The following is a 121907-nucleotide window of genomic DNA, read 5'->3' on the forward strand; positions in this document are numbered from 1 at the left end:
GAGGCGCGTTGGCAGGGCTGGGTGTTGCCAGCGGGAGGAAGGAGAGCCCGCCCCCGCAGCGGGCCCCCGCCGCCTGGCTAGCTTAACAAGTCCAGGAGCGCAACATCCCCCTGCAGGCCTTAAATCTCCCTGACCAGCCGCAGTCCCGGCTCCTCCCTTCTCAGAGCTCTGTGCAGCCAGCGCCTGGCCCTGCCCTTCTGCCGCGGGGCGGGCGGGGCCGCGCTGCCCGGGGATTGGGTGGGCGGGGAGTTCCGGCGGTGTCGCCCCTTGGCACGCTGCGGACATGGCACCCGGGCCGCGTCAAAGGCCTCGCCGAGGGTAGGAGCCCTGTTCCTGCCAGGGGTGTCTGTGTCACGGGCTGCTTCCAAACCACACGCCGCAGGTGCCCAGGACCAACCATCAATGGCGGAGGGGCTGGAAGAGGGGGCCGCAGCAGCAGCTGTCCCCCCTTCCCCCTGCTGCTGTCCTCTGCCCCTGGCTAGGAGCTGTCCCCCCGTCTCCTGACCTCCGCCCAGCTGAGTGTTGGCAGTGGAGTATTAGGGGAGAGCCGCTGCATGTCCCTGCCCTGGAACTGAACAGCATGTCATAGCCCCTGTACTGCTGACAGCTAGTGGGGATTCTCGTGTAGCTCAGCTGGCCTGTGCTTTGGGAGTTCTCGCTGCTGAGTTCCTGCTGAACGTGGTGGCCTGGAAACCTGTTCTGAGGGAGCTGGGAAGCTGGGGGTCGGAGGAGGGCGGAGAGAGTTGTGGGGAGGCCCCGGCTGCGCTCTATCAACCGCTCTGCTACCCCCTCACTGGCAGGGCTCCCCAGCCCCAGCCCTTCCCCCTGGGGAGCGCAGGACACAGCCAGAGCGTCCCCCCTGCCGCGTGGATGAGCTGCGGCTGGAGCAGCCGGCCTGCAGAGGCTGCTGCAGCCCGCCGATGGGCAGGGCGGCTCGCAGCTGCGGTGCTGGGAAGCGGCCCTGGGGAGGGAGTTTGCCGGCCCCTCCTGGGCCAGCGCAGAGTAAACAGCCGGGGCTGGTGACTCAGCAAAGCGGCTTCAACCTCTCCCGGGGTAGGATAACAGCTTCACCCTGCAAACCTGGGCGCAGGCGGCGCTCAGCGCCCGGCCGCTGCAGCAGGGCCCAGGAGGGCGGCCAGTCCGGGGGAGGCGGCCGCAGGAGCCGCGAACCCAACCCTGGACAGCGGGGCCCAGGTTCGAAATAGACCGTGGCTCCAGCTTCCAGGTGTTGGTTCTGGTCCTGCCCCCTCCCTCGGCCAGAGTCAAGGGCCCCTGGGCAGCCGGCGTGGCCTCGTGAGGAGGATCCTTAACCCCCTCCCCCAAGCCAGTCACCCTCCGGCCCCTTCCTGTGACGAGCCCGCCCCCTCCATCACCTCCACAGGAACCAGCCTGAGGCCTGCCCAGTGCAAAGGAGGGAGCACCCCGCAAGGTAGGGGCAGCTGGGTCCAGCCCCCCAACCCTCCCAGGCCCCGCTTCACCAGCCTGGGGGCTGCTCGCTTGGGAAGGAGCTAGGCTCAGCTGGGGGAGAGGGGGCTGGGGGGCATGCCAGAGGGCTGCAGATACGTGAGAGGCTGCCGGCGGCAAGCTGGGCTCTCTGCCCCAGGGGGTCCCAACAGAGCAGCGCTCGATGCAGCAGGACAGCGGAGCAGACGCCCCAGGAGGGCTGGAAGCGCCTTCCCGGGAGGTTTTCCAGAGGGCGCTGGAGAGCGTCTGTCTGGGCTGGGTCAGGCCCCGCCAACCCCGCACGGCGGCCGGGTCAGACCCGCTGAGCCGCGCGGTCCCCAGTAAGCCCCGGGGTCGGCGGCTGGGAAAGTCTAGGACTGGCTCGTGCCTCACAGGGGGGAGGAGGGGCGCTGCCTGCAGCCTGCAGAGCGCTGATTGGCTGTCTACCCCGGAGGCAGGGCCATGGGGAAAGCGGTCAGTCTGGGCTGGGGGCGGGGCTTGCATGTGCAAGGGGGCGGGTTCTGGCCACCTCCCAGAGGGCCCCTGCTGCGTTCGAGCTCCTGCTTGAGCCGGCTGACTATGGCCCCTCTCCTGGGGGGTTACATCCCCTGTCACACACTGGGGGGCCGGGACAATTCATAGGGTGGGGCGCTGAGTTGCGTCCTTCTGCCCCACCTCGCCCCGTCTGCACAGCTCACCGCCCCAGGCTGGGGTCACAGCTGTGGGGGGAAAGCTGGGCCCTGGAGCTTGCGACTGAGCTGTCCGTAGCCCTGGCGGCAGTGGGGTCCAGACGGGCAAAATCTCAGGGCCGACAGCAGAGCCTGTGGGGCTGGCACCTGAGACCCCCGCAGCTTGGTGACTGGGACCCCAGGCAGCAACGGGGCTGCTGAGCATGAGCTGGCAGCTGGAATGCAAAAATCTAGGGGGCGCTGCGAGCCTCCTTCTGCCCCCCATAAATGCTCTATGTGCCACCCTCCCATCCCACCCTATTTCAGAGACTTCCTGCAACCCCTCCCCGCTGCCAGGGCTCTGTGTGCCCTGTTACCCTCCCCACATGCCCATGGCTCTGTGTAATACACAGGAACATGCCTCTGCATTCAGTGTTAAATCTCAGGTCACTCAGCCATATAATTATTCTGATCTTCCTCTTGGCCCTCTTTAAATAGTGGCCAGCATTCCTTTTCTTCCCGCCTTCTTGAAACTTCCCCAGTGTTCCAAAATGTATTGAAAAGCAACAGACACGGGCCTGCCTGCCCCTCGGCCAGCTCTTCCAAAACTTGAGTGCAAGTTCTCCGGGCTCCCTGATGGAGAGAGGTCTCACTTCAGTAGCTGCTGCTTAACACCCTTGAGGGGAGGAGTGAAACTGTTTCATCATCATATGTCATAGCCACACCATCAGGCTGCCCCCATGAGAGTAGAAAGAGTCATCAAACATGCTGTTATAGAATCATAGACCCATAGGGCTGGAAGAGACCTCAGAAGCCCATCAAGTCCAGCCCCCTGCTCTAGGCAGGACCAATCCCAACTAAATCAACCCAACCAGGGCTTTGTCAAGCCGAGACTTAAACACCTCTAGGGATGGAGACTCCACTACTTCCCTAGGGAACCCATCCCAGTGCTTTACTACCCTCCTAGCTTCACCTCCTGCCTAGGGAAATAGTTTTTCTAATCTCCAACCTAGACCTCCCCCACTGCAACTTGAGCCCATTGCTCCTTGTTCTGCCATCTGCCACCACTGAGAACAGCCTCTCTCCAGCCTCTTTGAAACCTGCTTCAGGTAGCTACAGGCTGCTATCCAATCCCCCTCACTCTGCTCTTCTGTGGACTAAATAGGCCCAAATTTCTCAGCCTCTCCTCACAGCCCCCTCATCATTTTTGTTGCCCTCCACTGGACCTTTTCCAATGAGGCCACATTCTTTCTGTCATTTTTAATAGGCAGCAGGTTTAAAAAAAACAAAAGGAAGTTTTTCTTCATGCAGTGCCCAGTTAACCTATGGAACTCCTTGCCAGAGGAAGCTGTGAAGACTAGAATTTTAACAGGATTCAAAAAAGAGCTAGACATATTCATGGAGGTGTGACGCAGTGGGTGCTGTCCACTCATTGGTCGCTATGCTTGGGCTGTGTGCGATCCCTACTGGCCTGTGTTTGTGAGCACTGTCCAACGGGAGGTCACCCCTGAGCTCCAACAAGTAGGCAGTGACCAGCCAGGGCTTCTTACCTAAACAAAGGAAGGGGTGGCGCTACCTGGGGGATGGGTGTTTGGTGGTTTCGGGAGAAGGGTTTTTTTTTTGGCTGGGGAAACATGAAGAGAACAGATTAAGCAGAGTGCTGGGCATTCAGGGGCCTGTGCACCTCTACCCCAAGGGGGTCTAAGGCTGCCAGCCCCTGACACCTTATGTCCACATCACGTCTATGCTGTGCTGTATCCTGGAGAAGCAATAACCCCCTCTATTCTACTGGCTGGCAGAGTCTCATCTGGCTGCAGATGGGGTGCAGAATCGGGAGGTCCCCGATGCACCATCACAGTGGTGTCAGAAGTGGGATGCACTGCACCCCCTGGATGGAGCTTCCAGCAGTGAGTGGACAGCACCCACTACATCACAGGAGGGTAGGTCCAGCAATGGCTATTAGCCAGGATGGGTAGGGATGGTGTCCCTGGACTCTTTCTCTGGAGGTGGGTGGCAGGAGAGGGATCACGTGATGATTCCCTGTTGTGTCCCCTCCGTCTAGGGCACCTGGCATTGGCCACTGTGGCAGACAGGAGACTGGGCTGGATGGGCCCTTGGTCTGACCCAGTCTGGCCGTTCTTATGTGGGGAGAACTGGACACAATACTCCAGATGTGGCCTCACCAGTGCCTAATAAAGGGGAATAATCACTTCCCTAGATCTGCTGCCCTACCTCTGTATAGCCAGTAGGAGGCGCCATTCCACTGCCACCTTCTGGTCATCTGTGGGATTTACTCCTCGGGATTCCAGCACTCTCCTGTCCCACGGACTGCCGGGTGGGGTGGGGGTTCTGTTCTGCGTTCGTACAGCGCCTGACACCACGGGTCCCGCTCCGTGCCCAGGGCGCCTAAGCTCTGCAGCTAAGCACATGACGCCTAATAATACAGCGGGCCGTCCTGCTGGGTGGGGACCGACAGTGACTCACTTGGCGGGACCGGGCAGTCAGGTACCTCACCCTACTGGCCTCCCAGGAATGAGCCTCCCCGGCAGGATCAGGCCCATCAGGCACGCGCCCCTCCCCCCATGGGTAAGCGCCCCACCTGCCTGGACCCATGCAGGAGGTCCCCTGGCACCCACTGACCCCGCAGCCCCCGGGGACCGTGGAAGCCAGCAGCTCGGCCGGGACTATACAGCACCAGTGACACCCCCCCTACTTTCCTCCCCCTTCCATTGCCGGCTTTAGCTGCCACTGACGTCAGCCCGAGCTGCCGCCCGCCCCGATCCCCGGCCCCTTGAGCCCATTCGCTAAGCCGATTAGGCAGGACGCGGGCAGCAGCAGATGCCCTGGGGCTGGCCAGTTAAAGCGCCTGGGAGGGTGGGACGCCCGGGCTGTAGGAGGCCGGTGCCAATGCTGGAAAGGTGTGGAACCGCACCCCGCCGGCTCGCCGCACGCTCTGGCTGGCAGCAGTTCCCCACAGGCAGCCCCCCCGGTGGGTCACAGACGGGGGCATTTCAGTGCCCCACAAAAGCTGCTGCCCTGCTGGGTCCCCTGTCCCTGCGCTGTGACTCAGTTTCCCCGCCTGTACCACGCAGATGACGGCCGAGGCTCGCCTCGCGCCCGGGGCCGCACAGCACCTTGGCCAGGTCTGATGCCAGGGCCTGGCTGGCCTTTGCTCGCCCAGCTGCGGTACACGCCCGGGCCAGCGTTCCCAGTCTGTTCGCCATCCCAGCTGTGCACTAGGCCCTGCCAGCCTCCCTCGCAGTGACCGGGCGCAGCTGCCAGCCAGGTTGAGGGGGCGCAGGACGAGACCCGCCAGCCAGGTGTCAGGCCTGGAGCGCTCACTGCAGGATGCAGTTTGGCGCCCAGGCCGCCCCTGGGAAGTGGGGAAACCGCCTAGAGGGCTCAGGGCTTTGTGCACCTCTGGCGCTGGGCGCCCGGGTCAGTGTTCCCGGGGAAGGAACGGACGGATCCTGCGGAGGGGAGCTGGGTGCCTGGGCTGGGGTGGATGCCAGCGGGGGCGGGAGGGACGGGAGAGCAGCCAGCACGTCTCCCAGCTGCTAGATGGAGGCGAAGGCCTGGGGTGAAGACACTTGGAAAGGGAGGTTTGGAAAGGGAGGGGGAAGGGGCCAGTCGGCTGCATCCTGCTCTTGCGCCTCATCTCCACTGTGCAGCCCTGCCCTGCTGCATCCCCTTGTACCCAGTCCCGACCCCTCCCTTGTCCCTCCCTGCAGCATGGCAGGCCCTGGATCCAGGGCTGAGCCTAGCGGGCAAGTCACAGCCCTCAGCTGCTGTCTGGTAACCCCTGCGTGAGCGAGTCTGGCAGTGTCTCTGGGGCATCACCATCCAGCACTGGCCAGCCGCCCCCTGTGGGTGCCCCGGCATAGGACTCCCTTCTCCCGCAGCAGGGCTTGGCTCGGCCCATAGGCAGCCACTGGCTGTGTTGGGGGACTTGCATGGGGGCTGGAGTGACATTACTCCAGAGCCATGAGCTTGGCGGGCTGCTAGTGCCCACGGCTCAGCCACTGACCAGGAGTCCACTGTGGTGGTGCATCGGGGTTCACTGCCTGCTGCACCCCCGTAGTGGCACGGACAGACTCCGCCAGCCAGTAGAACAGAGGGAGTTTATTGCTTCCCCAGGGTACAGCCCAGCACAGATGTAATCCGGTTCCAGGGCAGGCCTAGGATGCCTCAGCCCCCTTGAGATGGGGGAGACTGGGACCCTAAATCCCAGCCCCTTGCTTAGGCTGCCTCCTCCATGATACCAGACAGAAACTAAAACTCTCTTCCAGCCCTGCCCCCAGCCAGGTGCTGGTCTCCGCCCTCCTCCCTGGGGGGCTGAGCCTGGGTGTCTGGGTGAATCCACATTGGGAGAGTCAGTGAGAATCTCCCATCCCAGCGCAAGGGGACCCTGGGTCACAGAGCAGACAGCCCCCCACTGCACCACATCCAACAAACAGCTGGGTAGCAGAGCGCCCACAGCTAGGGTTTGTGTTCCTGCTGGTGGTGCACAGCCGCACATGCCTCGGTGAACATAAAATTACTCCGCACATGGACAGAAAAGATTAGAGGTAAGGGGGCTACTTTGCTCAGCAGCTCCAGCCATCCCTTGGTGGGCTAAGTGGCTGGCACCTGAGCTCCCTGTGGTTCAGTGTGGACTCGGAGCCCCAACCCAGCTCTCCAGAGCCACCACCCTGCCAGCAGGGGCAGGAAAGGTCAGCCCAGCTGGAGCAAAGGAGGAGAGGCAACTGGTCCCCTCAGAAGCAGCAGGTTGTCTCAGCTGGGGGTGGAATGAGGCTAGTCCATGCAGCCGGCCTTAAGCCAGTTCTGTGCCCAGAGCCCCAGGCCAGCTCACCCCTACACCGGTCACGAGTGGAATCCAGGCCCCACTGGAATCAATAGGTGCCGGATCCTACCCTGCGTTCTGAGGCGCTACCACATGGGCAGCGGAGCCTCCTGCGCCCTCTCTTCCCTCTCTGCGGGGCACCTTATGTGTCCTGGGGTGTGGGATCACATCCGGCTCCCTCTCTCACAGTGACCCCTGCCCCCATCGCGGCCATGCCCAGCGAGGACAAAGACTCTAACCCAAGGCAGAAGTGTGACAGACCCAGGGGCGCACCTGGGGAACTCCCTGCCACTGGAGAGATGGGCCCCATGTACCGCAGAACTCACCCCTGCGCCTGGGCTTCCCCGTAGCAATAACCAACATCCTCTCCGCAGCTAACCAGCCGGCTGCCTGCGCAGGAGGGCAGCGAGCCTTGTTCCTCCTCTTTACGCACTTGGGAACCACCCAGGCCCTGCAGCTGCGGGGGCCCGAGAAACGCCTCGTTAGCCAGGGCCTGCGCGCAGCGCGCCCTGGGAATCGGGCTATTACGCCGTCAACACGGCGGCGTGGGATGCTCCTGCCGGGGCTCCCGGCCCACACCCGGTCTCCGCCTGGCTGCCATAGTGACCACGTGGTGGCGGTGGCGGCGCCAGCCCGCGCGCCCCATTAGCCGCTGACCCGGGCGCTGCACTTTTCAGTCACCAGCCGACAGCGCTAAATAGACTGCACCAAAATCCGACCAATCAGCAGGCCGGCGCGCCCCGTGCCACGTGCCAGATGCCTGATTCACAATTTTTTAACGGGAATTCCTAATAAGGTCCCCACTCGACAATTAGCTGCAGCAGGGGGAGGGGAGGGAGTCGCTCCTCTGCCAGCGCGGATGAGAAGGGGGGCGGGGGGAAGGCTGGTGGATTTGGGTGAGGGGGGGGCGGGAGCGGGGGGGGAGGCTGGTGGATTTGGGTGGGGGGAGCGGGAGCGGGGGGGAGGCTGGTGGATTTGGGTGAGAAGGAGGGCGGGGGGCGGGAGCGGGGGGGAGGCTGGTGGATTTGGGTGAGAAGGGGGCGGGGGGCGGGAGCGGGGGGGGGGGCTGGTGGATTTGGGTGAGAAGGGGGCGGGGGGGGGCGGGAGCGGGGAGGGGCTGGTGGATTTGGGTGAGAAGGGGGCGGGGGGGGCGGGAGCGGGGGGGGGGCTGGTGGATTTGGGTGAGAAGGGGGGATCATTTTCACCCACCCCACCCCTGTCAGTTTTCCCCGCATCTGGTTGCTTGTGTGTTTTGTGCTTTACCTGCCGGCACATCTGTCTCCTGCAGCTGGCTTCGGCCCCAGGCTGTCGCGTGGGGAGCCCGGATTGGCGTAATCAGAGATCACTGAAATAGACAAACACCCTCAGCAGCTTTACGTGCGCCGCGGCGCTTCGGGGACTGTCAGTCCCTGCGAACAGGGAATTATCAAGAGGCAGAAGGGAAAACAAAGCGATTCGGAGCAACACGCCTGCTCCTTCTCCAGAGCCGAAGTGGCTGGGAGGGGGAGCGGGGCAGAACCAGGACCCGCCTTCCCCACGGCGAGAACTGCAAAGGATCCATGTGCCCAGGTCTGCCTTTGCTTTCCAAAAGCCTTTCCCTCCTGCCGCAGCAGAAAGAACAATCGTCTCTAAACCCAACGGCTCCCTGCTGGACAAGAGCGAGGCGCGGAGCTGGCCGCTGTTCATCGCCGGTGCTGGCGGCCCAAAGAGAAAGACACTTTGCCCCGACAAAGCCCAGGCTGAAGTGCAGCCGAACAACAACGTCCCGCCAACCTCGTGAGGGAACCAAACCATACAGCTGGCTGCCACGCGGGACAGGGAAAGCCCCGTGGAGCAGCGGGGAGGGGGGAGAGGAGGCCCCGAGGCGATCGCTGTTGCGCCCCCTGGCTAGGCAAGGTCACCGTTCTCTGAAACGCTCGGGTTCCCTTCGGTGCCCAGCCTAGGACCCAGAGCCCCGGGCAGACTGCGCCAGGCTGGGCAGGTGCCTTCCTCCGCCCCGCCCCTAACCCGGCTTCCCCGCCCGCTTTCCTGCTGATCGGCTGTCTCAACAAACGTGAACAATAAGGGAGAGGGAGGCCGCTTCCGGTGTTCTCCGGGGCTGGGCTACTGGGGAAGGCTCCTCCCTCTGGCTTGCTCAGCCCACCCCCTCGCTCCTCTCCCTCCAGAAACCCACCCCAGCCCTGGTGGGAGGCGCTGCCGGCCTCCGGGACTCCGCGGGTGCATTTGACCCTTTCCCAGCGGGCTGGTCTGGCGGGGGGCAGACAGACACGTGCGGGGGTTCTGGCAGGAGCGGCGCCTCCGAGCGACCCCTGCACTGCTGGAGGCAGTACGAGGTTCCTCGCGTTGAAGGCCGGAGGGAGCATCCAGTCTGACACAGGCCAGCCAACCGCCAAGCACGCTGGCCAGCGAACGGGGGGGGGCTGAGTCCCAGGCCCAAAGCAGCAGCAGCTGCTGTCCAGGGGCTTCTTCGGCGGCCGGGCTGCGGGCCGAGCTCTCGCCTGCTTTGCGCTGCGAAGTGCATTGGAAAGCGGCGTCCTCGGTCACCACGAAAGCCCCCGACCACCGCCCCCCTCCATCCTGCCTCAGGATGCCGCTACCCGCCGGCTCCTCGGCTAGACAAAGAACCACGCCCCGCCCCGCAGCCGCGGCCTCGCCAGCCGCTCGGCGCTTCCCGACCGGGGAAGCTCGCTGGCCAGCGAATCCGGGGCGGCGCGTCCGGCCTGCGCGGACAGTCGGTCGCACGGGCTCGTTCAGGCTGCACCGCTCAGCCCCAGTGAGCGCGGGCCCCGCGGCTCTCACACCAGAACGCCCCTCTGCCGGGCCACGGGTCAGCGTGCGCTGGAGCTAGGCGACACCTGCCCTTTGCTGGGCCGTAGCAGGCCTGGAGCCGGATTGGCAGAGCTCCCCGGGGTCCGAGCCGGCCCTCACTCACAGCCGCCTCCCACCCTCCCCACAGCGAGCCGGGGCCTCCGGCGTGGGGCTCTGCCCGGCTCCCTGGCAGCTCTTGCCCTGGCGTTCCCCAAGGAAGACCCACTCCCCCCACCGCGTATTCCACCCATGTGGCACTCGGCTCCCGCTCCCAGGCTGCGCGCCCGCCGCCCGCACGTCAGCCTCGGAACTGGCCAAAATCCCATGAGCACAGGGGTGCGGGGCGGGCCGACCTGGCCTGGGAGAACGTGCCCCTGGATCGGAGCCTCCTGGGGATCTGTGGCCTCAGGGGAGCCTCCTGGGGACCTGAGCCGCGGACACTCGGGCCACAGAGCGGCCCCCGCGGATCTGCCTGCCCGGGGCTTTGCTTGGGACTGCTGCTCGCTGTGTCCCGGCCGACCTGGCCCGCACAGCCCCTGGAAGCAGCCGCGCGCCCTCCCTGCGGCGGCCGGGGGTGGGGGGGGAGCTGCTTGATCGGAAGACACCGCCAGGCAGCTGCCCGCCGCACCGAGGCAGGTTTCCAGGCAGGCGGCTCTCAGGGGCCTTTCCCACGTCAGAGGCGGGCGCTTCGGAGCCAGACTTCTGTTCCTGGGGCATTTCTCCAGCTCTTACAGCGGGACCCGGGAGGGAGGGGCGGGCCGGCCTGGGAGCGGAGCAGAGACTGGGCCGGATTCCGTGCCAAGGCAGAGCCCCGCCGCAGCCGGCGTGAGCCAGGCCCTGCCCTGAGAAAGCGGCTGGGGGCTGAAGTGCGATTCCTCAGCAGAGACTTGGCCAGCCTGGGAGCCCTCAACCCCCCTTGGTCTCGCCTCCAATTCCCCGTCTCCCCCCACCCCGCCGTGGAACGGCCTCTCCTGGCCCCTGGCTGAGCAGGGACCGGCCCAGCGCTCCAGGCGGCTGCTCTAAGAGCCGGATTCTGACACCTTCCCTGTCTTGTCTGCGTGCGCAGCGCCGAGCACGCTGCAGGAACTAGGCAGGCGGTAGCTACCCCAGCCCAGGCCACACAGCAGAAGCCGGGCCGCTGTCCGAGGGCGGCGCAGGGGAGCTAAGGCGGTGGCTGTCAGAGCTCCGCGGGGGGCAGAGGCACTGAGGCATGCCACAGGTTTCTCTCCCCCCGCCTGGCCCCGGGGCTCTGGGACAGAAGCCGTTCCCACGCAGCCCCGGGCTCGCACGCCGGAGAAGGCAGCCACAGGGCTCCAGCAGCCCCGAGGGCTTGTAGACGGCGCCTCACGCCCTGGCACGGCCTCTATAACCGCTCTAAACCGCCGGGCTTGAGAGCACAACAGGCGGTCGGTTCAGCCGACACACTACAGGGGACAATACGCCCCGAATTCACAGTGCTCGGCCAAAGAGCATCCCCACCCCATGGAGAAGCAGCAGGTGGCGCCTCAGGGAGGCCACCCAATCCGGTTCGAACGTCACCCCTCGCCGCTGCCTCTGGGCACCACTCCAAGTCCCCCAAGGTGACTCGGCTCGGCAGAGCAAAGGCGGTTTCACCCAGGCCTGATCTGTCGGCAGACCCGGCTCGCCCGCTTTCCCCGTGGTGGGGAATAGACTGGGAGCCTGGAAAGGGGAGAGGCAATTAATTCTCTGCAGGGTCGCATTATGACATTCGTGGGCCCTAGGCACTTTTGTCTTCCTGGCCCCTCCCACCATAATAATATCAATATTAAAAATTATTTTTATATAACTTTAAATACTTCAACATTTTATTTTATTTTATTTTCTGTTAGGCAAAATGTAATAGATTTTCGTGGGCCCTTAAAGTTTCGTTTTTTTCTGATGTGAGAAAAAAATTTAAACATTTTCTTCTACCCTAAAAGTTCATTTTTTTCTTCTGATTTTAAAAGAAATTAAAACATTTTCGCGGGCCCCTAAGAGTATCGTGGGCCCTAGGCACTGTGCCTACTGTGCCTACTGGGTAAGTCGGCCCTGACTCTCTGGAGAGCAAATGTAACAGCATGGCCTGATGGCTACTGCTGGATGGGAACGTGCCCATGGCTATCAGATCGTCAGTGTAGGAGGCCTGCACCTTCCCAGCGGTCCAGCCCGGGGCATCAGCGCAGGAAAACACACTCAGCTCCATCCCTGATCCGGCCCGCTAGGCTCCTCTGGCTCTCCGGCCTGGGATCTTCACAAAAGGCAAGTTCCAGGGGTGCCTCTGAAAGCTGGGGGAGGGGCAGAGTTGAGATCCCCAAGGCGAGGCTGGGTTTGGAAGCACCCTTCCAATCAGAAAGCAGACGGGGCCCAAGGCATGGAGCTGACCAATCACAGCCCACCATCGCCCTGTCGCTGGAGGTGCAAGCAGAGGCTCATCCCCAAGCGACACGGAGCACCGATTTGTCTCGGCGTGTTGATGCCACAAATCAAAGGCCGTTGCAACCGGACCAGAGATGTCCTGTGAAGAGATGAGAGGCTAAACGGTCCGCCCCGGCCCAGCCCCTCTGCGCCGCGGCTCAGCAGGAGACCGAGCGCAGGTGGGCGAGTCAGCTGGTGCAGGGCCAGTGACTGGGAATTGGGAAATGGATGAAATTTCAGGACTGGAAGGAAAACTTAGGAAGCGTTTCGATCCCCTGCCCCCATATGATTGCACTGTTGGCCCAGCTGAAGTATTCCAAATCATGAAATTGTTTCAAAAATTGAACAAGTAAATCGGGGAGAAAATCCACAGAAATACCCCTCCCTCCACCCCCAGAGCAGCACCACCTGAGAGGAATCCAAGCGAGTTTTCTGGTCTTCGGAACAGGGATCCTCCCTCTGTTTTCAGTACAAAACCCTGAAGTACACAAATATGAAACAAGCCTATCAGCAGAAGAAATTTCTTCCTGACCCCTGTGTGTTAGAGGCTGCTGTTTGCCCTGAAGCAGGAGAGTTGAGGTTAAAACTGTCCAAAAGACCAGGACCAGGAGTCTTCAGCTCTATTCTAGACTATAAGAACGGCCAGACTGGATCAGACCAAGGGTCCATCTAGCCCAGTGTCCTGTCTGCCCACAGTGGCCAATGTCAGATGCCCTAGAAAGTTGTATGGGTATAACTTGGTGAGCCAGTGCTAAGCAAGGCACGCCATCGGCATGGCCAGGTTAAAACATGCAGAGGCCCTAAGATTGAGGGGGGACATGAGAGCAGTTTTCAGGTATCTAAAAGGGTGTCATAAAGAGGAGAGAGAAAACTTGTTCATCTTGGCCTCTGAGGATAGAACAAGAAGCAAGGGGCTTAAACTGCAGCAAGGGAGGTTTAGGTTGGACGTTCGGGAAAAGTTCCTAACTGTCAGGGTAGTTAAACACTGGAATAAATTGCCCAGGGAGGTTGTGGAATCCCCATCTCTGGAGATATTTAAGAGCAGGTTAGATAAATGTCTATCAGGGATGGTCTAGACAGTATTTGGTCCTGCCATGAGGGCAGTGGACTGGACTCGATGACCTCTCGAGGTCCCTTCCAGTCCTAGTATTCTATGTTTCTATAATTCTAAGCTATGTCACAGTTAAGAGGTCTCACAGCATTACCCCCAAATTTGTATTATACCAACAGAAAGGACAATGAGCATTGAAGTACTGAAGTTTGATATTTGCGTATCTACTGGTACCTAGGTGAGGATGTAGCTAAAAACTAGTGATTTGGGGAGATTTGGAGGCCCCTCCTAATGTGAGGTACTAAACTGTATCATGCTTAGCTTGTGCATCAATCCGGCCCAGCCCTGGACCTGGAATACAGGTGCCTTACTGCGGGAGACCAGGCCCTGTCTACACTGGGAAGTTTCCTGGGTAGAATCCTTCCAGCTCACAGCTGCCAGCATTGCACTTTCAGCAGGAGTCTCTTCCCACTGGCCTGCCCTTGCTGGTGTCCGGTGTCCAGTGTCCTCACAGCACCAGGCTGTATCAGCAAAAGGCACCTGACGCTGCAGTGCCTCCCCACGCTGTTGGGAACTGTTGGCAATGCACAGTGGGATATGAGAACTCTTCTTGTGGGAGCTGGAGGTCAAGTTCTCACTGTTCCTGCCCATAATCATCCCTTCTGTGAGCCTGCAGGGAATAGCTAATGCCAGCCCCAAGTGCGTTCAGCCCTTAGCCCATTGGAACCACCCTGGACCCTGCAGCTCAGTGGACCATTGGTGTCAGTGGGACTTGGCCTCTGGCTAGGGCCCTGCGCCCTTTGTCCCTTCCGACACAGAGCTGAAGGTGTCCTATCAATGGCAATCCCCACCATGCCGCCCCACCACAAGGGCAGGAGTTTGTGTTACCCACCCCTGGCCTAGATAGCTCTTTAGAATGCCCTGCGGGGAGATACTTTGTAGAGATTTTAACTCCTCGTGGCCTGAGTGGTAGGCTGACTTCAGATGCACAAGAGCATTGAAGATGTTCCAGTCATGGTGTGTTTTTAGCAATTGGGAGCCGCGCTTTGAACCTGGGGCCTTTGGAGCTTCCTATAAGAGTCTCTACGGCGGGAGCTATAAAGCCAGCTGGCTCCCAGCTTAGGCTGCAGAACTCCCTTGTTCTTATCTCTCGCTGTACGTGGTCTGAGTGCCACCGCCTGGGACAGTGACCCACACGAGGGGTATGTCTACACTACAGAGTTCTTTCGGAAACACGTCACTTACATCCACACTGCAATCGCGTTCTTCCTAAAGTAAATGGAAAGGACGGAGGGGGTTTTCCGACACTGGTAATCCTCGTTCCATGAGGAAGAAGCCTTTTCCAAAAGAAGTCTTTCACAAAAAGGCATGTGTGGATGGGGAAGAGGTTGTTTTTTGTTTTGTTTTTTCAAAAGAAGAGGCCTCCAGGAAAAAATACAGGTGCCCTGGTGGCCACTCTGTCCATAGTAATCACAGCTGAAAGGCGAGATAGCATCCATTCAGGCTATGTCTACACTACATGCTTCTTGCACAAGAAGCCTTTTGCACAAGAGTTTTTGCACAAAAACATCTTGTGCAAGAGCACATCAACACCTCAAAGCACATCGCAAAAGCCATGTACTTTTGCACAAGAGAGTGTACTTTTGCACACTGCCGGACACTCTTGTGCAAGAAAGTTCTGAACATAATTCACAGAATGGCCATCAGAACACCTGTGCTTTTTCCCTCTGGAGCATCCACACTTGCCTTCTTGTGCAATAGCTGTAGCGCTAAAAGCAGTTATGCCTCAGAAAAGGAGGTTTACCTACAGCGGAAAAAGCCTCTGTTCTGCCGTTTAACTGCCCATTTAATTGAGCAAGAGCTGATTTGAGGTGTGGACGCTTCGCAAGTTTTTCCGCAAAATCAGCTGCTTTTGCGCAAAAACCTTGTAGTGTAGACGTAGCCTCAGAGTGGACGCTGTCTTTCAAAAAAGCAGTCTGCTCTGGCAGTGTGGACACTCTCTTTCGGAAGAAGTTTTTTTGGAAGATCTCTTCTGAAAAGCTTCTTCCAAAAGAAGCCTGTAGTCTAGACATAGCCTAGGGGTGTGTCTAGACTACATGCCTCCTTCGACGGAGGCATGTAGATTAGCCAGATCGGAAGAGGGAAATGAAGCCGCGATTAAAATAATCGCGGCTTCATTTAAATTTAAATGGCTGCCCCGATCTGCCGATCAGCTGTTTGTCGGCAGATCGGGGGAGTCTGGACGCGATGCCCCGACAAAGAAGCCTTTCTTCATCGACACAGGTAAGCCTCGTGAAACCAGGTTTACCTGTGTCGATGAAGAAAGGCTTCTTTGTCGGGGCATCGCGTCCAGACTCCCCCGATCTGCCGACAAACAGCTGATCGGCAGATCGGGGCAGCCATTTAAATTTAAATGAAGCCGCGATTATTTTAATCGCGGCTTCATTTCCCTCTTCCGATCTGGCTAATCTACATGCCTCCGTCGAAGGAGGCATGTAGTCTAGACACACCCTAAGTGTGTGGGTTACACTTCCAATAGCTTCACAAAGCCACTTAGGCCCAGTGCTTTTAATACAGGATCACCGGAGAGGCCTGGTCCCTGTTGTACAAGCAGGGGGGTAGCAAAGGGGTGGAGTGGGAGGGCAGTCCCCCCCCCCCCCGCCTGGGCACCATGCTAGGGCGAGTACAGGAAAAACAGCGCTGTTGGTTCTGACGTGGCCATGGCTGCTGGTCCCAGACCCGCCCAGGCCTTTCTCCCTGTGCTCACCCTAGTGTGGCACCCAGGGGGAACTGCCCCCCCACCCCTTCACTATGCCCCTGTGTGTAAGCGGGCTCCTTTCCCAGTGACCACTTTTAAAACACCTGCCTCTGGTCCCTGAGGCATGGCCCGGCTCTGCCAGCAGACTCTACCCACTGTGGTACACTGGTGATTGGCACGCACACCCTGGGTCACCCCTAGGATTTATGGGCCTGGCAGAACTATTAAACTGGTTCCCCTGTGCCCAATGGCAGCAGTGGGGGGGGGGGGGGTGATGATAATTTTTAGAGCTGTAATTTGATAATCTGCAGCGCACACCAATGAAATAGCTTTAACTCAAGCTGTAAACTAAGGTCCTGTTGACTCGCACAGGCACTCCCAGTATGTACCTGGGGTTGGCACATGCCTGGTAAATGGCTTCTCTTGTCATTTTAATGGCTCTTTCACTAGTTCCTCTCCAAAGAAGCAGAGCCACAGAGCAGGGACAGGAAGAGGCGGGTGGGTGGACATGAAGACCCAGGGGAGCCCCAAACGTTCAGGTGCCCCACACAGCTGGGTATTCTGCATAGGGGTGAGGAGGGCCCTGCCCGCGCCAGCCAAACCCACTCGGGTAGCTGTGGCCTAGTGGTGGGAGCATTGGTCTAGACCTCCCAAGTTCAGTGTGGTGGTGCGGCGTAGTGGGGTGCTGTCTGCTCTGTGACCCGGGGTCCCCCTGCACTGGGATGGGAGATTCTCACTGACTCTCCCAATGTGGATTAACCCAGATACCCAGGCTCAGCCTCCCAGGGAGGGAGAGGAAGGAGAGCGGAGACCAGCACCTGGCTGGGGGGCAGGGCTGGAGAAGAGTTTTAGTTTCTGGCTGGTATCATGGAGGAAGCAGCCTAAGCAAGGGGCTGGGATTTAGGGGCCCAGGATCCCCCATCTCAAGGGGGCTGAGGCATCCTAGGCCTGCCCTGGAACCAGATTCCATCTGTGCTGTGCTGTATCCTGGAGAAGCCATAAACTCCCCTGTTCTACTGGCTGGCGGAGTCTGTTTGTGCCAATACAGGGGTGCAGGAGGCAGGGGAACCCCGATGCGCCGCCACAGGCACTGTGGGCTGGTCATTTCACTGCTCTGTCCTTAGCTCCCCGCCAATGGGGACATGCTTGTTCCCTCCCTGGGGGTTTCCTCTGGGAAGTGCTTGGCCTGGGTGATGTTGCCCCAAAGCCAGAAGGTGGGATCCTCAATAGGAGGCTCCTGGGGGGCTGGGCATTCACACTCGCTCCACACGCCTCCCCGCCATGTCAGTCTGGCTTTCCGGGTTTGCACACTGATCCGGATTGGAACTGAATTAACAGTGTGCCCTCCCCACTCTGCAGCCAGAACTCCCCCTCCCCACACACACACCTGTCTGTGGCACCCAAAGGAGCAAGGGTGGCCCCAGGGATTGGTTTGGGGGTGTGGAATGTCCACCCATTCTTCTTGGGGTGGAATCGCACTCAACACTCGGCACAGGCCGGGAGCTGTGGTGGCCCCTGGTGGCCCTGGGGTGCGAGGTGAGAGGGGCAAATAGAGGGGGAGCTGGGAAGCAGGGTCTCCCAGGTGCTAAGCAGGCTCTGGCGCCTGGGCTGGGGGCTGTGGTGTCATGGATCACAGGACGTGCCCACACTTGGCTCCTTGGCTCCTGGGCGGACCCCCCCCCCCTCCAGTGTGGCAGCCTTTTCTCAGGGAGTCCACTCCAGTGCAGCGACCCTCTCTTGGGGGGCCCACTCTCACCTGGGGGGTCCGCCCCTCCGCCTCCGGGATGGCGCCTTTCAGGGCCTTCAGCCACCTGCCTCCACCGTGAGCCCCTCTGGGGGGTCCACTCTCTCTGGCCCCTGGGGCCTCCACTCCCAGAAGGAACGGTGCCCCCCTGTTCTCCAGACCAGAGCAACTATCAGCCAGCACAAAACAGAAGGGTTTATTGAGCTTTGAACACAACAATGGGTCTCTGAGGCCAGTCGGCCTGGGCCCTCAGCCCACACGTCAGTCTCCCTGCAGCCAGCTGAGTCCTGCCTGCTCTGCTCTCAGTCCCCAAAACAACAACAACCCAGTCTCCCAGCAGAGCCTCCAATATCCCCAGCAACAGCCCCTCCCCCATCCATTGTCTTCTCCCCAGGTAAGGGGGTCACCCGGGCCGCCTCTTCTCCGCCTCTTCTCCTCCATCCAATGTTCTCCCCTCACTGGGGTCAGCTGGGTCTGGTTGCAGGGTCCCTCTCTGCAGCCTATTGTCTGTCATCTGGCCAGAACTGGCCGTGTCCTCCAAGCAGGGTCGGGGTCACCAGGGTACCAGACACCACGGCTCCAACTCTGGGCTGTTCTCTGCAACAACAAACTCCCCCCCTTTGTCACATTAAACCAGTAACTGCTGGGCACTGAGCCCCCTGTATGCAACCCCCCTTTGAACCCTCAAAACTCCCCACTTCCTCACATCGGGGACTGCGGGTTTCCCAGCAGGGTGCTCCACTGGATGCAGGCCAGGTGGGTGAAAGGCGCGTCCAGCAGGGTGCAGAGCTGTGGGAATGGGGAAGTGAGGGGACACTGCTTGCATATGGGCTGCACGGGAACATCCTGCACACATTCCCTGGCAGGCAGGCTCAGGGCTCACCCAAGGCAGCTGGGATGAGATGGCCACAAGACAGAGCTCCAGGCTGGAGACCAGCCCCTGGGAGTGCAGGCAGCCCTGGGCCCCCTGCTCCCTGCTGCGCTTCCAGATGGCACGGTGGCCGGGCATGGACACGCCTCTCCTCACCCTAGTGGTACATTACCAGATTTTAAGGGGATCAGACAGGTCACTGCTGCACCCGTGGGAGGGTGTTTGCCTCAAAAGTTGGTACAAAGGGGGCCACATGAGGTGTCGAATGAGAGATTGAGTTCTAACCTGTGTGTTAGGCCCAGGGCTGATTGGGGCACAGGGAGAGCTGGGGTGTCCGAGGAGTTTTGCTCATGAGGCTTCTGGCTGGCCAGATTGGCAGCTGAAGCGCTCGGTGGGACTAATTTGTGGCCTATTTGGAAAGGTCTCCAGTTTGGGGTTGTAAGGAGCCCTGAGTCTGAGCAATTTGCCCTAAGCGGATGCCCTCAGCTGTGCCCAGACCTGGCCCGGTCTGTCACACCTAGTATCCAAGCTGTGCCCCCCTGTGGCGTAGTGAGGGGCTGTCTGCTTGTAACCCCGAGGTTCCCCTATGCTGTGATGTGCGATTCCCAGAGACTCACCCACATGTGGATTGGCCCAGACACCTAGTCCCAGCTGGAGCAGATAACAAGGCTCTTCCCAGGGGGCGAGACAAAGGAAGGGAGGCGGAGACGGACACCTGGCTGGGGGGCAGGGCCTGGGAGCTGCACAGTCTTGGCTGGGAAACATGGAGAGAGGAGACTAAGCTGAGTACTGAGGGTTCCGGGGCCTGTGGACCCATCCCCCAAGGGGTCAGAGGCTGCCTGGCCCTGCCTCCTGTAACCACATCAGGTCTATGCTGTGCAGTATCCTGGAGAAGCAATAGACTCTCTCTATTCTATTGGCTAGTTGAGTCTCATCCTGCTGCAGACCGGGTGCAAGATCAGGGGTCCCGACGCGCCTTCACACCCTCCCCCCCGCACTGTGCAGGGCCAGCCCCAGAGACAGAGTCCCGCGCTGGGTGCAAGGGGCAGGCCGGGCCCTGCCGCCCAAACAGCCTGCAGGGACGGCCAAGCAAGACAAAGCAGAGCAGCCGTTTCAGCACCTTGGACAGCGCCCACGCGCCACGGCTATTCCCAGTGCAGCCCGCGCGGAGCAATCCCCCGGATTTCGCCGAACCCCCCGGGCCCCTCCCGCCCCCCGCCTCCGGGCCCCTCCCGCCCCCCGCCTCCAGCCGCTCCGGCCAGTAGTCGGGATGAGACCGAAGCCTGACCCCACGCGTCGGCCAGGCCTCGCCCCGGGCTCCCCGGTCTGTGCTGGCCCCTGCGGATCGCGGGTACCCGAGGGGAGACACAATGCAGCGGGGCTGGCTTGTTACACATCCCCGGGGAACGCGGCCTGCTGGAACCGCGGGGCTTGGTGCCGCACGACAGGGGCGGGGGCGCGGCGCGGAGAATGCAAATGAGGCTGGCGGGCTCCAGCCAGACTTCCTGTCTGGGAAGAGCACATGCCGCGGCGGGAGAGGGGCGGGCGCTGGGAAACCCCGCAGATAGGCCCCGTTCCCACTCCCGGGTGATTGGGGGAGGTGCGAGGGATTGCAGGGGACGGGTCTCTGGGTTATTCACCACAGACGGAAGGGGGCTGTTTGAAATCTGTACCCCCCCCCCCCCCCCCCCCCCGCCGCAGCAATCCACTGAGGGAGGGGAGAGAGATCCGTTGGGAGCCAGGTCTGAGCGCAGGCGGGCCAGGAGATGGCTAGCAGGGCCAAGCAGCTAGCTGCTAGGGAGCAGTCAATAGCCAAGGGCATGCACGGCCGAGCTCACCCCAGAACCCACATTTATTTACAGTCAGCGCCCCCTCCAGGTATCCATTCCCCCCCCCCCCCCCCGAGTAAGAAACTCCAATCAATCCACCGCACTCCGCAGGGCTCTGGGCTCGGCAGGTTTATCTCTCTCTGCAGTATACAATATAAAACAATATGCTTCCGCTTTGTACATTTCAGCAGCATTGGCACGGCGAACAGCTGGCCTCGGAGTTCCAGAACAGGCAGCGGGGGCCAGGCCGCCCCAGCCCCCGAGAGCGGGCGGAGGGGAGGGGAACCGAAGGAGATGTGATGTCTCCAGGAGGGCCCAGCCAGGGCTGGCCGGGCTCATGTGCCCCCCCCCCCCCCCCCCGGAGCCGGGAACCAGGGGCGTTGGGATGGCAGCGTCGCGCGTGACACCCGCAATGGCCGAGTCATTCGCTGTCGAAAGGACGGACACTCGCATGCAAGGTTAGAGCGATTTGTTCGTTTAAAAAAAATGCAAGATTCTTGCCCCCTCCGTGCTGTGATTCACAGCAGCCGCCAAGAGCCCTCGGGTTCCGCTGGGCTCGGGGCCCCTCCCGGGAAGGGGACACCGGAGCGTGCAGCGGCTGCCACCTCCCCCTTTGAAAGCCAGGGCCTGGCTAGTCGCGCCTCGGGCCAGCCGCAGCCCCCCACATCCAGGCGCTTGGGAGGAAAAGTCACCGCCACCCCTTCTGCTCTGCCACGCGCCCCTTGGGGGGGCAGCGGGCCTCCCCTCGGCAGAGCAGCCCCTCCCTCCCCAGCCCCGGGAGAAGCGAACCGGCAGTGCCCCCTTCCCCCAAGGCCTGTCTCGGGCGGCTCCGAGCAGTGTCTGGAGGGGGACGGGAAGCCCGGCTGCTCCCCAGCCCCGCGGCTCTCCCCTTGGCGGGCAGCCGGGCGGAGGGGAGGGCGCCCCCTAGCGGTCCAGGCTGATAGTCCAGTGCTTGGAGTCCCGCCGGCCGCCGCTCTCCCCTTCGCTCTTGAGGTCCTGGAAGAGCTGCGTGAAGTAGTGCGGGTCCGAGTTGATCTGCAGCATCTTGGCGCTGAGGCGCTGGATGAGCGCCAGGCAGCGCGCCCAGAACCGCTCCTTGTCGCCCTCCAGCAGGAAGGGCTTGAGCGGGTAGGAGATCTCGTGGCCCAGGTAGGAGTAGGCCAGGTAGAGGCAGGTGAGGAAGGCGGCCTGGAGCTCGGCCGGGCTGCCGATCTCCTCGCCACGCAGCGCCTCCCGGCACAGCAGGTACACGAAGACCAGGTTGGCCGGCGTGATGAAGCCCTGGTCCTGCCAGCCCTGCAGCAGCAGCGCCCGGTCCACGCTGCGGAACCAGGCGATGAGCTCGCCGGGGCTCAGCTCCTTCAGGCGGTAGCAGCGGCGGCACACGAAGTCGCCCAGGCAGCGCAGCAGCTCGCCGGTGGAGGCCTGCACCACCACCCGGCGCGGGGAGCTCGGGGCGCGGCTGCCGGGCGGCGGTGGCGGCGGGGGCGGAGGCGGCGGCTTGCCCCCGCCCGGCTGCAGCTCCTGCGGGGCGGGCACCGTGGGCACCGGCACGGCCAGGGGCCCGGGCTTGGCGCCCCCCTCCTGCGGCGCGCCCAGGGACTTGCGCAGGTTCTCGCGGTTGCGCTGCTGCACCAGCGGATCGGGCTGGGCCGGGGCCCCCGCGCTGCCCGGCTTGGGGGTCACCTTCTTGGCGCCCTTCTTCTTCTTGGCCGAGACAGCCACCAGGCGCTTCCAGGTGAGGGCGGAGATCAGCACCCCGGACCGCTTCAGCCGGCTCTCGCCTTTCCCGTGCGCCCTGGTCTGGGCGGCCTCTGGACCCGCGGTGCCCCCGCCGCCCTTCCCCGAGGCGGCAGGGGGCGAGAGGGACAGCACCGTGCCCATCCTCGCTCCGGGCTGTCTAGGGCGCGGCTGGCAGCCGGAAGCAGGCACAGGCCATGGGAGGGGGCCGGGTGGAACCGGAGGACGCGCCGCTGCGGATGCTGCGCCCGATCTGCGCTCTGCACCAGCTGCTGCACCAGCCCCGGCCCCTCCGCTCCCCGCCTCTCCTGGCGCAGCCAATCCGAGCCGGGCTCTCCCCGTGGCGCGCTGCAAGGCCCGCCCCCACTGTGGGGGCCTCCGGCTCGGGGCTGGCGGGGGAGCCCAGGCGGCTGGCCTGGACCTAGGGCCCCCGGGAGCAGCCCGGCGGGGAGCGGGAGGGCGAAGGCGGGAGGCGCTTTCCCTGGCAGATTCCCCAGGGCCACCTTAACCCGGAAAGGCTGTGAAATGGGGGCTTCGTATCGGAGAGGGGGGGGCATTCATGGCTCCCACCCGTGACGAGCCTCGTCCCCGGCTGACCCCAGCAATGCACAGCGGGGGGTGTTGTTATCCCGGGCTACCTGGGGGGATTCATCCGTCCCAGGGCCGGAAGGGACCACGGTACCCATCCGCCCCAGCTCCGGCACCCCCCCCCCCCCCCGAGCGCAGCTGTCCGAGAGGCCCTTGCGACCGTCCCAGCCCGCCCCCCTCCCGGCTCCGAGTGGCCATGGGTGGCCGGAAAGGTCCCCATGACGCTCAGGGGGTCGGAGCAGCAGCCAGCTGAGAAGGGCGGGGGCTGTTCAGCTTGGATGGGGGAGGGGCTAGGAGAGAAGCCTATTACTGAGCAATTGTGAAAAGCCAAGTGTTTACTCTCGCACACCCTGTGTGAACCCAGGCAGTGACTGGGCAGCCCCTTTAATGCAAACAAGAGGCACCACTCTTTCCACACAGCCCACAGTTCACCTGTGGAACTCCTCGCCAGGAGATGGTGTGAAGATCACAAGTAGAACTTGGTTCCAAAAAGACCTGGAGAAGTTCCCAGTGGACAGGTCCATCGGTGACTATTGGCCAAGGGGGCCAGGGACACAGCCCCCTGCTCTGGGTGTCCCCAAATCTCTACTGGAAGCTGGCAGTGGAAGACACAGGTGGATTGCTCCTTAGTTGCCCAGCTCTGTGTGCTCCCCCTGAAGCTGCGGAGCTGGCCACTGCCAGAGCCAGGACACTAGGCAAGATGGACCATGGTCAGACCTAGTTATTATGTTCACCGCCAAAATGCAGCCACCTCTGGGATGGAGGGCAGCAGACACCTCTTGTATGCCAGGCTCCACCAGCCACCCCCCTAAGGCTGGTGCCAGGGGCACTGGTAGGATAGCTGCATGAAGAAGACTCCAACCCCCTTGGGCATTATCTGAGGGTCTCCCCCTAAGCCAATATGGGGAGCAGCATCTGGGACCATCCCTGGATCCCAGGCTGCATTGACATGGACCCAGGGGCTCTAACACACCCTGACAGCAGCAGGGAGGTGATCCAGTTGCAGTTCCAGCCCTAGCCTGACTCTGGGGCCCAGAAAGCCCTATTTCCCTGTTTTTGGGAGGTACAATGAACCCCCCACCCCAGGCAGGAGAATGGCCCTGCTTCCCAGCTGGGCTCAGGTGGAGGGAAAGAAGAGATGGGGGGTCCTCCCCAACAGCCTTGTGCAGCCATCCCGTGCCCCAGAACTAGGGGTGTAATAGTGCAGTCGATTAACAGATTGACCATTATAGTTAATGCTATAGACTATACGCATCCCCCCTGTGACGTAGTGGGGGGCTGTCTGCTCTGTAACCCAGTGTGCTATGGGGGGGCCTTTCTGGTTGCTGGGCTTGGGCAGTGGGTGACTCCACTGGCAGCTATTTGTAGCAAGGCCCAACAGGGCAGGGATGAGTTACTAGGCAAGGGGCTCCCAACCTGTCCGACAGGTCGCCTCCCAGGGAGAGAGACAAAGGGAGGCAGGTGGAGACCAACCCCGGTCTGGGGGGCAGGGCTGGAAGTGAGGCAGTTTCTGTCTGGGAAGCAGGGGAGAAGAGGGTGGGATTGTAGGGCTCAGCCACCCCCCATCTCAAGGGGGGGCCCTGAGGCCTCCTAGCCCTAGTTCCTGTAACCAGATTCCATCTGTGCTGGGCTGTATCCTGGAGAAGCAATAAACTCCCTCTGTTCTGCTGGCTGGTGGAGTCTGTTCATGCCACTATGGGGGTGCAGGAGATGGGGAAACCCCAATGTGCTGTCACACACCCCTCCTCACCAGTACATTTTTTAGCAGGCTGGCCAGTAACCCAGCTGAGTCCTGGCTCGTGCCGGGTCTGGAACCTACCCCCACTGCGGCTGTGCATTTCAAGTGTATTAGGAGCCAGGCGGGCAGGGAGCCCAGCTCAGTTCTGGCTCATGCCAGATCTGGGAGCTCAGACACATGCCCCCTCTCCCCCCGGACAGGGGCTGCTGCCACCCTGCACTGCTGCCTCTGTATCAGAAGCAGCAGTGAGGGGCAACAGGAAGTTGGTCCGCGAGGGGAATTGTTTTTTAAACTGGCTCCCTTCATGGACCAGCTCCCGCCTGGCACCCCACACTGCTGCCTCTGATACAGAGGCAGCCCGGAAGCACATGTGCATGACTGGCAGGGAGGGGCGCCGACCACGGGAACAGTCTGCAGCGTGGTGGTGGGTTCTGGCTCCCTGACCGTTTGAAAGTCACGACTGGGTGTTTCTCCACTAGCTCCGCTCCAGGCACAGAGGCGGAGGTGGCGGGTGGGTGGGCAGGTGGGGGGGGGGAGGGTCATTGGCCAGGGTTTTACAGGGGGTTCAACCAGATCATCACTATGGTCCCTGCTGGCCTGGGAATCTCCCTCTCCGTCAGCGGTAGCTGGCTGTTTTCCTGCTTCCTCTGGGGCTTCAGTGGGTGGCAGGATGCTGGGCTAGGCGAGCCAGTGCTTGGAGGTGGCTCAGTGAACCCTCCTCCTAGGGGCCTGGCTGGTGGGGCTTGCTCATGTGCTCCAGTCTGGCTAATCACCAGATGTGGGGTAGGGAAGGAATTTCCTCCACTCAGAGTGGCAGAGCCTGGAGGGGGGGCCGATGGGGGCTCACATTCCCCTGAAACCAGGGTGGGGGCTGCCTGTTGGCTCTTGTCAATTCCCTGCCATGGCAGGGTGTTGTGGTGCGTCGGGGACCCCCCGACCCTGCACCCCGTTTGCAGCAAGATGAGACTCCGCCATCCCGTAGAGCAGGGGGGTTTATTGCTTCTCCAGGATACAGCCCAGCAGAGACGTGATGTGGACATGAGGAGTCAGGGCCAGGCAGCATCAGACCCCTTGGGGCAGGCGTCCACCGGCCCCTGAGCCCCCAGCACTCTGCTTAGTCTCTTCTCTTCATGTTTTCCCAGCCAAGACTGTCTCTCCCCAACACCACCTAACACCCATCCCCCAGGTAGCCCCACCCCTTCCTTTGTTTAGGTGAGAACCCCAGTGGGCCATTGTCTGCGTGCTGGAGCTCAGGGGTGACCCCCCACTGGGCAGTACTTACAGACACAGGCCAGAAGGGGTTACCCACAGCCCACAGCCCACAGCCCAAGCATAGCGCCCAGCGGGTGGACACAGGGAAGCCCATGGGGCCCTCTGGATCTCTGCCTGGGGCGCCCAGCAGCAAACAGCTGAAATCCTAGCCCAGCGTGTGCCTGCACAGCAAAGCAACCCCTCGGCTGCCTGTGCAGGCCCACACCAGTGCAGGCTGCAGGGCTGCTTCCTTGCAGTAGGGCCCTAGGGCAAGGGTGGGGAACCTCTTTTGGGTGGGTGGCTGCTGACCCACAGAAAAATCAGTCGGGGGCGCACAAGTACGAAGCACAAAAAAATGGCCCCCAGCTACGAAGGAGAAAGACTCTCCCCACATTCCACTGGCGCACCATAGCCTAGGCAGGGAGGCCCAGTCTAGTGTGTTCCAGCCCTGCAGCGGGGACTGGAGTGCCAGCGCCCACTGCTGCCCAATGTTGGGGGGCCCTGAACTTCAGGAGCTGGATCCAGGCAAGCCGGGGGCCACATCCAGCCCCTGGGCCGTAGGTTCCCCACCCCTGCGCTAGGGCAGTGTTTCTCACCCAGTGCTGCGAGTACCCTTGGGGGACTCCAGAGAAGTCTGGGGGGTGCATCAACACAACTGAAATTGGAAGAAAACTGAATTTTTGTTTGACGTTTGACAGCGCTTTATTATTTGTGTACTTTTTACACCCAAAAATGTCATCGCCCGCCCGGCTACAATTTAGTTTCAATAAATGTGTTGCAATGGGTGAAAAAAGAGTGTGTGTCTGAAAACTGTAGGTCCTGGGGGTACTTATACTTCTTTTTTAAAGGGGGGACTTTATAAAAAAAAGTTGAGAAACTGTGCTAGAGGATGACATGTGTTGCATACAAAAGCGCTGCCTGAGCTCACTAGACTTGTATACATGGGTTTTCTAAAGCTACACCAAACTGTTAGGTCTAAGGTTTTAAACTTCAACTTATTGTGATCCTTGTCAATCTTTGCAATCTGTGTAACTCTCAAACTTACTGTAAACTGCAACTTTGTAATCTTGGTAACATGCAGCCACCTTGCTTGTAACTTTCCCTAAGCTGCATTCTCCGGAGTGAATGGAGAGAGAGTGTGAGTGTGAGTGTGTTTGAAGAAGGCTTGGAACAATGGACCACATGGCAATGAGTCATCAAAGTCTGGGCATGCTCCTTGCTGGATAAAGGGAAGTGTGGGCATGCTCCCTGATGACAAGTTGAATGAGTCACAGGAGCCATTCAGACACTATATAAAGAGAAGGAGCACATGTGAGCCTTCCACTGATCCTGAGAAGCTCCCCTCCAGTGTCTTTCCTCCTGACCAGCTTCCCCAGCCATGATGAGCAGACAGACCCTCCAGGATTCACATACCTTGGCTCCTTCTGCAACCCATATGTCTGTGTAAGTGTGTGAGTGCCTGAGGGCAGGAATGAATGGGTGTGAATGAGTGAATGACTGGAGGGGTGTGCGCTTGCTTGCTTGTCTGTGTGTGTGTGTGAGAGAGAGAGAGAGAGAGAGAGAGCGTGCGTTCTATCTTCTTTAGCTTAAACCTTTGGTGGCTGCTTTCTCCTGTTTAATTTTACCTAGTGGAAATAATCCCATGCTAGTGTAACCCTGGGTGGTCTCCAGTGAGAATATTTTTGGGGTGACAGCATGGGCCAGCTGTGGGTTTTCTCTGCTGCGTAGCTACGCTCCAGGTCCTTGGGCTCCAGAGCGGGGGTGCTGGAGAGGTCTTGGCTATCCAGGGGGTCAGACGAGAGGAGCTGATGGTTCCTTTGAGCCTTGACCCCTGAGAGACTCCCCCTGGTTGGCAGGTGCTAATTCAGCGCCTGGTTTTGCCTTTGGTACATGAGCGTTACCATCTACTGCAGGCCAGGCAGGAGCGAGCTGGTAAGACCAGCGCAGCTTGGCCCAGCAGCAAGCGGCTGAGTGTTTCCCAGGCACAGAGGGGCCCGGCAGCCATGACCGTGCACTCTAGGACGGGGGGAGGATTGACCACCCGGTGGCACCTCGGGCAGGACTTGACTGGGGGCTAGTTCCCCAATTGAACCCTTCCACATAGTTTGCACAAGAGGGTTGGGCGGCGCGTCGGGGACCCCCTGATCCTGCACCCCGTCTGCAGCAAGAGACTCCACCAGCCAGTAGAATAGGGAGGGTTTATTGCTTCTCCAGGATACAGCCCAGCATAGATGCAGTGTGGACATAAGGCGTCAGGGGCTGGCACCCTTGGGGTGGGTGCATCACCCCCCCTCAACTCCTAGCACCCTGCTCAGTCTCCTCTCTTCATGTCATCCCAGCCAAAAACTGCCCAGCTCCCAGGCCCTGCCCCCCAGCCAGGTGTCCGTCTCCACCTCCCTCCCTTTGTCTCTCCCCTGGGAAGAGCCTTGTTATCTGCTCAGGCTGGGACTGGGTGTCTGGGCCAACGCACGTGGGGGTGAGTCAGTGGGAATCTCACAGCACAGGGGAACCCTGGGTTACAGAGCAGACAGCCCCCCACTATGGCACAAGGGCGTTTAAGGGAAAAGCAGGTGGGCTGCGGGCTGGGGAGCTGTGGGGCTGGAGAAGGGGCTGGCATATCCCCTGCCCACACCCGGCCTTCGTGACCAGGCATCTCTCAGCGTTTGCCCTCTCACAGCCTTTTCCTCAGGCCCCAGGCCCTGCGGCCTGGCCCCACACTGCTCCAGCGAGGCGGGAGAAGAAAAGATGAACAGTGCCCCTGGCTCTCCGTGCAAATACCCCCAGCCATGGCCAGCTCCATCCCCACACCCGGAATCCACGCCTCACTCAGCACCTGGAATCTGGGATTCCAGCTGGAGCCCGATGTTGCACCATGTGGTGAAGCCTCAACGACCTCCGCTCAAAACTTGGTCTTTCACCCTGGCCTTGCAGGGCTCTGTCTCCTAAAAATGTCAGTGATTTCCAGCCAGCCGGGGGAGATTCATCTCTCGCCTTTCGATATTTCGACAGCCAATTGAGAAACCGCACAGCCCCTGGTCTCCCCTCAACAGAGCGTTCCCCTCCATCGGTCGGACAGCCCAGGGCAAAATGCCGGGGGCAGGACTTCTTCCCGAAGGCCAGGACATTCTGCACTGCATCTGCTTTCCAGCCCTTGTCTTCAGCCTCCCCGGCGCAAAGGAGCCCTCCTGCATGTGAATAACCGCAGGGATTGCAGCCACGGAAGAGGCCGCGGCGGGGAATGTGCAGCTCATGAAAATTTCAGCGAGGCTGTATCGATGATGCTCTCTGATACAGCGCGCGCCGCGTGACATTAACAAGCAGGCGTGCACGGAATGCAAGTGACTTTGGGCCCGGGGCGGGGGGAGGAGGAACACGAGCTGTGTTGCATTAGAATTAGATCGGCACTGGGCCGATCCCTGGCTCCTGGCACGTTGAGGGCTTTTGAATCCAAACTTAGATCTGAGTCGCAATGGCATGATCCAAACCCTGCAGCTGAGCCTTCTCGGGGGACGGGTGTGTGTGAAAATTGACAGTCAGGGACAGATTCCACCCCGTGGGCACCACAGCGATGCGCAGGGGCTGTTACTGGACGACAACGGGCCAGGGAGATGTGCGGGTCATGTGTTAGTTCTGCCATAAGCAGCCCTTGGATGCTCTTTCCTGGGGCAGTGGCTGGGCCCCAGAGTCTGGGGGGAGGGTCCTGGTGCTGTGGGATTTCTGGCCTATGCTACACCCCAGGGCCACAGCAGACTAGCTCACGCTTTGGAAAGTTTCAGCTCCTGAAGCAGCTGAGAATCCAGAAAGCACAGAGGGGAGCCCCCCCCCCTCCCCCAGCTGCTCAGAATTGGAGCCCAGCCCTCTGGGCCCATCCAACCCCCTGCCCCCAGGGGCTTGGCTGAAAGGAGGTTGGGGGGTTGGAACACTGAGGCCCAGTGGGGTGGGAATGGGCGGTGGAGGGGTTATGGTGGAGAAGAGAGAGAGAGATTTCGGGGTGGAGTGTGTGGTGCTAGCAAGGACTGGGGCCAGCATGTGAACACGGGGTGCGTGAGAGCCAGGCAGTGACAGGAAACAGGTGCTCCTTGGACTGCCTGGTTTCACCACACTCGGCTTGAGCAGGAGAACCAGGCTCCGGAGCATGGCCCGGAGGGGGAAGCCAAAGGCCTGTGGGCTGCGGTTCCTGCGGAGTAGTGACTGGGTTCTTATCAAAAATTAGTTTTTAATCTTTCCTCCAATCAGGAAGTGGCACAAACCTACACGAAGGAAGCCTGCGATGCCATGGGCAGGGCTGGATTGGAGCAGAAGAATTGCCGGGGTCAAGCAATGAGCAGCTGGGACTCGCTCATTTTTTTACATTCCTACCTGATGTGCCAGGCTCAGAGGTGCCAGGCTCTGAGCTGCCAGGCCCAGAGGTGCCGAGCTCTGAGCTATCGGGCCCAGAGGTGCCGGGCTCTGAGCTGCCAGGCCCAGAGGTGCCGAGCTCTGAGCTGCCAGGCCCAGAGGTGCCGAGCTCTGAGCTATCGGGCCCAGAGGTGCCGGGCTCTGAGCTGCCAGGCCCAGAGGTGCTGAGCTCAGAGCTATCGGGCCCAGAGGTGCCGAGCTCTGAGCTGCCAGGCCCAGAGGTGCCGAGCTCTGAGCTATCGGGCCCAGAGGTGCCAGGCTCTGAGCTGCCAGGCCCAGAGGTGCCAGGCTCTGAGCTGCCAGGCCCAGAGGTGCCAGGCTCTGAGCTGCCAGGCCCAGAGGTGCCTGGGTTCAGCCTGGAACCCCTTGGCGTGGATGAAGCACTACACACAGGGTCTGTCCTCACATCCATACCCTGCCCTGCCTGCTGAGGAAATTCCAGTGTCCACAGCCTGCTCTCATTGACCCAAAGCCTGGTCAGCTCCGAGTCAGAGCCCCTGGGCTGCTCTCTGTCTATTTAACGGGGCTGACTCCACTCACAGCTGCAGTGTTCGCCAGGCGCAGACAGTCTCATTCTGCAGCCCAGCTGGTCGGAGGGGCGAAGCCGGAGGAATTAACCCAGCTAACTCACCTGCCTTTATGTGCAGGTGATTAGGTGGCTGGCCCCTGGCAAGTAAATGCGGGGAGGGGGGAGATGCCAGCCCCCAGAGAGACTGGGCTGAACCCATTGGAAATGGAGTCGCTGCCTGGAAGGGGCAGAGGGGGGTTCCGGGTTTGTTTCTGTATTGCCTCTTGAGGGGCCATGTTCAGCACGGGGCTTTGCAGGAGGGGCAGCTGGCAGCGGGCCGGTGGCAGCAGACTGACAGCTAGTGATGGGGCTGGCTGAGGTCCTGGGGAACAGCTGAGAAATGTCCTTGCTGCGGGAGATGGGTTGGTTTTCTGGCAGGTCCCCAGCAGGTGCTCTGCTCAGCACCCCACCCCAGAGGCAGGCTGCTCCTCGGCTGCGGGAGAACTCGCCCCCCCCCCCCCAGCTTTGTCTTCCCTGGCCTGGAGCCTACAGACCTCAGCAGAGAGCAGCCCCTTTGTGGCCATTGGTGGCCTGGCAAGACAGCTTCTCACACCCTACACATCCCACAGGCAAAGGATGGGAGACAAAGGGGTACAAGCCCTGGTTTACAGTTGGGGAGACTGAGGCCCACAGAGGCGATGTGACTGGCCCCAGGTCACATGGGATGTTCGGTAATGGAGCCGGGAAGTGAATCGAAATCTCACCAGTCCCAGCCTCATGCACACATGAAACCACAGGCCTGGCCTTTCTCTCCATTAAGGAGCAAGCTGGGTGAGGCAGTGGGAAAGGTTAATTTTCAGGGAGGCCTGTGCATGCCTCAGTTTCCCTGGGTGCTGCACTGTTCCCTAGCTGGGTGCAAAGGGCCTGCTGGCTCTTGGGCAGGTTCAGAGGCAGGTGTGAATGGTGCCCTGCTTTCTGGGCCTACATCCTAAATCCAGGGAGTGCCTGAGAAGACAACAGCAGACCCGATTGCCCCAACATTGACACCTACCTTCCAATGACCCAGTGACCAATGGTCCCTCTGCCCCAGGGGCAACGGGGTCCCAGCAGAGCAGAGCAGAGCTCGATGCAGCAGCACAGTGGAGCAGATACCCCAGGAGGGCTGGAAGCTCCTTCCCGGGAGGCTTTCCAGAGGGGGCTGGAGAGTGTCTCTCTCAGGCAGGTCAGGGCCTGCCAGTCCCACATGCTGGCAGGGTCAGACCAGGTGAGCCATACAGCCCCCTCTGGCCCTGGGGATCAGTGCCTGGCAGAGTCTGAAAGTGGCTGAGTGGAAAGGACAGCAGCCTGCACAGAAGATACTCAGTTTGGTTTACAGGCCAAACCCTGCTGCATCCTCCGGGGGGGCTCAGGCTCTGGGACCCACACCCAGCAGTTTGGTGGGAGTCTCCCATGTCCCTGGGAACTGGCAGTCACTGGCTGCTAATGGAGCATTGGCCGTGGAGGAAAAGTGGGAATTACTTATAGAATCCCAGGGCTGGCAGAAACCCCAGGAGTCATCGAGTCCAGCCCCCTGCCCAAAGCAGGACCAATTCCAACTCAATCATCCCAGCCAGGGGTTTGTAAAGCTGAGACATAAACCTCTAGGGATGGAGGTTCCACCCCCTTCCTAGGGAACTGTGACGGGGCTGACAAAACCCAGCCTCTCCGCTGGAGGCCTTTCAGCACCCTGGCCAGCAGCAGAAGCAGTGGAGAGGTCCTCCGAGCAGGGTAGAGGGGCAGCCTTCACTGCAGCCAATCAGGGTGTGGCAGGCTGCTAGATAAGGAGCTGCTAGCTAAGGCCAATTAGTTCCTTCCTGGAGTGCAACCTAGGCAGACCTCTGGGCTGACTGAGGGAACATCAGAACCATGGACAGCTCCGAATGGGAGCTGAGCCCTCACAAGGGAGTGGAGCTAGATCCTGCAGCTAAAGATCTAGGACTAAAGAATTTATGGATCTAAAGGCGGAGGAGGCCTGGGATTATTTTAAGTTAAAGTTGCAGAAGTTGTCAGAAGCCTGTATCCTAAAAAAGGGGAAAAAATTATAGGCAGGTGTGTTAGACCAAGCTGGATGAGCAAGCATCTCAGGGAGGTGATTTAGAAAAAGCAGAAAGCATATAAGGAGTGGAAAATGGGAGGGACCAGCAAAGAAAGCTACCTTATTGAGGTTAGAGCATGTAGGGACAAAGTGAGACAGGCTAAAAGTCAGGTAGAATTGAACCTTGCAAAGGGAATTAAAACCAATGGTAAAAGGTTTTATAGCCATATAAATAGGATGGAGTGGAGGTTAAGGATAATCTAGGCATGGCCCAATATCTAAACAAATACTTTGCTTCAGTCTTTAATGAGACTAATGAAGAGCTTAGGGAGAATGGCAACATAACAAATAGGAATACGGATATGGAGGTAGATATTACCATATCCAAGGTAAAAGCAAAACTTGAACAGCTTAAGGAGAGTAAATTGGGGGCCCTAGATAATCTTCATCCAAGAATATTAAAGGAACTGGCACATGAAATTGCAAGTCCATTAGCAAAATTTTTTAATAAATCTCTAAACTCAGGGGTGTATCATTTGACTGGAGAATTGCTAATATAGTTCCTATTTTTAAGAAAGGGGGAAAAAAGTGACCCAGGTAACTATAGGCCTGTTAGTTTGATATCTGTAGTATGCAAGGTCTTGGAAAAAAAATTGAAGGACAAAGTAGTTAGGGACATTGAGGTTAATGGCAATTGGGACAAATTACAACATGGTTTTACAAAAGGTAGATTGTGCCAAACCAACCTGATTTCCCTTTTTGAAAAAGTAACAGATTTTTTAGATAAAAGAAATGCAGTGGATCTAATCTACCTCGATGTTAGTAAGGCATTTGATACAGTACCACATGGGGAATTATTGATTAAATTGGAAAATATGGGGATCAATATGAAAATCGAGAGGTGGATAAGCAACTGGTTAAAGGGGAAACTACAGCGGGTCATACTGAAAGGTGAACTGTCAGGTTGGAGGAAGGTTACTAGCGGAATTCCTCAGGGATCAGTTTTGGGGCCAATTTTATTTAATCTTTTTATTACTGACCTTGGCACCAAAAGTGGGAGTGTCCTGATAAAATTTGCGGATGACACAAAGTTGGGAGGTATTGCCAATTCAGAAAAGGATCGGAATATCATACAGGAAGATCTGGATGATCTTGTAAATTGGAGTGATAGCAATAGGATGAAATTTCATAGTGAGAAGTGCAAGGTTATGCATTTAGGGATTAATAACAAGAATTTTAGTTTTATAAGCTGGGGACACATCAGTTGGAAGTAACGGAGGAGGAGAAGGACCTCGGAGTCCTGGTAGATCACAGGATGACTATGAGCCGCCATTGTGACATGGCCATGAAAAAGGCTAATACGGTCTTGGGATGTATTAGGCGAGGTATTTCCAGTAGGGATAAGGAGGTGTTAGTGCCATTATACAAGGCATTGGTGAGACTCCATTTGGAATACTGTGTGCAGTTCTGGTCTCCCATGTTTAAGAAGGATGAATTCAAACTGGAACAGGTACAAAGAAGGGCCACTAGGATGATCCGAGGAATGGAAAACCTGTCTTATGAAAGGAGACTCAGGGAGCTTGGCTTATTTACTTTAACCAAAAGAAGGCTGAGGGGGGACATGATTGCACTTTTTAAATATATTAGAGGGATAAATACCAGCGAGGGAGAGGAATTATTTAAGCTTAATACCAATGTGGACACAAGAACAAATGGATATAAGCTGGCTAGTAGGAAGTTTAGACTTGAGATTAGACAAAGGTTTCTAACTATTAGAGGAGTGAAGTTCTGGAACGGCCTTCCAAGGGAAGTAGTGGGGGCAAAAGATCTATCTGGCTTCAAGATTAAACTAGATGGGTTTATGAAGGGGATGGTTTGATGAGATAACATTCTCTTGGTAACTAATTGACCATTCATTATCAATGGAGAGATGATAGAGTTACTATAGAGAATTTTTCCTGGGTGGGCTGGTGAGTCTTGCCCACATGCTCAGGGTTTAGCTGATCGCCATATTTGGGGTCAGGAAGGAATTTTCCTCCAGGGTAGATTGGCAGAGGCCCTGGAGGTTTTTCGCCTTCCTCTGTAGCATGGGGCACAGATCACAGCTGGAGGATTCTCTGTATCTTGGGGTCTTTAAACTATTTGAAGGCTTCAATATCTGAGATATAGGTGAGAGGATTATTCTAGGAGGGGGTGGGTGAGATTCTGTGGCCTGCACTGTGCAGGGGGTCAGACTAGATGATCAGAATGGTCCCTTCTGACCTTAAAGTCTCTGAGTCTAACTCTGTGGAACCCCGGACAAGCAGAATTCAGCAACAAGGCCCTAGAGAAGGGCTGGATGAAATGGCATCCCTGGGGAAGTGGCCCAGGGACATGATCATGATTACTGACTTTGAAATTTGGCAGGTAACTGCTACGTATAGGGTCCCTGGGCTGGGAGCCAGTGGAGTGGGTGGGTCTGGGTCCCTCCCAACCCCCTACAAACCACGCCTGAGTGAGCGGGTAAACGAGGGGGTCTGAACCTCAGCCAAGGACTGGACTTTGACTCGCCTGCAGACAGGTTCTGCGAGACCCCTTCAGCTACCAAGGGGCGCTCACACACAGCACTGAACCTGTTACAGAACCCAGCCCAGTGCTCCCCCACCACCTAGGGGAATCATTTTTCCTAATATCCAACCTCCACCTCCACCACTGCAACTTGAGCCCATTGCTCCTTGTTCTGCCACCAGCCACGACTGAGACCAGCCTCTCTCCAGCCTCTTTGGAACCCCCCTGCAGGAAGCTGAAGGCTGCTCTCAAATCCCCCCTCACTCTTTTCCTCCATGATCCCACCTGGGTTATACTGAGCTATGGCAACTGTACAGGACCTGGTGGGGGGTGAAGGCAGTAGTGGGCAATGCTGGGGGGCACTGGGCCAGGAAGAGCCCAGCTGAGCTGGGGTGAGTGCTCTCTTACACCTGCCTGGGATGCCTGTGAGCTCCCACCAGAGCAAGGGTGTCTAGACTGCTGTAGTTTGCCCCCTGCGGGCGAAAGGCTGGGATGGCAGTGGGATGGCTTGCGTTGGCTCGCAGGCTGCTCCATGGGGTCCTGGCTGGTGGAGATGGCCTTGTGCACACGGGGGAAGCTGCAGATGTGGTGTCACTTCACTTTGGTAAAGCTCTTCATAGGCTCCCCCGGCCATCTCCCATGCACTGGGGAAATGGGAAACGCTGACGTAGGCTGCAACCTTTTTTTATGCCGCAGACGGGCAAACCCGTTCACAAACTTTTGGCGGGCCGCTAACATTTTATTTGCATAGTCACACATAATGTTATGCAAATATGCAAATACAATGTTCCCATACGTGATTTTCTGTAACTATTATTGTTCTATCAGATTGTTTTTTCGGGGGTGGGCCTGTGGAAGAGAAATCTTGGAAATCGTTGCAGATGTGTTTTCTTTATGATTTGGACTTTTCTTAGGGAAAAGCATGTTCCGATGTCACTGGGAACCCTCCGGCCTGCCATCGTGTACCAAAAAAACCTGACAACAATGTGCCAAGCACCTTATTGGGGTCTAAGAGATTCCCCTTCCACGGGGGCCTGTGTGTCTTGGCCTTCGGGGTGCGCTGTGAGGGCCTCCGCTGGGCATGTGAGCTGCCTGGGATGTGCACGGAAGGGGTCTGAGTCCTGGGGGAGGCATGTCGGTTGTATCTGTGGTGTCGCAGGACAAAGCCTCACCCATCCCTCTGCCTGCCGTGCACACCTCAGTGCACAACACCGGTCTGGGGGCCGACAGCCCTCTTGGTTTCCTTCTGATCTGTGGATGAATGTCACTAGAACAGGCATCATGCAGGGGTCCCTCTCCCACGGGGCCACCTGCTTTCGCACAGGGGGAGGGGAATAAGCAGGCTGCTTGGTTTACAAGTGTTTCCTCTGGCTCTGCTGTGGGGACCCACTGGATACTTCTCTGAGCAAGGGGCACCCCCTGCTCTGATCCACCTTGCCATGGGCTGGTACCTCTCCTGCTTGCACTGACTCAGCCAGGAGCTCCAGTGTCCTGCTTAGATAGAGGTTGCAAGCTCCCAAGGGCAGGGCCACAGGCTTGAACGGCTCCACCAGCAGGTGTTCCCCGTGCCCCTGGCATGGGGCTGAGCAAGGAATGTGCCGGGTCACTGGCCCCTGCTGCTTCGTTACTGCCCCACCACCACTCCACGGGCTTCCTGCTTCACTATGGCTGGCCCGAGAGAGTGGCCGTGTCCTTCCGCCCGGCGCTGGCTGCATTTTGCACGTGTGCGTGGTCACAGTTCTCCCCCCTCCTCCCCAAGAGCCTCTCACTCCCCGATGGGTAGAGGCAGTGAGGGCAGGGCCCTGACCAGGCTGCCATCTCACCTGGCTGGGAGGGGAGCACCTCCTACTCTGCCTCCTCCTGCCGCCACCTCAGTCCCAGCACCACTGCCAGGCAAAATCAGCCACCATGGCTGCACCGCTGCAAACATCCAGCTTCAGCTCTGGCAGCTGCCACTTCCTGGCAGCCAGCGGTTCATGGGCTGGCACCGGTCCATGGACCTCCAGTTGGGAGCCACAGGCCTATGTGAATCTATCGTAAGGTGGGTGCAGAACTGGCTGGAATACTATAAATGGGGGTCTTGCAGGATTTGTCCTTGTGACATAGTGGGGGGTACCTTGCTGGTTGCTATGCTGGCTGGTGGGCTGTGGGTGACCTCCACTGGCTGCTGGCTGTAGCACGGCCCAGCAGGGCAGGGGATGAGTCATTATGCAAGGGGGCTCCAAACCTGTCCGACCAGTTACCTCCCAGGGAGCTGAACAAAGGAAGGAGGGCAAGGTCAGCCCTGGCTGGAAGGGACAGGGAGTTTTTCTGGCTGGGATCATGGAGGAGGCAGCCTAGGGAAGGGGCTGGAATTTAGGGGCCCAATCTCCCCCATATCAAGGGGGGCTGAGGCATCCTAGGCCAGCCCTGTAACCAGATTCCATCTGTGCTGGGCTGTATCCTGGAGAAGCAATAAACTCCCCCTGTTCTACTGGCTGGTGGAGTCTGTCCGTGCCACTACGGGGATGCAGGAGGCATGGAACCCCAATGCGCTGTCACAGTCCTGAGTCCATTTTTGCTCAATATCTTCACCAGTAACTTAGATAATGGCCTAGAGAGCACTGATAAAGTTTGCAACTGATCTCAAACTGGGAGGGGTGGCGAGTGCTTTGGAGAATGGGTCATCATTCAAAATGATCTGGGCAAACTGGAGGAAGGGTCTGAGGTAAACAGGATGAAGTTTAATAAACATACATAAGAATGGCCATACTGGGTCAGACCAAAGGTCCATCTAGCCCAGTATCCTGTCTGCCGACAGTGGCCAGCACCAGGTGCCCCAGAGAGGGTGGACCGAAGACAATGATCAAGTGATTTGTCTCCTGCCATCCCTCTCCAGCCTCTGACAAACAGAGGCCAAGGACACCATTTTATCTCCTGGCTAATAGCCTTTTATGGACCTAACCTCCATGAAATTATCTAGCTTCTCTTTAAACTCTATTATAGTCCTAGCCTTCACCGCCTCCTCTGGCAAGGAGTTCCACAGGTTGACTACACGCTGTGTGAAGAAGAACTTTCTTTTATTCGTTTTAAACCTGCTACCCATTAATTTCATTTGGTGTCCTCTAGTTCTTCTATTATGGGAACTAATAAATAACTTTTCTTTATCCACCCTCTCCACACCACTCATGATTTTATAGACCTCTATCATATCCCCCCTCAGTCTCCTCCTTTCTAAACTGAAAAGTCCCAGTTGCTTTAACCTCTCCTCATATGGGACCCGTTCCAAACCCCTAATCATTTTAGTTGCCCTTTTCTGAACCCTTTCCAAGGCCAAAATATTTTTTTTTGAGGTGAGGAGACCACATCTGTACACAGTATTCAAGATGTGGGTGTACCATAGTTTTATACAGGGGCATAGTTTTAATAAGGACAAATGCAAAGTGCTCCACTTAGGGAGGAACAATCCGTCTCTCTCACACAGAACGGGAAGCCACTGTCTAGGAAGGAGTCCTGCAGAAAGGGATCTAGGGGTCAGAGTGGCCTACAGACTAAATGTAGGTCAACAGTGTGACATAGCAAACATGACTCTGGGCTGCACGAACAGGAGTGCTGTGAGCAAGACACGAGAAGTCGTTCTTCCGCTCTACTCTGTGCTGATTAGGCCTCAGTTGGAGTATTGTGTCCAGTTCTGGGCACCACATTTCAAGAAAGATGTAGAGAAATTGGAGACAGTCTGGAGGACAGCAACAGAAATCATTAGAGTGTGAGAAAACATGGCTTATGAGACATAGATTATTTTGCCCAGAAAAAAAGAAGCGGGTAGGGGTGATAAATTCTCCTACCCTCAGTGGTTACAAAGAACAAGAAGCAATGGGCTTAAACTGCAGCAAGGGAGGTTGAGGTTGGACATTAGGAAAAACTTCCTGCCTGTCCGGGTGGTGAAACACTGGAATAAATTGCTGGGGTAGAAACAAACCCGTCAGGGAGGATTTAGGGGAGACTCAGGCTCTGTCTACCCTGGACATTAGACTGGCAGCTTGAATGCTGTAAAGGCTCCCATGTAGCTGCTCTATACCAGTGGGGGAGAGCTCTCCACTTGGCACAGCTAAACCACCCCCAGTGGGCGGGAGAGCATCTCTCACTGCCAGTGCTCTGCTTACTGGCACTTTGGGATGAAACTTGTGTGGGGGTGGGGGGCTTAGCCAATGCTGGGGCTCTGTCCATTTCCTACGTGCTGAGCCTGAGAGGGGCGGGAGCCAGCACAGATCCCAAACCGTACTCGGGCTCTGGCATCGACACTCCTGCGCAAACTGGCTGCCGAGGCCCAGCTGTGTGGTTAGCGGCCGCCCTGAGGCCTGGCAGATTCGAACTAGCAGCAGGATGTTTAGGCAACTGCTTTCAGCTGCCTCCTTGGCAGGAGTGGCCTGAGGCGGCAGCTGGCACCCAACACATGATTGGCGCCCGCGCCTGCACGGCCGTCAATAGACCGAACTCATCGTTGGGTGCCCCGGGCGCCCTGGGCAACGGCTGAGTCTGCCTATAGTCAGAGGCCACCCCTGCTCCTTGGGCCCAGGCCCAGGGCCGTGCTGCGTAATCCGCTGCCCAGCTGTCTGAGCCAGACTCTTGTTGGCCCGTGGGAGAGGCCTGGGAAGAGAAGAGATGAAGTGGGGAAGGACAAGGACATGTGGGAGGCAAGAGGAAGCACAACCACACCTGCCAGGTGTTGGCTGGGGTTCAGCCACAGCCACTGGGGTGTCAGTGGGGTCCCTCTCTTGGCCCGTCTGGCTGGGGCCCCCTCAGGTTACTAGGCCTGATCCGAAGGAACCTTCCCGGGCCCTGGGATGCCGTATGGGTTCACCCACAGCGAGCCCCGAATTACGGCGTATTCATGGGCCCTTGAGTTGGGGGTGGTGGGAAGGAGAGCTGGTTTTTCAGGAGCATCTGCAGCTAGTCGCTCTCCAAGGTCTGCTGGGCTCTGCGGTGCCCTCTAGTGGCTGTTGTTGGCCAATGCGACATCCCCTGCATTGAATGCGACATCCCCTGCATTAAAAATACCTCAGAGAACCAAAAAAGTGCCACCATGGCTTAACAGCCAAGTAAAAGAATCAGTGAGAGATAAAAAGGCATTGTTTAAAAAGTGGAAGTCAAATCCTAGTGAGGAAAATAGAGAGGAGCATTCACTCCGTCAAATTAAATGTAAAAATATAAGAAAAGCCAAAAAGGAGTTTGAAGAGCAGCTAGCCAAAACCTCAAAAAAGTAAAAGCAAAATGCTTCTTAAGTACATCAGAAGCAGGAAGCCAGCAACAACTAGGGCCCCTGGATGAGTGAGATGCTAACGGAGCACTCAAAAATAATAAAGTCATTCCGAAGAAGCTGAATGAATTCTTTGCTTCCGTCCTCACGGTGGGGGATATTGGGGAGATTCCCAAGCCTGAGCCATTCTTTTTAGGTGACAAATCCGAGGAATTGTCCCACATTCAAGTGTCATTGGAGGAGGTTTGGGACAAATTGATAAACGTAACAGTGACAAGTCACTAGGACCGGATGGCAGCCACCCGAGAGATCTGAAAGAACTCCAGTGGGAAATTGTGGAATTATTAACTGTGGTTTGTAACCTGTCCTTTCAATCAGCTTCTGTAGCTAATGATTGTCTTTCCACCCCATGGGTGCAGTGGGGGCCCTGATCCAGGGGCTGGGTGCCCTTTGTGCCCAGGCTGGTACAGCCTTCGCCTGAGGGCCTGGGTCTCCAGCTCATGCTTAGCTTGGGTATCCCTGGTTCCACCTCTGGGCTGGCCAAGAGAGATAGCGGCTCCCTGGGGTAATAACCATGTGTGATGGCGCGTCGGGTCCCCCCCGACCCTGCAGCCCATCTACAGCAAGATGAGACTCCGCCAGCCAGTAGAATAGGGAGGGTTTATCGCTTCTCCAGGATACAGCCCAGCCTAGGCACCATGTGGGCATAGGAGTCGGGGGCTGGCAGCCTTAGACCCCTTGGGGCAGGGGTGCACAGGACTCTGAACCCCAAGAACTCTGCTTAGTCTGTTCCCTTCATGTTTTCCCAGACAAGACTGCCCTTTCTCCAAGCCACCCCCTCCCTTTGTTCAGACCCCATCCCTGCTCAGGTGAGAACCGGTTGGGCCATGGTCTACCTGACATGAGGTCTCTCAGGGCGACCTCTGCTGGGCAGAGTTACAGACACAGGCCAGTAGGGGTCACCCACAGCCCAAGCCTAGCGACCAGTGAGTGCCCAGCCAGAGTGCACCGCACGCCACTACCTCACACCATGTGTCCGGCTCGGAGCCCGGGCCATGCTGCCCTCCCCTCTGCTGGGGGAGACTCCTTTGCTTCCCCATGCTGCAGCCCAACTCGCCCTGCCCTGCCCTGGGCCTCAAAGCTCAGCTGGGGCTGCTCCTGGAGCCCTCCTCTGCAGTTGGTGTCGGCCCAGCTTAGCGCCCTGAGCATGATGGGAGCAGGTGCTGGCCCTGGGCCGTGTTCCCCATTGTGCTGCGGGGAGAGAAAAGCAGATCAGAGAGCAGCCAGTTTCATCCCCGCCCAGGACAGAATGGTCCCGAAGATCCCCCTGCAGGCCTGGCACAGGTAGCTCCCTACAGTCACCCCTCTGCTCCTCACAGGCCTGGGGTGGGGCAGCCCCGAGGATTCCCCTTCCCCCACAGGCATAGGATGAGTTGCTGGGATGATTTAGCTGGGGTTGGTCCTTCCTCTGCCTCGCCCACAGGCAAACTCTCCGGGGCAGGGCTCCTGCGATCCAGCGACGTGTGATCTGCAGTTCGGGGCATCCCAGGGAGCTGTGCACACGTGTCCGTCGTCCCCCACGCTCTTCTCCCAAGGGGGCTGAGTCTGCACAGCACCATGGCGGGACCCCTGCCAAGCTGGGGGGAGGGGCCACATTCCAGATTCTGCACCCCCCCCGGCCGGAGGGCATTGGTCCCACTGGGGTTGGGCTCTCTGTGCCTCTGGGAGCAGGGAGGGGGGAGGAGCCACTGCTGGCATTCCCCCTAGTGGGCTTTCTGTCTGTCGTGTTACCTGCCCCAGGCTAGAAGAATAAGAGGTTCTCTGGCCTGTGTGGGGCAGGAATCCAAGGGAGCGAGTCACAATAGACCCCTCTGGCCTGGACAGCTGTGGGCTGGTACCTTCAGGACAAACACAAGACAAACACATGTCATGCAACATGGGGCTGACCTGCGGAACTCTCTGCTGCAGGAGTGCAGGGAGAGCAGCACTTGCCGTGGAGCAGCGAGTAGCCCTGTATGACCCTGAGAGCTCTGTAGTGATCAGGGGCCTCAAAATCCACCCCATTGGGATGCAAGCTGAGTGGCTGGGGGGATGCTGGGGAGGAATCATAGAATCATAGAATACTAGGACTGGACAGGACCTCGAGAGTCATCGAGTCCAGTCCCCGGCCCTCATGGCAGGACCAAGTACTGTCTAGACCATCCCTGACAGACATTTATCTAACCTACTCTTAAATATCTCCAGAGATGGGGATTCCACAACCTCCCTGGGCAATTTATTCCTGTGTTTCACCACCCTGACAGTTAGGAACTTTCCCCTAATGTCCAACCTAAACCTCCCCTGCTGCAGTTGAAGCCCCTTGCTTCTTGTTCTATCCTCAGAGGCCAAGATGAACAAGTTTTCTCCCTCCTCCTTGTAACACCCTTTTAGATACCTGAAAACGGCTCTCATGTCCCCCCTCGATCTTCTCTTTTCTAAACTAAAGAAACCCAATTCATTCAGCCTTCCCTCACAGCTCATGTTCTCTAGACCTTTCATCATTCTTGTTGCTCTTCTCTGGCCCTTCTCCAATTTCTCCACACCACCCCGTGAATACCCCCACCCCGCGTAGGACAGGACACAGAGCTGGGAGCATGGGGAGTGGAGGGACCCGCTTTACCTGGAGGCAGCATGTGTGGGTAGGGCCCTTGGATTTCAGGTTTTATTGAACTTTCCCCAGGAGTTTATCTGTGCTTATTACCCCAACAACAAAACCAGGTGAACATCAGTGCAAAAAACTATTAATTTTCTGGGTAAATATTAGGATTTATATTGGTGGATGGCGGGGGAAGGGGAGTATTCAGTGTGGTTTGCTGCAGGACTCAGAACAGAGCTCCACCTCTGAGCCGAAGAAAAAAAAGTCTCTCGAGTCCCCAGGTAAAACTTTTCACAGTCGTAGACTTAGACCTATTGGCCTCTGACTATTTCCATGGAAATATTAGGCCCTGCCACTGGCAGTGCATGCACTCAGCTCCAGCCCTTTCTCCTGAAGACTCGGTGTGTTGTGAAGCGTGTTCTGCGACAGTTCCATTTCCTCCCATCGCCGTGTGTCCGCGCGTCAAGCCGGGATCTGCCCGCAGCTGAAATATGCACATGGCGGGTGGGAGATTGGTCAGGCCGTTCAGAGGCGACCACACTGCAGAGCCGGCGTGCGGGCCTGGCCGTTGATCATGTGTGGAGGAACACCAAGTCTTGCCGCAGATACACACAGACAACTGTGGTACCGTAACATGTCTGTCTCAGGCGAGGCAGTGGGGGTATTTCCCTAACAATGCAAGTTATTTTTATATATTTGAATGTTTCGGAAGTAGGACAATTAGAAAAGAGACACAAAATACTTTTTGTAAAATCTGGGATTTTTGATAAAAATGAGTTTAAATTGACAACGAAGGGGCTTACGGGCAGCCCCGGATGAATCCTGCTCCTTCCCTTAGACTTTCCAACCTCTGGGCCATGGTGGGCTTCAGCTGGGTTCTAGCGCGGTGATGGGCCAGTGACCCCCACTCTGCCCACCAGGTGGCACTGCGCCCCCAACAGTGTCTATGCGGCTCAGCCAGGGCTTTGCTGGGCTTAGGTAAAACCGGGAGTCTGGATTCTGGCCTTTCCTGAGTTCAGTCCTGAGTCTGCAAGACACTGTGCAAAGCCCTGGTGAGTGTCGTGCAGCTGTGGGTGCCCGTCACCCTGGTACCTGGACACCCAGCAGCCTGGCTCCATGGAGCTGGGAGACTGGAGCTGCGGTTTGCAAGCAGAAGGCCTGGATTTGCCGTGCATTTTGGCTGGGATCTTATGGAAACCTGTAGCCCGAGAAGTGGCTCCCTAAAGCAGGGAGCGTGCAAAGGAACGTCCCAATTGCACCCGATCACGTGCACAGTCCCCTTCAACCACTGTGCTGCACTGCCCTGGCCACGGGACTAGCTGGGTTTGCTGGGCCCAGCGTAGCCTGGGCCCTGCAAGCCAGCTCAGATAATTGAACGTGGCTCAATCAGTTCACCTGCATCCCTCAGATGGAGCCACAAACTCTTGTTCAGCATCAGGCTGGTCCAGGAACATGGCGTGTGCTCCACAGACTTTTCCTGTAACAACTCAGAGGTCGCCTAGCAACAGTCATGAAATCCCGTGTTGTGCCTTGTGGCTGCTTGAACTCAACAGCAATAGGGCAACCAGGACAACGCTTGCTCCCCTCTCACTTGACACAGTGGAGAATCTCTGTCAGCAGTGCAGGGCCTAAGACACACAGCTTTGATTGGCCTCAGTAGCAGGCAGCACATTCACAGGTTGCCCCAGCATATTCACAGAAGATTAGGGTTGGAAGAGCTCTCAGGAAGTCATCGAGTCCAGCCCCCTGCCCGAAGCAGGACCAACCCAACTCAATCAACCCAGCCAGGGCTTTGTCCAGCCGGGACTTAAACACCTCTAGGGATGGAGATTCCACTACTTCCCTAGGGAACCCAGCCCAGTGGCTCCCCCTTCCCCATTAGGGAAATAGTTTTTCCTAATGTCCAACCTAGACCTCTCCCCTGCAACTTGAGCCCATTGCTCCTCATTCTGCCATCTGCCACCACTGAGAACAGCCTCTCTCCAGCCTCTTTGGAACCCCCTTCAGGAAGTTCAAGGCTGCTCTCAAATCCCCCCTCCCTCTTCTCTTCTGCAGACTAAACAGACCCAATTCCCTCAGCCTCTCCTCATAGGTCATGTGCTCCAGCCCCCTAGCCATTTTGGTCACCCTCCGCTGGACCCTCTCTAACGTGTCCACGTCCTTTCTATAGTGGGGCCAGGGGGCAGAACTGGACACAATACTCCGGATTTGGCCTCACCAGAGCAGAATAAAGGGGAATAATCACTTCTCTGGATCTGCTGGCAATGCTCCTCCTAATGCTCCCTAATATGCCATTAGCCTTTTTGGCTACAAGGACACCCTGTTGACTCATCTCCAGCTTCTCATCCACTGTAACCCCCAGGTCCTTTTCTACAGAACTGCTACTTAGCCAGTCGGCCCCCAGCCTGTACCAATACTTGGGATTCTTCCATCCCAAGGGCAGGACTCTACACTTGTCCTTGTTGAACCTCATCAGATTTCTTTTGGCCCAATCCTCCCATTTGTCTAGGTCACTTTGGGCCCTATCCCTGCCCTCCAGCGTATCTACCTCTCCCCCCAGCTTAGTGTCCTCTGCAAACTTGCTGAGGGTGCAATCCATCCCCTCATCCAGGTGAACAAAATTGGCCCGAGAACTGATCCTTGGGGCCCTCTGCTAGAAACCGACCACCAACCAGATGCTGAGCTGTTGATCACTCCCCATTGGGCCTGACAGTCTAGCCAGCTTTCTGTCCACCTCACTGTCCATTTATCCAAGCCATGCTTCCTTAACTTGCTGGCAAGAATATTGTGGGCGACTGTATCAAAAGCCTTGCTAAAGTCAAGGTCTATCACATCCACCGACTTCCCCATATCCACAGAGCCAGTTACCTTATAGAAGGCAACCCGGATGATCAGGCAGGACTTGTCCATGCTGACTGTTCCTAAACACCTTCCTCTCCTCCAAGTGCTTCAAAGGGGTTTCCTTGAGAATCCCTCCAAGGTTCTCCAGGGATTGAGGGGAGGCTGACTGGTTTGTAGTTCCCTGGCTCCTCCACTTTCCTTTTTTTATGATGGGCACCAGGGGTGCGGCGAGGGTGTTACGCGCTCGGGGACAAAGGCAACATTTGCACCCCCCAATCAATTGTTACTATGAATCTGTTATTTATTTCTAAGTCAACAAAAATAAGAACGTAAATTTAAAAAAAGAACAAAATTGAAACGTTTCTGCTGTAAGCGTCCGTGTCCGTTGTCAATCTTGTGTCCTGTGGCTGCCGGTGTTGAACGCGTCCTGTTTACTTTGGGGAGGTTTCGCTGAAAGCTTTTCACGGTCGACTGTTGGAATAGAGACAAAATAGGAAATAATCATGAAAAAGTGACCAACAACAACATCACTTTTGGCAGCTACATTGGTGCCCCCCAGCATGGTGACCAGGGGGGCAACTTCCCCCCCCCGCCCCCCTTGCTACGCCACTGATGGGAACTGCAGGTGCCTCTTCCCAGCTGTCCTGGGCCTCTGGGTCAGTGCAGCGGCCCACACGCAGTGCTGGGGAGAACAGTGATGAACGGTGTCCACCCAGCAGCCCCGGGGTTCCTGGCAAGCCCTGCATTGATTTCAGGCCCTTACAGAGACACGGGGCCTCCTCCTCTCCACTGCTTCCCCACTGGGCTTCCCTTGTGCCCCGCGGCCTGGGGGCTGGGCTGGGCCCCGGAGCCATGAGATGAGGGCTGGTGGTTCGGTGTTTGCTCCTTGCCCGGTGGTAGCCGCCAGGGGCTCAGCTGTAGAGCAGGATCCCCACCCCCCGCCCCGTGCCCCAAACAAAACGACACCCCCAAAGGGCTGACCCCCTCAGACACGAGCCTTCAAGCCTGTGTCCTTGGCAACCAGAATCCGCCTGCCCCCCTTCGCCCCAAACTCACCTCTGCTTTCCTGCCCCTCCAAACCACTGAGCCTTCTGACTGTGAGGCTGCCTCCTGGTGGCCAGCCAGGGTTTAGCAGGGCTGCTGGCAGGCCCTTGAGACTGGAGTTTTCTTCTTTTCTAGGCCAGGTGCTGCCTGCGTAGGAAGAGCCTGGGGACGTGCCAGCACACCTCCCCTCAGGGCAGGGGACGCAGGCTCAGGGCCCCTTCTCGGCGCTGGACCGTCTGAGCAAGGGGCCAGATCCGGGCCAATGGGGAGGATGTATCCATGACGTCTCCTAGGAACCAGAGGAAGACCTGCCAAAGGCATCTCCCAGAGCCAAGCCAGTCTCACAACAGTCTCGACTGGTCCCCAGGATCCTGCCAGGCGCTGGGGGGACACGAGGGCGCTCCCTTATGTCCAGCCACCAAGCCGCTGCATCCAGCCTGGCCCCCAGGCTTGCATGCCAGGCGCATTCATGCCTGCGTCCAGCAATGTAACAGCAGCGTGACCCCGTGAGCTAGGACCTCAGGAACCTGGCTTTATCCTTGCTCTGCTATTGGCCAGCTGGCTGACCTTGAGCCAGTCATGTACCTGCACGTGCCTCAGTTTCCCCTCCTGCCCACTGCCTGTCTGGGTTATTGAGACAGTGAGCTCCCTGGGCAGGGGGTTTCCCCAGGTCCGTGAGTGTGTGAGGGTAACATTTGCTCACCCCGAGCCATTAGATGGGGAACTAAAAACACCCAAATGGCCTAATGGCCTTGCCCAAAGTGTGGGGGGGGGGAGACTCCTTAGCAGACATGCACTGGGCCACTGTAGCTGCCACATGACTGCTGGCACTGATCCAGAATAAGGGCTCAGACCTGGAGCACTTTGGGTCTGTCTACACTCCAGTAAAACCCGCACGGGGCGCGGCAGGAGGGTCTCCAAGTCCGGGGGCAGGCCGGAAACAGCTACACTGCAGAGTTCAGCCCCCTGCCCGAGCCCCGTGAGTCTGAGCCGAGTGACCGGGCTCTGCCGCTCTGCGCCACGGAGCTTCAGTGGGGCACCTGAGCCCACCCGCAGACGTGGCCTGCTCTGCCAAGGGCTGTGCACCTGGCCCCAGACGCTGGGCCTAGGCTCTGCTGGGCATTAGCGCCTGGCGGCCCCAGACTGGCGATTCCTAGACCGCCTTCAGAATCTGCCTCTGCATCAAGGCCGGTCCAGAGGGCTGGGAGGTGTGAGGGGGAAACAGGCCCAGGAAGCCCCCGCAAGGGCCTTGTGCATGCCAGCTGGGAGACTCAGTCCTGAGTTAGGGAGCCCCTGCAAATCCACGTCCACGGCCCTTCTCCGCCACACCCCAGTGGCACCCACCGGCCCCAGGTCAGTGGCATGGGAACATTTTAAAAGGGGGGTGCTGACCCCTGTCCCCCCCCCAGCAAAGCCCCAGCGTGAGGGGCCAGCAGCAGATGCCCCCAGCATAAGGGCTCAATCTGGGATGACAGCCAGGCTTGGGTCAGCAGCCAGATACCAAGCACATGGGGTTGGCAGCAGAGCCCCCGGTGCATGGGGCTGGTAGCTGGGACCCCTGGAGCTAGTCTGGGAGCCTAGGGGAGCTGCAGCATCCCCCACAGCCCTAGTTCCCATGCCTATGCCCTGGGTGGGATCAGGCCCCGTTGTGCCGGGCGCTGCACAGACCCAGCGAGGGACAGGCCCTGCCCGGCTGGGATCAGGCCCCGTTGTGCCAGGTGTTGCACAGACACAGCCAGGGACAGGCCCTGCCCGGCTGGGATCAGGCCCCGTTGTGCCGGGCGCTGCACAGACCCAGCGAGGGACAGGCCCTGCCCGGCTGGGATCAGGCCCCGTTGTGCCGGGCGCTGCACAGACCCAGCAAGGGACAGGCCCTGCCCGGCTGGGATCAGGCCCCGTTGTGCCAGGTGTTGCACAGACACAGCCAGGGACAGGCCCTGCCCGGCTGGGATTAGGCCCCGTTGTGCCGGGTGTTGCAGGGACCCAGCGAGGGACAGGCCCTGCCCGGCTGGGATTAGGCCCCGTTGTGCCGGGTGTTGCAGGGACCCAGCAAGGGACAGGCCCTGCCCAGCTGGGATCAGGCCCCGTTGTGCCGGGTGTTGCAGGGACCCAGCGAGGGACAGGCCCTGCCCGGCTGGGATCAGGCCCCGTTGTGCCGGGTGTTGCAGGGACCCAGCAAGGGACAGGCCCTGCCCGGCTGGGATCAGGCCCCGTTGTGCCGGGTGTTGCAGGGACCCAGCGAGGGACAGGCCCTGCCCAGCTGGGATCAGGCCCCGTTGTGCCGGGCGCTGCACAGACACAGCCAGGGACAGGCCCTGCCCGGCTGGGATCAGGCCCCGTTGTGCCGGGCGCTGCACAGACACAGCCAGGGACAGGCCCTGCCCGGCTGGGATCAGGCCCCGTTGTGCCGGGCGCTGCACAGACCCAGCGAGAGACAGGCCCTGCCCAGCTGGGATCAGGCCCTGTTGTGCTGGGCGCTGCACAGACCCAGCGAGGGACAGGCCCTGCCCGGCTGGGATCAGGCCCCGTTGTGCTGGGCGCTGCACAGACCCAGCGAGAGACAGGCCCTGCCCGGCTGGGATCAAGCCCCGTTGTGCTGGGCGCTGCACAGACCCAGCGAGAGACAGGCCCTGCCCGGCTGGGATCAGGCCCCATTGTGCCGGGCGCTGCACAGACACAGCGAGAGACAGGCCCTGCCCGGCTGGGGTCAGGCCCCGTTGTGCCGGGCGCTGCACAGACACAGCGAGAGACAGGCCCTGCCCGGCTGGGATCAAGCCCCGTTGTGCTGGGCGCTGCACAGACACAGCGAGAGACAGGCCCTGCCCGGCTGGGATCAGGCCCCGTTGTGCCGGGCGCTGCACAGACACAGCCAGGGACAGGCCCTGCCCGGCTGGGATCAGGCCCCGTTGTGCCGGGCGCTGCACAGACACAGCCAGGGACAGGCCCTGCCCGGCTGGGATTAGGCCCCGTTGTGCCGGGCGCTGCACAGACACAGCCAGGGACAGGCCCTGCCCGGCTGGGGTCAGGCCCCGTTGTGCCGGGCGCTGCACAGACACAGCCAGGGACAGGCCCTGCCCGGCTGGGATCAGGCCCCGTTGTGCCGGGCGCTGCACAGACACAGCCAGGGACAGGCCCTGCCCGGCTGGGGTCAGGCCCCGTTGTGCCGGGCGCTGCACAGACACAGCCAGGGACAGGCCCTGCCCGGCTGGGGTCAGGCATTGCACAGACACACAGATGGTTCTTCCTCCTGCTCCCAAGAGCCAGGAAGGCCCCTTATTGCAGGCTGGGGAGCTGACGCGGATGTTGAATGTCTAGGCCAAGGTCACAGCGGCTGTAGCCCGATCACCTGAGCTCCAGCCCAGGGCCAGCCCCACGGGACCCGCTCCCACCGCTCTATGGGGCCCGCAGCTCCCCACGCCTTGCTGCACCCGCTGGGTGTGAGCAGAACCTGCCGCCCCAGGCTGCTGCTCCCGCCGGGCCCTTGGCGGCACAAAGGGGCCTTGTTTTGTCTGGCTCTTATCAGGGGACCTGCCAGCAGCTCCTTCAGCATGGGCCTTAGTGTGCCAGGGAGTCAGCGCAGGTGGGGACCGGCCGCGGCACCGGGCTGGGAGTGCAAACAACAGGCCAGCTGGGCAGGGGGGAGTGAGTCGGAGATAAGCGAGAAATGCAAAATATGACAGCGACGAGCCGGGGAACGTGCCCTCTGGGGCCGTGGGAACAAACCTCCCCGCCCAGCACCTCCAGCCAGCCCCTGCCCCAGGAGAGAGGCACTGGCAGGCCTGTACCTGGCCCGGCCACCCCCTGGGTTCGGAGGAGAACCCCAGAGTGCAAGGGACCCCCAGCTGTTGGGGTGGGGACACAGCTGCTGCCCTGGGCCGGGGGGTGGGGTACGGAGCAGTCGCACCCCTCGCCCGCACGTTGGTCTGTTGAGCTGGGCTGAACCAGAGCAGAGTCCCCTGATACCGGCCGCAGGGCGCACCCCAAGCAGACAGGGAGGGAGGGGCCAGTCTGCGGCCACAAAACAGCTCAGAAGTGCCACGTGCAGCATCAGCACCACCCCCTAGCGTGGCCCCCGGACACGGGAATTGAGGCTGGCTCAGGGGGTGCACAAGCCAAATCCTAGAATACTAGGACGGGAAGGGACCTCGAGAGTCATCGAGTCCAGTCCCCTGCCCTCATGGCAGGACCAAGTACTGTCTAGACCATCCCTGAGAGACATTTCTCTAACCTGCTCTTAAATATCTCCAGAGATGGGGATTCCACAGCCTCCCTGGGCAATTTATTCCAGGGTTTAACCACGCTGACAGTTAGGAACTTTCCCCTAATGTCCAACCTAAACCTCCCCTGCTGCAGTTTAAGCCCATTGCTTCTTGTTCTATCCTCAGAGGCCAAGATGAGCAAGTTTTCTCCCTTCTCCTTGTGACACCCTTTTAGATACCTGAAAACGGCTCTCATGTCCCCCCTCGATCTTCTCTTTTCCAAACTAAACAAACCCAGTTCCTTCAGCCTCCCTCCTAGCTCCTGTTCTCTAGAGCTTTCATCATTCTGGTTGCTCTTTTCTGGACAGTCTCCAATTTCTCCACATCTTTCTTGAGACGCGGTGCCCAGAACTGGACACAAGACTCCAACTGAGGCCTGACCAGCCCAGAGTAGAGCTTTGGCCTGACCCGTGGGCCAGTGGGCCGCTAGGTGGCGCCCTTGTCTTTCTTGTGCTCCCCCCCCTCCCCCCCCCCCCTTGGCCCACTGTCCCGCGGCTGGCTGGATTGTCTCAGACCCCGGGGGGGGGGGGGGGTCAGCGCGCCCCTTGCCAGGATAAACAGACCCACGGGCCGGGATCAGCGGTCGGCGGCCCATGAAAGCCTGCAGCCCCCGCCCGGGGAGTGGGGGCGCCTGCTCCGCTGCCGCTTTGAAGGCAGAGCCCCAGGCTCCCAGCAGCGCCCGGCCCTCCCTCCCCTTCCCCTCCCCGCTCCAGCCCTTGGGACTCAGGCACAGAAATTAGAGGCTGGAAAAAGCCCCCCCCAGCACTGGCTGTTGGGAAAGGCAACCTCAGCCCCTCCCCCAGGCCTTGCCCTGGGAAAACAGGGCGGTGAAAGTAGAACCGTGTCAATGGTTATCGGTTCACATTCGTGGTTACACGTGGGCTCCCGCCTGCGCCTGGGGAGTTGGCTGGGCCCCCGCTGCAGGTGCAAGTATCAGAGGCAGCAATGCGGGGCTGCAAGTGGGAGCCAGTGCGTGCTGGGGTTAAAAGCCTCCCGGAGCCCACTGGTTCCCAGAGAGCCGGCTGCCGCCCCAGCTGGTAACTCTGTAACCAGCCAGCTTTGAGCACAGGCAGGGCTGCAGTTCCAGCCCTTCTGGCTGGGAAAAACCCTGCCAACCCCTCAGCATCTGCCGGAGCCTGTGGCCACAGCTCTGAGAGGGGAACTGACACAGCGGCACTGCCCGAGTCTGCAGGCAGCCGGAGCCAGTAGCTCCTAGAATCTCCTCTGCTGGGCCCAATGGGTGTTAACACTGAAACCTAGCGATGACAATTTCAATTCCGACGTTGTTAACTATTTAAACGCCAGTCCTTTCGGCAGATGCACCCTATTAGCAGACCTGCTCCCCACCAGCCCCACAACCTGCATCGTCTTTTGCCTACAACTGTGCAGAGTCTCAGATGCTGCCAAACCAGAGGATTTGGACAGAGTGGGGTGGCACAAGCTACCCCCCTGTAGATTTCACAATGTCCTGGCCACAGCCCCCCTGCTGTTCCCATCCTGGGATCCCCATCTGCCCATGCCCAGTTCTGCTGGTGCCCCTCAATTCTCACCAACAGCCTCCACTTCCTTATTACTGCAGTTCTGGGCTCCCCGCACAGCTCTGCTGAGGCTCAGCTGCCCCATTCGCTGCACACGGTCCAGCCTGCACCCTGCAGGAGGCAGGTTCTCGCATAGCAATACGGAGCAAGGCACATAACATCAGGATGGCAGTGCGCGGGTGCAAGGGGCAGAGTTAAGGTTAAGGATGCCATGGCAGCTTTGAGAGCTCTTGACTTCGGAGAGCTCCATGAGGTTCAAGTGATCTGGGCAGGCGGGCTGAAAATCAGGTTGATAATGGGACGGGAGCTTCAACCACCTCCCTATCGAGACAGCGCGGGAGGGGCCTGTCAGCGTGGCTCCCCCAGACTGAGGTCGGTGCTAACCTGTGGAACTGTGGGACCCAAACACCCCACTGGCTGTTCCCATCACCTGGACAGCGAGCTTGTCTCTGTGCCACTCAGAGGCAAAAAGTCCTCCCCAAGGAACCCTTTGCCCCGGTCACATAACCCCCGCTCCAGCTCCAGGACACCCTACTCCGCCCACCTCCAGTCCAGGGGGCGATTCTGCTCTGCGACCCAGAGATCTGTCCAGCGGTGCACAAACCCTGAGGCGGCCATTGCTCGAATCCGGGGACGTTGCAGGCAACATCCGAAGCAGCCCCGGAGAAGGCCAGGGCGACTCCCCCGCTCAGCACATCCTGTGTATGCAGGAGAAATGCTGGATGACCTCAGCCATGCTACATGCAGCCACCCGCCGGAGCCGGGGAAGCAGGAGGCTGCGGAGGGAGCAGGGTGGCGATTGCCCGGCCCTTGAGGCGCCGCACAGGTGGGGCTAGGCAGGGCCTCGTGGCTTGTGCTGAGGTCGGGAGGTGAGTTTTGGGGCTCACCTGTGAGACAGCCACGTGGGCGCAGCGCCTAGCGCCTCCCTCCCCGCAGCACAGCGCCCCCTATGCCGCACGGGGAGACTGCAGCCAGCATGCTCTACCGGGCCCCCGGCTCAGCGTCCCCTCCCATCACACACGTCAGCCCTGCCCCTGGAAGGAGAGCGCCCCCTACTGCGTTACCCATTCCTCTCCCTGCAGCGCAGCACCCCTAGTGGGGTAAAGCTGCCTGGGACATTGTCCCCCCCCAAAAAAAATGTTGAGATTGTTAAAAAAATGTTTCGGGCTGCGGCCACCAAAACCCCAAAAGTTTTTGCTGAAAATTGGGGGGGAGGGGAGTTCAGCTGAATTAGGGGGCGGTTCGGCTGCATGTTGTTTTCTGACAAATCGAGAATTAGGGAGAACCCCATTTTGGGGCCAACCGCCGCGGCTGCACCCCTCGCAGCTGCCGCAGGCCCGCACGGCAGCACAGGTCCGGGCCCGCTGCGCAGGTGAGCGGGGGAATCCTGCGGCTGCTCTGGGTCCACCCTCCGGAGGGCGCTGGTGACTCAGGCTGCGGTGCCCAGGCCACGTCGGCGCAAGACCTTAGGGGAGATTTTCATAAGCGGGGGGACTCGAGCGCCGAACGTGATTTGCCAAAGCGCTGAGCGCCCCGCAGCCCCCGGTGCGTGGCGGGACGGGGGTCACCTGGCTCCGGGGCACCCGCCCGCCCGCGGAAGAGCCTAGGCTGAAGGGTTGCTGCCCCATTCTCTCTGCCCCCGAGGTAGATAGGCAGCAGCGGGACTGGCCCAGCCCTGCCCGCTCCGGTGAGCCAGGCTCGGGCTGTGTCTGCAGAACCAGGGGCCAGGCCTGTCTCCGGCGGGCGAGAGGGTCTCTGTTGATTGATGCCCCGCACTTGTCTCCCCAGGCCTGGCACAGCTTGCAATAAAGAGGGAGTGATTTATGGCCCCCTTTCAGCGGGAAGGAATGTTCCCCGGGGCGTCCCACCACATCGCCCCCCTTCCCCGCCTCATTGCCTCCATGAGCTCAGCAGCCAGGGGAGGCTGAGGGGGGACCCCGTTTTCCCAGCCAGGTGCCATCGCCCAGCCGGAGTTACCCCGGGAGCCGCTCCCCAACCCCACTGGGGATCATCATGCTGGTCCCGGAGCATGCTGGGAAAACATGGTGGGCTCCCCCCCAGCGCCCTAGCTGGCAGCGTGCAGAGCAGCAGCACGTGGTAGGGCGCCTGTGGACTGGGGACCGCACAGCTGCCACATGCAGCCACGGCCACTGGCAGGCGTCCTGGTTGTGCGACGCGTGGGCATCTCTCTAGCCACTGGATGGAGCAGGAGGTCCCTGCCCCCCCTCTGGCACTCCCCCTCAGGGGAAGGAGATGGGTGGGCGGAACGGGAGCTCCCCGGCTCCGAAGGCTAACGAGTCAGGACAGAGGGGCATAAGCGAGGGGGCAGAGCAGGCGCCGCCCCGCCAGGCTCCCAGCTGCTAATGAAGATAAAGTGCCGAGTTCCTTTTCTTCGCCCAGTGAACCCTCCTGGCTAAGGGAGGAAAAATGCTTTCAAGTGTCCTCAGCTAGAACAGGGCCTGGGAGGCAGAGATTCCAGCTGCATGAGCTAGGCCTGGCAGACACTTAGCTCCCCCCCCCCCCGCAGGTGTGTGCACACCCACACGTCGCACAAAGGGCACACGCAGGTGAGAGAGAAGACACAGACGGCCACACCCGCCGTACAAAACAGACCCACGGCGCACAATCAGCCTGCCCCCCAAAACACAGAGTGCGTGTGCAGACACGCCCCCCATGCCCCTGGACAGCGGCGTGGCACGGCCACTTTGGGTAGGTAAATTAACATCCCGGCCCGCCTGCCTGCAGACAGACGGCTCATTGTGAGCGCCGGGGCCCCTCTTGCTCATGCATACGGATCCGCTCCGTCGAGCCTGGGAGGGACCGAAACCAGCTGGGTAATTACGCTGCCTGCCCCAGTCACCCCCGCAGCGGAATGTTCATAAACGAGGTTCTCCCGCCACCCTACGCGTGGGCAGTGCCAGGCAGAGGGGCCGGCAGCCCGGTTAGGAACTCGGCCAGGCTGGGGACTGCATGGGGCAGAGGAGAAAGGCTCCCACCCTGGTGCTGCCTGATGCCAAGGGCGGAGGGGCCCAGCGTGCAGGGAAAGAGATCCAAGCAGGTCGCAGCCGCTGGATGCCAACTCTCTGACCCAAGACACCGTGCCGGAGCTGCTGCCAGGGATCCCGGCATAAACCAAGGCCCCGCGTGTCCCTGGCAGGGGGCATGCCCGCCCCGCAGAGTCAGGCCCACGTTCGCCCAGCCCAGTGACCCGTCTCTGCCTGGGGCCAGTGCCAGCTGCTGCAGAGGAAGGGACAAGCTGTCAGTGAGACGCTGGCAGGTGCCCTGCCGAAGGAGGGCTTGTGCCCCACCCCCCTTCAGGCCTGTTGGGAGCTGTAGGTTTCTTATCACCCACCGAAAGGCCCGGTCCCAGGCCTGAGCCAGCCCCTCTGTTGTAGCCAAGCCCTGGGTTCTGATAGCGCGCCCTTCACCATGGCGTCTGGGCGCCTGCCAGATGTGCCGGGTGTGATGTGACTAACATCCCTCACGCCCTTGCTGTCTCCTCCCCACACCTTGCCCCGCAGACTGTGCCCTCCACGTCCCCTCCCAGCCCACCCGGGGGGAGTTTGCGCTTCCCGTCGTCCCAGCCCCCTCTTCCTTTCTGGGGTTCCGCCCCACCTCCGCCCCACCCTTTGTGATGAGTGTGGGCCATGCAGGGTCTCGGCCCTTCACTGATTTGAGCCCATGCTCCCTGTGGGGCAGGCGTGTGCCATGCACGCAGCCCTGGGGACCCAAAGAGAGGTCTGTTCAGCCTAAGCCAGCTCGGGCAGAGGGCAGCTGTGCTGCGGCATAAGCAGCCTGTGGGACTAATACCAGGCAGGGCGGGGAGGGGTTTCAGTGACACGCCGGCGTGGATGGAAGAACAAATGCCCGTAAACCGTCCATTAGTGCGTCAAGGCTTGAAATCGGGCCAAGGTCTCTCCCGCCAGCTGGCCATGGGGAGCGGGGGGGGGGGGGGCGTACCTGGCGTCCAGACTGTGCTTGAAAACGTTTGTTTGGGGGGGGCACCCTAGGGCAGGGCGGCCTACAATGGCCTGTGGCCCCATCCACACCGGCCAATAGCCAGAGACAGGCACCAGCTGGGGAGCTGAGTCACTGCAGAGAATTCATGCCCACGTGTCTTGCCCGGCGGGGCCGGCCCTGTGCTCAGGGACTCACCGATTGCCCGATTTGGGGTCAGGGCAGGGGAGTCACCTTCCCCCGCAGCAGGGGCACGGGCCACTTGCAGGTCTGAGCTAGTGTGACCCACGTCCCTCGCGTGGGTCACTGTCCCATGGGGTGGCGCTTAGCCCACGCACAGCGAGGTAAGAACAAGGGAGTGCTACAGCCTCAGCGGGGAGCCAGCTGGCTTGAGAGCTCCAGGTGGAGAGGCTCCTCCACTAAGCTCCAGAGTGTCCAGGTTCAAATCTGCCTGGTGGTGGTTACACTAGCTCCTCTGGAACATGCTGGCTGTGACCCAGGTTTGGGGGGAGCTCAGTGGGGGGGGGGGGCGAGGCTCTGTGGCCTGCCATGGGCAGCAGCTTCCATGAGATGATCCGGATGCTCTCTTCTGATCTTCAAGTCTCTGAGCCAGCAGCGACTGGGCTAGGCCGGGAGAGTCTCTGACGTGCTTAGGGCCCTGTCAGGCCCTAAATGTCACCCTCCTGCCGGGGAGTGGCTGTGTCCCTAGCTCGGCTAGGCAGGGTCATGCTGTTCATAGGATCAGCCTCAATCTCTCATGGCCCCTCACCCTCCTCTGTGTGCGCTGGCCCGGGCAGGGGGCCAGATCCTGTGCCCTCGCCGGGGTGTGGATGGCGCAGCCATTTCTCTGGGGATGTGCTTCTCCAGCCAACAGAGACGCTGGCCTGAAAGCAGCAGCCGGGAGGAGGGGGGAGTGAATGGGCAGCCACAGAGCAGGAGGCACACAGGGGAAGGGGCATGTTTCCCAGCCTTCCCCCGTTTCCTAGAGCAGACGCCTCTTGGCACATGAATTCTCCTGGGGCTGTGCAAGCAGAGGCTGGGGAAGGAACCCCAGCCCAGGGGGTCGATGGTGGGGAGTAGAGATACCAGGGCAAGGAGTGTGACGGCGCGTTGGGGGTTCCCCGTCTCCTGCACCCCGAAATGGCACAAACAGACTGCACCAGCCGGTGGACTAGAGGAAGTTTATTGTCTCTCCAGGATACAGCACGGCACAGATGGAATCAGGTCACAGAGCTGGGCTAGGATGCCTCAGGCCCCCTTGAGATGGGGGGAGACTGGGCCCCTAAACTCCAGCCCCTTTCCCTAGGCTGTCTCCTCCATGCTCCCAGACAGCAACTAACTCACCCTCTTCCAGCCCTGCCCTCCAGCCAGGGCAGCATCCACCTTCCTTTGTTCCTCTCCATGGGGGGTGTCTGGTTCAACAGGTTTGGCATCACCTTTGCATAATGAGGTTTTCCCTGCTGGGTCTTGCTCCAGACAGCAGAGGTCACCACAGCCCAGCAAGTACCCCCCCTACGTCACAAGGAGGGACCTGCCTAGCGTGGTACCAAATCTCCGGCCCACGTAACACATCTGACCCAGCTGTCATCGTTTGCACACCGGGGCTCCTGGGAGCAGCAGGGACAGAGGGGTGACTCCCCTGCTCCGAAAGCAGCCGAGCGGGAGGGCCCCGGCCTTGTGGGGTCTGCAGGGTTTGTGCAGCGTGCTCGGGGCCAGGGCCAGCAGGCGCCCGGACAAACACGTCCCGGACAGGAAATACAAGTGGACAGGAGCGGCGAGGAGTCCTGTGGCACCTATAGACTAACTGAAATGTGGGAGCATAAGCTTTCGTGGGCAAAGACCCACTTCGTCAGATGCATGTACAGGACAGGAGGGGAGCCAGCAGCAGCAGATATAGGGCAGGGCGAGCGGGGCGGCTGCTCCAGACCCTGCACTTCAATAGGCCCTGGGCACACGCTACAACCTGTCGGCTGTGGCCGTGGCGCATGCGCGAAATTGTGCTGCCCTGGGCCCTGTAAAACTCTCATCTGCCCCTGGTAGCCAGGGTCGCAGGTGACGTGACTCAGCCAAGCAGGCCCTGTGTGGGAACTGGATGCAACCACAAGAGAACGGCAGAGGTTCAGCTGCCACGCAGGGCCTGGCTAGCCCGGCCTGGCAGAGTTCAGAACCAGCCATGCCTAAGGGACGTGCAAGAAGCCCCTTTGTGGGCAGTTCTGGAATAAGCTGCCCCGAGCCCCAGGATTGGCGCATGGCCTGACTGTGAGGGTCTTTGGTCCTTATATGGTTCACATCCCGCATCATGTCCCTGTGGATATGCTCATTGTACATATATGGGTCAAATCCTCTTCCGAATCCTGCCTTAGCCATTATCTTGTGGCAGTGAGTTCCTCAGGTGAACCAGGTGGTGGCAAAAAGGTATTTCCTTGGGTCTGTTTGGAACTGGGCATCTCTCAGTGCCACTGGAGGGGGCTTTGCTCTTGTGTGACGGGACGGGGTGACTGGCCACTCTCGACTTGCCTGCTCAGTGTCATTTGCTTCTCAGTCCCTTTCCCATGGCCCCTCTGGTCCATCTTGCCTGCACACTCAATGGGACTCATCTTTGGCACCTCTCCTCAAGGCTTCGGCTGGGGGCCCAGCATCAAGAAGCCCCCACCTCGAATCACTCCCATCGGGATCTCAAGCGAGGATGGTGCTGTGGTTAGGGGCACTTGGGCAGCTTGGGTTGATGTCTCTGTCTGCTACGCTGCCCGCCCAACCAGGGGTAACAGCCCTGCCCTGCTTCCCAGGGGGGTGGGAGGTAAAAGCATCCAAAAGTGTGAGGTGCTCAGATCCTGGGGGACGAGGGGCTACACAGGTACACACACTTTCACGTCGGTTTCCTGGCTAGAAGGGCAGCAGGAGGAGAAATATTTCCTTTGCCAGAGGATGCTCTGCTGTGTCTTCTGGAGTGGGATGTACACACATAGAAAAGCCAGACTGGATCAGAAGAGGTCCAGCTAGCCCCTCTTCCTGGCTCTGGCACTGGGCGCTCCCAGACCCCCCAGAAGAAGGCAGGGGGTTATGTGACGCTTCACCCCCATCGTTTTTATGGAAATATCTTTTGAATATGAATATGCATAGCTTGAATATGCTCTGTGCCAAACAGAGCAAATAACCTGCCATTCAAGAGCCTGTATGTAACCCCTTCATGTGTATATCCTAGTTGTGCACATGGATCATTCCTGTGTGTGACATTAGAAGCATGAAGTGGAGACCTGTTTGATTAGTTCTAGGGCTTCTAGTGAAAGCCATTCGTGGGTCTTAAGGAACTTAATGGCCCAGTGCTCAAGGCAACGATGGTTCTGTTTTCCCTGTAACCCAAAACTGTAGTTGGTCCTGCACAGACATGTGACCCTGCTACCTGGTGTTGGACTCCATCTTGAATTTGGTATTTTTCCAAAGGGGGAGGAGAATGGAACATATGATTCCTGCCCCGGGGTGGTTCTATTCAAGGGATGGGAAGCAGAGAATGCTCTTCGGCTGGCTTTTCAAACTGCCTCTCCACCCTGAGGATTCCTGGAAAAACCCAGGAAAGAAAAGAGCTGCAAGGAGGTTTAACGGTAGTTCAAATTAGGAGCTTTAATTCGAACTACCTAGTCCGTGCCGCATGTAGCAGGGAGTTCGAACGACCGGGCATTTAAAAATGGCGGCGCCCGGGAACATGCAAATGAAGCCCAGGATATTAAAATCCCGGGCTTCATTTGCAAGTTCGAATGCCTATATTAGCCACTCGAGTTCGAACGAGGGTGGCAGTGTAGACATACCCAGGAGCGGCCCGAGGCCAGCTGTGGCAGCTGGCGCCCCAGGTGGAAGGCGCGATCGGTGCCCCCGCCTGTAAGGCTGTAAATGGCCATGACATAATCACCGGGCGCCCAGGCACTCTGTGACGTCATCATCGGGTGCCCCGGGCCGGCGGCGCCTTAGGCAACCGCTGAGTCTGCCTAAGCTCACGGGCCGCCCCTGGACATACCCTGATAGCTTGAAATCTGCCCCCCCTAAGCCGGCACATGGGGCATGAGCCCAGAGCAGCCTGGCACCGAGCCAGCTGGGTGAGTCTCTCTCCCGGGTTTATCTAGGCCCTGCCCGTGCCTCTCCCCTGCAGCCGCTGAGGGAGGGAGCGCAGATCCTGGCCAGATCTCAGGCCTGGGAGCAGCAGCGGACAAGGCTTCCATTACGGCCATCTCGGCTCTGCAGCCATCTGGCCCAGGAGGCGGGGTCTGTGGGGCCGGACCACGCCCCCGGCCCTGGAACCTGGGATTGCACCCCAAGAGGGACCCAGAAGCCATGGCTCCGGGTGGCTGTGGCGTGGTGGGTCTGGCCGCCAGCACTGTCGGGGTGTCCATACTGGGATGTTGGAGCTGTAGCGTAGCCACAGCCGGAGGGCGACTGGCTCTGCCCGCCCCGGGACACAGGCCAGCCTGAGGTGTGTTTCCAGAGAGGACATCTCCAAAGGGGCTGATCTAGCACAACCCGCCCACCCCGAGGGAGGTCAGGGCCTGGCTGGGCATCCCCAGACTCTTCTCCGGGGCTTTGCCCGCAGTCCTGCCCTCGCCTGCTCCAGGGGGAATTTTCCAGCCTGTCTCCTCTGGGTTTGCCCCATGCCTGTCCCCCAGTGCCGGCTGCATCTCTGCCAGATGTGTCAGGTGGGGGGAGGGGGAGCTGTGCAGCTGCAGTGCATTTCGCCCAGATGTGGAAGTGACACTTTGCAAAGACAAACCAAGCGGGGCCGACGCCGGGACGTAGCTGGCAGGGGAAGAAAGGCTGTTCTGGTGCTGGTGGTGTCACCCTGTCATTATGAAAGGGAGTTCCCTGCCCCCCAGCTGAAGGGACTCCAGATCGGGGCGGGGGGAGCTGGGGGGGATCCTGCTTGGCCACTGGAGCCCAAGCAGCTGCCTCTGGGAACCTCTTGGGCTTTCCACGTGCTGCCGGGGAGCGGAGGTTTTCTGGCTCCCGTTCAGCCTGCTCAGCAGCTGGGTGAGTGCCCTTAATGCAAGCCCAGGCCGGGCTGAGCGCGCCAGAGCCACACCAAAGCCAGGGCATGTGGGCAGGCAGCTTCCCTGGGGGAGCGTGTGGGGAGGTGGCTGGGCGGGGGGGCTCGTCCTGAGGGAGGCTACTCCTGTTAGTCCCCCAGGAGTCCCTCTGCCACGACGCCCCGGCTGGCCGCTGCCCTGCCCAGCTGTCGGGGCCCAGCCATGGCGCACAGGGGGTATCTCCCGGCATTGCTCCGGGGTGAGACCCTGAGGCCCAGAGAAGGGGGGGCTGATTCTCAGCGGTGCTGAGACCCCCCAGGTGTCAGCAGGAGCTGGATGTGCTCAGCTCTGGAGGACCAGGCCCTTGCGGATCTCCAGCCTGGGTATCCGCCCGGCTGGGCGTCGGGCCGTGAACGGGGGAGCTGGAAACTGGACTGGGGCCTGGCATCCAAGGGCTCTCATAGGGCCGTGGCGCTGGGCAGTATCCTCTCCCCACAGCCCGGCCCTGCCCAGCCAGCCAGCCTTGCTCCCCTTGGGCTGAGCGCCCCCTCACTGAGCGCCCAGCTCTGGCTCAGTGTGCATGAGCCCTCGGCCTCTGCGCCCCCCCGAGTCCTGGCCGCCACCCCTCTCGGAGGGTCTCTCGGCCTCCTCCATCCCCCAAGCACGGGGCTCCATGGTCTTCCCCACTGGGTCACCTGCCACCCACAGGGCCCCTGTGCCAGCCGCACGCCACGCAGGGAGCAAGCGGAGCCCCCGGTCTGCAGGGAGCTGTGGTGGCGGCATGTTGGGGACCCCCTGATCCTGCACCCCATCGGCAGCAAGATGAGAGTCTGCCAGCCAGTAGAACAGGGAGGGTTTATTGCTTCTCCGGGATACAGCCCAGCACAGACGGGATGTGGCTTCAGGAGCCAGGCGCTGGCAGCTCTAGACCCCTTGGGGCAGGAGTGCCCAGCCCCCCTGAACTCCCAGCACCCTGATTAGTCTCCTCTCTCCATGTCATCCCAGCCAAAAACTGCCCAGCTCCCAGGCCCTGCCCCCCAGCCAGGTGTCCGTCTCCACCTCCCTCCCTTTGTCTCTCCCCTGGGAAGAGCCTTGTTACCTGCCCAGGCTGGGACTGGGTGTCTGGGCCAATCCACATGTGAGGGAGTCCATGGGAATCACACAGCCCAGCGCAGGGGAACCCCAGGTTACAGAGCAGACAGCCCTCCCCTGGGAGGGGCTGTGCCAAGCCGAGCCGAAGGGGGACGGGGAGGGAAGGAAGGAGCTGAAGAGAGGGCAGGGAGGGGAGGGGCGGGGAGAGGAGCAGCTGGATTCATTTCTAGGGGTCCCTTCCCCTGATCCCGCCCCGACGGGCAGCATTCCGCCCATGCCAGCCGGCAGTTTGCCTGGACTCGCCCGCTCATGGCTCTCCCCAGCCACCTGGCATGGGAGCTGCCCCGCTGACGTGTGCGGGGCTGGGGGCTGGGGGCTGGGTGGGCTCGGCAGGCAACGGGGCTGCTGAGCAGAGATGCCAGGGGATCCTCACGGCAAGATCACAAGAGCGTAAGTGCAGCCAGGCCGGGCCAGGCCAATGGTCCAGCCCAGCGCCGCTTGGCCAGTGACCGGCACTGGGCGCTGCCGCAGGAACAGGGCGAGTCTCCAGTGATCCGCCCCGTCTGCCCGTCCCAGCCTCTGGCAGGCGCTGCCCCAACAAATCCGCCCGGGGTGTGAGTCTGAGAGGTCTGCTCTTCCCCGCCCCGCCCGCCCTGGGGTGCCGCTCCTCCACGCTTTGGGGGGGGCACCGCCCCTGGAAGTCCCCTCCTCGGCCCCTCGGGAGGCTCTGATCCTGCCTTGGCCCAAGGGGCACGTTGGAAGAGCCTCAGGCCGGACTCTAGTCCTGGTGCCCCCTGCCAGATCTGCCCCCCCTGCCCTCCGCCCTGCCACTGTCGGCCTAAGGAGAAGGCCCCTCTGCACCAGCTGGTCACCGGGGACGGGGATTGCTCCTCTGAACCCCCAGCTAGCAACGAGACCCACGGCTTCTCTGCCCCGTCTGGGCTGTGGCCTCCCTCGGCCGGGGGGTCTTGAGCACGCCTGGCCCTTGCAGTGTGCTGGCCTGGAACCGAGGCACGTCAGGCGCTAGCTCGGGCGGGATGTGGGCCTTCGAGTGTCCGTCACGGGTCCCCAGTGGCGGGCGCGCCCCCGGCCGAACTGCAGACAGCGGCAGCGGCAACCCCCTTTCTCTGGGGAATGGGGCTGCCTGGGGTGCCCCGTGACCCCTACGCGTCGGTGCACCGAACCCTGCGGGGTGTGTGTGTGTCTGGCTCTGGGAATGGGGCTCTCCCCATGTTGGGGGCCCCGCGCTTGCTCTGTGCTAGTCCTGGTCATGTGGCCTTCCAGGCGGGTCGCCCTTAACCCGCTCTTCCGGGGCCACAAAGTCCAGCGGGACCCCTGCCCAAATGCCGACTCCTCAGGCTCCGTGGGAGCGGCTATCCCCATGGCAGGCAGGGAGCCCGACCCCCCTGCTCCCCCAGGCTGCAGCCCACGGACGCTAGAACGACAAGCCAGGCCCTCGGTCCCTGCCCTTGTTGGGGTTTGCCTGGGCTCCTTCATACCCCACCCCACTGACTCTCCTCTTCTCCTCCCCGACTCTGTGCCCCATGGCTACTTCAGTCCCCTCCCCGCCTCCTGCCCCACTCCCGGCTCCAGAGCAGGCGGTGGGGGAGACGGGTGACCTCCCAGGCTCGCGATACCCGACAGGGCTGATGTGGGGAGCGCACCCCATCGTGTGAGCCATGCTGGGATGTGTCCGGGCGACTCTCCATCTCAAAGTGGTACCAATGCAGCCGAGGGGGTGCCCCCGCCAGCCCCGTGCCGGGCAGTGGGAGGCCGGCCGAGCTGGAAAGCCGGCCTAGTGAACTCTGTGGCGTTTCTACCGTACGTCAGCGGCTGGCCTGGCGCCATCGGCCAAGCCGCGAACCGAGCCGGCCCTGGCTGCGCCTCCGCGCCACGGCTGGAAGGCAAAGGCAGCCCACATCAGAGTGGACGCAAGGTACGAAATCGGAACGCCGCAATCCCCCACCGGCACCGCCGAGGCCGCCCTGCCAGGCAGCTGCAGAGCCGGCCGGATGTTGATTTGAAGAGCTCTGCCCTGGGGAGTTTTGGGCGCTGGGTGCTGCAGCAGGTGGGAGCACAGTGTTCCCGGCTGGCTGCTCTGCACCCAGCCGGCACGTAGCCAGCGGGGCCCCTCTGGGCCCACGCAGGGGAAGAGAAAAGCAGCTGTTCTAGGGCCGCGTCTGCTCTGGATCACCCACAAAACCTGGCTGGGTCCCAGCGATCCAGGGAGAAGAGCAGAGACGGGGCGTGTGTTGGTCACGCTCCTGTGGCTCTGGGGTTCAGGAAGAGGAAACCCGCCCAGCCCCGTGTACATGCTGCAGCGGAGTCACTCCGGATTTACACTGGAGTAAGGCCGGGAAGAGTCCTGCTGCTCTGAGTTTAGACCCCCCTCTCCTCTCCCCTCCTCCCGTGGGGCCGGAGCAGCCCCCTGCCTGTGGCCTTGTGCAACAGCCCCCGGCCCCCACCGGCAGCGCTATGATCCATGGGGCCTGGCTGGATTTGCTCTGCGCTGGCCCCGGTAGGGAGCCTGGCTCTGGAGGGTTGTCCTCCAGCTGGCACAGGGAAGGCTGTAGCAAGGATGGGGGTCGCCCCACAGCGTCTCTTTGGAAGGGGGCGAGCCGGCTCGCTCCTCGGGCAGGGTTGTGCTTGCTGGGTCTGGTTTCTAGAGCCCGTCCGGGGGGGGTCTTGCTCCCTGGGAGCCCAGCTGGGCTGCGAGGCCTGGAAGAGGCGTTGGCTGGCACGTCCCCTCCGCCCCAAGACTCGTGTTTCTCCAGCAGGGAGCCGACAGCGCAGCCCGGCCGAGGGACTGAGGGCGGGGAGGGGGCTGTGCGTGCCGGCGGTGGGGGAACCTCCCGCGTGCTGGGAGAAGAATTCCCGCCTCTCCTCTCCCGGCGGAGCCGTGGTGCTCAGGCGTGATGGGGCACGCGCTGCTGGCGTACACGCCTGTGGTGCCGCTAGCCCCCCCGGGCGCGTGTTAATGGTCCGGGAGGGCAGGCCCCATCGCGCCCGGTGCCCCGGCATGCGGCTCCCTCCCACGGCTGCGAGCCAGCTGGAGAACAGCCCGAGCTGGGAGGGGAAGAGGCTGGAGCCGGCTGCGGAGAAGAGTCTGGGGCCGTGGCTCTCCTGCTGTGCCTGGATCAGCCAGAGGGGGCGCTGCAGAGCAAGGTGTGGGGCTGGAGGCAATGGGGACTTGGGGAGTGCCCCCTCCTACCTATTCCTTCTCCTGCAGCCGCAGGGCCCAGCCCTGGGGCTCCAGGCTCTGTGGCCAGGACCTGCCTTTGTTTGATGCCCCATCCTAACAGGCTGCTCTTCTCGCCCCTCCTGGGAGGCCCGGGGCTGGCCCGAAGCCTCAAGTGCCTGGGCCTTGCTGAAATCCACAGGGCGCTTTCTGTGGGCTGTGGCAGGCCCCGTTGGGAGAGAGTCCCTTGAAAGCTCTCTGCAAAAGCCATGACCCCAGGAGCTGGGGCTTGACAGACCACCCTGAGCAGCGGGGGAGCGGTGGCTCGGGGGCGCCCCCCTCTCTTCACCCATGAGGTGCAGGGGGTTCTGGGGGCCTGTTGGAACTGGTGCCCTAATGGGGTAAAGCCTCGTCCTGGTTTGTCCGTCGCTCAGAGCAAGCGGCTGGGCAGGGGCGTTTCCCTCGCGGGGCCGCGTGGTCGTGGCCGGTCTGCACCAGGGATCTCGAGAGCTAAAAGCCAGGGCCTGGGACATACCCTTCTGGGCGGCCTGGTCCCGAGTCTCACTGCCCAGGCACTAAGCGCCTCCCACGAGGCAGCTCTGAATTCCCTGGTGCCCACGAATCCTAAGAGCATAAGTGGCCAGACGGGGTTAGACCAAAGGCCCATGCAGCCCAGTGTCCTGTCTGCCCACAGCGGCCAGTGCCAGGTGCCCCAGAGGGAGGGGACACAACAGGGAATCCTCACGTGATCCCTCCCCTGTCGCCCTTTTCCATAGAAACAGAGGCTGGGGACACCCTCCCTACCCAGCCTGGCTAGTAGCCACTGATGGACCTAACTTCCATGGATCTATCTAGCTCTTTTTTGAACCCTGTGAAAGTCTTAGCCTTCACCGCATCCTCTGGCGAGGAGTTCCACAGGTCGATTGTGCGCTGAGTAAAGAAAAACTTCCTTTGGTTTGTTTTCAACCTGCTGCCTGTTCATTTCATTGGGTGACCCCTCGCTCTTATATTGTGAGAATAAGTCAATAACTTTTCCTTATTCACTTTCTCCACACCAGTCATGATTTTATAGACCTCTGTCCTATCCCCCCTTGGTCTCCTCTTTTCTAAGCTGCACAGTCCCAGTCTTTTCAATCTCTCTTCATATGGGCCCTGTTCCAAACCCCTAATTATCCTCTTGCTGTCCCTGGAGCCTGCTCCACCCCCTCTTCTGGCTCATTTCTCCTCCACGTGCCCGGATATTTCAGCGAAGGGGCACTGTGTCGAAACGGAGCGGTGGCAACAGAGCCGGCGAGCCGGGCGGCGGAATGCGATGGGACGTGCAAGCCAGAGGCCTTCTGGGGCCGGCCACGCCGAGGGCCCCAGGGGACGGTTCCATCTCCTCCAGCCTGGAGAGCGGGCAGGCTGTGGCCGGACGTTCGGTGGCAGCTGTGGCAAACAGCAGGGGAGTGGGTTCAAACCAGGGCCCGAGTCCAGTGGCAGTGTTGCTGCTCCCTGGCATACGGGCCTGTTTGGGGCCAGCTCTGCTCCCGGGTCAGAGGCTGGGGGGTAGCTAAGGAAGCGACGGCAGGTCAGTGCTGTGGCCGGCCAGCATCTGCTCAATTCCCCCTGTGCTGGGTGCTTCCTGGAGCTGGCTGGCTTTTTGGGGAGGGCCTGGCGCCTGCGAGCTCGGTGCCTTGGAAGTGCCCCAGCCTGTGATCGTGGGAGCCGGGGGTAGTTGGGTGGGTCTGAGGGGTGTAGCCAGGGTCCCGCTGCACCTCCCCAGAGACCACATCAAGGAGAGGGCCGGGGAGCCGCAGGCAGCGTGGCCCCAGCAGTTGCAGCCTGTAAGTGCTGCTGGATTAGTAGCTGGGCGTTAATGAGCCGGTGGAGGGGAGAGCCAATTACTGTCTGAGGCAGGCAGCCCAGCGAGATCACACACGCCAAGCCAAACAGCCCCTTGGAGTCTGGCACCAGGCGCCAAGTACAAAGGGCCGAGGTGTGATTGATGTGCAGTGAGCGGCTGCCCCACCCACCCCGAGACCCAGGGGCTGACCAGCTGGGAGTCACCGTGCGGCTGGTGCTGATGTAGAGATGGGAGGGGGAGGTGTCCAGGGTTTCTATGCAGCATTGTACTGGGCAGAGGGGTTCCCCCGCCTGTGGGTCCCCATCAGTGTTCTCTGGAAGCTGAGCGTGTGGGCAGCCACCCAGGAGAGATTCAAAAGCCGCACAGCTGATTAGCAGAATGCCCACAGTTGGCAGCCTGTTTCCACGGGTGGTGCGCATGCACACATGCCTTGGTGCAGGGAACAAAACTTATTCCAGGCATGGATGGGAACAGTTAGGGGCCATTAGCACGGTGCCCAGCATGCTCGCCACCAGCCGCATGTGGCTATTTGCCCAGCTGAGCGTGGCTAGCTCGCTTCAGAACTGGTTGGACACCAGTGAATTAGAGTCACGTTGGTCCCCATTCACGCTCTTAGGCTGAGAACCCCTGGGGGATTAGGAGAGCCCCCGCGGGGAGGCAGAGGGCCCAGGGGACTGTGGGCACAAGGGGCGAGAGAACAGGGCGGGTGGGAACCAGCGCCCCCGTGGAGGGCAGGTGGCAGTTGTGGGGTGGGGGGGACTGGCACAGGGCAGCGTCCTGCTCCTGGCGGAGGTGGCTCTGCGCGACGTGGGAGCAAATCTCTGCAGTGACACAGACTTGGCCTGTGTGAAGAATCCTTCCCTGTGCGTGTCCAGGAGCGAGCCCCGGAGTCCTGGGCAAACCCAGTCCGGCCTCTCTGCTTCCCTTCTTCCTGCAGGAACCGGGGTGCCCCCTGTGGCGGCTGCACACTCCTGGCCAGCTGGCGTGTTTCCTCGGAGGCGGCTGCATTCCTGTGGCGGGGGATGACCCCTCGTCTGCAGCCCACCGAGCAAGCGGGCACCGTGCTAAGTACCTGCCCCTGGGTGGATTTGAACCTGTCGGAGCCTCTACAGCAGCCGTGGCCAAGCCATGGCCCACATGTGGCTCTTCCCTGCAAGGGTGCAGCTCGCGAAGCCCCCCACGTGGATCATAAAGCCGCCCCCGCGCCCCTGAAAACAGCCCTCTCCTCCCAGCTCACCAGGGCAGGGTAGCCATTCGGTGCGACTGAGGTGGCCAAAAAGCCTCTAAACGCATTTTCTTAAAGGGGAAGTCCTTTTTTTTGTTGTTTTTTTGCCCGGCTCTTTGGCTCTTTGCCTGGAATGGGTTGGCCACCCCTGCTCTACGGCTTGAGCTACAGAGCCAGCTGGCTCCCAGCGTGGGCTGGAGGGCTTCCTGGCTCTTATCGCTCACTGTATGTGGTCGAGGTGCCACCGCCTGGGCAGCGAATGGCACTAGGTGCGTGGGTTACACTGACACATAGCAACCCCCGTGATCAGGAGCACGTCTCTGCAGGGGCCTGGTAGCTTTGCTGTCTCTTCTGTCCCCCCTGGCTTGGCCCTGTTTCTTGTTTCTGGCTCTATGCTCCTGGGGCAGGGGCCAAGCTCTCACCGCAGCTTGAGCCTCGCTTCCCCTGCTTGGGCTGCCCCGCAGAGGCCGGATCCTGAGCACCCCGGCCTCCCTGTGCCAATGGGCGAGGGAGGTTACGGTGCTTGAAGCAGCACCCCTGGTTCTAGGGGGTCTCTCCTGCCTTCCCACAGCAGCATAAGCACCCTGGGAATCCAGGGGGACTCAGCATGGAGGGGGTTACCCCCCCATCCCACCCCTCCCGACTCCCTGCCCCGCCCGGCGCTGAAGCCCTGCAGGGCGCTGTCTGCAAGCCGCTTTTATTCACAATAATAAAATAACTTACCGTGCCCAGCCGGGGCCCCGGGCACACGCGGCACTGCCACGAGGCACGGGGGCCCCTCCTCTGAGAAACGCCAGGTCAATGTCCCTCCAGAGCTCACTCCCGCGGGGCTCCCCAAATCCCTCCAGGGCAGCAGGGCGCACCCGGCGCTGGCTCCCGCAGGGGAGCTGCCCTGGACGGAGCCGGGTGGGCGGGCTGGCGACCGACGGGGTCTCTGGCCCCCTGCAGGTCTCTGCGCGTGTCCCCACGGGGGAGTTTTGGCCGGAGCCGTGTGTGGCCAGATCCTGTCCACGCTTGGTGGCCCGTGGGCGGGGGCTGACGCTGCCACGGAAGAGGGACTGTGCAGAGCTGGGAAACGACCCACCCCCGTCCCAGCCCGCCCTGCCACGGAGCGGCCCTGCTGTGTCCTCGGGGGTGGGGGGCAGCGGTGGCCTTTGCCCACGGCTGGGATCCGGGGCGCCTGGCGGGGACAGGCCCCAGGCGCCGCCAGAGTGGAAGGGGCGAGGTGAGGCCAGCCGTGCGGGGCCGGGGCTGTCTGTCCAGTGGCGCCCTCGCCCGGCCCCGCTCACTTGCAGACGCTCACCCACTCGCTGAGCCGGCACTGCTCGCAGGCCACGAAGCAGCACCAGTGGAAGCGGCAGTGGCAGCGCTCGCTGCGGGTCTGGCGCAGCACGTTGTGGCCCCGCCCGCAGCACAGGCTCTCGCAGCCGCCCATGCCCAGGCTGCTCTTGCTGCACCGCCGGCCCCGCGTGCCCCAGGAGTCCAGCGCCGGCTCCCGCTCGCAGAAGTCGGGCGATTTCTCGAAGTAGACGAGGCTGCCGAGGCCGGCTCGGCGCCGGGGCCGCCCGGGGCCTGGCTCCAGCTGGCCCGTGTTGCGGTTGTGGGGCCGGATGAGCGTGGCCCCCCAGAAGCGCTCCTTGAGCACGGCGCCCACCAGGCGGAACTCAGGCGTCACCTGCCAGCACGTCTTCAGCTGGCAGCTGCCGGACGTGCCGTGGCACTTGCACTTCTGCCGCATGTTCTCCAGCACCACCTGCGGGGACAGGGCTGCGTTAAGCCCAGCCTGAGCGCCCCCCCGCTGCAGCTGCACAGGGAGCAGCCCAGCCCCCATGCGCTACTGCCAGGAGCACCTGGCACGGCCACGTGCTGCGGCTCCTGCTGGGTTACCGGCCGAGGGCGAAGGCAAACGAGCTAGCAGGCACGTTGACCTGGGTTTTGGGGAAGAGGGTTGCTGGCACTGAAGCGCTTGGAGCTGGGCCCTCTGTGACCCCGGGTCAGTGGCACCCGCGGACTCCACACGTAACCACCACCCGGCAGGTTTGAACCTGGGACCTCTGGAGCTTAGTACAGGAGCCTCTACCCTCTGAGCTAAAAGCCAGCTGGCTCCCAGCCCGTGCTGTAGAGGTCTCTAGTTCTTAGCTGTTGCTGTGGTCTAGCTGCCACTGCATGCGGCAGTGACCCACACTAGGTGTGTAAGTTACACACCCGCCCAGCTTGGATCCAGCCCAGGGGTTCCCCCACTGCCGCGGGCGGCTGCTCCTGTGACGCAAGCCGGCTTTGATCCGCCCCCAGCTCTGATCCGCCTGCAGCCCCTTGGCGGGGCCAGGCCGCCCAGCTGTGAAACGGGGCCATTCCCTCCTGGGGGGGCTGTGCAGGGGGAAGCCAGGGCGACGTGGGAGGGCCCGGAGCAGCTGCAGAACAAAGGCCCCATCACGGAGAGAGGATGGCGCCCCCAGGTCACTTGGCAGCTGCGGGCCCGTGGGACACACCCGGCTCTCCCCCTGCGCTCTCGGCAGCCCAGGGTGGACACAAGGCCAAGGGGCGTGGCAGGGCAGCTCAGAGCAGGGGGCTCCAGCCTTTTTAAGCACAAGATCACTTTTTGAATGCAAGTGCAATCCAGGCTCTACCTCACACCCAACTCCCCTGGCCCCGCCTCCTTCCCGCCCCTTCTCCGAGGCCCCGCCCCGTTCACACCGTTCCCCCTCCCTCCAAGCTGGGGCAGAGGGTTGGGGCACAGGCGCTGGTCTTGGGGATTTGGAGTGAGAGAGCGGCTCTGAGCTGAGCTTGGGGCAGGGAGTTGGGGTGCAGGAGGGTGTTCAGGGTACAGGCTCTGTGCCGTAGTGGGGGGGTCTGCTCTGTGACCTGGGGTCCCCCTGCGCTGGGCTGTGCGATTCCCACTGACTCACCCACATGTGGATTGGCCCAGACACCCAGTCCCAGCCTGAGCAGGTAACAAGGCTCTTTCCAGGGGAGAGACAAAGGGAGGGAGGTGGAGACGGACACCTGGCTGGGGGGCAGGGCCTGGGAGCAGGGCAGTTTTTGGCTGAAAAACCAAGAAGAGAAGAGACTAAGCTGAGTACTGGGGGCTCAGGGGCCGGGGGACCCCTCTCCCAAGGGGTCTGAGGCTGCCTGGCCCTGATTCCTGTAGCCACCTCACGTCTGTGCTGGGCTGTGTCCCGGAGAAGCGATAACCCCCCGTTCGACTGGCTGGCGGACTCTCATCTTGCTGAGGACGGGGTGCAGGATCGGGGGATCCCCGACGCACCGCCACAGGCTCCGTAAGGGAGATCGGATCCAGGGGGCTCAGGGCTAGGGCAGGGTTTGGGGTGCAGGAGGGGGGTTCATGACTGGGTCAGGGGTTCGGAGCTGGCTCCAGCTGGGCCCTGCTTATCTCAGATGGCTCCTGGGGGGGGAGGGGTGCAGTGGGGCTAAGGCTCCCCCCTGCCCTGGCCCTGCACCACTCCCAGAAGCAGCCGGCACTCCCTCCCAAGTCCTGTTGTGCCCCCCCCCCCCCCCCGTTCTGTGGAGCTAGGATACAGGGTAGAAGAAGGGATGCCTTGACATTAGTGCCCCTCCTTGCCCAGCAAGCAGGGGCTTCCTGGGGGACGCCGCTCCAAGGCAAAGGGCCGGAGGTCTCATAGACCTTGAGAGGTCGTCAAGTCGAGTCCAGCCCCCTGCCCCCACGGCAGGACCCAGCACCATCCCTGACAGAGGATTTGCCCCAGACCCCTGAATGGCTCCTCAAGGCCTGAGCTCACACCCCTGGGTTTAGCAGGCCAATGCTCAAACCACTGAGCGATCCCTCCCCCCGGTAACTTGGCTTCTCCTGCTCCAAAAGCAGAGGTGGCCTCTCTTGCGCGAGCAAAAGGAAAATCTCCCCGAGCTGTTTGCTGTATAGGTCATAGGACACACTTCTGAGCATTTTGGATTCCAGTCAGCAGAGGGCAGCAGCCTCTCTGGCCCACAAACAGGGCAAGAGAGACCCAGCCAGCCACTACAATACAACACCCCCCCCCCCCCACACACACACACAGAGGTTGTACTTCCACCATGTTTACAACAGAGCCATGAGGGTTTTAGGCAAAGCAGCACCCCCGATTACAGATCACGAAGCGCCGGGAGGCACTCACCCCTCTGCGGCGCTTGGGCTTTCCTGCGTGCGGGCAGGGCCCCTGCCCTGAGCCGGTACCGCCTGGGTGGGTGCAGGGGGGGCCCCCTTTGGGCAGCGGAAGGCCCTTTGAGGAGCAGCAGCAGGGAGGAGGCGCCAGGGAGGCCTCAGTTCACCCAAGCGCCTGAGGCTTCTCCAAACCCAACTCTCCGAGCATCCTGGGTCAAATTCACCCCCGTTGTGCCCCGTGGAGCCACGCCCAGGTCCCCCCCAGCTCCCCCACTGCATGCCCAGGAACGTGTGGGCACAACACCCCCTCTCCCATTAGCAGCCACGTGCTTGCGGCTGCCCCCCGTGGCCCTGGCGCCGCGGAACGAGAACCCTGCCACGCACCCTCTCCAGGGCCCCGCGACCCGCCGGCTTGGCACTGGGCTCAGCTCCCTGCGCGGGGTCGCTGCTTGCCAGGGGCCTGACACCAGCCACCCGAGACGCCCCCCGGCCCTGCAGTTGGGCGGCGCAGGAAGGACAAAGCACAGGTCCTGGGAGACCAGACCCTCTTGGTCTTAGCATGGGGGGGGGCAGATGCCCCCAGGCCTCTGGGCAAGAGCTGCTCCATTGCAGTAGGGACAGGAGCCGGGCTCAGAGCCTCCGTCTCCTCCCATGTTTGCAGCCCATCGGCGAGGGCTACAAATCCTGGGGAAGGGCTGGTGCCTCCTGCTCCCCACGGTCCCCTGCTTCTCCGCTCCCTCCTGGGGCTGCGGGGCCAGCGCAGCGAGGGGCGTCGGAGGGGCCCTGCCTCTGTGGGGTGAGCTCCCAGCTGGGCGCCCTGGAGTCAGCTGCTGGAATTCCCCTGCCTGGGCACTACAGCGACTGGCTGCTCTACGCCTCCCTCCCCCAGCTCGGGCCCCTGCCTGGCCCTGGGGATTCCCCGCGTGGCTCCACACCCAGGGTGCGTCAGGGAACGCTGCTGCCCTGCCCCCCTGTTCTGTTCCTCGCCATGTGCGCTGGGGCCGCTGAGCCCTGGCTCCCTCAGGCACGGCCCTGGGCGCGGAAGGTTCGGCTGCAGCCAGCGCCAGGCTCCTCCCGGCTAGCAGGGCCCTGGCCTGGGCGTGGGGTGTGACACTGCAGCCGGCACCCGGCTCTACGGAGCACTCTGCTGGTTTCCTGCGCAGGGGCCAATGGGACATGTGTCCCCCCCCCAAGCCCACAGCTCCCCCGCTGTGGCACAGAGCCTGTGTGCCAGGCAAGAGCTCACCACCCACATCGGCAAAGAAGGGCTGTTCTCCCTGGGCTATAGACGGGGAAACTGAGGCACGGAGCCACTAGCCTGCAGCGTGGCCAACCCGGCAAAGTCGAGCTTCCCGGGGCTGCCGTGGGTCTATGCTCGGAGCAGGGCTGGGCCCTGCTAGCACAGTGTGGCAACATGCAAGCTAAACTCGACACGGGCCCACCAGGCGGGGCAGGACTCACACCCAGGCCTCTGGGGTCCCATTAACACCAGCTCCTCCAGCATTCTGGGCCTGGACACGCCTCTGCCCTGTGGTGCCTGGCCCGCGTGGCCTGGCACGGGCCTGCGCAGGCTCCCTGAGCGTTTTACTGCTGGGATGCCTTGGTGGTGAGATGAACAGGCAGCTCCTGCTCCCCGTTCATCTCAGCCCCGATCCTGTGTGCTCCATAAAACACACGGCAGCTGGGCTCTGGGGTCCCGTCCTGAGCCCTCCCGCCGGCCCCAGGCTCCGCTGGCCTGTCCCTGCAGAGGTGGGAGGGACAGGGCTGTGCAACGGTGCAGAAACCACCCTCCCCATGGTGCCGAGGTCCGAGGTCAGGTGCCAAGGTCGCTGCATTCTGAGGCCAAGCAGAAATTCCATGCGGGGTCCCGGGCCCAGGCCTCCCGGTTTCTCAGCTGGGAGTGTCCCAGGCCAGCTGGGCCTGCAGCCTGCCGGGGCGTGTAGGTGGAGGCAGTGCCAATCAAAACGTGTCACATCGCTGAGACCCCGGCGACACGCCCCGGCCGCATGGAGCCAGGCGGAGGTTTATAGGCACCCATTTGGGGTGGCTTCCACACGGCGCCCGCCCCCAAGCCATGCCAGGAGTACCGCCCCCACCTGCATGCCCGACAGCCAGCAAGATGGGCACCCCTGTGGCGTGGCAGGGGGGTGTCTGCTCTGTGTCCCAGGGTCCCTCTGCTCCGTGATGGGAGATTCTCACTGACTCTCCCAATGTGGATTCACCCAAACACCCAGGCTCAGCCCCCCAGGGAGAGACAAAGGGGGGAGGGCGAAGACCAGCACCTGGCTGGGGGGCAGGGCTGGAGGAGAGTTTGAGTTTCTGGCTGGAATCATGGAGGAGGCAGCCTAAACAAGGGGCTGGGATTTAGGGGCCCAGTCTCCCCCATCTCAAGGGGGCTGAGGCATCCTAGGCCCTGGAACCAGATTCCATCTGTGCTGGGCTGTACCCTGGAGAAGCAATAAACTCCCCTGTTCTACTGGCTGGGTGGGTCTGTCCGTGCCACTATGGGGGTGCAGGAGGCAGGGGAACCCCGACACGCCGCCACAGCCTCACTCCCTCTCTTCCCCCTTTTCTCTCTCACGCTCGCCACGCCCTCTGCAGGGTGAACCTGGCGCCAGGGAGCCCCAGGCCTCGCCGCACCCCTCACTCAAATGCTGCCACCTCTGGGGTGGGACACGGCAGCCGATTAACTGGTCACAGCCAAGCGCCACAGCAGTTTGCAATGGAAGTCCCTTCATTCCTGCCTGCATCGCTTTTGTTTGTGTTTAGTTACAAAAGATAACTGAACACTGAAATAAAACCCCAGCGTGAAACCCGCTAACCGCGCCTGTCGTGTCACACCCACTTCCACACACACGCTGAGCCGGCGCATTAAATGTCAGGCAGTGTAAACACCGTTTGTCCAAACTTTTGCTGACAAAAAAACTTCCATCCCCCCTACAAGGGGCTGGCCATGTGCCCGCCTGCCTGCAAAGCACTGCGCATAATAGTTGCCCCAGCAAAACTGCTGTCAAGGGGAGGGAGCTAAGCCCCCGTGAACCACAAAAGCCTTGTCCCGCAGCGTAGTTGCAAAGTTAAGCAGCCAAAAGCTGGGAAATAGCGGGACGCACCCAGGGCATATGCACCCCTTCCTGTCCCTGCTGCGTTTTCCTCCTCCGCTCTCCCTCTGCCAAGGCGTTTCCAAGCGGCAGTGCATACGGAGGCCGGGGTACTGGCTCTGTGCAGCGCTGCTGCTTTGAAGTACCCCCTTCTCCCCCCGCCTTTGCTGCCTCTTATCTGATATGCCTCTAGCCCTTCCCATCACTCTGGACCCTGTCCCTGTCCTCAACCCCTCTACCTCTCCCCCAGCTTAGAGTCACCCGCGAACTCGCTGAGGGTGCAATCCAGCCCCTCCTCCTGGTCATGCATAAAGATGTTGAACAAAAGCAGCCCTAGAACCGACCCTCGAGGAACTTTGCTGATACCGACCGCCAGCCAGACACGGAGCCGTTGGTCACTAACCTTGGAGCCTGGCAAGGGATGTTAAATGGCGTTTAATCAGCTCATCGAGTAGTCCTGCAATTTCCATCGACTACTCGATAAGGAGGGAAACTGCAGAGCTGCGGCAAGGCCTCTGCGGGTCTGTGCAGACGTGTGGCCGGGCGTGGCGAGGAGAAAGCCCCTCCTTACGGCGCGGCTCTCCTAGTAAAGATGTGCCACCCGCGGGCGAGCGGAAGGGACTTTGGGCGCAATGTTTGCGAGCTGGGGGAGTCCCAGGCGGCGCGCCGAACCAAACCCCGTTGCTCGTCTCTGCTAGACAACCCAGAATGCCCCGGCAGCCAGCTTGGAAAAGGGCCGGCGGATGTGGCAACGAAACGGGGCAAGAAACGAGCGTTTTTGTCGTCTTCGCTGCGTTCCGACTTTCCCCACAAATTCTGCTTCGTTCGGAAGCTTTTGGGCGGCGGGAACAGAGCACAGGGGTTGAAAAGCAAAGGGCGAGAGAGGGAGAGGGGGATTCCCCCACCAAAACGAAACACGGGCATTGGCACCAAATGACGCCGTGGAAATAGGAGTTTTCTGCGGCAACGCCGGCTCGTCCGACGGGGAAAGGCCGTTCTGGGCAACGTTTTCTTTCAGCAACAAAACTTCAAGCAGCTTTGGGTGCAAGACGCTTCCCTCCCCCCACCAGCCCCCGGTACCTCCCCTAGCGGAGACTCTAGCCCCTGCCTCTGCTGCCCCTGTGCCCCCCGGCGCCCCCCAGGGGAGCTGGGGTTGAGCGCCCACGGCTGCACCCGAACAGCCCCACTCACCTGCCGGCCCACGCGGTTGTTGTGAAGCCTCGTGCGGGAGTGGATGTCCTTGTAAGTTTCCCGGGAGTCTAGGAAATCCTTGGCAAACTTCTCCCCGTAGTCCACGTCGGGGCTGCAGCCCCCCCACTCCCAGGAGTCCTGCTGCCCCGGGGCCTCAGGCGGCACGTGCTCCACGTGGACCCCGTGCACCATGCCCTTGCCCCGGTTCATGGCCTCCAGCTGCAGCCGCTGCAGCTTGGCGCGGAAGGCGGCCTCGTCCCCCCGGCGCGTCGGGTCGCAGCCGCAGGCCTGCAGCTTGCCGAGGGCGCAGGCGTTGGCGACGGCGTGCACCACCCCGGCGGCCGCGATGGCGGAGGCGAAGGCGCTCTCCCGGAAGCCTGCGAGGAAGCACAGGGCAGGGGTCGGTCGCAGGCTGGGGCGTGGGGCTCTGCCCAGCCCGGAGGAACCGGGGTTTCCCGGCAGCAGCGAGGCCTGGCTCGGGATCCCTGCAGCCCTGGGGCTCGGCTGCCGTCTCCGGCGCGCAGGCCGGTTAGCCTGGGCCAGTGAGGCTGGGAGGTTCTGCGAGGTGGGGACACCGGCCCTGAGCCCCTCCCCCGGCCCTGGGAGGCGCTGGTGGGGGGCGACCTGCAGAGAACCTGGCCCCTCACAGGAGCCCCTCCAAGGAAGCACATCAGGCCCCACAAGTGAGCTCCGGGCTGCCCGGGTGTCACCAAGGACAGCACAGGCCCACGGGCACCCCGCAGGGGCCGGGCTGAAGGGGGCTCTGTGTCTTTCTGTGCTGAGCCTCCCCCCAACCCCTTTTCCAAGGACCCCACCAGGGCCCTGGCCAGCACCGAGCAGCCTGGGGCTCCTCTTTCCCACCCTTCTTCCCGGCCCCTCCACCCCAGGCCCCAGCGTCTCCTTCCTTCTGCCCCATTCCGACCCCCGGGCTCCTGCCTGCTGGCTGCCCCGCCCACCATGGTCAGTGGGTAACCCCCAGCCCCGCCTCTTTTACCTGAGACCCCGCCCCCTACAGGAACCAAGCCCTCCCCCCCCCCCCCACGGCAGGGCAGATCTCCAGCCCCCCATGTGCCTCCCCGGGGAAGGGGAGCCTCTCGGTGTCCCTAGCCGCAGCGTGGCTGGTGTGGGGTGGAGTGTGGGGGGGGCCATGCTTGGCTGTTTGGGAAGGCGTTGACTTCCCCTGCCTCTTCTACCTCTGCCCATGCTGGCCACCCCTCCTCCTCCCCCTCCCCCTGCCATGCAGCTCTTCCTTCCTTAGAGTCCACAGCCGGTGGTATCACCACTGCCATGGTGCAGCGCAGGGAAACTGAGGCAGGGCAAGGGACTCATCCCGGCCCTGCCAGTAAGGCTGTGCCCGAGAAGGGGGCAACACCAAGCTCCTGCGCCGCCTGCGTGCCACCACAAGCCCGCTCGGAGCTCTCTGAGTCCACAGGCCACCTGCATCCGCCCTGCCGCTTCCTGCTCTCAGCCCTGTGTCTGCCCACGTGGCCCGTGCCCAGCGCCGCCAGAGCCCTGCCATTCTGGGACTCGGCCAAGCGCCAGGAGCCGTGCTTGCTGCTGCACCCTTTCTGCTGTGTGCCCCGGGGGCCGAGACCGGGATGGCCTGGGCACTGCCCTACAGCATGCCGTGGGTCTGGGCAGCACCACAGGCCAGAGCCGGGCCCTGCCTCTGCTGGGCTGGGGGGCTGCATTTCGGGGGCACGCAAGGCTGGACTGAGCTGCTGCCAAAGGGACCCGAAGGCTGGGCCCCCTTCTGGAGCAGCTCCCCGTGGGAGCCCAGAGGTCTGCCTGGGTCATTCTCCTGTTCCATGAGGGCCTTTCCTGCTGCCCCCACTGGCTCGCCAGCCGCAGGGCGATGCTGGGACAGCCCGCTCATCTGAGAGGCGAGAGAAAGGCCCTGGGTTCAAAGATCTATTCCTCCTCCTGCTAGCACCCGGAGCCCGGCTGCAGCATGTTTGTGACACTCGCCACAATTTACTGGCTGGGCTGTAAAGACAGGGCCCTGTGGAGCTACGCACTAAGAACAGCCACCAAGGTCCATCTAGCCCAGGATCCTGTTTGCCAACAGGTGCCCCAGAGGGAGGGAACACAACAGGGAATCCTCACGTGCTCCCTCCCGTCAGCCACCTCCAGAGAAACAGAGGCCAGAGACACCATCCCTACTTGTCCTGGCTAATAGCCATCGATGGACCTAACCTCCAGGAATCTATCTAGCTCTTTTTGGAACCCTGTTAAAGTCCTAACCGTCACACCATCCCCTGGCGAGGAGTTCCACAGGTTGACTGTGCCCTAAGTGAAGGAAAACTTCCTTTTGTTTGTTTTAAACCTGCTGCCTGTTCATTTCATTTGGTGACCCCTAGTTCTTATTCTGGGAATAAGTAAATAACTTTTCCCTATTCACGTTTTCCACACCAGCCATGATTCTATAGACCTCTGTCCTACTCCCACCCCCACCCCCAGTCTCCTCTTTTCTAAGCTGAAAAGTCCCAGTCTTTTTAATCTCTCTTCATATGGGACCCGTTCCAAACCCCTCACCATTTTTGTTGCCCTTTTCTGAACCTTTTCCAAGGCCAAGAGATCTGATTTGTGATGAGGTGACCACATCTGTACACAGGATTCCAGATGTGGGCATCCCATGGATTTATACAGAGGCACTAAGATATTCTCTGTCTTATTCTCTGTCCCTCTTTTAATGATTCCGAACATTTGCTGTTTTGCCTGCCGCTGCACACGGAGTGGATGTTTGCAGAGGACTCTCCACAATGACACCAAGGTCTCTCTCTTGAGTAGTTGTAGCCTAATTAGTCCCCATCACATTGTAGGTAGAGCTGGGATTATTCTTTCCAATGAGCATTGCTTTGCATTTATCAACATTACATTTCATTTGCCATTTTGTTACCCAATCACTGAGTTTGGTGAGATCCTTTTGAAGCTCTTCACATTCTGCTTTGGTCTGAACTATTTTGAGCAGTTTGGTACCATCTGCAAATTTTGCCAATTCCCTGTTTACCCCTTTCTGCAGATCATTTATAAATAAGTTGACTAGGATGGGTCCCAGGACAGACAATGGGGACCCCACTACTTACCTCTCTCCACTCGGAAAACTGACCATTTATTCGTACCCTTTGTGTCCTGCCTTTGAACCAGTTCTCAGTCCTCAAAAGGACCTTCCCTCTTATCCCATCACCACTTACTTTACTTAAGAGCCTTTGGTGAGGGACCTTTGTGGTGGCGTATCAGGGTCCCCCCGCTTCCTGCACCCCGTAGTGGCATGAACAGACTCCACCGGCCAGTAGAACAGAGGGAGTTTATTGCTTCTCCAGGATACAGCACAGCACAGATGGAATCTGGTTCCAGGGCCTAGGATGCCTCAGCCCCCCTTGAGCTGGGGGAGACTGGGCCCCTAAATCCCAGCCCCTTGCTTAGGCTGCTTCCTCCATGATCCCAGACAGAAACTCCCAAAAATCCCTTCCAGCCCTGCCCCCAGCCAGGTGCTGGTCTCCGCCCTCCTCCCTCTGTCTCTCCCTGGGGGGCTGAGCCTGGGTGTCTGGGTTAATCCACATTTGGGAGAGTCAGTGAGAATCTCCCATCCCAGCGTAGGGGGACCCGGGTCACAGAGCAGACACCCCCCCCACTACGCCACAGCCTTGTCAAAGGCTTTCTGGAAATCTAAGTGCACTATATCTACAGGATCCCCCTTGTCCACCTGCTTGTTGAGCTCCTCGTAGAACTCTAGCGGATTAGTAAGGCAGGATTTCCCTTTACAGACACCATATTGGTTTTCCCCCAACAAATGATGTTCATCCATGTGTCTGACAATTTTATTCTTTACTATAGTTTCAACTAATTTGCCTGGCACTGACATTAGACTTACCGGCCAGTAATTGCCAGGATCACCTCTAGAGCCCTTTTTAAGTATAGGCATCACATTAGCTGTCTTCCAGTCATTAGGTACAGAAGCTGATTGAAAGGACAGGTTACAAACCACAGTTAATAATTCCACAATTTCCCACTGGAGTTCTTTCAGATCTCTCGGGTGGCTGCCATCTGGCCCCAGTGACTTGTCACTGTTCAGTTTATCAAATTGTTCCAAAACCTCCTCTAATGACACCTCAGTGTGAGACAATTCCTCAGACTTGTCACCTAAAAAGAATGGCTCAGGTTTGGGAATCTCCCCAATTCATTCAGCTTCTCTGCTAGGACTTTATCATCTTTGAGTGCTCTCTTTAGCATCTTCATCATTCAAGGGCCCCTTCCTGCTTCTGATGTACAAACCCAGGCTAAAACGACAGCCGAGTCCCAGACAAGAGCCCACAAGTGGTGGGAGAACAAGGAAACAGCCGGGCAGCAGTGGCTGCAGGATGCGGCTTGCTTTGCAGATGTTTGCTTTCTGCATCACCACTGCCCATGGCACAGAGGGGAAACTGAGGCACCCAGGCCGGATCAAGTGACTTGCCCAAGAAATCTGTGGCAGAACGGGGACCTAAGCCAGGGTTTCCCAAATCCCCGGCTGCTGCTCTAACCACTGGGCTTCCTTTCCCCTCCCTCTGCCTGCTTTGGAAAGCATTCGGCCTGGAAGCATCGTTCTGCCTTGGGTGGGTGAATCTTTTTTTTTTTCTTCCAAATTTCCCGCTCACCGTGTTGGGTTATTTCTGATGAAAAGCTGCCGGCGTCAGAGCGCGGAAGATTACCAGGCTGGAAGGCCCGTGGCAGCAGGGAACTGTTGACATTGTTCAATGATTCATTCCGACTAACCTAATTAACGTGTTTCATTCCGGAGGGGGAGGGGCTCCCTCCTGGTTCAGGCACACCCCTCAGGTCCTGGCTCCCGGAGCTGCAGCTCCCCCCCACCCAAGCAGGTGGGGTGAAGAATGCGGCTTTCCCACTGGGGCATCTCTCTGGGGCGGGCGCTCTGCTCCATCCTTTCGAAGGCAGTTTCTTGGGGCAGGGATCAGAGTTTGCCTCCACTCCGCGGCCCGAACTGGGTTATCGCTCCGACCTGCACCCCACACCTGGGGATGGGCAGCATGTGATCCAGGGCTCCCTGCAAGCTGGGCGCTTGGGCAGCCACCCTGGAGAGAGTCAGATGCTGCCCAGAGCACCCACAGCCACTCTCAGCTGGCAGCATGTGCTTCTACTGGTGGTGCACATCTGCACAAGCCTTGGTGCACAGAACAAAATTTATACCACACACAGATGGAAAAATAATTAGCGGCAACACTGGTGTGAATCCCCCTTTGGGGAGGTTAGTGTCCCAGTCTCACTCCTTCTGCCGCCCCTCCACTCGCCAGAGCCCAGAGGGCCCCTCCCTAGCTGGAGGAGCCCTTGCTGAACCACCCAGGGCTGCCAGTCAGCCCAAGCTGCACCAAGCTGTCCACCAGCCTGGACCAGCCCCCCACCCCAGCTCCAGGCTCAGGCTGCAGGGGAGAGCGGGAGCGAGGACGGAGCCTCGGGCGGAGCGTGGGCCTGGGGAGGCTGCTCCTCGGCTCCCCTGGCCCATGATGCCCACCCCCATGTCTGCGCTGCGCTGCACGGGTGCTAAGAACCAGCCGGGCCCCAGCAAAGGGTGGGTCTGGAAAACTGGAGCCTGGAGCAGGGAGGTGCCTTCCCCAAGGATTCCCCGAAGGGAGGCGAGAGATGGGAGCAAAGGGGGTCAAAAAGCTCGCCCTAGAGGACATCCAAGGCCTGGCCTTCGCCAGCTCCGCGCCCCCACAAGGCTGAAAGCTGAGGGAGGGGCACCTGCCCAGAACTGCCCCAGAGCCCCACCCACCACAGCCCCCTGCTCTGCCTGGGAGCGGGGGCAGGAGTTTTCCTCCTGGAGGCTCCTCCATTGGAGAGTCTGAGCCAAGCGGCCGGGAAGCTGCATTTTCCCATCCGTGTGTGGTGCCCCAGCCGGGCCTTTCCCCGCGTGGCTGCCGTATTTCGCATCCCTGCTGAAAAGCCTGACGCTTTTCCTTCTCACGGCTTTTCAGGCCTTGGGTTTTTCACCGCATCCGCCGAGCAGTATTGATCAGAATGGAAGGCTTGGAATTTAATGTGGATAAGTGTAAAGTAATGCACATCGGGAAAAATAACCCCAACTATACGGACAGTATGATGGGGGTGTGACGGCGTGTTGGGGGTTCCCCGTCTCCTGCACCCCGAAATGGCACAAACAGACTGCACCAGCCAGTGGAATTGAGGGTGGTTTATTGCTCCTCCAGCACAGCGCAGCACAGATGGAATCTGGTCACAGGAACTGGGCTAGGATGCCTCAGGCCCCCTTGAGATGGGGGAGACTGGGCCCCTAAACTCCAGCCCCTTCTCCTAGGCTCTCCTCCATGCCCTCCGACAGCCCGCAACCAACTCCCTCACTTCCAGCCCTGCCCCCCAGCCAAGGCAGCATTCCACCTTCCTTTGTTCCTCTCCATGGGGGGTGTCTGGCCACTGGTTTGCATAGTGACTCATCCTGTTTTGCTGGGTCGTGGTACCCACAGCAGCCAGTGGGGGATCCCCCAGAGCCAGCAGCATAGAAACCAGCCAGGTACCCCCACTACGTCACAGGGGGCTAATTTGGCTACGACAAATCAGGAAAGATCTTGGAGTTATCGTGGACAGTTCTCTGAAAACTTCCACACAGAGCGCAGCGGCGGTCAAAAAGGCAAATAGGATGCTAGGAATTATTAAGAAAGGGATAGAAAATAAGACCCAGAATATCTTACTGCCCCTGGATAAAACTATGGTTCGCCCACATCTTGAATACTGTGTACAGATGTGGTCTCCTCACCTCAAAAAAGATATTTTGGCCTTGGAAAGGGTTCAGAAAAGGGCAACTAAAATGATTAGGGGTTTGGAACGGGTCCCATATGAGGAGAGGTTAAAACGACTGGGACTGAGGGGGGATATGATAGAGGTCTATAAAATCATGAGTGGTGTGGAGAGGGCCAGTAAAGAAAAGTTATTTATTAGTTCCCATAATAGAAGAACTAGAGGACACCAAATGAAATTAATGGGGAGCAGGTTTAAAACTAATAAAAGAAAGTTCTTCACACAGCGCGTAGTCAACCTGTGGAACTCCTTGCCAGAGGAGGCTGTGAAGGCTAGGACTATAATAGAGTTTAAAGAGAAGCTAGATAATTTCATGGAGGTTAGGTCCATAAAAGGCTATTAGCCAGGGGATAAAATGGTGTCCTTGGCCTCTGTGTGTCAGAGGCTGGAGAGGGATGGCAGGAGACAAATCGCTTGATCATTGTCTTCGGTCCACCCTCTCTGGGGCATCTGGTGCTGGCCACTGTTGGCAGACAGGATACTGGGCTAGATGGACCTTTGGTCTGACCCAGTACGGCCGTTCTTATGTTCTTATGTTCTTGGGGGGGAGGTGCCTGTGATGTAGCGGGGGGGGAGGGGGGTGCTATACACTCTGGCTGGGCACCCACTGGTCGCTATGCTTGGTCTGTGGGTGACCCCTACTGGCCTGCAGCTGTAAGCACGGCCCGGGGGGTCGCCCTGAAGCCCCTCATGTCAGGTAGACCATGGCCCAGCCAGTTCTCACCTGAGCAGGGAAAGGGTCTGAACAAAGGGAGGGGGTGGCTTGGGGAAGGGGCAGTCTCGGCTGGGAAACATGAAGGGAACAGACTAAGCAGAGTGCTGGGGGTTGAGGGGCCAGTGGACCCCCTACCCCAAGGGGTCTGAGGCACCCTGGCCCTGACTCCTGTATCCACATCCCATCTATGCTGGGCTGTATCCCGGAGACGCAATAACCCCCTGTTCTACTGGCTGGCAGAGTCTCATCTTGCTGCAGATGGGGTGCAGGGTCGGGGGGGACCCGACGCACCGTCACAGTGTCAAATATCGGGGGGGGGGGTCAAAACATGTTTTTCACTGGAAACCATTGGAGCAGCTCCGGTGTGGGTCTGGGACCGGGGGAGCGAGCGTGTTTCCACCTGCAGGAGCCTGGCTCTCTGGCTGCGCACACGGCAGGCCTGTCCGAGGGGGAGCCGTGTGAGCCTGGAACTGTAAAACCGGGGAGCCGTCCTGACTAACAAAACCACAAATAGCGTCGTGGGCCCAGCCCGCTCCGCAGAGGCACTGGGGCAGAGAGTCCCTTGTGGGGCGCAGACCGGAGAAGCCGCAATGCAGCCCGCCTGATTTCCAGCCCTGGCCGTGTGGCTGCAGGTGAAACGTCTCTGCCTCCCCCACCCCGCTTAGATTGCGGGCGCAAGCGTGAAATGTCCCCCGGTGCATTTATGGTGCACTTAGCCAGCTTCCCAAAGCCTCAGGTCGCTTCAATGATTCATTGCCCTCTGCCGAGCAAGCAGCTGTGATCTTATTAGCGGGGGAAGGAGATGCACCACGAACGCCGCGCGGCCGGCTCGTGCATTCATTTTTAAAAGGCACTGGTGTCACATTAACGAGATGCTGCGTGAAAGCAATCAGGACTCGTCCCCTCCCCTCCCTCCTTCCCAGCTCTAGACTAACCCTTGGCCGAGGATGCTGGACAAAGCGCCGTCATCCGTACTGGAAAACTAACTCTAGTGCATCCAAGCTTCCTTCTACCCCTGATAATCCAGGCCAATCGAGGACACTTTCCCCAGCGCTCACGTACTTCTTAGCCCCAAAGCCTACTTTTCCGCCAAACCCTCCTCTTCTAACCCCCCGGCTTCAGAGGAGGGGTCCCGGTGGAGTTTGTCACTGGGGATGAGGTCCGGTGTCTCTCCCTCCCCCCCGTTCGCACAAACAGGGGGCCCAGTTTTGCTCAAACTCTCCAGGAAGAGTCTCGCATGGACGAGGCACAAAGCCGAACAGCCGTGGCTCAAAGGAGAAAGTTTGGAAAGTTCTGAGCACAGAATGGGAACTCCTGGGCAAGTCAGGCCAGCGGGTCGCTAAGCCCTGCTGTTGTGCTGAGACCACGGATCCGTGGGAAGCACGGTTGGCCGTGCCACGTTCCACCACAGCCCCGGGGGTCAGAGGCCGGGAGCAGCACGGCTGCAGGCCACGGCCACAAAACCTTCTTCCTGGTGGCGCACAAGAGCCTGACACACTGCGGCGTGTTTAGGGAAGGGTTGGGGTTACACCGCAGGAGGCCCCGCATCGGGTCACCAGAGCCCTCCTGGGATGACACGGCCGTTACAGCAGAAGCCTGTGCAGACACTAGTGGAAAGGCCACGGGAAAGCTGCCTTCTCCAGTGGGTCCCCCAGCCCTGTAGCCTGACTTCCGGCAGTGGCTGGTGCTGGGTGCTTGGGAGGGAAAGAACAGAACCGGGCACCCATAGAGCGATCCACCTACACACCTAGCGACTGACAGTTAGGGGTGCCCAGAGTATGGGTTGCACCCCCGGTTCTTGTGTTACGTGAAGAGGTAAATTACACCTGGTTCACTCTCTCCACGCTGGTCGTGATTTTACACACCTGTGAACATAAGAACATAACATAAGAACGGCCGTACTGGGTCAGACCAAAGGTCCATCTAGCCCAGTATCCTGTCTGCCGACAGTGGCCAGCACCAGGTGCCCCAGAAAGGGTGGACCGAAGACAATGATCAAGCGATTTGTCTCCTGCCATCCCGCTCCAGCCTCTGACAAACAGAGGCCAAGGACACCATTTTATCCCCTGGCTAATAGCCTTTTATGGACCTAACCTCCATGGATTTTTCCAGCTTCTCTTTAAACTCTATTATAGTCCTACCCTTCACAGCCTCCTCTGGCAAGGAGTTCCACAGGTTGACAACACGCTGTGTGAAGAAGAACTTTCTTTTATTAGTTTTAAACCTGCTACCCATTAATTTCATTTGGTGTCCTCTAGTTCTTCTATTATGGGAACTAATAAATAACTTTTCTTTATCAGCCCTCTCCACACCACTCATGATTTCATAGACCTCTATCATATCTCCCCTCAGTCTCCTCTTTTCCAAACTGAAAAGCCCCAGTCGCTTTAACCTCTCCTCATACGGGACCCGTTCCAAACCCCTAATCATTTTAGTTGCCCTTTTCTGAACCCTTTCCAAGGCCAAAATATCTTTTTTGAGGTGAGGAGACCACATCTGTACACAGTATTCAAGATGTGGGTGTACCATAGTTTTATCCAGGGGCAGTAAGATATTCTGGGTCTTATTTTCTATCCCTTTCTTAATAATTCCTAGCATCCTATTTGCCTTTTTGACCGCCGCTGCACACTGTGTGGAAGTTTTCAGAGAACTGTCCACGATAACTCCAAGATCTTTCCTGATTTGTCGTAGCCAAATTAGCCCCCATCATACTGTCCGTATAGTTGGGGTTATTTTTCCCGATGTGCACTACTTTACACTTATCCACATTAAATTTCATTTGCCATTTCGTTGCCCAGTCACTCAGTTTGGTGAGATCTTCTTGGAGTCCCTCACAGTCTGCTTCTGTCTTGAAACCCGTAGTTACCTCTTTCCTAGGCTGAACAGCCCCAGTCTTTCCAACCTCTCCTCCTATGGAAGAGGTGCCACGCCCCTGCTCGTCCCCGCTGCCCCTCTGTGTCTCTTCCAAGTCCGGGATCTTTGTTACACGAGGCAACCAGTCCGGCTGGGCCCTGAATTTCCATGGAGGCTTTATGGGATTTCTGTCCTCCCCCCCGGCTCTTCCCACAGGGTTCCCGGCGTTCTCTTTGCCACGGCGCAGGGCGTGGATGTTTGCGCTGGCTCCCATCTCTGTCTGGAGGGCTCCCAGCTAACTGGACCCTGCCACCGTGCACGGAGAGCTGAGATGATGGTTTGCAAGGGGCATGACTTGAACCTGATTGTGACGTCGGGGGGGGGGGGGTTGTCCACTCTTGCTGTCCTGTGTTCACACTGTTGTGGTATTCACGGGTTGCTTTGCTGTGCTGTGTGTGACTCCTACTGGCCTGCGCTGCTCTGCAGTGCCTCTGTGCATGTGTGTGTGTGCCTCAGTTTCCCTGGGCACTGCAGCACTATCTGCACAAAGAGGGGGAGGCCGGGCATGACTCACTGGGGAAGTCTCTCACTTCCTGAGGCCCAGGTGACAGCAAGTAACACCTTGGGCCTGGAAGCAGGACAAAGCAGGAGGCAGGACTGATGGGGGGCTGGGAGCAGGAGTTAGTTTTTCTGCTGGCTGGAGGGAGAAAGGAGCCTTGCTAGCTTGGGGGGCTGGCAGGGGAGCTAGAGCTCAGGCTCTGGGCCCCCCTTTCGCCAAGATGGGCCACGCTGATGGCTTCTGGTTCCTGTCACAAGACGTCTGAACTACGCTGTGTCCCTTCCGCTCTACCTGCCGGCTCAGAGCCCCTGGATGGGCGTGCAGGGCCCGGGGACCTCCCCATGCCCCGTGACACTGATCAACACTGAATTCCACTTGCCGTGTTGGTGCTCAGTCGCCCAGTGGTTTGAGATCCTTGGGGAACCCTTGGCACTCAGGTTTGGACTTAACTATCCCCTGTGCTCCTGTGTCCCCTGCAAACTGCCCCCTCCCTGTTTGCCCCCTCTACCAGATCACTTACGAAGTGGTTGAATAGCAGCAGCCCCCGTACAGATCCCTGAGAAGTCTCACTGGTACCACCTCCCATGGGAAAGCTGGCCGGTTACGCCTACCTTTGCCGCCTGTCTTCTAACCAGTTACCCAGGCACAAGAGGGCCTTCCCTCTCGTCCCAGGGCAGCTTCCTTTGCTCCCCGGCCGGAGGTGAGGGACGTGGTCAAAGCCTTTCTGAGCATCCAAGCACATTGTACCCACTGGATCCCCCTGGGCCACATGCTTCTTGACACCGTCAAAGAATTCCAGCAGATTGGCGAGGCCTGATTCTTTTGGCAAAAGCTGTATTGGGTCTTCCCCAGTGTGTGGTGTTCATCGGCAGTTCTGTTCATTCCTATTGCTTCAGCCCATTTGCCTGGTACTGACGTTAGGGCCCCTGGCCTGTAACTGCCGAGATCACCGTGGGAGCCTTCTTAAAAACTCTGCACCCCGTTAGCTACCCTGCTGACCTCTGGCAGAGGCAGGTTTCAGCCACAGGCTGCACACCCCGGTGAGTGGCTCTGCTCGTTCAGATCTGAGTTCCTGTTTAGCGTATCAGCTTTTCTCCAAGACCCCTCCGTCCGGACAGCTCCTCAGATCTGCCCCCAACCAGAAACTCTCTCTCCTGTGCTCTGCAGGGAAGAGCAATGCAAAGAATTCCTTTAGCTTCTCCACAACAGCCTGCTCTTTCCTGAGCATCCGTTAGCGCCTCCATCCTCCAGCGGCCTGGCTCACTGTTCGGCCAGAATCCTGCTTCTGCTGAACGTCTGAAAAAGATCCCTCCCCTCGCTCGTTTGCATTAAACGGAGCCAATTATAGTTGCCTTCCCCTTGAATGTGGAAGCAGTCTGGAGAGACTACAACTCCCAGGATGCAATGTGGCCTGTTTCGAGGGTGTTGCATGATGGAGCCTAGACACCCAGCTGGTGTCTGGACACCCTGGTGGTGCAGGCCAAGTGGAGTTGCAGTCACCTCTCCCTTGGAAAGGGCTGTGGGGCTTTCTGGGCCCAGATCAGAACCAGCCAGAACCTGCGGCCGACCCAGCCAGTCCTCTGAGGCTGGCGATATTTTCTCGGTGGTTTCCCATCACCTTTCCTGCGACCAGGTCTCTGCGCTTTGGGACCAGGCTGGGAACGGCTGGTCAATGGATTCCCACCTCCCTCCCCAGGATTTCTGGGCTGGTCAGGAGGCACATGGGAAGTTCCCAGGAGTTGAGGTGCTCAACTAAGCTCCAGACCCTGCCCGGCCGATGGTTCTCCAGGAGCTGCCCTGCTTCGGGAGTTCTGCCCAGAGAGGCCGAGCGGGTGCCCAGGGCCTCCGAGGACTGGGGAGACAGCCAGTTGCAACATGTTTCCTGTTCTCTCTCCTCCTCCCTCCCCCTCCCCCTTTTCCTAATTAAACTGCGGGTGAACCGACCAGGCCGTGGCAAGGTGCCAGACCCGAAATTCCTCCGTGCAGATCGGAACTTGCCTCCTCGCACCTTCCGAACACGCTGCTCGGGGAACGCAGGTGCTCTGTGCCGGCCTGGGACTGGAGCGACCGCCCAGGGCTGCTTGCTGCTTCTCAGTGTGGTCCATGCCCAGCTCCACAAGCACACGTAGGCTCCTAACTCCCATGGGCTTCAGTCCTAGGAGGAGCCTAAATACCTTTGTGGAGCCAGGCCCTAGTGGCCAGGGCGCTGCAGTGGGGCTCCAGAGACGCCCAACCACCACTTCTCCCCTCTGTCTGCCCTATTTGGATTTTGCTCTGGAACCTGGTGTCGTGGGCTTGTGCAGCACCAGCACCCCGGGCCCCGATCCCAGTGGGGGCCTCACGTGCCAGCGCAGTGCCAGGTTTGCCCACGCTGTCTCCAGCACTGGCCGGGCATGCCCGAGCGCAGCCGCCTGCACCCGACACCCGCCCTGGCTCCGTGCTACAAGAGACTCACTCTGGGACCCGCCTCCTCCTCTCCCAAGCCAGCTGGCTGGAAAGAAATGGAGGGTGGATGCTATATCCCCGCCCCTGCTTGGACACCAGCAAGAAAAGGGAAACGAAACGATGAGGGGGTTGGAACGGCTGTCGTGGGAGGAGAGATTAATGAAACTGGGACGTTTCAGCTTGGAAAAGAGGAGACTAAGGGAGGATATGATCAGCCTATAAAATCATCACTGGTGCGGAGAAAGCGAATAAGGAAAAGTTATTTCCTTGTTCCCATAGCATAGGGGTCACCAACTGAAATGAATAGGGAGCAGGTTTAAAACAAACAAAGGGACGTTTTTCTTCAAGCAGTGCACCGTCTACCTGTGGAACTCCTTGCCAGAGGATGTGGAGAAGGCCTGGACTTTAACAGGGTTCAAAAAAGCAGTAGATAAACCCATGGAGCCTAGGTCCATCAGTGGCTATTAGCCAGGATGGAGTGCCTAGCCACAGTTTGTCAGGGGCTGGGAATGGGAAATAAGTTGGGATCTCTTGGAATCATAAAATACTAGGACTGGAAGGGACCTCATGAGGTCACCAAGTCCAGTCCCCTGCCCTCACGGCAGGACACAGCACTGTCTAGACCAGCGGTTCCCAGCCTTTTCCAGATGGGGACCCATTCTGACAATTCAGGAAGACTTGGTGACCCAGGGCAATTCAAAAAATTTGTGAATGGCTCCTTAAGAGCTACCTGGGGAGACACCTGGGGACCCTTTGGAAATGTAATGGTGACCCATATTTGGGTCCAGACCCATAGGTTGGGGAACCCTGGTCTAGACCATCCCTGACAGGCATCTGTCCAAGCTGCTCTTCAATCTCTCCAGGGATGGAGATTCCACAGCCCCCCAGGCAATTAATTCCAGGGTTTCACCACCCTGACAGGCAGGAAGTTTTTCCTAGGGTACGTCAAGACGACACCTCTCTGTTTCCAGGGTCTTTCGAGAAAGCCTTTATTTTTCAAAAGATCCGCGTCTAGACTGCCGGGTTTTTTCCAAAAAGCTCCGTTTTGAAAAAAAGCGGTGGACATGTTTATGCTAATGAAGCGCGGGGTATTTAAATCCCTGCCTCATTAGCAATTTTGACGTGCCTAATCTACATCTCTCTGTCGACAGAAAGGTGTAGTCTAGACACAGCCCTCATGTCCAACCTAAACAGCCCTTCCTGCAGTTTCAGCCCATTGCTGCTTGTCCTGTCCTCAGAGGCCAAGGGGAACAAGTTTTCTCCCTCCTCCTTGTGACACCCTTTTAGATACTTGAAAACGGCTCTCATGTCCCCCTCAGTCTCCTCTTTTCTAAATTAAACAGGCCCAATTCCTTCAGCCTCCCTCCTAGCCCATGTTCTCCAGACCTTTCATCCGTTTGGTTGCTCTTCTCTGGACCAATTTCTCCACCTCTTTCTTGAGACGCGGTGCCCAGAACTGGACACAAGACTCCAACTGAGGCCTGCTCAGCTGAGAGCAGAGCGGAAGAACGACTCTGTGTCTTGCTCACAACACTCCTGTTCCTGCAGCCCAGAGTTGTGTTGGCTTTTTTCACAACAGGGTCACACTGTTGCCTCATTTAGCTCGTGGCTCACGCTGACCCCTAGATCCCTTTGTGCAGGGCTCCTTCCTAGCCAGTCGCTTGCTATGTGAACGGGCCCCAGTACGCCAAGCGGACAGGAGCTGTGGGCTCAGGGGAAACCCCACCTTTGGCAGCCTTGCATAGGTGTGTGGGGCTGGTTGCCCCTAGTCCTATCCAGTGCACTAGCTCAGTCCAGCAATCTACAATGGAAGCACCCAGGATGTGATAAAGCTGGGAGTTTTGCTTTCCCCTTCCCAGAGACACATAAAACCCAGGCCGAGATCTACTAGCTCTAAACTCTGCCAGGAGATGGGCACCCAACTGTGACGTAGTGGGGGGGGGGGCTGTCTGCTCTGTATCCCGGGGTTCCCCTACACTGTGATGTGAGATTCCTACTGACTCACCCACATGTGGATTGGCCCAGACACCTAGTCTCATCCTGAGCAGATAACAAGGCTCTTCCCAGGGGGAGAGACAAAGGGAAGGAGGCGGAGATGAACACCTGGTTTGGGGGCAGGGTCTGGGAGCTGGGCAGGTTTTTGACTGGGAAACCATGAAGAGAACAGACTAAGCAGAGTGCTGGGAGTTGAGGGGTCAGTGCACGCCTGCCCCAAGGGGTCTAGAGCTACCAGCCGCTGACTCCTTATGTCCACATCCTGTCTGTGCTGGGCTGTATCCTGGAGAAGTAATAAACCCTCCTTATTCTACTGGCTGGCGGAGTCTCATCTTGCTGGAGACGGGGTGCAGGATCGGGGGGTCCCCAACGCGCCGCCACACCAACACAATCCATCAGGGTATGTCTACACTACCACCCTAGTTCAAACTAGGAGGGTAATGTAGGCAACCGGAGTTGCAAATGAAGCCTGGGATTTGAATTTCCCGGGTTTCATTTGCATCTCGCCGGGCGCCGCCATTTTTAAATGTCCACTAGTGCGGACTCCGTGCTAGGTAGTTCGGACTAGGCTTCCTATTCCGAATTACCGTTACTCCTCGTTTCATATTTTAAAATGGCGGCGCCCGGCGAGATGCAAATGAAGCCCGGGAAATTCAAATCCCGGGCTTCATTTGCAACTCCGGTTGCCTACATTAACCACCCTAGTTCGAACTAGGGTGGCAGTGTAGACATACCCTTATCTCCCTAACGCTGGGTCCTGCTTTCCCTGGTCCCTCAGTCCTTAAATGCAGGATGTGCTGAGCAACTCAGGCCTTACGCATCCGCGTGTTCAAGGCAGGTTCGTTTGACTAGTTTAAAACCTCATTCAAATGCTTTTCATCAACAGGAATTTCAACACACATCACAAGCAAAATGTGACTCAGGAGGACTGGTGGTTCCCTGTTGTGTTCCCTCCCTCTGGGGCACCTGGCACTGGCCATGTGGGCAGCCAGGACCCTGGGCTGGGTCGGCCTCGGGGCTGACCCAGCCTGGCCGCTCTCATGTTCTAACAAGTAACAAACAGCAGAGACACGCCTGCCGCCGGGGTGAGCACCACCAGGCACAAGGCTGACAGAGCCGGTCTGCCCTGTGCAAGCCGAGAGCAGGGTCCCAGTCCGCAGGCAGAGCCCCGTGTGCCGGCGGAGAAGCTGCCTGCCTGGCTTAGGCACCCCCTCCTCCCCCCCCCGGGCCTGTCTTTCTTCCGTACAGCATGAAACATGGGTCTCCCCCAGCCTGTACCAGGGCTGAAGAGACTCGCCTTCCCTGACATGGCCCCTCCGCTAGGAAACCTGCCCCGCCAGAGGAGACCACTCCCAGGCCGGCCGGCAGCGGGGCCGAGATAGGTCGCCTCGGGTACCCTGGACATGCCACCAGCCTGGGTGCCTGAATAGGAGCAGCAGGGACCAGTTTGGCAGGCATGGAGGTGAGGAGAGGGCTGACTCGGCGGAACCTGGCCCACAAAGGCCTTGCTAATGTCTCACCCTGCATCTCAGACAGTCCCCCCCAAACCACCACTACACACACCTCAGCAGGTCCGGCCAGCTGCCTTCTGCCACTGAGGGGTGGGGAGCCACCAGGCCCTGCACCCCCAGGTGTGACTCTGAGCCGACAGGTAGAACAGCAGGGTTATTGGTTCCCAGGTACACAGCGCAGAACAGACTTGTTAGCTCAGGGACCAGGAGCCATCAGTACAATCCATCTTGGGGAGAGGGAAGCCCAGCGCCCAGGGTCTGCCCCCCCAAGCCAACTGGCCTCCCCCCCTGTGACGGCGCGTTGGGGGTCCCCCGTCTCCTGCACCCCGAAATGGCACAAACAGACTGTACCAGCCAGTGGAATTGAGGGTGGTTTATTTGCTCCTCCAGGATACAGCGCAGCACAGATGTAATCTGGTTACAGGAACTGGGGCTAAGAGGCCTCAGTGCTCCCCTTGAGATAGGGGAGTCCCAGCCCCCTCCCCAGCTCCTTCTCCCCTGCTTTCCAGACAGGAACTCACTAACTCTCTTCCAGCCCTGCCCCCCAGCCAGGGCAGCATCCACCTTCCTTTGTTCCTCTCCATGGGGGGTGTCTGGCCACTGGTTTGCATAGTGACTCATCCTGTTTTGCTGGGTCGTGGTCCCCACGGCAGCCAGTGGGGGTTACCCCAGAGCCAGCAGCATAGAAACCAGCCAGGTACCCCCACTACGTCACACCCCCACATCCAGCAGCATGCCTCCCAGTCTCCACCCCACCTCCCTTTTTGTCCAGCTTCCCCGGCAAAAGGGGTCACCTGGTCACACCCTTGGCAGGCTCAGGTTACAGGAAGCCTGGCCACTGTCTGTATGAGGAGCTGATCATACCTCCATGAGTCACACCTGAAAGCCCCAGCCCCATCTAGATAGTGTTAGGGAAACTGAGGCACACGGGGTTACTACAGGACAGTGGAAATCACATGCAATGGAACAAAGGAAACAGACTGGATACAATCCCCACTTCATCCCACCTTCTGTCTCCTCAGAGAGGGCATCTCTCCAAGCCAGAAAAGCCCTAGTAAAGGGGGCTTGAGGGACACTGCAGGCCAGGGCCCAGAGGACAGAGCTAGGAGCATCAGCAAGGGGCAGAGACTGGGACAGGAGCTGGTGCCAGGGGCTGGCTGAGGGCTAGAAAGAGGGAGCCGGGAGGTGGGCTGCGGAGGAGGAGGAGTCTGACAGGAACCCCCCAAAGTTTCCGAGAAGCATTTTGCTGGCGGCTGGTTGGCCTCGTGCTGTGATCTCATGCTGCTGGAAGCCCAGCCTGGGCGGCACTGGGATGGGAGGCCTCCCCAGGAAAGGCCTGGTGCGCTCCTCCCAGCCCCGGGGCGCTAAGGGCCAGGCCAGTGGAGGGGCCACCTCCCTGGGGAGAGGTCCCACGCCAGGGGCTGCCCACTTGGGGTCACTGGAGAGCCCAGGACACCTGCGGTAAGACTCGAGGTGCACACGAGGCTGCCTGCGGAGCAGGGCGCTGCTCTTCACTCCCTGTCCCACACTGCTGGGTGGTGCTGCCTGGCCAGCCCCAGCCCCATGGCGGAGGCAGCCTTCACGCCAGGGGTGCGAAGGGCCCCAGCCCCAGGTGCTGCTAGCAGGAGACCCTGGCTCGGGTTTGGCCTGCCCTGATGTTAAGCCCCAGCCCCTTGTCCTGCAGCTGGAGTTGGGGCTGTTAAGCAGAGGGAGGAAGGGGCTGGGGGCCCGGGGATTAGATCACAGCTTTGTCACAGCCCCGCTGCCTGCTCGCTCCCACTGGCTCCCCCACCGGCCCGTCGGCCCCGTGCGCTGGCGAACAAAGTGCGAGAGCTGAGGGACGGAGCCGGGGGGGCAGCGCAAGAGCTGGGGGACAGAGCTGGGGACAGCGCGCCAAGAGCTGGGGGGGGTAAAGCTGGGGGGCAGAGCCGAGGGACGGGGGGGAGGGTAAAGCTGGGGGGGCAGAGCTGAGGGACGGGGGGGAGGGTAAAGCTGGGGGGCAGAGCTGAGGGACGGGGGGGAGGGTAAAGCTGGGGGGCAGAGCCGAGGGACGCGGGGGGGGGGGGAGCGCCGGCTCTACCAATAATTGAGCAGACGGCGCTGATGGCAGGAGCCGCGGGCGGGCGGAGGGAACATTCACGGGCCGTCACTTCGGGTTAGGAACACGCGGCCTGCAGGCGAGCGGGGCTCCCGCGGGCGAGGCGGCGCACGAGGTGGAAACCGGCCCCGTGGGAGCCACGTGCATTAGCGCCTGCAGCGCAGCGTCGGGGGGCGCGGGGAGAGACGATCCCCCCCCCCCCCGGCCGGTGTGTTCGTCCTAGGAACAGCTGCCACGAGGCGCTCGCACCCAGCTCTGCGCCGCCTGAAGACGCGGAGAAGCGGGGAGATCCGCCGCCAGGGCCGGCTGCCGGTGCCGGAGGAGGCTCGGGCCCGCCCCGAGGCAGACGCGGCTTGGAAACACCTCGGTCCCCGCAGCCCCCCCTCGCAGAACTGCTCCGGGGGCAGCGGGAAGCGCCGCCGCTGCGCCCCGGGGAGCGCGTGTCCAGCCGGCCGGCCCGAGCCGGGCGGGGATCGGGCCCGAGGGGTCAGTGGCGGCCTCGGGAGCTCCGGGCGCGGGGGTGGGCAGGTGCCTCTCACGCGCCCGGACCACCAGAGCGTCTCCCAGCGGCGGGAGCGCAGCCCTGGGCGGCAGCGGGAAGCGCCGCTCGAAGCTCCGCCGGGGCCTTCCCGGGACGTTTCCTCCGCCGGGCCCCTAGGCTGCTGGCTGCAGGCGGCCCGGGCTGCGCTCAGAGGGGCAACCCGCGCCGGCTCGGGACGTGCAGGGAGCTCCGAGCCCAGGCCGCGGCTGGAGCTGTCTGGAAGCAGCGGAGGGGGCCGAGCGCTGCATGGGCTTGGGGGGCCAGGGAACGCGGCTACCCGGCTGGGCCCTGTGTCCCCCCCCCCCCCCGCCCGCCAGACACGTGGCACTGAGCCAGCGGGAGGGCTGGCTGGGGGGAGGGGGTCGCAGAGGAAAGTGCCTCTCCTGGCTCCGGGAGCAATCCATGGGGCGCGATGGGGGGCAGAGCAGAAAGTCGGATGGGGGGGGAGGCTGCGAGATATGCTGGAGCTTTCTCCGGGCAGCCGGCTCCGTCCCTAGACACAGACTCGCAGGAACCGGGGGGGGGGGTGACAGGTGGGAATGGTGGTGACCCCACTCCCCGGGCCAGACCCCCCCGCGAGGGTTACATTTGGTCCCCCAGACTCTCCCTCCCGCCCCTGCCGTTCCTAGTGGATAACGCGATTCCCATTCACCTCCTGCCCTACACTCGTCTGCGGCGCTGCTGCCCCTGGCCACGTCCCACCCCAGAGCTGGCTGCATTTCCGAGGAGAACACGCGCTCTCCTCCCCCTGCCCCCGGGCGGGAGAAGCAGCCCCTGCGCATGCGGTCCGTGAGGACGTTGCTGGGGGGAGCGAGGGAGGCAGAAACGGGGCTGGGGCTGGCCACACGTCGCGGCCCCGCTGGCTCTCCAGGCTGGCCGGGCCGGGCAGCTCTCCGGCCCCAGGGCCCGGCGCGGCGGCCCTACCTCGGCTGAAGATGACGCTCTCGTAGGGGATCTTGTTCCTGGTCTCCAGGCTGGAGCAGTTCCAGCGCTGCTTGCGGAACTGGTGCTGGCACTCGTGGGTGGCGATCTGCAGGCCCTGGATGGCCGAGGCCGTCACGTCGGGGCTGCGCACGCACACGGCCAGCTGGCGCCGCGTCAGCCCGGGCAGCGTCAGGCACACGGTGTTGGCGTTCAGCACCGGCTCCGCCGGCAGCCGCAGGCCCAGGATGTCGTTGGAGCAGGAGCTGCGGGGGCCAGAGAGAGCCAGGCTCAGCGCCCTGTACCCCCCCCCCCGGCAGGGCACCAGGGATCGGCTGGGGGGGCCGCAGGGAGACAGCCCCCACCGGGAGGGAGCAGCCAGGCGTGGGGTGGAGCCCGGCGGCTCTGTGCAGGGCCGGGGGGGGGGGGTGGTGGCGAGGAAACCAGGGCTGAGCCGGGCATGGGGGGGGGGGGGGGGGGAATAAGGAGGCAGACACAGGACTGCAGGGCGCTGGCAAAGGGGCGGGGGGGGGGCTACGCGCTCGGCCAATTGGGGATCCCAGCGCCAGTCCCCGGGAGAAGAGCCTCCCTGCCCATTCCCAGTCAGCAACAGACACGCTCAGAGGCAGAAACTCCCCCCCCGTACCCCCTCTCAGGGGACCCCCAGGGCTGCTGCCAGGGCCAAGGGACCAGCGCCCTGCCAGCTGGCAGCCCCCGCCGCAGCCTCCCAGCGCCCCTTGTGCTCCCACAGCATTGGACTCCGCTCTTCTCTCCCAGGTCTGGTCCCAGCCCATCACCGCAGCGCGGGCCCAGCCTCCCCGGCTCGGCAACACCCCTGGGCCGGCCTGACGGGGGTGGCGCTTCCCAGGGGTGTGGCCAGGTTTCCCGCAGTCCCATGAAGTGCGTTTGCCGCCACCAGTCCTGGCGCTCCGGGCTCCGAGCTGCTGTTTAGCTCGAATTTACCCCTCCGTGTCCTCTCAGAGCCCAGCGGGCGGTGGCAGAGCTGGTGATGCTGCCAGACAGCATTGACCTCCCGTGGTCCGGCAAAGTCTCAGGTTCAGCACCAGGCATGTCCCCGGGAGCCGGACTAGAGAGGTCCAACCTGTATTTGGGCACCCTGTAGTCATGCAGGAAGGGATGTCTGAGCGCTGGGAAGGGGGGCTCTGTGCTGGGAAGGGGGGGTTCTGAGCGCTGGGAAGGGGGGGTTCTGAGTGCTGGGAAGGGGGGCTCTGTGCTGGGAAGGGGAGTTCTGAGCGCTGGGAAGGGGGGCTCTGTGCTGGGAAGGGGGGTTCTGAGCACTGGAAAGGGGGGCTCTGTGCTGGGAAGGGGGGTTCTGAGCACTGGGAAGGGGGGTTCTGAGCACTGGGAAGGGGGGTTCTGAGTGCTGGGAAGGGGGGTTCTGAGCACTGGGAAGGGGGGCTCTGTGCTGGGAAGGGGGGTTCTGAGCACTGGAAAGGGGGGTTCTGAGCTGGGAAGGGGGGTTCTGAGCACTGGGAAGGGGGGTTCTGAGTGCTGGGAAGGGGGGTTCTGAGCACTGGGAAGGGGGGCTCTGTGCTGGGAAGGGGGGTTCTGAGCACTGGGAAGGGGGGTTTTGAGCACTGGGAAGGGGGGCTCTGTGCTGGGAAGGGGGGTTCTGAGCGCTGGGAAGGGGGGTTCTGAGCACTGGAAAGGGGGGCTCTGTGCTGGGAAGGGGGTTCTGAGCGCTGGGAAGGGGGGTTCTGAGCACTGGGAAGGGGGTTCTGAGCGCTGGGAAGGGGGCTCTGAGCACTGGGAAGGGGGGCTCTGAATACTGGGAAGGGGGCTCTGTGCTGGGAAGGGGGGTTCTGAGCACTGGGAAGGGGGGGTTCTGAGTGCTGGGAAGGGGGGCTCTGTGCTGGGAAGGGGGGGTTCTGAGTGCTGGGAAGGGGGGCTCTGTGCTGGGAAGGGGGGGTTCTGAGCACTGGGAAGGGGGGTTCTGTGCTGGGAAGGGGGGTTCTGAGCACTGGGAAGGGGGGTTCTGTGCTGGGAAGGGGGGTTCTGAGCGCTGGGAAGGGGGGTTCTGAGCACTGGAAAGGGGGGCTCTGTGCTGGAAGGGGGGTGTGACGTAGTGGGGGTACCTGGCTGGTTTCTATGCTGCTGGCTCTGGGGGAACCCCCACTGGCTGTCGTGGGGACCAGGACCCAGCAAAACAGGATGAGTCACTATGCAAACCAGTGGCCAGACACCCCCCATGGAGAGGAACAAAGGAAGGTGGATGCTGCCTTGGCTGGGGGGCAGGGCTGGAAGTTAGGGGGTTGGTTGCTGGCGGTCGGAGGGCATGGAGGAGAGCCTAGGGGAAGGGGCTGGAGTTTAGGGGCCCAGTCTCCCCCATCTCAAGGGGGCCTGAGGCATCCTAGCCCAGTTCCTGTAACCAGACTACATCTGTGCTGCGCTGTGCTGGAGGAGCAATAAACCACCCTCAATTCCACTGGCTGGTGCAGTCTGTTTGTGCCATTTCGGGGTGCAGGAGACGGGGAACCCCCAACGCGCCGTCACACTGGTGTCAGGAGCGGGATGCACTGCACCCCGTGGATGGAGCTCCCAGCGGCAAGCGACAAGGCGCAGTAGAAGCAAGAGCCCTGGAGCCAGGCGTGCTGGAGACAGAGCGAAGCGGTTCCTGGGAATCGTGGGGCGCTGCAGCACTAGACTGGTGAGTCTGCACCGAGGGGCCCAGCGGGCAGATGGCCTACGCCCGACTCTTGAAGGCAGAGCTGGTGGGGCTGTGCAGAGAGAGGGGCTTGCCTGTGCGGAAAGCAACCAAGGCCCAGCTGATTACCCAGCTGGAAGAGAATGACCAGCCACAGGGCCAGGATCTTGTCCCCAGGGGAAGCAGCCAGACCCCCCCTGAGAGTGTGTCAGGCTCAGAGAGGGGGAGGAGCGCTGGAACCCACCGGAGAGATGAGACAGCGTCTCCCGGGAGGCCTGCAAGCCGTAGCCCATCTAGGGCAGGGGCCAGCCAAGCGGAGCTGCGGCGGCTGGAGATCCAGCTGCGGATCAGGGAATTGGAAGTAGAGGACCGAGAGAAGGAGCGCCAGGACCGAGAGAGGCAGCGGCAGCATGAGCTGGCCATGGCAGAGCGGAGAACCGGCGGGGCACCGGCTGCGCCAAGTGCGGATGGGCCCCAGGGTCCCAGGACTGCCAGGCGCCTGGAGAGGCTCGTGGTGGCCCAATTGAAGGACGTGGGCGACATAGACGGGTTCCTCAGCTCCTTTGAGAGGGCCTGTGGACTGCAACGGGTTCCCCCAGCTGACTGGCTGCAGGAGCTCATCCCCGCACTGAGCCAGGAGGCGGCCGGAGTGCTCAGTCAGCTGGAGGACCTACAGCCAGGGGATTACAACCGAGTCAAGGAGGCCCTGCTGCACAAGTTCGGGCTGACCCCCGAGATGTACAGGAAGAAGTTCCGGGGGGTACAGAAAGGGCCACGGGAGACCTATGTGGACCTGGCCTCCCGCCTGGCGCAATACTGCCGCAAGTGGGTGTCTGGAGTCGGAGCCCAGACCGCAGAGGAGCTGCTCAAGCTGGTCATGATGGAGCAGTTCTATGAAGCGTGCCCACCCAAACTGAGGCTGTGGCTCAAGGACCGGAGACCAGAGAACCCCCAGGAGGCCGGGAGACTGGCGGATGAGTTCACGGAGAGCCGGTCCGGGTGTGAACGGGAGTCCCGGAGAGAGAGGGAACCGCGCAGAGACCGGATCTCGGCTGAGCGACGGAGGGAGTCAACTACGGGGCGAGACCAAGGAACAGGTCGTCTGCGCCCCAGAGAACCAGCCAGGGCCTGGACAGAGACAGCCCAAAGCCTAACTTGCCATCGCTGTGGGCAAAAAGGCCACAAGAGGGCTCAGTACACCAGGTCCCAGGACCGGGGACTTTCCAGGGTTAACTGGCTGGGGCGGGGGGAAGGGCAGGCTGCCCCAGAGGCAGGGGCTGGCAGGCAAACCTCAGCTCAGAGAGAGGGGAAGGATGCTCAGTGCACCTCCCCTGGGAGGTCTGATTCTCAGGAGGCGGATTTCTCCGTGTACCGGGTGGGGGCAGGACGGCCCCTGCGGAGCGAGTGCCTCATACCCCTGGAGGTGGATGGTAGGAAGGTGACGGGCTTCTGGGACACGGGGGCGGAGGTGACTCTGGCCCGATCCGACATAGTGGCCCCGGAGCGGATACTACCCCACGCGCAGCTGACCCTGAAGGGCATAGATGGGTCCCCGTTTAAGGTGCCTGTAGCCCGGGTGCATCTGAAATGGGGGGCGAAGGAAGGCCTCAAGGAAGTGGGGGTGCACCCGCACTTGCCCACCGAGGTGCTGATGGGGAATGACCTAGAGGAGTGGCCCCATGAATCCCAGCGGGCTCTAGTCACTACCCGGAGCCAGAGCCAGCGGGGGGCTGACAACGTGGGTCCAGGGAAGGACTCCTGGCAGCGTCCTCAGGGTCCCATCCCAGTGGACACGGGGTCCAGCCAGGCTGGGACTCCGGACCTAGGCAGAGGTGGGGGACAGGTCCCGATCCCTGCCTCAGCAGCTGAATTCCAGGCTGAGGTGCAGGCAGACCCCTCCTTGCAGAGGCTGAGGGACCAGGCTGGCCTCCATGCAGCTCAGCCCCGGGGGAGAGGTGGCCAGGAGAGATTCCTGCGGGAGCGTGGGCTCCTGTTCCGTGAGTGGCTCCTCCCCAGGAAGGCGAGGGCATGGGGTGTCCCGCGGCAGCTGGTCGTCCCCCGAAAGTATCGCCTCAAGCTGCTGTATTTGGCCCACGATGTCCCCGTTGGGGGCCACCGGGGGATCCGGAGCACCCGGCTGAAGCTGCTCCAGCACTTCTATTGGCCGGGAATCTTTACGGCCGTGCAGCGGTACTGCCGGTCCTGTGACTCCTGCCAGAGGGGCGGGAAGGCCCAAGACAGGAGGAAAGCGGCTTGGGGGTCTCTACCCCAGATAGACCCTCTGGGCTTGCTGAGAGAGTTATGGGAGGGGAAGTCCTCCCTGGATGGAGCATCGGGGGTGGAAGCCGCCCTGGCTGTCCAGAGAAGGCTCGCTGGGCTCATGGCCCCAGCCCGAGAGACCCCGGCCAGAGATCAAGGCCAGTGGAAGGGTGGGTGCGACCCCCGAGGACAGGCCTGTGCCAGTCGCCCTGGAGCGGGGCGGCGAGTGGACAGAGGGAAGCCAATTCATGTGGGGCCTCGCCACGGCCGGCCCGAGTCAAGGGGAGCACCCATGTCCCCAGGGCGGGTTCCCACGCAGAGGACCCGAACTTCCCTAGGTCACGAGCAGAGTGACCCTGCTCAGTTCGCTCTCGGAGGGGGGAGAACTGTGACGTAGTGGGGGTACCTGGCTGGTTTCTATGCTGCTGGCTCTGGGGGAACCCCCACTGGCTGTCGTGGGGACCAGGACCCAGCAAAACAGGATGAGTCACTATGCAAACCAGTGGCCAGACACCCCCCATGGAGAGGAACAAAGGAAGGTGGATGCTGCCTTGGCTGGGGGGCAGGGCTGGAAGTTAGGGGGTTGGTTGCTGGCGGTCGGAGGGCATGGAGGAGAGCCTAGGGGAAGGGGCTGGAGTTTAGGGGCCCAGTCTCCCCCATCTCAAGGGGGCCTGAGGCATCCTAGCCCAGTTCCTGTAACCAGATTACATCTGTGCTGCGCTGTGCTGGAGGAGCAATAAACCACCCTCAATTCCACTGGCTGGTGCAGTCTGTTTGTGCCATTTCGGGGTGCAGGAGACGGGGAACCCCCAACGCGCCGTCACAGGGGGTTCTGAGCACTGGGAAGGGGGGTTCTGTGCTGGGAAGGGGGGCTCTGTGCTGGGAAGGGGGGGTTCTGAGCACTGGAAAGGGGGGGCTCTGTGCTGGAAGGGGGGTTCTGTGCTGGGAAGGGGGGTTCTGAGCGCTGGGAAGGGGGGGCAATGGGACGGTTGGGTTTGAAACGTCTCTCTTGCACCATGTCTGTGTTGGGTCAGTGCCCCGCTATGGGGAGCTGCGGGTGGGGAGGGTGGGACTGTCCTTCCTTTTCTCCCCCACTCAGGGTCCAGCCCTGATGATGCTCTTGGTCCCTTCCTGGACAGCAGGACCCCCCACCCTGGGGGCCCCAGGAGCGGAGGGCTGCCTGCTGTGCCTAGCCCAGGCCATGGAGCTGTGTGGAGAGAGGGAGAGATACCGTGGCTGTGGGTACCAGGGGGAGGTGCCCGGGTGAGTGGCGCTGTTCTGACTGAAAGGTGACCATGGCCCTGTCCTGGCTCCCTGGCCAGCGACCAAGTCAGGTTCCACCCCCAGCGGCTTCCTGCCTCCAGACCCTCTGGCCAGAGGCTTTGTGCAGGTTCTGGGAAAGCCCACGGGAACTTTACCAGGCACCTCCCCTCCACTTCCCACTCTGGGACACCCGCGGGGCTGCCCCGGCGATGTCCCTGCCAGGCCGGGCTCCCAGGCTGTGTCAGTGCCCGTGTCAGCCAGCTCCGCTGGGGACAGCATGGGGCTCCCGGACGGGTCACCCATTGGGCACAGCCCTCCCCCGGCTCGAGGCCAGGCTGCTTGCCCTGCCGAGGTTAGTTTCCGGAGCTGGGGAAGTATCTCAAAGCACAGTGCGGGGGCAGGGGAGGGTCACGGGGGAGGGTCCCTGAGGTCTGCAGCTCACCCAGCGGCAGGGACCTGATCCCAGAGAGGCAGTGTCAGAGAGCCCGTCCGGGACAGCACAGCCTCATCCCTTAATAGCGTAAAAACAGAACGGCCAGGCTGGGTCAGCCCAAAGGTCCATGTAGCCCCATGTCCTGTCTGCCCACTGTGCACCCAAGGGAGTGAACAGAACAGGGAATCATCCAGTGATCCCTCTCCTGTTGCCCACTCCCAGCTGCTGACAAACAGAGGCCAGGGACACCCTCCCTACCTGTTCTGGCTAATAGCCATTGATAAACTTGTCCTCTGTGAACGTAGCTAGCTCTTTTTTGAACCCTGTTAAAGTCCTGGTCTTCACAACATCACCCGGCAAGGAGTTCCACAGGTGACTGCGCTGCATGAAGAAAAGCTTCCTTTGGTTTGTTTTAACCCTGCTGCCTAGCCAGAGACCCCTCCTGAGCTCCGGAGGTGGGCCCAGCTGCCAGGGCCTGTCCAAGTCAGACCTGGCACCAGCCTTGCAGGCTCCTCACAGGGGCCCCTGGCCCTCCCACAGGGCAGTCAGCACCGCACCTTCCCTTGCTCTTTCCCTTGCTTGGCCAGAGGAGAGATGATCCCCACAGCTCTGGTTTTTCAGAGGCCTTGCTGCCTGCTGAGCAGCATGCACACTGTCCTGCCCAGACACAGCGGGGAGCCAGGGGTGGAGAGTGACTCGGTCGGAGAGGGGCTGGCCACCCCGTGCCCCAGTTGGAATACACTGGGGAAGGGGGAGTGATGACGGGTTGGGGTTCCTCTGATCCTGCAGCCCCATAGCAGCAAAAACAGACTCCACCAGCCAATAGAATAGAGGGTTTATTGCTTCTCCGGGATACAGCCCAGCATAGACGTGATGCCTCAGACCCCTTGAGATGGGTCCCTGGGCCCCTAGATTCCAGCCCCCTCCTTAGACTGGTTCCTTCATGATTCCAGCCCCAGACTGACCCTTCCCCCAACCCTCACTTTCTAGTTCCCTCCCTGCCCTCAACCGGTCAGACCGGTTGGGTCTTAGGCAGCCCGCCTGCTGGGCAATGCTCTGGATACGGGCCAGTAGGGGTCACCCACAGCCCAAACATAGTGACCAGCAAGGTTGTGACACTACATCACAGGGAGGCTCCGCCATCTGGACAGCCAGGCCCGGCTTTTTCCCTGGGGGCTGCTTTACACCCAGTGAGCTCCTGTCAGTGGGCAGCTCGCTCCGGCGCCAACCCAGTGACTAGGGGACCACCCGGAGTCCTGACCCAGGCTGTGGCGCCTGATTCCCACCCGCCCGGGAGATCGGGACCAGTCCCGCCGCAGTGCTCTGCTGGACCTGCCCCATGCAAAGAGGCGTCCGGGTTCCCAGCCCCACACATGCCTGACTTCCATCCTAGAACACTAGAACCGGCAGGGCCCTCGAGAGCCATCGAGTCCAGCCCCCTGCCCTCCCGGCAGGCCCAAGCACCGTCTGGATCATCCACATCCTCCCCCCATTCTCCCTTAGCTCCACCCTTCCCTCCCCCACCTCGCCCTGATCTAGGGGCAGGGTGACAGCACATCATACGCAGCCACTGCCATTTCTATTCTGATCCCCCTCGCCATGGGACTACGGGGCTTTAACAGGATTTCGCGGTGAAAGGCCTGCGGGCCACAGGCTGCCGCGGCTGCTGCTTTAATTAACACGCGTTCCAGTGCCACCACATTCTGTTTGAAGGGGAAGGAAAAACCCAGCCTAGAAACCGGGGCTGGAACAAGCCAAAGGGAAGGAGGTGAGGAGGGAGAGGTTAACCCTTTCCTGCCCAGGCCTATGGCAGCTGGATGCGGGGAGATCAAAGGAAGATGCCTGGAGCGGCCTGTGATGCAGACGTGGGGGAGAGGGGTCTTGGCAAGCCAAGGGGGGCACTGGGGTGCCCAGGTGTTCCACGTGCACTCAGACCCAGATCCCCACACATGTCCGATCCCCCCAGGGCTGGGATTACAGGGAAAGCAGGAACCTGGCCTGGCCTCCTGCCCCTCAGCGCTGCTCCCTTCCTGGCTCTCCCCGGTCCTGCAGCCCCTCCTGGATGCAGCCTGGAGGGAGGCTGCCCCAGGGGTGCAGAGCTCCCTGCCAGGTGCTCCCTGCGTGGGCTGGGGCTGAGATCTCCCTGGAACAAGAGCCACACCCAGCTCCCAGCTGCTCCTTCCATTGCTAGGGCCGCAGAAGGCACTGGAGGGCCCCACACAGATGCTGGAAAAAATAATCCCAACGATAGGTACAAGATGATGGGGACTAGTGTAGCTACAACTACTCAAGCGAGAGATCTTGGAGTCACTGTGGAGAGTTCTCTGAAAACACCCCTGTGTGCAGCGGCCGTCACAAAAGCAAATGGGATGCTAGGAATCATTAAAAAGGGATGGAGGATAAGACAGAGAATATCTTAGTGCCTCTGTATAAATCCATGATACGCCCACATCTGGAATCCTGCATCCAGATGTGGTCTCCTCATCTCAAAAAAGATCTCTTGGCACTGGAAAAGGTTCAGAGAAGGGCAACAAAAATGAGGAGGGGTTTGGAACGGGTCCCATATGAAGAGAGATTCAAAAGACTGGGACTTTTCATCTTAGAAAAGAGGAGACTAAGGGGGGATAGGACAGAGGTCTATAAAATCATGACTGGTGTGGGAAAAGTGAATAAGGGAAAGTTATTGACTTGTTCTCATAACACAACTAGGGGGCACCAAATGAAATGAACAGGCAGCAGGTTTAAAACAAACCAAAGGAAGTTTTTCTTCACTCAGCGCAGAGTCAACCTGTGGAACTCCTCGCCGGGGGATGCGGTGAAGGCTAGAACTTTCACAGGGTTCAAAAAAGAGCTAGACAGATTCCTGGAGGTTAGGTCCATCAGTAGCTATTAGCCAGGATGGGCAGGAATAGTGTCCCTAGTCCCAGAATGGGCAACAGGAGAGGGATCATGTGATGATTCCCGGTTGTGTTCCCTCCCTCTGGGGCACCTGCCACTGGGGGCAGACAGGACACTGGGCTGGATGGACCTTTGGGCTGAGCCAGTCTGGCCCTCGGATGCTCTTATGGTGCTGCTCGTCCCCCAGAAAGCCGCCAGCAGAGGCAGAGAGAAGGCGGCCCCCTTGTCCAGCTTGGGAAAGGCAGACAGATTCCAGGGGCCTGGCTTGGCCGCGCCTGTGTTCGAAACCCGGCCCAGCCCTGACTCAGCGGCCCGACGCCCGCGTAACACCGGGTCTAACCGGCTGCCGGGCACTGGCGGCTTGTTCTTTAAACAGGGACGCCGGAGCCGCCACACACCCACCTCTACTAGCCGTGGGGCTCGGGCCGCCTCGGCCAGGCAGCGAGCGAGCCGGGAAGGGACCGAGAGCCCCGGCCTGGCCCGGTTGCAGAGAGGCGGGGGGGACCCGCCGTTAGACACGCCGCTGGCGGGTCGCTTCTTCGCTCGCTCTCTCCACGTGCTGCAGCAGGAGCCGGGCGCGGCGAGAGCTCCCAGCGGGGACCCGGCTCTGAGCTCGGCTCCACTCGCGGTCCAGACCCGCCAACTCCAGGGAAGCTGCGGCGGGTTTGCGCCGGGGCGGAGGCGAGGGGGCGTCAGGCCCCGGCTGGGACCCCAAGCGCCCGCCCCAGGAAGCAAGGCCGAGCTGCCCTACCCCTGGGGGAGAACTGCCTCTCCGTGGGTCAGACCTGGGGGCGCGGACGAGCAGCCCCAGCCGGGGAAGCAGCCAGAGGCCCCGGGTCGCACGCTGCGTGGGAGAGGCGCGGGGGCCTGTCACCAGCAGAGGTGACAGCAGTGCCCGGGGCGGGAGGGGGGCGGCTCATCCCCAGACCTCGGAGGGGGCGCGGGGCTCCTGGCCCGGGCAAGGGCCTAGCAGGCAGCGCGGGCGGAAGGCGGCAGGACGGCTCTTACCTTGGCACCCAGAGGCCGACGAGGAGCAGGGGCAGCAGCCGGGTCGGTCCCATCTTGTCTCCTGCCGGCTCCGGGGGCCGGGCCGGGCTCGGGGCTGCTGTGCGGCCGGGCCGCCTGGTCTCTCGCTGCAGCTTCGTGCCCTTCCCTCTGCTCGTCAGGGCCGCAGGGCCCCCCCGCCTGGGTTGGGGGGCTGGCGGTCCCAGCAGCACGGCGCCATCCTGGCCGCGGGCAGCCCAGAGCCCCCAAGTCCCCAAGCCGGAGCCCAGCGGCATGGACCGGGCAGGGCCGCTCCCCCTACCAGGGAAGCCGCGTTCCGGGCACCTGCGGGGCGCTCGGAGGGGGAAGAGCCGCTCGCACGCCGGCCTCCATGGGGCAGGTACTGCCCCTGGCGGGGGCCTGCTACAAGGGCTGGCGAAGGCAGACGAGGGACTCCCGGGGCTCTCCGCTCGGCTCACGGCGCTGCGGGCCCGGCTGCGCGGGGTGGGGGCTGCCCTGGATCTCGCAGGCGCACGTGGAGCCCCGGCTGCTCCCAGCTTCCGCGCCGCTTGCTCCAGCTGCCTCCGCTCAGCGCCTCCCTGCGCCCCGCAGGCGCCACTGGCCCGGGGTCCGGCCGCGCTCGCAGCGGGGATCGCGCCGCGCGCTGCCTTCCCAGCTCCCGAGCCCCGACACGTCCGGAGCCAGCCCGCGGAGGGAGAGCGGGCCAGAGGGAGGCGGCGGGCGGGGCGCGGGGGAGGCTGCCGCGCGCGGCTCGGCGGACAGGCGGGGCGGAGGGGGGGGGGGGGTTGTGAGCGGGTGGGGCGGCTGGGTGGGTGGATGAATATATAAGGTGCGCGCGAGGATCTAGACGGGTGTGGCTGCAGATGCGTGCGGAGTAATTGGGGGTGCGCAGTGTGTGTGTTCGTGGGCATGCGGGGGGGGGGGGTGCGTGGCTCTGTGTAGGGCTGTGCCTGGGCGTGTGAGCTGCGTGGATCCAGGGGGTGGGCAGGGAGCTGTGTGTGCGCCCGTGCGTGCGTAGGGACCCAGAAGTGGAGGCAGCTGTGGATGTGCAGAGAAGGGTGGCTGTGAGTGCGAGGATGCCTATGTCTTTGTGGAGGTGCGTGTACGGGTACATGGAGTGTGCATGTGTGTGCATTTGTGGGGGGGGCAGGTGCACGGATTTGGGAAGGTAAGGAGAGATCTTGGCACTGGAAAAAGTTCAGAAAAGGGCAACAAAATGTTGAGGGGTTTGGAAAAGCTGCCATATGAGGAGAGAGTAACAAGCCTGGGACCTTTCAGCTTGGAAAAGAGGAGGCTAAGGGGAGATAGGACAGAGCTCTATAAAACATGACTGGCGTGGAGAAAGTGACTAAGGAAAAGTGATGGACTTGTTCCCATAACAAGAACTCGAGGTCGCCAAATGAAATGAATAGGTAGCAGGTTTAAAGCAAACCAAAGGCAGTATTTCTTCTGGCAGCGGCACATTCAACCGGCGGAACTCCTTGCCGAAGGATGTTGTGGAAACTAGGACTTTCAGGGGGTTCAGAAAAGAGCTAGATAAATTCTCGGAGGTTAGGTCCATCGATGGCTATTAGCCAGGATAGGTAAGGATGGGGTCCTGGCCTTTGTTTGTCAGGGGCTGGGAAAGGGCGACAGGGGAGGGATGAGGTGAGGACTCCCTGTTCCCTTCATTCCCTCTGGGGCATCTGGCACTGGCCAGGGTGGGCAGACAGGACACTGGGCTGGACCGGCCTTTGGGCTGACCCAGCCTGGCCTTAGGCTCTGAAGCTGCAGGCACTGAGTGCGCGGTGTGGGGAGATGAGCTTGGAGGGGGTGGAGATAGTGGGGGGCCGCCTGTCACGCGTGGGCTGGAGGAGGGGGGTGCGAAGGAAGCTAATTGCATTTCACCACAGGCTGGGGGATGAGCGGGGGTCTCACCTCGCCAGGCCCCTGGCCGTGGCCTTGCACGTTTCTCACGCCCCTACATTCCCTGCCGCTGGGCCCCGGCGCTGCGGCTCTGGGCGCAGGGGGGCGGGTAGCGATGGGGGATAGCGGAGCGGGGGGGGGGGCTGTTTGCGCGGGCTGGGCGTCCCTTGTTCCCTGGAAGCACCGGCCTGGCCCTGCCCCAGCTGCTGCAAGCAGCCACCCGGCCCCTGCCCAGCTGGGCCCCAGCCCAGGCCACCCCGCCGGCCCGTCCGCAGGGCTGCGGGTACGGCGGGGGGGACCCGGGCCTGCGGAGCCCCGCCCAGTCCAGTGGGAAGGAGCCGCCAGTCCCTGTGCTGAGGGATCGGGGCCTCAGCCCGGGGCGCATTTGCGGTGTCCGGCCCCTTGTCCCCCCACAATGGCCCGTGCCCTGGGGCGAGAGAGAACTCGGGGTCCCGCTTGGGGGGGCGGATGGGAGGGCGGGGCTAAGCCCCTCGGGTCCTGCCCTGCCCCGTTAGGATTTGCTGTGTAAAGAGCCGCCTCTGTCCCCGGCCCCGACGGGGCTCCCCGCCCATTGGTGCTGCCAGTGGGGCCGGAGGCGGGAGGTGTTTCCTCCGGGAAATGGGCCGTAGAGGAGCCCGGGCCGAGGCGGCGGTGCCGGGACAGGTGCAGACAGAATTCACTTGTCACCTGTCAGTCACCTGTCACCTCTCAGTCACCTGTCACCTGTCAGTCACCTCTCAGTCACCTGTCACCTGTCAGTCACCTGTCACCTGTCAGTCACCTGTCAGTCACCTGTCACCTGTCAGTCACCTGTCTGTCACCTGTCAGTCACCTGTCACCTGTCAGTCACCTGTCACCTGTCAGTCTCCTGCCATCAGCAGGACAGGAGCAGTTCGGACGCTGCCCGCCCCCTCCCGAAGGGGCTCCCCGCAGCTCTGCCCAGGTGCCCAGAGCCAGGCGCCGCCCGCCGAGAGGGACCGAGGGGCGACCGCAGCCTACGGGCCTGAGTCCTGCAGGCTGCTCTGCCGGCGCGGCCCGGGGAGGCCGAGCAGGGGCTTGTGCCAAGGCTCCTCCTCTCCAGCCCCGCCCTCGCCCAGTGTGGGGAGAGGCCGAGGGGCCCTTTACACCGCGCCCCGCCCGGGTCCCTCGCACAGGCCGCGTCTGGGCTCCCCTGCCACTTTCCCTACGTGCTTCGGAGAGCTGCCCCGTCCCAGGGTGGCCGGCAAGCCCGGGCCTGCTGGGCCATGGCAGCCCCCCCCCCCCGCCCGCCCGCTGTCACACAGCCCCCTTAGATCCCCACCACTGTCAGACCCTCCCCTCAGACCCCCCCACTGTCAGACCCCCCCACTGTCAGACACCCCCACTGTCAGACACCCCTCAGACCGCCCCCACTGTCAGACCCCCCCACTGTCAGACACCCCCTCAGACCCCCCCATTGTCAGACCCCCCCCACTGTCAGACACCTCCTCAGACCCCCCCCACTGTCAGACCCCCCCTCAGACCCCCCCCACTGTCAGACACCTCCTCAGACCGTCCACACTGTCAGACCCCCCACACTGTCAGACACCCCTCAGACCCCCCCCACTGTCAGACCCCCCCACTGTCAGACACCCCCACTGTCAGACACCCCTCAGACCGCCCCCACTGTCAGACCCCCCCACTGTCAGACACCCCCTCAGACCCCCCCATTGTCAGACCCCCCCCACTGTCAGACACCTCCTCAGACCCCCCCCCACTGTCAGACACCCCCTCAGACCGCCCCCACTGTCAGACACCCCCTCAGACCCCCCCCACTGTCAGACACCTCCTCAGACCGTCCACACTGTCAGACACCCCTCAGACCGCCCCCACTGTCAGACACCTCCTCAGACCCCCCACACTGTCAGACACCCCTCAGACCGCCCCCACTGTCAGACACCTCCTCAGACCCCCCCACACTGTCAGACCCTCCCCTCAGACCGCCCCCACTGTCAGACCCCCCCACTGTCAGACACCCCTCAGACCGCCCCCACTGTCAGACACCCCCTCAGACCGTCCACACTGTCAGACCCCCCCCACTGTCAGACACCCCCTCAGACCCCCCCACTGTCAGACACCTCCTCAGACCGCCCCCACTGTCAGACCCCCCCCCACTGTCAGACACCCCCCTCAGACCTCTCCACTGTCAGACACCCCCCTCAGACCTCTCCACTGTCAGATCCCGGACTGTCAGGCTCCCAGCTGCACCTGCGCCGCAGGGTCCTTTCCAGCCATCCTGTCTGCGAGGACGCACCGGGAAGCCCAGGTGCCCACTAAGGGGGTAACTGACAAATAACCGGGGGCCTGTCCCCAGCCCCCCGCCCAGCAGCTCCCGCTCAGGGGTGGGGGAGGGGCGTGTCTCAGCGCTGTCCCCTCCCTGCCTGCGGGGCCTGGCTCTGGGCGAGTCCCAGCTCGGGCAGGGGGGCTTTGCCAGGGCCCCCTGGGGTGCTGCCTGCGGGTGGCATCTGCACAGGGGGGCAACTCCACCGCGTGCTCCTGGCCTCGCTGCTCAGCGCCTCCACGCAGGGCGCCCGTGGACTGGGGGGGGGGGGTTGCTGCGGGGGGCTCCTGCCAGGCGATGTGGCCCCCGCTTTGGGCAGGCAGACTGGAGGGGGAGGGGGGACGTGCATGGCGGTCAGTCCAAAGGCCGATCAGAGGCGCGCCCACCCGAAATCACATAACCACCCCCCGCGTGCCTGAAACCAGCCCCAGAGGCAGCGGCATGGAAGGGGCGGACACCCCACCTGGCCTGCGAGAGCTGGCTGGGACCCACACCCTGAGCCTCGCTCCAGTGAAACCCCACAGCACAGAGGTGGCCCGGCGCTGCAGGGTTGTCTGGGGCTGTATCCAGACAGATTAACCGATCCAGCACATGGACAGATGGCAGACTGCACCACCTTCTGGTGGCCACTCCGCTAGCGGATAACAACTTACTGCTGCTGCTGGCTTCAGGAGCTACTCCAGGCCGGGTCAGTGCACAGCCCCCTCCTCCTGTCCCTCCCAGGCACACAAGCCCTTCAGAGAGCAACAGGCTTAAACTGCAGCAGGGGAAGTTGAGGTTGGACATTAGGAAAAACTTCCTGCCTGTCAGAAGGTGAAACACTGGAATAAATTGCGGGGGGGGGGGGGGGGGGGAGTGTTGTGGAATCTCCATCCCTGGAGATATTGAAGAGCAGGCTGGACACACGCCTGTCAGGGATGGTCTTCATCCTGCCCTGAGGGCAGGGGGCTGGACTAGATCTCTCAAGGTCCCCTCCAATTCTAGGATTCTATGGTTACAATAGTGTAACTGAGAAACCACGAAAGGTGGGGTTGTTGAGGGGGGCTGGCTCCCTCCAGGCCATGTATGTTTCCAGGATGATCACTGGTACCTGGCAACCCAGGGCTGACAACCAGTGATTGTCCATTGGTAGCAGAGAGCTGGAAAAGTCAACCTGTGGAACTCCTCGCCGGGGGATGTGGTGAAGGCTAGGACTTGGACAGGGTTCAAAAAAGCCCTAGATAAATTCATGGAGGACAGGTCCCTCAATGGCTATTAGCCTGGATGGGTAGGAATGGTGTCCCTAGACTCTGTTTGTCTGGAGAGGGGTCACAAGAGGATTCCCTGTTGTGTTCCCTCCCTTTGGGGCACCTGGCACTGGCCACTGTGGGCAGACAGGACCCTGGGTGGGATGGACCTTTGGTCTGACCCCGTCTGGCCGCCTCATGTTCTTAACTAGCACATAAACCAGAATATAACAGAGCGACTGTTCTTTAACCCCAGTCCTCTCCCACCTCTTCACAAGTGCTACCAAGTCAAGCCACCCGATGGGGTGGTTCGTGCCGGGCTGTTGTTAATTGGGTGCTGTCAGTGGCCGGGGGTTCCTTGCCCACAGCCTAGTGTAGGGAAGGGTGTGCCAGACTGTGGTGGCACGTTGGGGCCCTCCTGACCCTGCACCCCGTTTCCAGCACCATGACACTCCTCCAGCCAGTAGAATAGGGAGGGTGTATTGCTTCTGGGAGGAACAGCCCAGCCCGGGTTCTATGTGGGCTTTGAAGTGAGGGGCCAGGCAGCCTCAGACCCCTTGAGGGAGGGGTCCACAGACCCCCAAGCTCCCAGTACGCCACTTAGTCTCTTCTCTTCATGTTTTCCCCTGACCAGCTCCCAGCTCCCAGGCCCTGCCCCCCAGCCACTGGGGTGACCAATGGCTCCAGAACCTCCCCCCCCCCCCCCCCCCCATGCTCCCAGGGCCAAAGGGAAGAGCTGTCCGACTTGAATCATAGAATCATAGAATCATAGAACTGGAAGAGACCTCAGAAGGTCGTCAAGTCCAGCCCCCTGCTCTAGGCAGGACCAATCCCAACTAAATCAACCCGGCCAGGGCCTTGTCAAGCCGAGACTTAAACACCTCTAGGGATGGAGACTCCACTACTTCCCTAGGGAACCCATCCCCGTGCTTCACCACCTTTCTAGGGAAATAGTTTTTCCTAATATCTAACCTGGACCTCTCCCACCATAACTTGAGACCATTGCTCCTTGTTCTGCATCTGTCACTACTGAGAACAGCCTCTCTCCATCCTCTTTGGAACCCCCCTTCAGGAAGTTGAAGGCTGCTCTCAAACCCCCCCTCACTCTTCCCTTCTGCAGGCCAGGCTGATCCTTTGCTTTAAAACAAACCAAGGGACGCTTTTCTTCAGGCAGCTCACAGGCAGCATCTGTGGAACTCCTTGCCAGAGGATGTTGTGAAGACCAGGACTTTAACAGGGTTCAAACAAGAGCTGGATAAGCTCATAGAGATTAGGACCAACAATGGCGATTAGCCAGGATGGGTAGGGATGGTGTCCTTAGCTATTTGTCAGAGGCTGGGAATGGGCGACAGGGGAGGGATCACGTGACGATTCCCTGTTCTGTTCCCTCCCTCTGGGGCACCTGGCATTGGCCGCTGTGGGCAGACAGGACCCTGGGCTGAATGGGCCTGTGGACTGACCCAGCCTGGCCGCTCTGATGTCCTCAGGAGGGCGTGGGATGGCCTGGCCTTTGACTGCGCCATTAGTCACTGCAGACGGAGGCCCTAGTGGAGCGGCGCTGGCTCATCTTGCTGCGTCACAGCCCCCGGCTGACTCAGGCAAATGTGTCACCTCCTGGGACGCGGCCCATGCCCGGTCCCCAGCCCTTCCCGACCAGCTGGAGCTGGGGGCAACCCACCCCCCGCACCTCAGCCCGGCTCCCTCCAGGCCGCCCCCACCCCGTGCTCGTGGCTCTTGCACAGCCCCCCAGAGGCACGTCCGACCCGAGGTGCCCCCCACCTCACCCCAGGCAATGGCAGATACAGCCCAGGCAGGACAATCGCACCAGGCTGCATTTCATTGCTTGACAGGGAGCTGGCCAGGCCGAGGTCAGGTGTTGTTGTCCCAGGCTGGGGAGCGCAGGGATGCTGGGATCTTTGCCTGTGTGATGACACGTTGGGGTCCCCCGCCTCCTGCACCCCCGAAATGGCACGAACAGACTCCCCCAGCCAGTAGAATAGAGGTGGTTTATTGCCTCTCCAGGATACAGCCCAGCACAGATGTCACCAGGTTACAGGGCAGGCCTAGGATGCCTCAGCCCCCCTTGATATGGGGGGGGGTCTCGGCTTCTAAACCCCCCAGCCTGTTGCTGAGGCTGCTTCCTCCATGCTCCCAGACAGAAACTAACTCACTCTCCTCCAGCCCTGCCCCCCAGCCAGGGCAGCATCCACCTTCCTTTGTTTCTCTCCATGGGGGGTAGCTGGTTGGACAGGTTGAGACCCTCTTTGCATAATGACTCATCCCCTGCCCTTCTGGGCTGTGGTACCGGCAGCAGCCAGTGGGGTTACCACAGAGCCAGCATAGAAAGCAGCCAGATACCCCCACTACGTCACAGCCTGCTCTGCCCCAGCGCATCCTGCTGCCACGGCCAAAGCAATTCGCCTCCCAGCGTCACGGACAAGTGGGAACTGAGCCTGGGATCTGCCGCTGGAGCGGAGGGTGTCACTCCTCTCGCTGGCAGGTAGCAGTAGTAGACTCTTCTCCTCAGCAGGGGAGCAGCCACTAGAGGGGCGCACAGACCCGCGCTCCTCTAGTGTGGCGACAGGAGCATCCAGGAGGGAGAGGAATTGTCTGGGGTGACCCAGGCCGGGCTAAGCCGGCCAGCAGGGTTGTGTCACTGCAGGGAAGAGATGGGCTGAATCGCAGGACACTTCCAGGCAAGGTGGGGTGTTGGAGTGGGGAGTCACACCCAGGGGGCGGGGAGGGGGCCGGCTGTTCTCTGGAGCGGGATGGGTCAGAGCTCATCCTCCAGAGAAGGGCTGGGCCCCCCCTCACTCAGGACATGTCCAGCTGGCCTGCACAGAGCCCCAGCAGATGCGCCGTGGGGTGTGACCCTGCCGGGTACCCTGGAGAGGTGCTGCAGGAACTGGGCTGACCCACACCAGCCTGTCCGTAGCCTGGAATCCCCTGGGGGCTGCTGGCCCAGCGCGACTGGAGAGCTCAGGAGGCCACATCAGCGAGCGGCTCCTCTGAGTCTCCCGCCCCGCTGCTCTCCAGCGGCTCCTCACTGCTTCCCCGCGCCACGCCCGGCTCTCACGGGCGGGGGCTGGCCGCTAACACCGGGCGGCACTTCAAATGCCGGGGCTGGGCCTGGGCAAGCGCCCGGAGCCACCGCTGCTGCACCGAACTTGACTGATGCTTCGAGGCCGGCAGGGCCTGGGCAGAACAGCTTCCATCAGGAGGAGCCTCGCGGGAGCAGCCTGGCCGAGCAGGGAGAAGCAGGCACCTGCCCAGTCCAGATGGAAAATCCCCTTTAATAAGTTAACCAGCTAAAAGTGACGTTTAACCAGGATCTCGCAGGCAGGGGGCTGCTCCAGCCCGGCTGGTTAACCGCTTACCTGGTAAGTATCACCCTTCCCAGGTCGCTCCAGCCCGGCTGGTTAACTCACTTACCAGGTAAGTGGTTAATCTTTGACATCATAGAATCCGAGAACAGGCAGGGACCTCGAGAGCATCACATCCAGTCCCCTGCCCTCGTGGCAGGACCCAGCACCGTCCAGATTCCTACTCCGCCTGGACTCTGGTGGGCTCTCTCTCCTCCGCGATGGCTCATCCCTCCTTACCCACTGAGGCCTTTTCCAGGGCTGGCTCAGAGTTTCAGAAGTGGCTACAGAAGCTGGGCAGACTGGGCACCCCGGTGCGTGTCCCACCCCCCTCTGCAGGGGCGCTGCAGGTATTAGCTGGCAGCTGGACTCAAGGCCAGGCACTGGGGGCTACCAGCTGCGGGGAGGAGCTCTCGGCTGGAAGCCCCAGTGCTCTGGGACCCACGGGCTGTGGGGCAGCTGGGGCTGGCCAGGAGAGAAGCTCCCAGCCTTGGTGGTTTTGAGCCCTCTTTCTCATCCCAGTCCCTCACCGCCAGACGCCTTGGTCCCCGGACCTCAGAGACCCGGCATGTTTTGGACAGGGTCACGGGACAGTCTCATAATCAAACTAGGGACATACAGTCACAGGCAGATTAGGGGTTTGCGGGGCCCTGGGCCAGAGCAAGCGGGAGCCCCTCCCCACCTCTTCTGCCTGCAGTCCCCCCACATCCCTCCCCATGATGCTCCTGCTAGGGAAATGGGGTCAGGGCACGGGGGTTTCCTCTGCTTCCTGGCAGGCACACGGCAGGGGCTGAGGGGGTTGGGGCACCGGGTGCCCATTTTCTCAGGGCCCCCCCATCTGGCTGTGGCTGTCGGTGGTTTCGATGGAACCCCGCAAAGGTGGGTGACAAGGGGCTGCAGGGTTGTACTTGCTTCCACATGGGGTGGGTGTGACCCGCGGGGGTCCCCGTTTCACACTTTCCCCAAGGAGGTGGATAGTGGCATGGTCAGCTGGCTGAGAACTGTGCAGTCGCTGCAGTGGTTGCAAGCTCCTAAGAGGCCAGTGTGGGAGTTCAAAGCGATGGGAATAGGGGTAGAATTTGGGTCATTCCAGAATGGGCCTGAATTCGACGCAGGGTTACCTGGGGGCCCTTTGGGAGGAGAGCTCAGTGCACCTGCCCGGCCGGGGGCCTGCCTGGCTCCGTGGCAGAGCTGCTGAGAGGAGTCTGGGGCTACCCGGACCACAACCATCTGTGTGTGTGGCTGGGGAAGAGGCGGTCTCATTCGGAGGGTGCTACCAGGGGAGGCATGGGGGGGCCACTCTCTGCTGGAGTCCTGCGTCCAGGTCTGGGAGCCGCACGTCAGGAAGGAAGGGAACAAACCGGACACAATCCAGGGGAGAGCAACAAAACTGATCCCGGGGTAGGAGCCTGCGCTGGGAGGACCAGCCCACCCCTGGGCACGCTCAGCCTGGAGAGGACCCCGGCCCCTGGGAACAGGGCTCAGCTCGGGGCAGGGCTGATAGAAGGGGGATGCAGTTCTCTGTGCCGGCGGAAGGCAGGACAGGCAGTGACGGGCCTGAGCTGCCACAAAGGGGGTTGAGGTTGGAGCTTGGGGAAATAGGGTGGCCAGATGGTTGAAACAGAAATACCGAACACCCTTTTCCAAAAAAAAAAAAAAAAACACCGGGAAAAAATTCTGTTGAAGGGGAAAAAAAGGGGGCGGGGAGACCAAAGTTGTTGAGAAAAAAAAATCCAAGGACTTATTAAGCCAAAACAATTTTTGTTAATAAAACAGCATTAAAATAGCATGTCCCCTTTAAGTGCAGGGATAGGAACAGGGGAGAGGTTGAGCACTAAGACCCAGGGGAAGCATTGCCTTCCCCTAGGTCTTTTGGCTGGCAGCCATTGTGTGCCTGCAGCCTTGGGAACCAGGCAAGCATGGGGGCTGGGGTTGGGGGGCTGGGGATGTTGGGGGCCAGAGGAGGGGTCGGGGGGAGGCTGGGCACTGAGTGTTTGTAGGGTTGCCAGGTGCCCAGCATCTTCGCCTCCTGGTCGGGGAAAAATTCAGAAAATACCGGACATTTTAGGACAGTGGTCCCCAACCATTTGAGGTTGCCGGGCACCAGGGGGCGTGGCCGTTCGCCCGCCGGGTACTGGGGCAGCCCCCCCCATAGCCGCATGCCCGGGGCCGGCGCCCCCTCCAAGTGCCGCGCGCCCGGGGCCGGCGCTCCCCCAGCCAAGCGCCACATGCCCAGGGCTGGCGCCCCCTCCAAGTGCCGAGCGCCCAGAGCGCGGGCAGCCAATCCGCGGTGCTCCCGGGGACGGCACTCACCGTGCGCCACGTGCCCAGGGCCAGGCCAGCCCCGAGCACTTGGCGGGTGCACACAAATGCCCCCGCGGGGGCCATGGCGCCCGCGGGCACCGTGTTGGGGACCACGGTTTTAGGACATTGTAGGTGTCTGGTATTCTCTGAATTTTTTTACCAGACAGGAGCCAAAACTACCGGACTGTCCGGGTGAATACCGGACACCTGGCAACACAACCCACTCTCGGGGCAGCTCGGCTCGGGAATCGGCGCCCCAGGAGGCCGGGGGATCCCCGGGGCCGGAGGGTTTCCAGACCCTGCCGAGGACAGTCCGTGTTTCCACGGGCTGGTCTCAGTGCAAGGGGCTGGTTGTGATGATTTCTGCAGGTCCCTTCTAGGCCTAAGCCCAGCTAGCCATAGGGGGCGTCTGTCCTCATGGCACCAAGCCCATAGGCAGCCCCAGGGGGTCCTGGACGTGCAGGCTAGGGCTGGAGAAAGGCTCTGGCAAAGCTCGCATTCGCCACCCCCAGTCCTGCCCAGGAGGGGGACAGCAGGGTGCCCACTAAGCATACAGGCCATGCTGGCCCCATGGGCCTGGGCACCCCTCCCTCTGCCTCGGGACTTGGATCTGAGACCCTCGTCCCCAGCAGAGCCCGGCCCAGGCCCCCAGCTCTGTCTGCGGGGATGGTGACAAGGAAGGCTGGACCCGTTCCCCTTGGGGGTGAATGCTGGGGCAGGGGCAGGGACACAGTCTTCCCAGCAGCATCTCCCCTGCCACCGTGTACCCTACACACGAGTCACCACCTGCGGGAGACCTGCCAGTGGGGAGGGGCATTGTCCTCATTAGACAGATGTGTAAATTAGGCCCCACAAAGTCAAGAGACTTGACTAAGGTTACACAGGGAGTCAGTGGCAGAGTAAAAAAAACCCCTCTGACTTCCCCGCTCTAACTACTAAACCCTACTCCCCTTCCAGAGCTGAGATGTCACCCAGGAGTCCCAGTTCCCCAAGCACTAAAAAGCTGGTGCAGAGTCAGTGGCAAGTGACCTGTGGCCGGCAGGCCACACACAGCCTGCCAGTGGCCCATGAGCCATGCTGCTGATGGCTGCTCGTGTGGCACGTTGCCAGATTCTGCCGGTTCCCATTTGAGTAATTTTTTTCCTACCAGTGTTACTGACATGACATCGCACGCGTGCGGCCCTACCACTGGTCTCGGCTGCCCCTCTCTGGACAAGGTGAACCTGCCAACGGGGCGTAACGGAGCCACCCAGCGACAAAGGGGGCACACAGCAGGACCAGGGCCTACCGGCGGGATGGGGATAAAATAGGGGGCTGATTCTCCTAACCCCTGGGTTTTCCTGCTACACCCCTTTCCCCGGTGTGTGAGTTACATTCCCTGTGCACCCCCGTTCAGTGTCAGTACCCGGCCACCCCTCCCCTCCACCACCCTTCAGGTCCCGCTGATCTCAGGACCCCGGAGAATCAATGCCAGATGCTCCAGGGGGGCTGCTCTGGATTAACATCTGGGAAGCCAAAATCAGCATCTGCTGCCTTATGTCTCCTGCTAAGACGCAGCTGCTGAGTGCTAGGGTGTTCCTGCCTCGGGCTGCAGTGCTCAGACCCCCGGGGGCGGGAGCCTGGCTCTGTGTGCTGACCAGCTGTCACAAGGAGAAAGGCTCAGGTGCCTCGTGGCCTGGGGCTCGTGGCCAGTGAGGCCACGCGAGTCACCTGGCATCGGTCCCTACTTGCAGGCCTGGCTTGGCAGGGCGGAGGACAGCGTCTCGTGGTGCTTCTGGCTGAGGCCCTGTCCGGGGCTTCCCGGAGCAGCCCACTGCCTCTAGCACACTCTTCTCCGAGAAGGACATTAACCCAGGGACTAGCTCAGCACGGCCCGGGGGCCAGCACTGGGCCCTGCTTTGAAAGGGCCGCAGCTGTGGGAAGAGGCGGGCGTGGGGTAGAACCAGATCGGGGCCCTGAGGGCAACGTGGCTAAGGAGCCAAACCCGCCGACGTCCGCGGGACGAGAGGCAGACGACACGCAGCCCCTGGGTATGTGTGCACCACAGCGGGGGGGCCCTGAGCAGACAGGGCCCACTGGGCAGGGCTGCTGTGTTAATTCAGTGAAGGGGGGGGTGTCCCACCAGCCTTGCAACACACACACCCCTGCCAGGTGCTGACATCCAGCTGTTTGTGGGGTGCTGCGAGCGGGGACTGAGCCGCTGTCCACAGGCCCCCTGCACACCAGCAGCTCTGAGCACTGCTGCAGCGCAAATAACCCAGCCACCTGGCTTTTGTACCCTGTATCAATCATGTGACCTTGTC

At 60.9% G+C, this 121907-nt stretch overlaps 2 protein-coding genes and 1 long non-coding RNA gene across 3 annotated transcripts; all 3 read right to left on the bottom strand.

Annotated features, from left to right (window-relative positions):
* Positions 1-20506: 20506 nt before the first annotated feature.
* Positions 20507-22445, bottom strand: CDK5R2 (cyclin dependent kinase 5 regulatory subunit 2). The gene has a single exon (XM_075932941.1). It carries the CDS (start codon positions 22312-22314, stop codon positions 21355-21357), a length of 960 nt encoding a protein of 319 aa, XP_075789056.1. The 5' UTR covers positions 22315-22445; the 3' UTR covers positions 20507-21354.
* Positions 22446-46359: 23914 nt separating this feature from the next.
* Positions 46360-53780, bottom strand: LOC142830274 (uncharacterized). The gene is made up of 3 exons (XR_012905422.1): positions 53372-53780; positions 47043-47319; positions 46360-46457 (listed from the first exon to the last, which is right to left on the bottom strand). It is a non-coding gene; the product is annotated as an uncharacterized LOC142830274 (long non-coding RNA).
* A 16035-nt stretch (positions 53781-69815) lies between these two features.
* WNT10A (Wnt family member 10A) lies at positions 69816-109220 on the bottom strand. Its single transcript, XM_075932945.1, has 4 exons — positions 108512-109220; positions 97989-98251; positions 77541-77917; positions 69816-70887 (listed from the first exon to the last, which is right to left on the bottom strand). Exons 1-4 carry the CDS (start codon positions 108781-108783, stop codon positions 70420-70422), a joined length of 1380 nt encoding a protein of 459 aa, XP_075789060.1. The 5' UTR covers positions 108784-109220; the 3' UTR covers positions 69816-70419.
* Between the last annotated feature and the right edge of the window lie 12687 nt (positions 109221-121907).

This window comes from Pelodiscus sinensis, chromosome 7 (genome assembly GCF_049634645.1).
Source record: "Pelodiscus sinensis isolate JC-2024 chromosome 7, ASM4963464v1, whole genome shotgun sequence".
NCBI lineage: Eukaryota > Metazoa > Chordata > Testudines > Trionychidae > Pelodiscus > Pelodiscus sinensis.

Excerpts from the sequence above, each read along its gene's own strand:
- CDK5R2 (XM_075932941.1), bottom strand. The coding sequence starts at position 22,314 with ATGGGCACGGTGCTGTCCCTCTCGCCCCCTGCCGCCTCGGGGAAGGGC.
- WNT10A (XM_075932945.1), bottom strand. The coding sequence starts at position 108,783 with ATGCCGCTGGGCTCCGGCTTGGGGACTTGGGGGCTCTGGGCTGCCCGC. Across the intron at positions 98,252-108,511 it reads GTCGGCCTCTGGGTGCCAAG|CTCCTGCTCCAACGACATCC; the intron begins GTAAGAGCCGTC and ends TGGCCCCCGCAG. Across the intron at positions 77,918-97,988 it reads GAGCGTCATCTTCAGCCGAG|GCTTCCGGGAGAGCGCCTTC; the intron begins GTAGGGCCGCCG and ends GCTTCCTCGCAG.